The 121,896-nt window shown below is 40.2% G+C and overlaps 6 protein-coding genes across 21 annotated transcripts in view; 3 read left to right on the top strand and 3 right to left on the bottom strand.

The window, feature by feature from the left end:
- lrrcc1 (leucine rich repeat and coiled-coil centrosomal protein 1) overlaps positions 1–31 on the top strand; it is a 14,828-nt gene extending 14,797 nt beyond the window's left edge. For all 8 annotated transcript variants that reach the window (XR_008386259.1, XR_008386260.1, XM_053628132.1 and 5 more), the window contains one exon: positions 1–31. This exon is cut by the window's left edge and continues 362 nt beyond it. The gene's annotated coding sequence lies outside the window, so the exon portion shown is untranslated.
- Positions 32–1,961: 1,930 nt separating this feature from the next.
- On the top strand, positions 1,962–7,140 carry e2f5 (E2F transcription factor 5). Of its 2 annotated transcripts, none has more exons than XM_053628135.1 (9): positions 1,962–2,033; positions 2,128–2,296; positions 3,130–3,239; positions 3,389–3,550; positions 4,678–4,786; positions 5,205–5,481; positions 5,835–6,011; positions 6,118–6,156; positions 6,442–7,140. In XM_053628135.1, the coding sequence occupies exons 2-9, from the start codon at positions 2,156–2,158 to the stop codon at positions 6,549–6,551; spliced, it is 1,125 nt and encodes a 374-aa protein (XP_053484110.1). In that variant the 5' UTR covers positions 1,962–2,033; positions 2,128–2,155; the 3' UTR covers positions 6,552–7,140. The 2 variants fall into 2 exon arrangements, with proteins under 2 accessions (XP_053484110.1, XP_053484109.1); XM_053628134.1 differs by having other exon boundaries at positions 2,016–2,033; positions 2,147–2,296.
- A 24,411-nt stretch (positions 7,141–31,551) lies between these two features.
- Positions 31,552–35,932, bottom strand: ackr4a (atypical chemokine receptor 4a). Its single transcript, XM_053628136.1, has 2 exons — positions 35,761–35,932; positions 31,552–34,089 (listed from the first exon to the last, which is right to left on the bottom strand). The coding sequence occupies exon 2, from the start codon at positions 34,065–34,067 to the stop codon at positions 32,979–32,981; it is 1,089 nt and encodes a 362-aa protein (XP_053484111.1). The 5' UTR covers positions 34,068–34,089; positions 35,761–35,932; the 3' UTR covers positions 31,552–32,978.
- Positions 35,933–50,460: 14,528 nt separating this feature from the next.
- On the top strand, positions 50,461–75,794 carry myripa (myosin VIIA and Rab interacting protein a). The gene is made up of 16 exons (XM_053628144.1): positions 50,461–50,664; positions 53,366–53,500; positions 64,164–64,385; positions 65,950–66,086; positions 68,985–69,059; positions 69,189–69,286; positions 69,830–69,910; positions 70,092–70,169; positions 70,346–70,502; positions 70,733–71,295; positions 71,838–73,301; positions 73,728–73,913; positions 74,052–74,213; positions 74,790–74,867; positions 74,992–75,052; positions 75,247–75,794. The coding sequence occupies exons 2-16, from the start codon at positions 53,391–53,393 to the stop codon at positions 75,258–75,260; spliced, it is 3,486 nt and encodes a 1,161-aa protein (XP_053484119.1). The 5' UTR covers positions 50,461–50,664; positions 53,366–53,390; the 3' UTR covers positions 75,261–75,794.
- Positions 75,795–75,817: 23 nt separating this feature from the next.
- plxdc2a (plexin domain containing 2a) lies at positions 75,818–89,238 on the bottom strand. The gene is made up of 12 exons (XM_053628145.1): positions 89,041–89,238; positions 88,796–88,936; positions 87,036–87,105; positions 86,827–86,949; positions 86,580–86,698; positions 86,389–86,488; positions 86,175–86,276; positions 85,901–85,982; positions 85,103–85,163; positions 84,829–84,997; positions 76,771–76,925; positions 75,818–76,454 (listed from the first exon to the last, which is right to left on the bottom strand). Exons 2-12 carry the CDS (start codon positions 88,847–88,849, stop codon positions 76,227–76,229), a joined length of 1,263 nt encoding a protein of 420 aa, XP_053484120.1. The 5' UTR covers positions 88,850–88,936; positions 89,041–89,238; the 3' UTR covers positions 75,818–76,226.
- A 4,205-nt stretch (positions 89,239–93,443) lies between these two features.
- On the bottom strand, positions 93,444–120,571 carry si:ch211-106h4.4 (MAM and LDL-receptor class A domain-containing protein 1). 8 transcript variants are annotated; one of them, XM_053628138.1, is made up of 51 exons: positions 119,965–120,555; positions 118,827–118,913; positions 118,551–118,679; positions 118,364–118,463; positions 118,044–118,206; positions 117,232–117,472; positions 117,010–117,132; positions 116,615–116,742; positions 116,214–116,448; positions 115,315–115,577; positions 114,687–114,777; positions 114,256–114,396; positions 113,943–114,074; positions 113,130–113,257; positions 112,870–113,038; positions 111,987–112,106; positions 111,743–111,897; positions 111,519–111,614; positions 110,682–110,772; positions 110,347–110,469; positions 110,139–110,241; positions 108,862–109,012; positions 108,476–108,692; positions 107,823–107,949; positions 107,520–107,649; positions 106,611–106,689; positions 106,308–106,472; positions 105,943–106,068; positions 105,288–105,503; positions 105,050–105,169; positions 104,508–104,660; positions 102,780–102,859; positions 102,419–102,589; positions 102,120–102,299; positions 101,908–102,016; positions 101,675–101,797; positions 101,397–101,496; positions 100,775–100,937; positions 100,477–100,597; positions 98,745–98,888; positions 98,458–98,645; positions 98,213–98,378; positions 97,726–97,947; positions 97,256–97,434; positions 95,134–95,365; positions 94,885–95,044; positions 94,667–94,781; positions 94,460–94,577; positions 93,903–94,002; positions 93,735–93,804; positions 93,444–93,635 (listed from the first exon to the last, which is right to left on the bottom strand). In XM_053628138.1, exons 1-51 carry the CDS (start codon positions 119,990–119,992, stop codon positions 93,609–93,611), a joined length of 7,098 nt encoding a protein of 2,365 aa, XP_053484113.1. In that variant the 5' UTR covers positions 119,993–120,555; the 3' UTR covers positions 93,444–93,608. The 8 variants fall into 8 exon arrangements, 6 of the variants coding, with proteins under 6 accessions (XP_053484113.1, XP_053484114.1, XP_053484115.1 ...); XM_053628139.1 differs by having other exon boundaries at positions 93,444–93,623; positions 119,965–120,554; XM_053628140.1 differs by lacking the exon at positions 98,458–98,645 and having other exon boundaries at positions 98,213–98,404.
- Positions 120,572–121,896: the final 1,325 nt, after the last annotated feature.

The following is a 121,896-nucleotide window of genomic DNA, read 5'->3' on the forward strand; positions in this document are numbered from 1 at the left end:
AATAAATGTAAATAAAAACAGAATGCAATGATTTGCAAATCTCATAAACCCGTATGTTATTCACAATAGAACATAGAAAACATGTAAAATGTTAAAAAAGTAAGAGTAAATGTACCATTTTAAGAAAAAAATAAGCTAATTTTGAAGTTCATGTCCACAACACATCTCAAAAAATGTTGGGGGTGGGACAAAAGGATGGAAAAGCAAGTGTTGCTAAAAAGAAACAGCTGGAGGAACATTTTGCAACTAATTAGGTTAATTGGCAACAGGTCAGTAAGATGATTGGGTATAAAAAAGAGTATCTTAGAGAGGCGGAGTCTCTCAGAAGTAAAGATGGGACAGAATCTGGATGGGAGCAGATGTTGCTCTAAAACCTGTATATACCTTTCAGCATTGATGGTGCCTTTCCAGATGTGCAAGCTGCCCATTCCATAGGCACTAATGCACCCCATACAATCAGAGATGCAGGCTTTTGAACTGAGCACTGATAAAAAGCCAGATGGTCCCTCTCCTCTTTAGTCTAGAGGGCGTGGCGTTCGTAGTTTCCAAAAAGAATTTCAAATTTTGATTCGTCTGACCACAGTACAGTTTTCCACTTTGGCTCAGTCCATTTTAAATGAGCTTTGGCCCAGAGAAGACTGCGGCGTTTCTGAATCATGTTCACATACGGCTTCTTCTTTGCGTGATAGAGCTTTAACCAGCGTTTGTGGATGGCACGGCGAACTGTGTTCATAGACAATGAGTTCTGGAGGTGTTTCTGAGCCCATGCAGTGATTTCCATTACAGAATCATGCCTGTTTTTAACGCCGCGCCGCCTGAGAGCCCGAAGATCACAAGGCATGCAATATTGATTTTCACCCTTGCCCCTTGCGAACAGAGATTTCTCCAGATTCTCGGGATCTTTTGATGATATTACGTACTGTAGATGATGAGATATTCATAGTCGTCACAATTTTACATTGAACATTATTCTGAAATCGTTCCACAAGTTGTAGACGCAGTTTTTCACAGATTGGTGAACCTCTGCCCAACTTTACTTCAGAAAGACCCTGCCTCTCTAAGATACTCTTTTTATACCCAATCATCTTACTGACCTGTTCCCAATTAACCTCCAGCTGTTTCTTTTTTCTAACACTTACTTTTCCAGACTTTTGTTGCCCCCATCCCAACTGTTTTAGACATTCTGTGGCCATGAAATTCAAAATGACCTTATTTATTTCTTAAAACGGTACATTTCCTCAGTTGAAACATTTGATACGTTTTCTATGTTCTGGTGTGAATAACATATGGGTTTATAATATTTGCAAATCATTGCATTCTGTATCTATTTACATTTCACACAGTGTCCCAACTATTTTGGAACTGGGGTTGTACATCAAATCATTTTAAAGGTACACTATATTCATGTTTCCATATTAAATACTCCAAAGATTCACCCTTGATTGAGGGTACCACCCGAGCCACAAGGGAAATTTCAGTTCTATTTTTATTGTTCTGTCTGTGTTGTTTTCTTTGCACATATTGCTAGTTTTCAGTTCTGCAAATTGTTTTAAAAACTACAGCTTAACTTGCAGCAATAGTGTTTTGACTGAGCTTATATCCAAAACTTATAGAACTTATAGAATTTTAACAATATTTATGAACAATATCGTGTTATGCTGATGTTCAGCTCTCCAAGTGACTCCTTATCATGGACGCCTAAAAAGCTAGGTGTATTGTTTTGTTCTTTTTTCCCCCACCTCAGGTCCTCTTTTAGAGGGATATTTTTTAATGTATATATTTATACATGTTTCATGTGGTTTTAGTAATACAGGTATAATGTCTATATTATTTAAAGTACACTCTGGTAAACTTTAAAAATGTAATAAATGTGTTTAAAATGACGTTATGTTTCGTTCTTTTCGTGAAAGAGCAACCGATGAAACCTGCTGCTGGTTGCTGAGGTAACCTGACGTCATTTCCGTTCATTTAAAAAAATCCAGATCTCTGGTGTTTCTCTGAGGTAAAACGGGGGTAAAAAAAAAATCATGAATGTGAGTTTCCCCGTTTTCAAAGGTGTAGTCTAACGATATAAGTGTTTCCTCTGAGTGAAGATTGACTGGTGTGTGTGTGTTTGTTTGTTTTGAGAACGGACCGCGTTGTGTAGTATGGTACTATGGCTGAGTCGAGCAACTCGAGCCTTTCGCACACGGTTCCGAACGGGTCCAGTCGCCACGAGAAGAGTTTGGGACTCCTCGCTATCAAATTCGTCACATTGCTTCAAGAGACCAAAGACGGCATCCTCGATTTAAAAGTGGTAAATGTATTTATTTATTTATTTATTTATTTATTTTTTAAAAAGTTTTTCTTCTTGTGTTGCTCGGGAGTGAGGTAACCGGTGAGGCTGTGAGTGAATGAATGAATGAATGAATGAACAGCCTGAGGTGAGGTGAAGGAGTCTGTCAGTAGTAGCTTGAGACACACACACACACACACACACACACACACATAAAAACAGCGTCACATCATTAAAACCACTTATTATTTCTTTATGTTTTAGAGTGTCACTTACTTATAGATATCAAATATAATGCTAGTCCCCTCCTGTGTGTCTCATACTTGAGTGAAAGCTTTTAAAGCACTGTTGTGATTTGCTAAGTGCTTAACATAATGTTATTTTAATCTATATTTTAAATTATTTATTCATTTTCATATGATTCACTTACATTTGATTCATTTTCACATGATTCATTTTCATATGATTCATTTTCATGTGAAATGTTATTTTAATCTGAAGGTTTTTTGACCTTTAGGTCACTTTAGACTAGATTAGTGCAAACTATCTACACACTTGTTAATGCAATTGTGCATGGTGCAACACCAGTAAAACGCAGGTGTGTGTGTGTGTTTTTGCGTTAAAAATGTAGTTACACCAGCAAGAACCATCATTTTAAGGTATAAAAGTCCTCAGAGTCATAAGGAAGTATTTCCTGGTGTGTCCCCGTTCCTGTCCCTTCCTCCTGCTTTTGTCTTCGATTACCTCTAAACCTAATCACTAATCCCACAGTAATGTTCACACCAGGGGCTCTTGTCCTGCCAGCTGCGTCTGTTAGTGAAATGTGAACCGGTTTCTGTGCTCCTGCTCTTCAGGCTGCGGAGAGCCTGGCCGTCAGACAGAAGAGAAGGATTTACGACATCACGAACGTCCTCGAAGGGATCGGGCTCATTGAGAAAAAGACGAAAAACACCATCCGATGGACGTGAGTGGGGGGAAAAACGCCGACCGTTCTCTAACTTCATTGTTGTTATATGATCTGTTTGAAAAGAAAATGGAAGAAACACTGTTTTTTTTTAAAAAAACAAAACAAAAATAACAGCTTTGTGGTTTGTTTGTTTTTGTGTGTGTTAGGGGAGAGAGTTCAGGCTGCCAGCCTCAGGAGATCCTAGAGCACGTGGAACTTCTGAAAGCTCAGATATCTGAGCTGGAGAGGCAAGAAAGGGAGCTGGATATGCAGAAAGCATGTCTGCAACAAAGCGTCAAACACCTACAGGAAGACCCCAACAGCAGCAGATATCCTTTTGAGTTATTTATTTTTTTCCCCCCTTCTTCTTGCATTTAGAAACAGCAACGTTTACACAAACACGTTAGGGTTTTTCCGCATGTTCGGCAAAGTGTAGAAAAGTATGGAAGCCCAGATAACGTTTTGGATGAATATTCTGCTATCAAAGTAGTAACGACTCATGATACTTAAAACTGAATTTCAAATTCCTTTATTTTTGCACTACATACTGTATATGATACAGATGATATTTCCCCTGTTCTGGAAAAAAAGGTCCCCCCCCCTCCAAACATCAATCTAAAATGACTTACAAGTAGGGCAAATAAAAAATAATCTCAGCATATAGCTAGGTAAAACAGCCAACTTGTTGCAGTTGCTACCTAACATGGGTGTTCCTTTCAGAACTAATGCAAGATATGTAGTTGAGATAAATATGGACCCTCCAGTGCAGTACCTAGGGGTACAAATTACACAAGTATACAGTCCAGGAACGTTGACGCAAATGATGCGAGAAACCAAATATTGCACAATATGTAACTTGAGGTCATGTGACACAGTAAGAATTAATTGATAATAGAACATTAGGATGGGCGCACGTTGTTATCGCGTTCGCCTCACACCTCCAGGGTCGGGGGTTCGATTCCCACTGTGGCCCTGTGTGTGCGTAGTTTGCATGTTCTCGCCGTCCTCATTTGCAGATTAAAGGTCTCGCCTGCTTCCTCTCTCTCTCGCGCGCTCTCGTTAACTCAGGATCACAGCTGTTGATTTTGTCTAGGCTAAATCTTTTTTTTTTTTTTTTACACTAGTGCAAGTGTGGAATTTCACTGTAAGAGGCCTGAAAACCATAGAAGTCCATTGTAATCTCCGCACCACCGTTTTTTAAAAGTGCAGATAATTATAGGCGCTGAACAGTGGCTGTTATGAAGAGAGTCCAGTTTTTCCAGTCTCCTACCAGGTTTTTTTTTTTTTGGCACCTTGCCCCAGCAGCAGTTCTCTTTCCTTGGATCTAGATTTAGTTTTTAAGATATTAAGATGTGTTTGTTTTTTTTTTTTTTTTTTTTTTTTTTTAAACCAGAATCAAGGTTTGATTTTGACGAATAGAAAGGTTTCCCTTTCTATATTCCTTTACTTTGCATACATATAATTATGTGACTCATGAGGACATATGTGACGTGTTCAGCGGAGACACCCTCCTGGCAGTAATGGCACCTGCAGGGACGCAGCTGGAAGTCCCCGTGCCAGATGTGGTATGTATGTGTAACGTTGCGTTTCAATAGTTACTTACTGTAGGTCGGTAGTATTGAACTGAGCCTGTGTGATCGAATATGGTGTCCAAAACAAAAAACTACAACAAGAGACTGGCAGTGAATCTTGAGATGTAATTCGAGGCTTTTGGATGTACCAGACAACAGACCAAGAATAATTGCTTCAAGGTTTCTCTCACTAAAACAAAAACCACAATTGTATAGAAAATGGCACCCACTAGTACGTTTAGCTGTTCAGCCACAGTAGTTAATAAATATGTGAAATATACAGTCTGAACTCTTCTCTCTTAGTCAGGGAAGATAAGCGGACCCTGTGGATCAGGCGGTTAGTTAGTTAGAAAACACGTTTTAACTGGTTCATCTTTTACACTTTGTATTCAGTTTATATGTATCATTTCAGTCTCAGAAAGGCCAGAAGAGATACCAGGTGAACCTGCGGAGCCGCTCGACTCCCATCCATGTGCTGCTGATCAACAGAGAGGCTTGTGGCTCCACTCCCGTCGTCTTCTCTGTACCGCCCCTGGATGATATTTGTACCATGCCTACTCCACCCAGCACTCCTGCCAGCCTGCAGAAATACCCCATCTCTTCCCGTGATTTGGAGCACACCCAGCTCAAGAGCCCCGTGCCTGGGCACCAGCTCACTCCCTTGTCCACTCCACCTGATGTTCATATGGGTATAGTCAACTCATTGATACACAGATGTATAGGCTATTTACAGATCTCAAGGTTTTATAACCATTTCTACACCGAGTTCTCAAATCCGATTGGTCAGAAAGTGTGTTATTTTTGTATGACGGCACGACTCGGACCGTAGTCGCATCTGTAACGTGAACAAACGTTAGGTTTATAGTAACGCGCTCGTTTATTATAACGTTATCGTTTCGATCGTAACCGCTAATACTCTGGATAATCTGAGACTGATGATGAACATGTTGTAAAGACGTGTTCAAGCACGGCGAGGAAAAACAAACCGACTGTTTTCAGACTTTTTATTCATTCGTTGTGTTTACAACTTTCTGCTTTGCAGAGTGCCACTCTGAATCCCCTGGCAGTCAGTGCTTGTTGATGCGAGAGCCAGTTGTCGAAGCAGAGACTTCAGCACAGCCAGAAGGTGATCTGGGAGGACAGGATATGCAGTCCATGCTGGATGTGGGAAATCTGCTCCGACTCAACACTGTGGACCAAATGAAGGAGGAGAGAGAGGGTAAGGAGGAGCAATATGTTCATCCTGACTGGTGTGTAGTCTTACATAATCTCAATTTTTTGTTGTTGTTGTTCGACTTACAAATTGCATTTATGTCTTTTTAAAGGTGTTGCTGATCTCATAGATGAGCTCATGTCATCTGATGGTGAGTTCCGTTCCATACGTTTGAATCGGAGCGTTTGTGTGATCTGTTGTGTTTTTATTCAAAGCTCCATGGCGCTCAAATGAGCAATTCTGATCACGTGTCCATTTTATGAATTGAAATGGGAATGAAAGAGAGATTATTTGTTTACTTAAGGACTGAAGGAATTGCATAAAACCTTAGAGGAGGCTCACCTGAATCCCTGCCAGTAATTCCTCACAACGGTCATGGACGAGTCTCTTTGTTTGCACAGTTGCCCCTGCACTAATTTTGTTTTCATTTCTGCAGTCTTCCCCCTGTTGCGCCTCTCGCCCAACCACGGTGTGGATTACAATTTCAACCTGGATGACAACGAGGGAGTGTGTGACCTGTTTGATGTTCAGATTCTGAATTATTAAGAAAAGCCTCATTCTTCCGTGAACTTTGGCACAACTGTCTTTCCTTCCATGGTAACACTCCAGAGCATTGCCACTAATTAAACAGCAACAACCGCTCTCACAACACTCACTCTGTGCTCTCCACACGCTGCACCTTGACCTGAACTCGTATCAATATTCAAGTCTCTCCTTATCGCAATGCTTCCCCCTTCTGTTTTCCCAATCTGACATCATAAACACCCAGAGTATGAATCATACTGGAAACTTTTATACCATTATTAGCCAGGGGTATAATTCATCACCCCACATTGATGTCTGTTTAATGTAAATTGAGAGATTGAATCACTTTTGATTTTTGTCTTTTTCTGTTTTTACACCGTATAGTTACTGGAGCATGTGCGTTAAGATCCCGATTCGGTTGGTTTTTTTCGCCTTTACCAAGGAGATCTGGAACAATGGGGGGCTTTTGCACTCGTCTGCTTGTATTGTTTTTGATTAATGTTTGTAAGAATAATTACAGTGCTGCCTTCTTTCGATTTTGGAAGTTTACTACTACTACTTTTTTTTTTGAAAGCTATTTAAAAGGTTTTCTCTGTTTAAAAAAAAAAAAAAAAAAAAAAAAAAATTATAATAAAAATTTGCTTAGATAGTTCTTGTACATAATTGATAATTTCAAGTACTCTTAAGAGAATGTTATGCGGTTAAGCTGCCTTTAATAATCTGAAGGTCTAATGGACCAAACACATGTGCCTTTAATAGCACTAATCAATAGCACTGGTGATGATTTTTTTTTATTATTGGTTGGTTTGCACATTTTGTTATATAATACATTTTTTGTTTTAAATAAAACGATTGCATTAAAAAAAAAAAAAAACACCTCATTGTACATATTGTAATCTTTTATTTCTATTTTTTGGGCAGTTTGCCCCTCAGATGAGCATTAATCTCTCTGAGCATAAAGATCCCTCAGATCTTTATACAGGCAATCAAATCATAGGTTTCATTGTTAATGTAGTAACCATCTGACTTGAGTCAGTTTAAATGAGTAACGGTCACAACTATCTAGACATTTTCAGACCACATTCCAGAAAGTGAATTAATTTCTATCTCTGTGTGTGTGCGTGTGTGTGTGTGTGTGTGTGTGTGAGAGAGAGAGAGACAGACAGACAGACTGACTGACTGACCGACCTACACACCTACCTACCTACACACCTACCTACACACACACCTATGTACCTACACACACACGTACACACCTACCTACCTACACAACTACATACACACCTATACACCTACCTACCAACCTACACACCTACCTACACACAAACCTACCTACCTACACACACACCTACCTACACACCTACCTACCTACCTACACACACACCTACCTACACACCTACCTACCTACGCACCTACACACCTACCTACGCACCTACCTACACACCTACCTACACACCTACCTACCTACCCACCTACACACGTACCTACACACGTACCTACACACCTACCTACCTACACACCTGCACACCTACACACGTACCTACACACCTACCTACCTACACACCTACCTAACTACACACCTACCTACCTACCTACCTACACACCTACCTACACACCTACCTACCTACACACGTACCTAAACACCTACCTACCTACACACCTACCTAACTACACACCTACCTACCTACCTACCTACACACCTACCTAACTACACACCTACCTACCTACCTACCTACACACCTTCCTACACAACTAGACACCTACCTACACACCTACACACGTACCTACACACCTACCTAACTACACACCTACCTACACACCTACCTACACACCTTCCTACACAACTAGACACCTACCTACCTACCTACCGACACACCTTAACACCTACCTACCTACCGACACACCTTAACACCTACCTACCTACCTACCTACACACCTGCACACCTACACACGTACCTACACACCTACCTACCTACACACCTACCTAACTACACACCTACCTACACACCTACCTACACACCTACCTACCTACACACGTACCTAAACACCTACCTACCTACACACCTACCTAACTACACACCTACCTACCTACCTACCTACCTACACACCTTCCTACACAACTAGACACCTACCTACCTACCTACACACCTACCTACACACCTACACACGTACCTACACACCTACCTAACTACACACCTACCTACACACCTACCTACACACCTTCCTACACAACTAGACACCTACCTACCTACCTACCGACACACCTTAACACCTACCTACCTACACACCTACCTACCTACCTACACACCTAAACATCTACCTACCTACACACCTACCTACCAACACACCTAAACACCTACCTACCTACACACCTAAACACCTACCTACCTACCTACCTACCTACACACCTACCTATACACCTACACACCTACCTACACACCTACCTACCTACACACCTACCTACCTGCACACCTATACACCTACCTACACAACTACCTACCTACATACACAACTACACACCTACCTACACACCTACCTACCTACACACACACCTACACACCTACCTACCTACACACCTACACACCTACCTACCTACACACCTACCTACCTACATACCTACACAACTACACACCTACCTACCTACACACCTACCTACCAACATACCTACACACCTACCTACAAACCTATTCACCTACCTACACACACACCTACACACCTACCTACCTACACAACTTCCTACACACCTAGACACCTACCTACACAGCTACCTACCTACTGACACACCTACACACCTACCTACCTACACACCTACCTACACACCTACCTACACACCTACCTACCTGCACCTACAGACCTACCTACACACACACCTGCACACCTACCTACCTATACACCTACCTACCTACACACCTAAACATCTACTTACCTACACACCTACCTACCTATGCACCTACACACCTACCAACCTACCTACACATCTTCCTACCTACCTACACACATACACACCTACCTACACACCTACCTACCTACACACATACCTACACACATACACACCTACCTACCTACCTACCTACACACCTATACACCTACCTACACACCTACCTACCTAAATACACAACTACACACCTACCTACACACCTACCTTCCAACACACCTACCATACTACACACCTACCTACCAACATACCTACGCACCTACCTACAAACCTATTCTCCTACCTACCTACACACCTACCTACACACACACCTACACACCTACCTACCTACACACCTACACATCTACCTACAACTACACATCTACACACCTACCTACACACTTACCTACCTACAGACCTACCTACACATCTACACACCTACCTACACACACACCTACACACCTACCTACACAACTACACACACACCTACACACTTACTTACCTACACACCTACCAACACACCTATCTGCCTACCTACACACCTACCTACCTACACATCTACACACCTACCTACCTACACATCTACCTACCTACACACACACCTACACACCTACCTACTTACACACCTACCTACCTTCACACCTACCTACACACCTACCTACCTACCTACACACCTACACACCTACCTACCTACACACCTACACACCTTCCTACCTTTACACCTACACACCTACCTACACACCTACCTACCTACACACCTACCTATACACCTACCTACAAACCTACACACCTACCTACAACTACACATCTACACACCTACCTACACACTTACCTACCTACACACCTACAGACCTGCCTACACCTACACACCTACATACACACACACCTACAGACCTACCCACACACACACACCTACACACCTACCTACACACCTACACACCTACCTACACACCTATCTGCCTACCTACACACCTACGTACCTACATATCTACACACCTACCTACCTACCTACCTACACACACACCTACACACCTACCTACTTACACACCTACCTAACTACATACCTACCTACCTACCTACACACCTACCTACACACGATCCTACACAACTAGACACCTACCTACCTACCGACACACCTTAGCACCTACCTACCTACACACCTACCTACACCTACACACCTACCTACACACCTACACACCTTCCAACATACCTACCTTCCTACAGACCTACCTACCAACATACCTACACACCTACCTACAAACCTATTCTCCTACCTACCTACACACCTACCTACTTACACACCTATACACCTACCTACACAACTACCTACCTACATACACAACTACACACCTACCTACACACCTACACACCTACCTACCAACACGCGTACCTTCCAACACACCTACCTTCCTACAGACCTACCTACCAACATACCTACACACCTACCTACACACCTATTCTCCTACCTACCTACACACCTACCTACACACACACCTACCTACCTACACACCTACACACCTACCTACCTACCTACCTACCTACCTACCTACCTACCAACATACCTACACACCTACCTACAAACCTATTCACCTATCTACCTACACAACTACACACCTACCTACCTACACACCTACCTACACACACACCTACACACCTACCTACCTACACACCTTCCTACACACCTAGACACCTACCTACACATCTACCTACCTACTGACACACCTACACACCTACCTACCTACTGACACACCTACACACCTACCTACCTACACACCTACCTACCTACACCTACAGACCTACCTACACACACACCTGCACACCTACCTACCTACACATCTACCTACACACCTACCTACCTACACAACTAAACACCTACCTACCTACCTACACACCTACCAACACACCTACCTGGCTACCTACACACCTGCCTACCTACACACCTACACACCTACCTACCTACACACCTAAACATCTACTTACCTACGCACCTACCTACCTACGCACCGACACACCTACCTACCTACACACCTACCTACCTACCTACACACCTACCTACACACCTACCTACCTACCTACACACCTACCTACACACCTACCTACCTACTTACACACCTATACACCTACCTACACAACTACCTACCTACATACACAACTACACACCTCCCTACACACCTACACACTTAACTACCAACACACCTACCTTCCAATACACCTACCATCCTACACACCAACACACCTACCTTCCAACACACCTACCATCCTACACACCTACGTACCAACATACCTACAAACCTATTCTCCTACCTACCTACACACCTACCTACACACACATCTACACACCTACCTACCTACACACCTACACATCTACCTACAACTACACATCTACACACCTACCTACACACTTACCTACCTACACACCTACAGACCTACCTACACCTACACACCTACCTACACACGTACCAACACACCTATCTGCCTACCTACACACCTACCTACCTACACATCTACACACCTACCTACCTACACACCTATCTACCTACACACACACTTACACACCTACCTACTTACACACCTATTTACCTTCACACCTACCTACACACCTACCTACCTACCTACACACCTACCTACCTACCTACCTACACACCCACACACCTACCTACACACCTACCTACTTACACATCTACACACCTACCTACACCTACACACCTACCTACACACACACCTACACACCTACCTACCTACCTACACATACACCTACACACTTACTTACCTACACACCTACCAACACACCTATCTGCCTACCTACACAACTACCTACCTACACATCTACACACCTAACTACCTACACACCTACCTACCTTCACACCTACCCACACACCTACCTACACACCTACCTACCTACACACCTACCTACCTACACACCGATACACCTACCTACACAACTACCTACCTACCTACACACCTACCTACCTACACACCGATACACCTACCTACACAACTACCTACCTACATACACACCTACCTACCTACCTACACAGCTACCTACCAACACACCTACCTTCCAATACACCTACCATCCTACACACCTACCTACCAACATACCTACACACCTACCTACAAACCTATTCTCTTACCTACCTACACACACACCTACACACCTACCTACCTACACACCTTCCTACCTTTACACCTACACACCTTCCTACCTACACATCTACACACCTACCTACATACCTACCTACCTACACACCTACCTACACACCTACCTACGTACACACCTACACACCTAGACCCCTACCTACACACCTACCTACCTACCTACACACCTAGACCCCTACCTACACACCTACCTACATACCTACACACATACCTACCTACCTACCTACGCACCTACATACCTAAACATGTACACACCTACCTACACATCTACATACCTACCTACCTACACACCTACCTCCCAACACACCCACAAACCTATCTACACACCTACACACCAACTACCTCCACACCTACACACCTACCTACCTACCTACACACCTACCTACTTACACACCTATACACCTACCTACACAACTACCTACCTACATACACAACAACACACCTACCTACATACACAACTACACACCTACCTACACACCTACACACCTACCTACCAACACACCTACCTTCCAACACACCTACGTACCAACATACCTACACACCTACCTACAAACCTATTCTCCTACCTACCTACACACCTACCTACACACACCTACACACCTACCTACCTACACACCTACAGACCTACCTACACCTACACACCTACCTACACACGTACCAACACACCTATCTGCCTACCTACACACCTACCTACCTACACATCTACACACCTACCTACCTACACACCTATCTACCTACACACACACTTACACACCTACCTACTTACACACCTATTTACGTTCACACCTACCTACCTACCTACCTACACACCCACACACCTACCTACACACCTACACACCCTCCTACCTTTACTCCTACCTTTACAGCTACACACCTACCTACACACGTACCTACCTACACACCTATACACCTACCTACAAACCTACACACCTACCTACAACTACACATCTACACACCTACCTACAACTACACATCTACACACCTACCTACCTACCTACCTACCTACCCACCTACCTGCACACCTAGACACCTACATACACACCTACACACCTACCTACCTACCTACACACCGACCTACCTACGCACCTACCTACCTACACACCTACCTACACACCTACCTACCTACACACATACCTACCTACACACCTATCTACCTACACACACACTTAGACACCTACCTACTTACACACCTATTTACCTTCACACCTACCTAGACACCTACCTACACACCCACACACCTACCTACACACCTACACACCTTCCTACCTTTACTCCTACCTTTACAGCTACACACCTACCTACACACCTACCTACCTACACACGTACCTACCTACACACCTATACACCTACCTACAAACCTACACACCTACCTACAACTACACATCTACACACCTACCTACCTACCTACCCACCTACCTGCACACCTAGACACCTACATACACACCTACACACCTACCTACCTACCTACCTACACACCTACCTACCTACACCGACCTACCTACGCACCTACCTACCTACACACCTACCTACCTACAAACCTACACACCTACCTACAACTACATATCTACACACCTACCTACACACTTAGCTACCTACACACCTATAGACCTACCTATAAACCTACCTACACACCTACTCAACTTCCTACCTTTACACCTACACACTTACCTACCTACCTACATACCTACACACCTACCTACCTACCTACCTACACACCTACACACCTACCTACCTACACACCTTCCTACCTTTACACCTACACACCTACACACCTATCTGCCTACCTACACACCTACCTACCTACACATCTACACACCTACCTACCTACACACACACCTACACACCTACCTACTTACACACCTACCTACACATCTACCTACCTACACACATACCTACCTACCTACACACCCACACACCTACCTACCTACACACCTACTCACCTTCCTATCTTTACACATACACATCTTCCTACCTTTACACCTACACACCTACCTACATACCTACCTACCTAACGACACACCTACCCACCTACCTAACACCTAAGTACCTACACACGTACACACCTACCTACACATCTACATACCTACCTACCTACACACCTACGCTACCTACACACCTACCTACCTACCTACATACCTACACACCTACTCACCTACCTACCTACACACCTACATACATACATACAGACCTACCTACCTACCTACACACCTACGTACCTACACACCTTCCTACCTTTACACCTACACACCTACACACCTATCTGCCTACCTACACACCTACCTACCTACACATCTACACACCTACCTACCTACCTACCTACACATCTACCTACTTAGACACATACCAACCTACACACCCACACACCTACCTACCTACACACCTACTCACCTTCCTATCTTTACACCTACACACCTACCTACCTACCTACACATCTACACACCTACCTACCTACACACACACACACACCTACACACCTACCTACCTACCTACACACCTACATACCTACACACCTACACACCTACCTACCTACACACCTACCTACCTACCCACCTACCTGCACAATTAGACACCTACATACACACCTACCTACCTACCTACACACCTACCTACCTACACCGACCTACCTACGCACCTACCTACCTACACACCTACCTACCTACAAACCTACACACCTACCTACAACTACATATCTACACACCTACCTACACACTTATAGACCTACCTATAAACCTACCTACACACCTATCTGCCTACCTACACACCTAACTACCTACACATCTACACACCTACCTACTTACACACCTACCTACCTACACACATAGCTACCTACCTATACACCCACACACCTACCTAACTACACACCTACTCAACTTCCTACCTTTACATCTACACACCTACCTACCTAACTACACACCTACACACCCACACACCTACCTACCTACACACCTACACACCTTCCTACCTACCTACACACCTACCTTCCTACACACCTACTCACCTTCCTACCTTTACACCTACACACCTACCTACCTAACTACACACCTACACACCTACCTACCTACACACCTACACACCTACCTACCTACACACTTTCCTACCTTTACACCTACACACCTACCTACCTACACATCTACACACCTACCTACCTACACACACACCTACACACATACCTACTTACACACCTACCTACCTACACACCTACCTACCTACCTACCTACACATCTACCTACCTACACACATACCTACCTACCTACACACCCACACACCTACCTACCTACACACCTACTCACCTTCCTATCTTTACACCTACACACCTACCTACCTACCTACACACACACACCTACACACCTACGTACTTACACACTTACCTACCTACCTACATACCTACACACCTACCTACCTACACACCTACACACCTACCTACCTACACACCTTCCTACCTTTACACCTACACACCTACACACCTATCTGCCTACCTACACACCTACCTACCTACAAATCTACACACCTACCTACCTACACACACACCTACACACCTACCTACTTACACACCTACCTACACATCTACCTACCTACACACATACCTACCTACCTACACACCCACACACCTACCTACCTACACACCTACTCACCTTCCTATCTTTACACATACACATCTTCCTACCTTTACACCTACACACCTACCTACATACCTACCTACCTACACACGTACCTACCTACACACCTATACACCTACCTACAAACCTACACACCTACCTACAACTACACATCTACACACCTACCTACAACTACACATCTACACACCTACCTACCTACCTACCTACCCACCTACCTGCACACCTAGACACCTACATACAGACCTACACACATATCTACCTACCTACACACCTACCTACCTACACCGACCTACCTACGCACCTACCTACCTACACACCTACCTACCTACAAACCTACACACCTACCTACAACTGCACATCTACACACCTACCTACACACTTAGCTACCTACACACCTATAGACCTACTTATAAACCTACCTACACACCTACACACCTATCTGCCTACCTACACACCTAACTACCTACACATCTACACACCTACCTACCTACACACACAGCTACACACCTACCTACTTACACACCTACCTACCTACACACATAGCTACCTACCTATACACCCACACACCTACCTAACTACACACCTACTCAACTTCCTACCTTTACACCTACACATCTACCTACCTAACTACACACCTACACACCCACACACCTACCTACCTACACACCTACACATCTACCTACCTACACACCTTCCTACCTACCTACACACCTACCTTCCTACACACCTACTCACCTTCCTACCTTTACACCTACACACCTACCTACCTAACTACACACCTACACACCTACCTACCTACACAACTACACACCTACCTACCTACACACTTTCCTACCTTTAAACCTACACACCTACAAACCTACACACCTATCTGCCTACCTACACACCTACCTACCTACACATCTACACACCTACCTACCTACACACACACCTACACACATACCTACTTACACACCTACCTACCTACACACCTACCTACCTACCTACCTACACATCTACCTACCTACACACATACCTACCTACCTACCTACCTACACACCTACACAACTATCTACCTAACTATATACCTTCCTACCTACACACCTACATACACACCTACCTACCTACAGACCTACCTACCTACACACCTACACACCTACCCACCTACACACCTACCTACCTACCTACACACCTACCTAAACACCTACACACCTACCTACACACCTACCTACCTACCTACACACAAACCTACCTACACACCTACATGCCTACCTGCCTTCACACCTACACAACTACCTACCTACACACAGACCTACCTACCTACACACCTACACAGGTACTTACCTACACACCTACCTACACACCTACTTACCTACCCACCTACACACCTACCTACCTATCTACACACCTACCAACCTACCTACACACCGACACAACTACCTACCTACTAACTACTACCTACATGCACAAGCAACTACACATCTGCCTACCCACCTACCTACCTACACACCTACACACCTACCTACACACCTACCTACCTACACACCTACGTACCTACCTACACACCTACCTACACACCTACCTAATAACCTATACACCAACCTACCTACCTACACACCTACCTACACACCTACATACCAACACACATACCTACCAACACACCTACCTACCAACCTACACACCTACATACCTACACACCTACAAAACCTACCTACACACCTACTTACCTACCTACACACCTACCTAATTACACACCTACCTACACATCTGCACACCTACCCACCTACACACCTACCTACCTATGTATATACCTACCTACCTGCACACCTACCTACCTGCACACACACCTAACTACACACCTACCTACCTACCTACACACCTACCTATACACCTGCACACCTACCTACCTACACACCTACACGCCTACCTCCTCATCTACACACCAACCTACATACGTACACATCTACCTTCACACCTACCTACCTACGTACACACCTACCTACCTTCTTACCTACCTACACACCTACACACCTACCTACACATCTACCTACTTCCATACACACCTACACACCTACCTAGCTACCTACCTACCTATACACCTACCTACCTACCCACCTACCCACCTACCTAAACACCTTCCTACCTACACACCTACCTACACACCTACCCTACCTACCTACCTACACATCTACATACATACACACCTACCTACCTATACACTTAAACATCTACCTACTTACCTACACACCTACACACCTACCTACCTATATACCTACCTACCTATGCACCTATACATCTACCTACCTGTACACACACCTACACACCTAACTACACACCTCCACAACTGTCTACACTACTCCACACCTACCTACACACATACACACCTACCGACACACCTACGTACCTAAACACCTACCTTCTCACCTACCTACCTACCTTCACATCTGCCTACACACCTACCTACCTACACACCTACTCATGTACCTACCTACCTACACACCTACCTACACAAATACACACCTACCTACACACCTACCTACATACAGAACTACACACCTACCTAAACACCCACCTACACACCTACCTACACACCTAACTACCTACACAGCTACTTACACACCTACCTACCTACACAACTACACACCTACCTACCTACACACCTACCTACACACCTACACACCTATCTACCTACACACCTATCTACTCACCTACATTCACACCTACCTACCTACGTACACACCTACCTACCTACACACCTACTCACGTACCTACCTACCTACACACCTACCTACCAACCTAACTACACACCTACCTACCTACACAACTATCTACCTACACAACTACACACCCACCTACACACCTACACACCTTCATACCTACACACCTACCTACACACCTACCTACCTACCTACACACCTACCTACCTGCCTCCAGACCTACACACCTACCTTCCTACACAACTACCTACCTACACACCTACACACCTACCTCCTGCACACACACCTACACACCTACCTACCTACCTACTTACCTACACAACTACCTACCTACACACCTACACACCTACCTCCTGCACACACACCTACACACCTACCTACCTACCTACTTACCTACACAACTACCTACTTACCTATATACCTATCTACCTACACACCTACACACCTACCTACCTGCACACACACCTACACACCTATGTACACACCTCCACACCTATCTACACTACTCCACACCTTCCTACCTACACACCTACCTTCTCACCTACCTACCTACCTACACACCTACCTACCTACACACCTACTCACGTACCTACCTACCTACACACCTATCTACCTACACACCTACCTACCTACACATCTACACACATACCTACCCAACTACACACCTACCTACCTACACACCTACCTACCTACCTACACACCTACCTACCTTCCAAGCTACATACCTACCTACACACCTACACACCTACCTACACACCTACCTACGTACATACCTCCCTACACACCTACCTACCTACACACCTACCTACACACACACCTACACACCTACCTACACACCAGCACACCTACAAACCTACACGCCTACCTACACACCTACACGCCTATCTACACGCCTATCTACACGCCTATCTACACACCTACCTACTTACCTACAAACCTACACACCTAACTACACACCTACCTACACCTACCTACACACCTACACGTCTACCTACACATCTACGTACCTACACACACACACCTACACACCTACCTACACACCAACATACACACCTACTCGCCTACCTACACACCTACATACACACCTACACACCTACCTACACACCTACCTACACGCCTACCTACACACCTACACGTCTACCTACACACCTGCTTACCTACACACCTACCTACTTACACATCTACCTACAAACTTACCTACCTATTCACCTACACACCTACCTACACACCTACCTACACAGCTACACACCTACCTACACACGTACACACACAGCTACAGACCTACCTACACACCTACACAGATACCTACACACCTACACGCCTACCTACACACCTACCTACGTACACACCTACACACCTACCTACCTAAATACACACCTCCCTACCTAAATACACACCTCCCTACCTAAATACACACCTCGACACCTAGACACCTAACTATACACCTACACACCTACCTACACACCTACCTACTTACCTACACATCTAAATACCTACCTGCCTACACACCTACACACCTACCTACCTACACACCTACCTACCTACACACCTACATACCTGCACACCTACTTACACACCTACCTACACACCTACCTACACACCTACCTACCTACACAGCTAAACACCTACCTACCTACACACCTACCTATCTACACACCTACATACGTACATACCTCCCTACACACCTACCTACCTACACACCTACCTACACACACACCTACACACCTACACACCTACCTACACACCTACCTACGTACATACCTCCCTACACACCTACCTACCTACACACCTACACACACACCTACACACCTACCTACACACCAGCACATCTACAAACCTACACGCCTACCTACACACCTACCTACACACCTACACGCCTATCTACACGCCTATCTACACACCTACCTACCTACCTACAAACCTACACACCTAACTACACACCTACCTACACACCTACCTACACACCTACACGTCTACCTACACATCTACGTACCTACACACACACACCTACACACCTACCTACACACCAACATACACACCTAACTATACACCTACACACCTACCTACACACCTACCTACCTACCTACACACCTAAACACCTACCTACCTACACACATACCTACCTATGCACTTACGCACCTACCTACTTACCTACACACCTAAACACCTACCTGCCTACACACCTACACACCTACCTACACACCTACCTACCTACACACGTACACACACAGCTACAGACCTACCTACACACCTACACAGATACCTACACACCTACACACCTACACGCCTACCTACACACCTACCTACATACACACCTACACACCTACCTACCTACACACCTACCTACTTAAATACACACCTCGACACCTACACACCTAACTATACACCTACACACCTACCTACACACCTACCTACTTACCTACACATCTAAATACCTACCTGCCTACACACCTACACACCTACCTACCTGCACACCTACATACCTGCACACCTACTTACACACCTACCTACCTACACACCTACCTACACACCTACCTACCTACACAGCTAAACACCTACCTACCTACACTCCTACCTATCTACACACCTACCTACCTATACACTTACGCACCTACCTACCTACCTACACACATACCTACCAACACACCTACACACCTACATACCTGCACACCTATTTACACACCTACCTACCTACACACATACATACACACCTACCTACCTACACAGCTAAACGCCTACTTACCTACACACCTACCTACCTACACACCTACCTACCTACACACCTACACAACTATCTACCTACCTATATACCTTCCTACCTACACACCTACATACACACCTTCCTACCTACAGATCTACTTACCTACACACCTACCTATCTACCTACCTACCTACACACCTACCTACGCACCTACCTATCTACACACCTACATGCCTATCTACACACCTACCTACCTACCTACAAACCTACACACCTAACTACACACCTACCTACACACCTACACGTCTACCTACACATCTACGTACCTACACACACACCTACTCACCTACCTACACACCAACATACACACCTACACACCTATCTACACACCTACCTACAGACCTACACGCCTACCTACACACCTACACGTCTACCTACACACCTGCTTATCTACACACCTACCTACCTACACACCTACCTAACTATACATCTACCTACAAACCTACCTACCTATTCACCTACACACCTACCTACACAGCTACACAGCTACCTACACACGTACACACACACCTACAGACCTACCTACACACCTATCTATCTACACACCTACACGCCTACCTACACACCTACCTACCTACACACCTACACACCTACCTAAGTACACACCTACACACCTACCTACCTACCTACCTAAATACACACCTCGACACCTACACACATAACTATACATCTACACACCTACCTACCTACACACCTACCTACACACCTACACACCTACCTACCTGCACACCTACACACCTACCTACACACCTACCTACCTACCTACACAACTACCTATATATCTACCTACCTATATACCTTCCTATCTACACACCTACATACACACATACCTACATACAGATCTACCTACCTACCTACCTACACACCTACACACCTACCTACCTACACACCTACCTACCTACCTACACACCTACCTGCCTACACACCTACACACCTACCTGCCTACACACCTACCTACACACCTACCTACCTGCACACCTACACAGCTACCTACCTAAACACCTACCTACCTACCTACACACCTACCTACACACCCACCTACCTACCTACACACCTACACACCTACCTACCTACTCACCTACCTACACACCTACCTACCTACCTACACACCTACCTACCTGCACACACACCTACCTACCTACACACCTACACAGCTACCTACCTACACACCTACCTACACACATACCTACATAGCTACCTACACACCTACCTACCTACACACCTACCTACACACATACCTACACACCTACCTACCTACACACCTACACACCTACCTACCTACCTACCTAAACACCTACCTGCCTACACACCTACCTACCTAGACACATACACACCTACCTACCTACACACCTGCCTACCTAAACACCTATACACACCTACCAACACACCTACCTACCTACCTACACATCTACCTACCTACTTACCTACACACCTAAACACCTACCTGCCTACACACCTAACTACCTACACACCTACCTACCTACACACCTACAAATCTACCTACCTACACACCTACATTCCTGCACACCTATTTACACACCTACCTACCTACACAGCTAAACGCCTACCTACCTACACACCTACCTACCTATACACTTACGTACCTACCTACCTACCTACAGACCTACACAACTATCTACCTACCTATATACCTTCCTACCTACACACCTACATACACACCTACCTACCTACAGACCTACCTACCAACACACCTACCTACCTACCTACCTACACACCTACCTACACACCTACACACCTACCTACACACCTACCTACCTACACACCTACCTACACACATACCTACACACCTACCTACCTACACACCTACACACCTACCTACCTACCTACCTAAACACCTACCTGCCTACACACCTACCTACCTAGACACATACACACCTACCTACCTACACACCTGCCTACCTAAACACCTATACACACCTACCAACACACCTACCTACCTACCTACACATCTACCTACCTACTTACCTACACACCTAAACACCTACCTGCCTACACACCTAACTACCTACACACCTACCTACCTACACACCTACAAATCTACCTACCTACACACCTACATTCCTGCACACCTATTTACACACCTACCTACCTACACAGCTAAACGCCTACCTACCTACACACCTACCTACCTATACACTTACGTACCTACCTACCTACCTACAGACCTACACAACTATCTACCTACCTATATACCTTCCTACCTACACACCTACATACACACCTACCTACCTACAGACCTACCTACCAACACACCTACCTACCTACCTACCTACACACCTACCTACACACCTACACACCTACCTACACACCTACATACCTACCTACCTACCTACACACCTACACACCTACCTACCTACACACCTACCTACCTACACACCTACACACCTACACCCACGCCTACCTTCCAAGCTGCACACCTACCTACACAAAAAACGCAGACCGTTCTATAACTTCATTGTTGTTATATGATCTGTTTGAAAAGACAATGGAAGAAACACTGTTTTTTTTTTAAAAAAAAAAAAAAACAAACAACAACAGCTTTGTGGATTGTTTGTTTTTGTGTGTGTTAGGGGAGAGAGTTCAGGCTGCCAGCCTCAGGAGATCCTAGAGCACGTGGAACTTCTGAAAGCTCAGATATCTGAGCTGGAGAGGCAAGAAAGCGAGCTGGATATGCAGAAAGCATGTCTGCAACAAAGCCTCAAACACTTACATGAAGACCCCAACAGCAGCAGATATCATTTTGAGTTATTTATTTTTTTACCCCCTTTCTTCTTGCATTTAGAAACAGCAACGTTTACACAAACACGTTAGGGTTTTTCCGCATGTTCGGCAAAGTGTAGAAAAGTATGGAAGCCCAGATAATGTTTTGGATGAATATTCTGCTATCAAAGTAGTAACGACTCATGATACTTAAAACTGAACTTCAAATTCCTTTATTTTTGCACTACATACTGTATATGATACATATGATATTTCCCCTGTTCTGGAAAAAAAGCCCCCCCCCCCCCCGGCCCAAACATCAATCTAAAATGACTTACAAGTAGGGCAAATAAAAAATAATCTCAGCATATAGCTAGGTAAAACAGCCAACTTGTTGCAGTTGCTACCTAACATGCGTGTTCCTTTCAGAACTAATGCAAGATATGTAGTTATGTGTACGACTCGGACCGTAGTCGCATCTGTAACGTGAACAAACGTTAGGTTTATAGTAACGCGCTCGTTTATTATAACGTTATCGTTTCGATCGTAACCGCTAATACTCTGGATAATCTGAGACTGATGATGAACATGTTGTAAAGACGTGTTCAAGCACGGCGAGGAAAAACAAACCGACTGTTTTCAGACTTTTTATTCATTCGTTGTGTTTACAACTTTCTGCTTTGCAGAGTGCCACTCTGAATCCCCTGGCAGTCAGTGCTTGTTGATGCGAGAGCCAGTTGTCGAAGCAGAGACTTCAGCACAGCCAGAAGGTGATCTGGGAGGACAGGATATGCAGTCCATGCTGGATGTGGGAAATCTGCTCCGACTCAACACTGTGGACCAAATGAAGGAGGAGAGAGAGGGTAAGGAGGAGCAATATGTTCATCCTGACTGGTGTGTAGTCTTACATAATCTCAATTTTTTGTTGTTGTTGTTCGACTTACAAATTGCATTTATGTCTTTTTAAAGGTGTTGCTGATCTCATAGATAAGCTCATGTCATCTGATGGTGAGTTCCTTTCCATACGTTTGAATCGGAGCGTTTGTGTGATCTGTTGTGTTTTTATTCAAAGCTCCATTGCACTCAAATGAGCAATTCTGATCACGTGTCCATTTTATGAATTGAAATGGGAATGAAAGAGAGATTATTTGTTTACTTAAGGACTGAAGGAATTGCATAAAACCTTAGAGGAGGCTCACCTGAATCCCTGCCAGTAATTCCTCACAACGGTCATGGACGAGTCTCTTTGTTTGCACAGTTGCCCCTGCACTAATTTTGTTTTCGTTTCTGCAGTCTTCCCCCTGTTGCGCCTCTCGCCCAACCACGGTGTGGATTACAATTTCAACCTGGATGACAACGAGGGAGTGTGTGACCTGTTTGATGTTCAGATTCTGAATTATTAAGAAAAGCCTCATTCTTCCGTGAACTTTGGCACAACTGTCTTTCCTTCCATGGTAACACTCCAGAGCATTGCCACTAATTAAACAGCAACAACCGCTCTCACAACACTCACTCTGTGCTCTCCACACGCTGCACCTTGACCTGAACTCGTATCAATATTCAAGTCTCTCCTTATCGCAATGCTTCCCCCTTCTGTTTTCCCAATCTGACATCATAAACACCCAGAGTATGAATCATACTGGAAACTTTTATACCATTATTAGCCAGGGGTATAATTCATCACCCCACATTGATGTCTGTTTAATGTAAATTGAGAGATTGAATCACTTTTGATTTTTGTCTTTTTCTGTTTTTACACCGTATAGTTACTGGAGCATGTGCGTTAAGATCCCGATTCGGTTGGTTTTTTTCGCCTTTACCACGGAGATCTGGAACGATGGGGGGCTTTTGCACTCGTCTGCTTCTATTGTTTTTCATTAATGTTTGTAAGAATAATTACAGTGCTGCCTTCTTTCGATTTTGGAAGTTTACTACTACTACTTTTTTTTGAAAGCTATTTAAAAGGTTTTCTCTGTAAAAAAAAAAAAAAAAAATTATAATAATAATAATTTGCTTAGATAGTTCTTGTACATAATTGATCATTTCAAGTAGTCTTAAGAGAATGTCATGTGGTTAAGCTGCCTTTAATAATCTGAAGGTCCAATGGACCAAACACATGTGCCTTTAATAGCAGTAATCAATAGCACTGGTGATGATTTTTTTTATTATTATTGGTTGGTTTGCACATTTTTGTTATATAATACATTTTTTGTTATAAATAAAACGATTGCATTTAAAAAAAAAAAAAACAACAACAAAACACCTCATTGTACATATTGTAATCTTTTATTTCTATTTTTTGGGCAGTTTGCCCCTCAGATGAGCATTAATCTCTCTGAGCATAAAGATCCCTCAGATCATTATACAGGCAATCAAATCATAGGTTTCATTGTTAATGTAGTAACCATCTGACACGAGTCAGTTTAAATGAGTAACGGTCACAGCTATCTAGACATTTTCAGACCACATTCCAGAAAGTGAATTAATTTCTGTGTGTGTGTGTGTGTGTGTGTGTGTGTGTGTGAGAGAGAGAGAGAGAGAGTGAGAGAGAGAGAGACAAACAGACAGACAGACTGACCGACCTACCTACACACCTACCTACCTACACATACACCTACCTACCTACCTACACACCTACCTACCTACACACACACCTACACACCTACCTACCTACACACCTACACACCTACCTATCTACACACCTACACACCTACCTACACACCTACACACCTACCTACCTACACACCTACACACTTACCTACCTACACACCTACCTACACACACACCTACTTACCTACCTACCTACACACCTACCTACCTACCTACACACACACCTATACACCTACCTACCTACACACCTACCTACACACACACCTACCTACCTACCTACCTACACACCCACCTACCTACCTACACACCTACCTACACACACACCTACCTACCTACACACACACCTACACACCTACCTACCTACGCACCTACCTACCTACCTACACACCTACCTACACACACACCTACCTACACACCTACCTACCTACACACCTACCTACCTACCTACCTACCTACACACCTACACACCTACCTACCTACCTACACACCTACACACCTACCTACCTACCTACACACCTACCTACACACACACCTACCTACCCACCTACACACCTACCTACCTACACACCTACACACCTACCTACACACCTACACACCTACCTACCTACCTACAGACCAACACACCAACCTACCTACACACCTACCTACCTACCTACACACCTACCTACCTACACACACACACCTACAGACCTACACACCTACCTACCTACACTCCTACCTACCTACACACACACCTACACACCTACCTACCTACACACCTACCTACCTACCTACACACTTACCTACCTACACACCTACCTACCTACACACCTACACACCTACCTACCTACACACCTACACACACACACACCTACCTACACATCTACCTACTTACCTACCTACCTACACACCTACACACCTACCTACCTACACACCTACACACCTACCTACCTACACACCTACCTACACACCTACCTACCTACACACCTACCTACCTACCTACCTACCTACACACCTACACACCTACCTACCTATCTACCTACCTACCTACACACCTACCTACCTACACACCTACACACCTACCTACATGCGGACTGGTTAATGTTCACTTCAAACATCAGAATGGGTGAAAATGTCATCTGTGTGACTTTTATTGATCTGTGCTTGTTGGTACCAGATGGGCTGGTTTGAGTATTCCAGAAAATGCTGATCTCCTGGGATTTTCTAACACAAAACAATCTGTAGAGTTTCGTGTGAAAAACAAACAGTGAGTGAGGGTTCTGTGGGTGGAAATACCTTGTTAATGAAAGAGGTCAGAGGAAAATGGCCAGATTAGTTCCAGCTGCCAGGAAGGATATAGATATAGTAACTCATATAATCACTCTTTACAACCGTGGTGAGCAGAAAAGCATCTCAGCATGAACAAAATATCAACCTTGAGGTGGATGGGCTACAACAGCAGAGTTGAACAGTAGACAGGTTCAACTCCTGTCAGCCAAGAAAAACCATGTATGCTGTGAAAAAGTATTTGCTCCTGATTTCTCCTGTTTTTGTGTATATCTCATCCTAAATTGTTTCAGAAATTAAAACAAAATGAGTAAACCTGACTAAACACAAAATACAGCTTTTAAATGCTAGTTATTTATTTATACACCTTTGCTGTTAGATTGAACTGCTGAAGCTTATTTGTCTTTGAAAGTAAGAATTTAGATCTGTCACAAGAGGGCAGTAGACACAAATATACAAAATACTGTATGTGAAAAGTGATATTATTCCACTCTTTTTTTTTTTTAAATCAACAATCACTATGAAATTGTCAAATGTAAGGTTTAAAGTTAACCTAATAGGAAGTACGACGAAAGGAAGGTAGTAATAATTACATGCATGTTTAGATGACTCCTAGTTGAGTCAACACTGTGATAACACTGTGTTAGCATATGAATTAAATCTATGGTGCCGTAACAATTTTTTTTAAAAAAACCGAAGGCAGTGGTATGAGTAGGATATTCATTCATATTTCCATTTTATATACTAATTTCTGAACGCCTTGAAGTAAAACGTTGATTTGTCTCAGTTTTAAATAATCTCCTCTTCAATAATGAATAACTATCGAGTCGTACTGTTTCAGGATGCTGAAAAGAAAATAACGGATATTTAAAACTGTTATAACATAGCTTGATATTTTCGTTCTTTCTTTCTTTTCTTTTCTTTTTTTTTTTTTTTTTTTTTTTTTTGCTTTTGATTATGCTTTAATTCTTGGATAGAAACATTTCTCTCAGTTCCTGGGATGCATACCAGGAAATTGGTAAATGTTTATGCAGTCAGGAGGACAGAAACCATATGTTTAGATTGAAACAGGCTGTTTGTTTAAACCTTATAAGCATTATATCAAACTCAGAATGAGAGGAATTCAGTTCAGAAATTCATAACAGTTTTCTGTTTTTTAAAAAAATATTTTATTTATTTAAATTTTTTACATAACTATCTTTTTTTTGATCCTCACATTGTTTGGTCCTTTGGAAGCTTTTTAGTTAGTTAAGTAAACAAAATACTCTCATTAAAAGGCTTTTGTTTGACCATGTTAGTGAAGCGAGAGTAGTTATTACAAATATAGACAAGTGTGTTTGGTCTTTGTTCATAAACTTTTGTGAGAGCTAATTTCACAGACAAACACAAACTTAAAAAATGGGAGACGTTACAAAAACAGCCAAGACAAGGACACACAATACAGGTATTATAATAACACTTTTACTATAAAGAAGTGTGTATTACAGCATACCTATTAATATAATAAGTGGGTATTGTATATATTTATGTATTTATTTTACTTTTTAAAAAAAATTAAGAACAATACTACGCAGAGAAGAATTAAAACATATTAATAATAAAAACTGTTATTCCATCTCGACCACAAAGCACAATGCTGAAAGTGACTCATCATATTTGTGAATAAATTAAGTGTTCCTAAACCTGATTCCATCTGGAAGGAAGCTATTGTGGAGTCTGGTGGATTTTAAATGTACTGGAGGGAACAAGTTCAAGTATGTAGTGGTCATAGAGTTCAGATTTTTCCCTATGAGCATTTCAGCTAACTTGACAATGTGTTGCAGCCTGTTCAGATCATTTTTGGTTGCGTGCCACACCAGACTGTTAATAGGGTTGCGAGGTCAGACTCAGCTCCTGTGGTTGGTTAAACTTCCTCTGCGGACTCTGGAAGCACTTCCCTTGCTGAGCCTTTTAGGCAATACAGTCGTCGTTGGCTTCCTCTTTCAGGTTCTCAGAGATGGTGGTTCCCATTGGTTCACCTTCCAGTCTATGTAGACTTATGTATGTGTCACCATCTGCGATGATGCTGATGATGATTTCATGGGCAAGCGTTAGCAGAAGTTTCACAGACGTGTACTTGGAGAGGGAGTCGTTAGTGTACAAGGAGAAGAGCAGAAGAATGGGGAGAGCACACATCTCTGGAATGGACCATTGTCGATTAGGGTTCTATTTTCTAAAATAAGTTTGTGAATGCTAAACTTAATAGATAATCGTTTATTTCTGTCTACATGTGATTACTGGTTTATAGAACCCGAGATTTTCCGGACATGAAACGACTTGCTAAAAATTCATTCATTCACTCCAAGCAATTTAGCGTAGCAAATCTGCCTAAGGGCATTTTTTGGGAGGTGAGAGAAGACACAAGAACATATGAGAAACTGCCTTCCACACACAATTCCACACAGCTGTGAGGTAACAACCATTCAATAACATCCTGGTAGGAGGACTGGCAGACGTCCCAACTCTTCCGGGAGTTCCAGGGGTCTCCCAATTTAAGAACATACCAATTCTTTTAAGGTGATGCGCTGGCAGTTTAGCTGAAATCCTTGCTTCTGAAACGAAGAGCATTGATTATTATTAATTTAGCTCAAATAAAAAATAAAAAAAAAGACTTTTCCTAGAATAGTCCTGCACAGTTGACTGTAGAATTGGCTTGATTTAGTCCAAAATATTTTCAGACTAACAGAGTGCATTTCGTTTGCTTTCTTTACGGTCTGTCTGTTTCTCCTTTCCATCTGACTCATTGCTTTTTCCACTGCCTCAGCTAAAGCTGCCCACAGCAGTGACCAGTGAACGTAGTAGTAGACTATAGTCTACGCAAGCCCTAGTGCATGGTTCCCTGTGATGGCTTGTCCCATCCAGAGTGTTCCGGTAATAGGAAGTAACTGAAAACGTAAGCAGCAGAGCGTGTTCCATCGTGTATAACCCCATGACTCATTGTACACGAGAAGTGTACACCAGCATTCGTTTGAACTTCGCACTGTTGCACCATCAGATTAGATTCTTGAAGGGTGATTAAGTACGTGTGTTTTTTTTCCCCACACGTTGACATTTTTGCCGTGTTTTATATTTCTCACTTATCGATTACTTATATGAGGGCCTGTCCTACTTAGTTAAACACCAAGTACTGTCATAGATTACACCGGATCCATTATACATCCAAATTTATACTGGCATATCACAATACATTTCCAAGAAAGATAGCAACTTTGTAATAAACTTAACTCATGGCAGAGGGCATGTTTCAAATACAAGTTTTTATTATTTATTTATTTAAACAAAATTTTTTACAAAGGAATTCAAATAAAACAATGTCATAAAATGTATCTTTAAGGACTTCCTTTTCCCCTAACAGAGGCTCCAAACCAGTCTAGGCGTTCCCAATTCCCAGGGAATTGTGTCAAGTCATTAATATGTCCCTGCTTGTCCACAACCTAACTCAATGAAATTCAGATGTCAACCAAATATATCACTGGTTATTTGTGCATTGTTCTTCAGTAACAGAAGGAGGAAAGATAATGCTCTTGTATTACACCTATAACCAAATAGAAACCCAAGTATGAATTTTGATAATGATGTTTTTTTTTTTTGGTTTTTTTATGATACATGAACCTTTTTTAGGGGTAGGGGAGGTAAACTAGACAACAGTTAGAAACGATACAACATTTGCTTGTATAGTTTATTTATATAAGCATGAGAAGAAGGCACAGTAATCCAATGAAAGGCTGGCCACTGTGTAAATAACGGTGGTCACTGAGAAGCACTGTGGCATTTTTTTCTATAAAACATGACCCAAACCCGTCTATGTACACCATTTATTTAGAAGATGTATCTGTAAACATGTTAGGAATATTAAATAAGTCAAATAGTCAAGTCGAATACCTACCTGATGGATTGAGTGTCAGTATGAGCCAAGTTTTACCCACCAAGTATTTTTATTGATTTATTTTTTAAAGGGGAAAGGGAGAAAGAACATGCCAAGCAGGGACAAACAGTCTTTTTTTTTTTTTTGTTCCCTGAGACTGATGGTTCCCAGATTGGCATGGGTGCTCTGTCAGGGAGGCACTCTGCACTGCCCTCAGCAAGCACCCCCACCCAGTGTTTTACCTTACTTATAGTTCAGAGAGTGAACTCCATGTTGTCAGAAGAAGATATTAAATATCGAAGAAGGAGAAGAGTTGAAAATCTTCAAAATGTGTAGCATATGTCTGTAATGTGTTTTGTATGTTCAGTGTTGTGTCCCCTCACAACCCTGGCTGGGTGGTGAGCAATATGAGGTCTTGTTCAGTTCTGGTTCAGTTCATTTAAGATTTTTTACTTCAGAATTATTTACTTAGAGAGAGAGAGAATTGAAAAAAAGAAAATTGATTTTGCACATATTGTCAAAGCAAATCTCTGTCTGTTGGAGCTTGGGTGTCTCTTACATTCAGCTTTTGCTTGAGTACAAAGGGCATTACGGTTAAAGAGAAAACAACTTCAATATCTTTCTGGTTCGCTCAGCCTGTTTTTCTGGTCCTTTTCACACTGCAGGAATAAAACTCTGACTGGAGATTGATATGAAGATATATCTGGACATGGTTAGGCGGTTGAATACAGAATACAGATAGATACACAGAGATGAACTTCATATTGCATATATCCTCTACTACATAGCTTTAAATATACTCATATGGAGAAGGTGCTTGTGTTTGGAGATTGTGAGTGTGAATTAAAGGAGATCTCTACACCATGCTCCTCTCTCCTTTGTGCCAGTCTCCTCCTCTGGCCAAAGGCTTTGGCAAACCTTAGCACGCGAATTCTAAACGATGAGCCGATAAAGACGTAAAGCACAGGGTTCAGGCAACAATGGCTCAAAGCCAGACTCTCAGTTATCTGGGTTGCGTGGTCCAGTGCTTTGCTCGTCTCACAGTGCTTTATTAGTGCGTGAATCACATCCAGGACTCGGCAGAACTTCACAACATTGTAGGGCAACTGTGTAAGCACAAAAACTCCAACCACTGCCAGCAACACACGAATTGTTGTCCACTTTTTCCCTCTGTTCTCCGGTGGAAGCTCCAATAACTTCCGTACCACATGGAAATAGCAATACAGAATCATCAGTAACGGCACCAAGAAACTCAGCAGCACCTCGATCACCTCCATGCTCACCTTTGCCTGGATGGCCATGCTTGAAGGGTACACGGGCATGCAGACCTTCCTACCAGGAAGCTCTTTAACCTTCGAGAGCACCAAATCAGGGATTCCTAGAAAGCAACTAACTGTCCACACTACCAGGCAGAGCTTGGCGGAGCAGTTCCTCTTAAAGATGCGGCCCAGGAAAAGCTCTTTGAGTTGTGGGAATAGTGAAAGATAGCGGTCCAGACTGATGCAGGCCAGGAGTAACATGCTGCATGTGAAGTTGATGGTGTATAAGGCCGTGACAATCTTGCAGAGAACCTCTCCTAGCTCCCAGCCCTGAACGGCAGAAGCAGCCCAGAAAGGTAGGGTCAGAAGGAGTAGGAGGTCGGCCACGGCCAGGTGCACCACAAATGTGTCCATCAGCGTCCTCAAGCGGTTGGAATACGCATACACAGCCAGTACCAGAGCATTTCCTGTTAGTCCCACTACTAGAGATAACCCATACACAACTGGTAGGAAGACTCTAGCAAAGGATCGAACGTCCTCTTTTTCACAAATGGTTTCGTAGTCATTGTAGTTGTAGTAGCTGTTGTTATGCTCGTCATAGTCATACGTCGCGTTGTCTGAGTAATCCATATTGTTTCTAAAGTTAAGATTTCTGCAAAACAAATAATATTATTACTTTTACTATATATACTATATTTACAGTACTGCACAAAAGTCTTAGGCACCCTATTTTTTTTTTTTTACTACAAATTTTGTTATAGATATTTATTTGATGGCTTCTGCATTTATTATTCAGTAAAAAAAAAAAAAAAAAATTCCAGATATTACTTTTCCAATTAAATTTCAATGTTACAGAAAAATATTTGCATCAGTTAAATAATAGACCACGTTTCAGATAAAAAAAAAAAACATCATGAAGGCTGGTGGGTTTTATATGCAAAAAATAAATAAAATACTGAGTACCCAGAAGAACTGATTCTCCAAGATGCTGAGAAAAATTGACTAATTTCCTTATAAAACTGTACAAATTGTAGACTATATATTATAATATATATTAAAAATATATTATACAACTCTCTATCTATCTATCTATATCTATATCTATCTATATATATATATATATATATATATATATATATATATATATATATATATATATATATATATATATATATAAAACTATTTTAACAATTAATACTGTTAAATATGTTCATGTTGCCATTTGAATTGAATATTGGGCATAAATCTTTAAACATAATTATTTCTTTTTAAAATATTTTTTAATGAATTGTTTATTATATATTTATTAATTTTAAAAAAAAGTTATCATTAAATGTCAGTTTACTGTATGTTACTGAAAAATAAGTATTACCTGATAAACAGTGTGTACTGTTTAGAGTTTTTAGATTTTTAGATATATTTAGATATATAACGTAAAAAAAAATAAAAGGTTTCCGGAATTGAAATCCAGCTGTTGCTGGTTTGGTTACCAGCTGACATAATTCTTAATTCATTGACAATAATAATTCTCTCAAGTCTTTTAGTTATTGAGACAGTAAACATGATGTTATTTTTCAGAATGCCATACTGTAAATAACTGTATTGTGTCTCTTCAGGAAAAAAACAAACAAAACAACAAACAATAATTGTTTTCTCTGAAAAAGTCTTCGATATCATCATTATGCCTAAAGTTACTGAGGATATGCACGTACATATCTATTTCATGAAAAATACAGCTGATAAAGAAGGGCATCTGGAGACCTTTTTTTATTTATCTTCTCTTAAGCAGGGAGGAACAAACATTATGTAATTGCATGTTTAAAAAAAAAATTCTATTTAACACAAGAAAGTGTGCATATGGCAATCAGACCATGTGTGTGTTTTGCCTTGAAGTGTACAATTGCATAATTCCTGACATTCTCTCTGTGCTTTTTTTGGGTCAAACACTGTGGGCACGTCTTTCCAAAATTGCAGCGTTGATTCTGGAAAAGAATGTCAGGCACATTGAATAAATCTGTCCCATCGCTCCCTGTTGAACTTCTTGTGTAAATATTGCACTTAAAATATGGATTTTTTTATTTTTAATTTTTACAGTTAGGAATACTGAGGAGCCATTTTGCATATACAGTATGCCGTATAATCAGGTCTTATAAGTTTAATAATTGGATAAGGGGCATCTGCAAAAGGCCGTAAATGTAATTAATGCATGGATATTGTTTTGTTTTTTAAAAACTACCTCAACTTTCACACTGTGAACATGTAACAAAGATAACACGGACACATCTACGTTTCTAAAGCCGCAGTGAAAGATGATATGTCTTACCTTGTGTGAGGAGCCAGAAATGTACTTCCAGTTTCTAGTCCTGTTTGTCCTGCTGCTAAACCAGTGAACTCCAAACCAGTGAACACCTCACTTTGTGTGGGTGTGCATATGCATGTGTGCGTGTGCGTGTGTGTGTGTGTGTGTGTGTGTGTGTGTGTGTGTGTGTGAGAGAGAGAGAGAGAGAGAAGGAAATTTAAAAAAAAAAAAAAAAAAAAAAAAGAGAGGGAGGGATGGACTCACTATAAAACAAGTGATGAGTCACAATTCTAATTGCAAAGAGGATGTATTTCAGCTGTGTGTGGGGATTTTACTGTATTAAAGTTTATGTGCTGTTCCTTGTTTGTGAATGGAGTTGTTTGAGGTTTCTATGGCACGCTTTATTTGTATGAGAGCATAATGTGACCCAGTGTTTATACAACTGTAATCATGGGTCTGATTTTGATGTGATGGTGGGTAAGTAAGTATTTCTGGTGCTTTGAAGGAAGAATAAACAAATATAATCTGATAAAAACGTGAACATACAGCACAGACTTGTGCATCGCCAAGAGATCTGTTTACTAGGATGGACTTACCAGTTAATCTTTAAACAACTATTGCAATGCTGTGTGGGTATTTGACCTTATTTTTTGTCTTTTTTTTAACGTTCTTTCTATTCTTATTATATGTTGTTATTTAATGTTATAATTCATGGATGGTTGTTCCTGGTTTTCATGTCTTTTGCACATTCTTTAAATCAATTTGAGCTGAATTAACACATTTTATGAAAGGTTCTAAAAACAACAACAACTATTATTATTATTATTATTATTATTATTACTACTACTACGCTTTCTTTGAGTTCCATTTAAAGCTTATAACACTGAAACCAGTTATCATTTAATAACCCGTAATAACTTTTTTCATCTTTTGCCACCATTTGTATTCTTGTTCCAGATTAACTGCAAGTTTGCCAAGTGCCATAAATCTGAAGTGTGCAGATGCAGGGTGGAAACTCTTTATAAAACACAGAGCATAATTTCCAATGATGACTTCAACACAATGTTAAACAGTGTTGGGTAAGTTACTCAAAAAGAGTAACCCACTACAGATTACTAATTACTACTTACCATTGTAATTGGATTACATTACTGATTACTGCATGTAAAAAGTAATATAAATTACTTTCGAAACCTATCCAACCTACAAAAATACGCTACAAAGTGAAACTCATAGTGCTTTCAGTTATTTTAGCGTGCATCAATGTATGACATGAGCAGAAAAAGCTGGATTTATTATAAAACTTGCCTCAGGTGTTGTCTTGCCTCAGGTGTTGACTACCAGACAGATAAAATATAAAACTTTTATAACTAGGCTAGTTTGGTGTCGCTAGCCAAGCTGAAGCACAGCTAAGCTATCATTGTATGGGTTTAGCTGCTACAGTGCTACGCAGAGTACATTATCTTTCCTTCTGCTCTGCTCATATCATGTTCACGTAAACTGGAACTCATATAGACATTTACACGCCTTGTTGTCCTGCTCAGCATCAGAGGATGTTACTGTTTCAGTTTCAGCACCTTTACTGGTTTAAAAAAGAACTCCTTTTTTTATCCATTTTCCCTCACACTGACTGTGAGCTAGCGTTTGGCAGAATTGAGAGACTGTCAGACAGTAAGACATGAGTATTTCCACGTATTTTCCTGTAAATCCTGTCTGATTGGTCTCACCTCCGTTCACTGAAGATATAAAATGACACCACCGCCGTGTCTTCTTTTACTGATGTTCAGTTACGCGGTGACAAACCGCTCCAAGTGGAGAATTATTCTCCACTATAGTGCTAAAGAATTTATACTTTGTAACTCTGATGTTAAGACATGTATAGACAATGAATTGACGTACCATATGTGAACATTTTTAGAAATGCATATGCGTAGTTTTACTCTAGATGAAAACTGAATATATTTCAATACATGTAGATACTGTATATTCCTATATCTATGAAGATTTGATATTTATTATAGAATTATATCTTTTATATGGTATTTATATGCATAGCTACAGATGCCATTTTTCCTATTTTTTTTTTTTTTTTTTTTGTCTTATACAAGAGCATCACTTCTGTATTACGTGCAACTGTCATGCTTTGTGTTTACTTGAAAGTTTCAAATTGATTTCGCTTTCTCAGACATTATGGGAAATGAGTTGTGTAAAATTTTTTAAAGCTGAACTCTGCTTTCCTGGTATAAAGTTTTACCGCCACCACCCAGACACCAGATATAGAAGACACGGCTCACTGCCTACACACTCTCCATTTACACTTAAATGCAGATTAAGGAAACTTTAACCAGCTATGACTAGAGATTATCTGTGCTACTCACAAGATGATGCAATGTAATAATCTGAAAAAGCAGATTTCAGATGGGAGGCGGTGCTTTGCCTCACCTCCTGTCATGACATGGTCTTCACAGATCCAGGGTTCCTGTTTCGGGGTGAATGTGTGTGTGTGTGTGCCCTGCAAATGAACTGACATCCCACCCAGGGTGTATCCCTCCTCAAACCCAATGTTCCTAGAATAGACTCTGCACCCACTGTGAGCCTGACCAGGATAAAGTGGATAATGAAAAATAAAATTTCAGATGTTTTCAGAGGAAATTTATTCATAACAATTTTGAGAAATAGAGACTCTGTCAATGCTATTAAATGCAGTTAAAAACACATTCTTCAGAATTCAAGATATTGCATAATTACTGGCACTTGGTGGTCACTTTTGGTAATACACAGAAAAGCACCTATAATATATCAGGAAAAGGTTAATGGCCAATTAAGTAAATACTGTATGTGCTTTATTAACAGAGGAGTAGGTCATTCTGAACCTAATCTTGACTATACATTTTGTATATATTCATACTGTGTAAAATTTACGTCTTATGAGGTTTATATAAAATCTGAAGGTAAAACAAAAAAATCCGATTATACCGATCATTATAGATTGTAATGTCTTAGTCATCCAAATCTTCTATTTGTCCACCTGATCTAAAAATAAAAAGATAAACAAAAAGACAATGGGTCAAATTCTAAATCTCACTTTAAATGACATTATATGCCAAAAGGTTGTAAACACCTGACCATCACATCTATATGTGGGTCTTTCCCAAACTGTTGTCAGTGCCTGGCCTCACTAATGCTATTATGGTTGAATAATAATCACAAATCCCAACAGTTACACCCCAAACTCTAGTGGAAAACCTTCCCAGAAACTTATTATAACAGCAAACAGGGACTAAATCTGTAACGGTATTTTCAACAAGAACACGGAGTGAGGGAAATAAGTATTGAACGTGTCATTTTTTTCATTAAACATATTTCCTATGAGGCTATTCACGTGAAATTTTCACCAGACTTTGGTATTAACTCAAGAAATCCAGAAATATAAAGAATTCCCAACATTAAAGTCTGTAAATGAAGTTCTGTGTAATAAAGAGGAATGACACGGGAAAAAAGTACTGAACACGCTAACTGAAATGTATTTAATACTTAGTGGAGAAGCCTTTTTTTGTAACGACGGCTTCAAGACACTTCCTGTATGAAGAAATTAATGGGCCGCAGTATTCAGGTGTGATTTTGGCCCATTCTTCTAAACATATTGTCTTTAATTCTTGTTCAATTGGATCCGAGTCAGATGATTGACTGGTCCATTCTAACACCTCAATTTTTTTTTTCTCTGAAACCAGTTGAGAGTTTCCTTTGCTGTGTTGCTTTGGATCGTCGTCCTGCTGGAAGGTCCACCCACGTCTCATCTTCATCATACTGGTGGATAGCAGCAGATTCTTCTCAAGAATCCCCCGGTAAAGGGCTCCATTCACCGTTCCTTCAATTATATGAAGTCTGCCAGTACCATGTGATGAAAAACAGCCCCACACCATAATGCTTCCACCTCCAAACTTCACTGTTGGTGTAGTGTTTTTAGGGTGATGTGCAGTGCCATTTCTTCTCCAAACATGGTATGTAGTATGACAGCCAAAAAGTTCAATTTTGCTCTCGTCTGACCAGACTACACTCTCCCAGTATTTCATAGGCTTGTCCAAATGAGTTGTAGCAAACTTTAAATGAGCTTCGACATGCCTTTTCTTTAGTAATGGAGTCTTGCGTTGTGAGCGTGATCAGTGGAGTGCATTGCCTATTGTTTTCTCTGTGATGATGGCACCTGCTGCCTCCAAGTGTTTCTGGAGCTCTTTCCGAGTGGTCCTTGGCTCTTGGGCTACTCTTCTGACTATTCTTCTGACTCCCTGATCAGAAATCTTGCGAGGAGCTCCTGTGCGTGGCCGGTTGATGACGGAGTGATGATGTTTCCACTTGCAGGTAATGGCCCCAATGATGCTTACTGGAAGATTCAGAAGTTTTGAAATTCGTCTGTATCCGATTCGATCAATATGTTTCGCAACAATAAGATTGTGAAGGTCTTGGGTGAGCTCTTTGCTTTTACCCATCATGAGATGTTTCTTGTGTGACACCTTGGTAACGAAAAGCCTTTTTATAGACCATCAATTTACTAACCCAGCTGATATTAATTTCCACAGATAGGGGGTATAATTACTTACGGATTTCGGTTGGTACCTTGCCTTGGAGAACTGCTTTTTCTTAGTGTGTTCAATACTTATTTCCCGTGTCATTCCACTTTACTACACATAACTTTATTTATGGACTTTAATGTTGTGAATTCTTTATATTTCCAGATTTCTTGAGTTAATACTGATGTCTGGTGAAAATTTCATGTGAATAGCCTCATTAGAAATATATTTACTGAAAAAAAAAAATGTTGACACGTTCAATACTTATTTCCCCCACTGTACAGTATGAGTGTGATAGTCAGGTGTCCAAAAATGCCACAAAACGCATTTTTTGACATGTTATGCTCATATTTAAGGTCATTATAATTTCTTTTTAATTCAACCACATTTTAAAAAGCTTTTGTTACTGACATTATATACTCTTGATTGAACCTAATGAGAGAACATGGTTTTTTTCATAGATGTGAATCAAAAAGGCTGAAACAAACCTTTCCTTATCCGTTGTAACATAACTGAGAACAGAGAGTACTCCTGGTGGTTGCGGTTTCTTCACCTTCTTTCTCTAATGTACATCAGACAAGTAAAAAAGACTTAGCTGAACATTTTTTACGTCATCTGTGTCTTGTAATCTAATTCATGTTGCTTCTTAATTTGCTTTGCTGATAAATACAGAGGATTAAGAGAGGATTGTGAGTACCTTTGGGGCGTTTTCTGTAGGAGACATCTGTTTATTACGTGGCTGGCGGTGCTTTGGGAGTGGTTTTACAAGTTTGGTCTTCTTGTCCTTTGACCTTCTTTGCCTCTTGGTGCGAGAGTTCTGAGAATAAGGCATATGTGGTTTGGGGATGGTGGGAGACAGGTGCATTAATCTCTACTGGTGTGATGTTTTCTTTGGTTAATAGGCTTGGAGCAACATTTCACAATCCTTGCGGCACAATATTAATATAATTTAGGTGTTTGATATGAGGTTTAAAACAATACAACAGTCACAAAAAAACTTCTGAAACAAACAACAAAAAAAAACCCTGTAAGGACTGATGAACAGTTATATCAAGAAAAGAAAGTAAGGAGATATAAGAAATAATTATGAAACCTAATCTTGTATCTACATTTTCTGGGGTATGTTCAGGACTTGTATGTTACATCATACAATTGTCAGATTCAAAACTATCTCTCAGATGGATCAGTCTGATATATTGGTCCTGATCTATCGGCCAATCAAGGACAACCAGTCCAGTATATTTGCAAATTTATAACAATTAACTTACTTTGTAAATGTTACATAGGTTAAGGTTAAGATTAGGGGTGTGGTTAGCTCATAACTGTGAAATAAAATTTAAAACCAACCACATCACGCTTGATCATTCAAATCTACATGAATTTCACGTGCGATCAGGTTGGATTGCCACATCATACATAGATCGTACGTAGCATGGCGGTTACCTTGTTTCATAGCATTTAAAACGCAGAGGAATCTGACATGATTTAACACCACCATGACCCTGACCAGCATAAAGTGGTTACTGACGATGAATGAATGAAGAGAAACTTGAAATAGTTCCTGTCAATTTTAGCTCATTCGTAGCTTGACTGAGTTAATTTGTACCTATTTTGATGTTTTACCATCTAATTCCTAAGCAATTTCACTTGCCAGTCAAAATCATTCCAATTAATCACAAGGTTTCTATTGGATTCAGGTATGAGGATATTCCAGTGTTCTGTATTGCTTGTTGAACATGTGACACACAAATTGGGGCCAATGCACCCTACTGTTGTCATCCTAGAAAGGGTTGATATTGTGTTTTGTCTGGACATACTGTAATGCCTAAAGCAAGAGAATTCTGAAGAATTTGGTCACAAACCATGCTAAAGGAGTTCTGCCAGTATATTTGAAAACAAAAGGCATAGCTCTATTTCAGAACAATTAACTAGTGACATGGTCTAGCTTACATGTGTTTCCTTTCCGTCCAGTGCCGTCTGTGGTAAAGGCATGTAAAGAAAAGAGAAGATGGAAGAGAGTAATCAAAAACATTTCTTAAAACACTCAGTTTGGTTGAAAGTTGAAGAATCGGACTATTCCGGGACTTACACTTAGTGGGGAAAGGGCTCCTGCATTGTGTTTCTTTTTCTTCTTTTCTGCATGTCGACGCAGTCGCGGTCTGTAGTTCTAAGATGAAAGTCAGATGGTGATATAAATAATGAAGCCACAGCAAATAAAATAACAAAGCTTGTAGTTTACAGCCATATCAAAATATAGTGCTGAACTGGTATTTGCCCTGATTTCATCGCTCTCTCTGTAACTTAATTCAAAAAGTGGAACTTTCATATATTCTAGATTCATTACACATAAAGTGAAATATTTCAATCCTTTTTTTGTTTTAATCTTGATTATGGCATACAGCTCACGGAAATCAAAAATCCAGTATCTCAAAATATCTGAATAAAGAATTTATAATACAGAAATGTTGATCTGAGAAGAGCTCTAATCAGATAATTAACTCAAAACACCTGCAAAGGTTTCCTGAGGCTTTAATCTCTCAGTCTGGTTCAGTACACAACCGCAATCATTGGGAAGATGAAAGTAAATGTTGCATTTCATTTGGAAATCAAGGTCCCAGGGTCTGGAGGAAGAGTGGAGAGGAACAGAATCCAAGTTGCTTGAAGCCCAGTGTGAAGTTTCCACAGTCAGTGATGATTTGGGTTGCCATGTCACCTGCTGGTGTTGGTCCAGTGTGTTTTCTCAAGTCGAGAGTCAATGCAGCATCTACCAGGAGATTTTAGAGCACTCCATGCTGCCATCTGCTGATGAGCTTTATGGAGATGCTGATTTCCTTTCCCAGCAGGACTCGGCACCTGTCCACAGTGCCAAAACTACTAGTAACTGGTTTACTGACCGTGGTGTTACTGTGCTTGATTGGCCAGTCGACTTGCCTGACCTGAACCCCATAGAGAATCTATGAGAGACACCAGACCCAACAATACAGACGAGCTGAAGACCGCTATCAAAGCAACCTGGGCTTCCAGAACACCTCAGCAGTGCCACAGGCTGATTGCCTCCATGCTATGCCACATGCAGTAATTTGTGCAAAAGGAGCCCCGAGTGCATAAATTAACATACTTTTCAGAAGGTCAACATTTCTGTATTATAAATGCTTTATTCTAATATTTTGAGATACCGGATTTTTGATTTCCATATATATCTTGAGCTTCAGATCACAGACTGATGACGAGCCAGCAAAGCACCTCTACGTTATAACACCACCACCGCGATGTTTACTGTTGGTGATGTTATTACTGTGGAATGCTGTGTTAGCTTTACGATAGATGTAACAGAACCCATGTCTTCTAGGATGTTCCACTTTTGACTCATCAGTCTCCAGAACATTCAAAAGGCTTGGGCGTCATCAAGGTGTTTTTTTTTTTTTGGCAAATAGGAACCAGTCTTTATGTTCCTCTTGGTTAGCAGTGGTCTGTTTGTAATGGTAAAATCATGAATGCTGACTTTATCTGGTTGAGTGAATGAGGGCTACAGTTCCTTAGATGTTTGCTTGGGTTCTTTTGTGACTTCCTAGATAAGTATGAGCTCTTGGAGGAATATTGTTAGGCTGGCCACTTTTGGGAAGACTTACCACTGTTGCAAGTTTTTTCCATTTGAAGATAATGGCTCTCACTGTGGTTCACTGGAGACTTAGAAATGGCTTTGAAACCCTTTCCAGACTAATATTCAATTCCATTCTATTATATTTTATTTTTTATAGCACTATTAACACTGTATATCTTCACAAGTTAAGCATTAGAATAATTGCCCAAGCTGTCATACCATCAGCATGATGTCAGGGTTCTGATATTTTTGTTCCAGCCCAAGCACTGCTGCCTGCCAAGGATACACACAAGTAAAGTCTTCACAAATCCTTTATAATACTTTACATATTTGTATCACTCATACCAATAATAACTAAGTTTTTTTTTTTTTTTAACTGATCTAAATTATAAAATTATTTGTGTGATTGTGTCCTGTGATGGATTGGCACCCCATCCAGGGTGTCCCCCTCCTTGTGCCCCATGCTTCCTGGAATAGGCTCCAGGTTCCCCGTGACTCAGTAAGGATAAACAGTACAGAAAATGGAAGATTGACACCCCCCCGTATTTTTAAATAAAAGCTGTAGTTTTCATTAGGGAACAGCCAAATGTTCAAATAAGATAGATATAACTATTTTTGTGTGAACATTTGATACGTACCAAGATATAAATACATACCCCAAACAACCCACCCAAACACCCACTCACCCAACACACACACACACACACACAAACACAAAAATTCCTGACACCCCTCCTACTTTAAGAGCCTGCTGAATCCCTGGTACACAGCAACTAAGAGCAGATAAGGATCCAGTAGAAAAAGTTCAGCTCTTACCTCATCCTGTTGCATTGCGCCAGGTCCAGTCATTGAGACTGGAACTAGTTTGGCTCTCTGAAGCTCTGTATGGCTCTCATTTTCTTCCCCATAACCAAAGAAGAAGAGAGAGAACCCCAACACCATAGGCAGCACTCTCCCAGCCATATTGAAGCCTTAAGCTAAGAAAAACACTGCAGTCCTGTTTTATACTCGTCCACCTAATCACTTCCAGATGCAGAAAGCTGGAGAGGGGAAATAAACAGCCACACTCGTCCAGAGAAACTCTTATGAAAACATATTTTTGCTAGATGGGATTGGTTGCGGGCACTCGGTTTCTTTCCTTCACAAGAAACTTCCTCTCAGTTGACGTTGTGCAGTAACATAAACAACATTTCCACAAGTTTTCCATAAGGCTTATGTTCGGATGCTCTGTCATCAAGCTCAAGACAAAATGCCTGTTGGCCTGATTAATTTAACTTACACATTTATCTGCAGGAATTTATTTAATTCATTTTTTATTATTATTTTTACGTAGAAGTGCGGCGTGGTGGCACAGCACATAGTATTACTGTCTCACAGCTCCAGGGTGCCTGGATTGATCTTGAGCTGTGGTTACAATTAGTTTCCGTGTATGTGCTTCCCGTGCGCATGTGTGTTTCCTCCCATCTCCCAAAAACATGCTAATAGGTGTAATGCCTACACTAAATTGTCCCTTGATGTTAATGCGTGTCGTGTTCCTGGAATAGCCTCAAGATCCACAGTAATCCTGACCAGGATAAAGCACTTACTGAAGAATTTCCTTCAAATAAGAGCATGTCCTTTTAGACTTTTTACAAACATGGATATATTCAGTGTGCACTCATCCTTAATGGAGTGGGATTAAGAATCTTAAAAGGGTTATCGACATTCAGAATGTAATGCATTCATTTTATCTCATATGAATAATCCCCAGTGAAGATAAAGTGTTTCTGCTGTTAAAGTGTTTTCCCACTGAAGCACTGACACATTTGATTTGCAGTACCCAGATTAATTTCAAGAACTATGAACTTTTAGTTTTGGGTCAATTTCACACTGAGGGAGTGTAGCAAGGAGTGGACTTTGGCAGCCTGTGTCTGTTATCCGAATCAGCTGATTGCATATTCATGTGAATTGGCTTAGTGAGGCTGGACAGTCCATGCAGATTTATTTGTAATTATTATTTCATATCATGTGTTCCATACCTGGCTATGAATAACCTTAGCACATTTCCCTAAACATAATAAATCTCGTATTCTAAAGAACTTCAAAGTGCCGCAATACCATTTTACCATATTGCCACAATTACCACTGGCAGTATGATTTTATGATTATTTTAGCATTATTGGGAATCCTACTCTGGTGTTGAACAGCATGTAAGAATAGAGTTAACATTAAACAGAACTGTTTATCACAAACCACTGCTAAGCCAGAAGAACATTAAGGCTCGTCTGAATTTTGTCAAAACACACCTTGAGGATCCTTTTGGGAGAATATTCTGTGGACTCATTAGTCGAAAGTGGAACTGTTTGGAAGACAGGGGTCCCATTACATCTGGCGTAAACCAAATATTGAATTCCATAAAAAGGATATCATACCTATGGTCAAGCATGGTGGAGGAAGTGTGATGATGTGGGGATGCTTTGCTGCTTCAGGGCAACTTTCAATAATTGAGGGAAACATAAATTCTGCTCTCTACCAGAAAATCCTAATGGAGATTGTCCAGTCTTCAGTCCATACGTTGAAACTCAAGCGCAACTGGATTATGCAGCAAGACAACGATCCAAAGCACTGGATAAAATCCTAGTCCTAGAAGTAAATGAAAGACACTTCACATTTCCTAAACAGCCATGTCAGAAGACGTATCCCATGGTTGTGGAAAAGATGTTACTGTATTTCAGTAGGGGAAAATTATTGGTCTGCATCAAACAGCTAAGGAGATTGCGGAAATCACAGGAACTGGGTTAAGAACTGTCTAACACATTATTAAAACCTGGAAGGATAGTGGCAAACTGTTAACTTTGAGAAATGTGGTTGGAAAAAAATCTTGAATGATTGTGATCAGAGATCTTTAAAATGTTTGGTGAAGTCAAATTGTGCAAAAAAAAAAAAAAAAAAAAAAAAAAAATCAACACTAGAACTCACGGCTATGGTCAATAGTGAAAATAAGTTAGGCGTTCCACCGAAGGGGTGACATTTCTGTCCCCAGGACGTTATATGTTAAAAAAAAAATGCATGAAAATGAACTCTAAAATACATTTTATTACTAAGCAAAGTGTCCTGCACATTAAGTTAACTGCAAATTTAAAATTGCAGTTAACTTAATGTGCAGAAATTTTATAATGATTAAAATCCTTCAGAAATCTTTTTTTTTTTTTTTTGCACTGTTGTGTGACTTTAAATTCATTTTGTTGTGTGACTTTAAATTTGCATGAGAAATCCATAATATTTTAGATAAAATGCACATTTTAGTCGTGTCCCCAGGTTTTCACTCAGTCCTGTTACCCTAACACATTCCCCCCTCTGAAAAAACTTGGAACATTCCACAAGACACATTTTCAACAGGAAGTTGCATCATCTGGATCTTCTGAAGGCAATAAAGCCCAAAAGTAAGCCCTCTCATTTTCTTTTCTGTATATTTGATAATATTGCAACTATGTCTGAGAAGGTCAATCTCATCATACTGTCCTGTTACCTAAGTTAGATGTTATTTGTTTATTTTAAAAATATGTTTTTTGGTAAATCACTACAATTTGCTCAGTATCCTCAAGCTATATTGAGTGCAATTCTAGCTAAAACACTGTTAGATGTCATTTCTGCAACTGACCATTTTTTGTTTTGTCGATGAAGATGGAGAGAACCTAGGAGCCAGAAGCACCCATATGGCATGCTGATGGGGAAGGAGACACACCTGCCACACTCTCTATCTCTGTTCTCTCTGTCTTCTCCTTCTTTCTCTCCTTCTTTCTCTATCCATCTTCTTTGCTGTGACAAACTACAAGCAGATAGCACATTCCTTCAGAAACCTCTCTCTCACACACACACACACACACAAGCTATGCACATTCACGGACATATACACACATACACAGTCCGCACACACATTCCTGTTATGCAGTGTTCATTCCTGTTATTAAATTGTTTTTCTCTAAAAAATAAAGTTAAACCACTGCTTTTCTCAATTGTGTTATGTCCATCATTTATCCAGCAGTTTAATTAATTACATGATAAAAAATACATATATAAACTCGAGGTTTGGGTCTGCTTTAAAATGAAAAAAAAAAATGGCTTTGCATTTTTTTTAAATACACCTTGTGTGCATATATATAGCACAATTACATAAGTATTCACAGCCTTTGCTGAATACTTTGTTGAAGCACCTTTGGCACCAATTACAGTCTCAAGTCTTTTTGAGTATGATGCTACAAGCTTGGCACACCTATTTTTGGGCAGTTTCTCCCATTCTTCTTTGCAGGATCTCTCAAGCTCCATCAGGTTGGATGGGGAGCGTCGGTGCACAGCCATTTTCAGATCTCTCCAGAGATATTCAATCGGGTTCAAGTCTGGGCTCTGGCTGGGCCACTCAAGGACATTCACAGAGTTGTCCTGTAGCCACTCCTTTGTTATCTTGGCTGTGTGCTTAGGGTCGTTGTTCTGTTGGAAGATGAACCTTCGCTCCAGTCTGAGGTCCAGAGCACTCTGGAGCAGGTTTTCATCAAGGATGTCTCTGTACATTGCTGCATTCATCTTTCCCTCGATCCTGACTAGTCTTCCAGTTCCTGCCACTGAAAAACATCCCCACAGCATGATTCTGCCACCACCATGCTTTACTGTAGGGATGGTATTGGCCAGGTGATGAGTGGTGCCTGGTTTCCTCCAGACATGACGCTTGCCATTCAGGCCAAAGAGTTCAATCTTTGTTCAATCTTGGTCTGAGAGTCCTTCAGGTGCCTTTTGGCAAACTCCAGGCGGGCTGTCATGTGCCTTTTACTGAGGAGTGGCTTCCATCTGGCCACTCTACCATTCAGGCCTGATTGGTGGAGTGCTGCAGAGATGGTTGTTCTTCTGGAAGGTTCTCCTCTCTCCACAGAGACACGCTGGAGCTCTGTCAGAGTGACCATCGGGTTTTTGGTCACCTCCCCGACTAAGGCCCTTCTCCCCGATCGCTCAGTTTGGCCAGGCGGCCAGCTCTAGGAAGAGTCCTGCTGGTTCCAGACTTCTTCCATTTACAGATGATGGAGGCCACTGTGGTCATTGGGACCTTCAATGCTGCAGAAATGTTTCTGTACCCTTCCCCAGATCTGTGCCTCGATACAATCCTGTCTCGGAGGTCTCCAGACAATTCCTTGGACTTCATGGCTTGGCTTGTGCTCTGACATACATTGTTAACTGTGGGACCTTATATAGACAGGTGTGTGCCTTTCCAAATCATGTCCAGTCAACTGAATTTACCACAGGTGGACTCCAATCAAGTTGTAGAAACATCAAACAAAGGATGGTCAGTGGAAACAGGATGCACCTGAGCTCAATTTTGAGTGTCATGGCAAAGGCTGTGAATACTTATGTAAATGTGCTTTATTTGTTTTTTATTTTTAATAAATTTGTAAAGATTTCAAACAAACTTCTTTTAAGTTGTCATTATGGGGTATTGTTGAAAATAATTAATTTAATCCATTTTGGAATAAGGCTATAACATAACAAAATGTGGGAAAAGTGAAGCGCTGTGAATACTTTCCGGATGCACTGTGTGTGTGTGTGTGTGTGTGTGTGTGTGTGTGTATATATATATATATATATATATATATATATATATATATATATATATATATATAGAGAGAGAGAGAGAGAGAGAGAGAGAGAGAGAGAGAGAGAGATAGTGATTTTTTTTTTAGTGACAAATATCAGTTATTTAAACATGCAACTAACCATTTCTTTAAAATAAACACTTTTGTGAGAGGAAAACAAAGTAATTAATCGACATTGCTTTTAAACATGCTTTTTAAAAGACGTGATTTTTGGTGTTCGATTCAGTGTTGAAAAAAAGATTTTTAAAAAATTAAGTTTATCTTCACCTCGAAATGTGAAGGATCTGGAGAGATTCTGTATGGTGTAATGATCTCAGATCTCTCACCATGTATTCTCCAACCTCACCAGGCATTATAGGAGAAGACTCAGAGCTGTTATCTTGGCAAAGGGAGCTAGCACAAAGTACTGACAAAGGGTGCCAATAATTGTTGCACACCTATATGAACAATTTTTTTTCTTCTGATAAACCTGTGTTTTATTTGAATTTTTTTGATATCCATGAGATATCCACATTGGTCTATAGTTGGACAATGTACAGGGGTCGAAGTCAGGTTTTTAAATCAGGTTTAAGTTTGATAACTGCTAGTTTAAATGATTCAGGTCCATTAGCCAGTGCTAAGGGAAGAACTGATTAGTTTTAGAAGGGGTGTGATTACTTCTGGAACAATCTGTTCGAAGAAACATGTCGGTAAAGGATCTAGTAAACAAGCTGATGATGATTTTGGTAAAGAAATGATACGTGCTAAACACTACAGGTGTACAAGTAGTCGGTTAGTGTATATCAGTTGGCTTTTTTAATTGGCTAATTCACCTGAAGACTAAAAACAAGCCGTGAAAAAAAAAAAACTACAGTAAATCCGTTACTGATTTGTGCGCGTGGCAAATGTAGAGCCACGTGATTGGCTGGCGCGCGGCTCTCGCGCTCAGGTGCACCAGTCTCGCGCCGGCTTTTTACACACTACGTGAAGTACGCTGCACTCCGCTGCAGTCATCCGGCAAAAACAAACGGTTTCCGTGTTATTTTTTAAATTCTCAACATAAAGCGGCTATTTATAACAGGCGTCTAAAGCGGTCGTAAATTCTCTCCTTATATATTTCCAGTTCTGACATCTTGGCGCAAGGACGCGGCGAGAGAACCCGGTAAGTAGCCCACTCTCCTCGGTCTGAACTCTTGTTTCACTCGTGTTTTCCTCCGACTCGCTTTACAAACCTCTGCTAGTTTGGTTATGATGCTGAGGGTTGTTGAGTCTGTCGTTTCTTCCAGAAGGAATGCTGTAAAGAGTCACCAGATTCAGTTTATCTTACTCACGTCCTACTAGCACCGAGGACCATTTACAGTCCCAGTGTAGTTCCACTGTAACATAGAAAAGACAACTAGGTAACACGAGCTGTGTTTTTCCTTTTTCATTATTTTCTGTAGTCATACACAATGCATATAAATACCTTCATATATAAGAAATCATGTGGTTTCTGATAAATACTTTAAATCTATAATCTGTAAATCATCAGGAGATTCAAAGTTGAGTTGTGTAAAGATATGAATGAGTTATAAAGATTTTGTTGTTGATGATGATAATGATATTATATACAGACTGCATGTATTGACATACTGTGTATATATGTGTGTGTGTGTGTATATATATATATATATATATATATATATATATATATATATATATATATATATATATAATCAAAACAATAATATATTAACATAACGTATATAATGAGATGCATAATAATATTAACTAGACCGGTCAATTTCCTAAAGAAAATGTGAGTGGTGCTTGCTGTGTCAAAATTCGGATCAGGTGCCAATACTTTCGAGAGCCAGACAGGTAGGGCGCCAGTACTGTTACAGCCGGCCATGTAGTGCAGCAATAAATTTTTTATTTTTATTTTTTTATTTTTATAAAAGAGCTGGCCGTATAGGGCGGCAATACTATCGAGAGCTGGACAGATAGGGCGCCAGTACTGTCAGAGCTGGACAGATAGGGCGCCAGTACTGTCAGAGCTGGCCGTGTAGTGCAGCAATACTTTTAATAACTATAAATAATCCTAATGTTGTTGTTGTTATTATAATTATTATATTGTATTATAATTATTATACACACGGTCTGCGTACTATTTCAGCATGTTTGAGTAACAAGTCAACAAATCAAATACACCAATACACACAATACGGTAACACGCTACTGCACACCATCCTACAAAATAATACTTGAACTCATATGACTTGCAAAGTGTCCTACAATCTCACCGTTAATAAGACAGTTTGCATGACTTGCCATGTGACCTGTGAAGGAAAACACATACCAGTATGAAAAAGTAAGACATTTGTGTAAAATACTGCAGGTACGGATGGGCCACAAATTAAAGGGAAACAAAAAAAAAACAAAAAAAAATAAAACTGTGTCTTTGTTATGTTGTGGAAGGCATTTTGCTGGTGTGGTTTTGGTCCACTTGTTTGCTTAGAGGGAACAGTCATGGCGAATGAATGCATAGTCACTCTGAAACAGCGTTATATCATGATGAATATTTCTATAATGGTCTGAATACTTTATTTCAGCGTTTTTGGTCAGCGTTTCCAGGAATTGCTGAGTAAAAAAAACGACATAAATCAAGAGAGCGAAGTATTCGACAGCTCTCTCGACAACCGTTACACCTTCTAGTACCTTCCAGACTTATAGAATCTGCGCCTGCTGTGCTGTTGGCTTATGGTGACCCAATGTTTTACTGATACATAAATGTTGTTTTTTTCCTTTACTTCATCAACCTTCTGAAAACTCACTCACTAAGCACTTTATTAGGAACACTGTACTAGTACTGGCTTGAGGGCCTCACTTTGCTGTCAAAACAGCCTCAATTATTCACGGCATGGATTCCACAAGATCTCAAAGGAACATTCCTTTCAGATGCTCGTCCACGTTGACATGATTTCATCACGCAATTCCTGCAGGTTTTTCAGGTGCGCTTTCATTCTGCGAATCTCCCGTACCATCACATCCCAAAGGTGTTCTATTGGATTCAGATCCGCTGATTTTGAAGGTCACTGAAGAACACTGGACTCGTCATGTTCATGAAACCAGTTCGAGACGACTTTTGCTTTGTGACATGGTGCGTTATCATACAGGGAGTAGCCATTAGAAGATGGGTAAATTGTGGCCTTGAAGGGATGCACATGGGCAGCAACAATACAAATCAAATAGACTGTGGCATTCAAGCAATGACTGATTGCCCAAAGTACGAAGAAAGCCATGATTAAAATGTCTAAGATGTCATTTATTCCCTGTTCTGATGGTTGATGTGAACATCACCTGAAGCTGTGGGCCCATAACTGTGTGGTTTTTATACGTTGCACTGCTGCCATATGATTGGCTGATTAGATAATTAATTCAATGAGTAGGTGTACAGGTGTTCCTAATAAATTGCTCAGTGAGTGTATATAGCAGTTTATCAGTATTCTGTGCAAAATGGCTATAAATAATACTAAACAGTATTATGTAAATTGTTATTATTTTGTATTCTGGGAGACATGTAAATACCTTATTTAGCTTCTGAAGGGCAGTACTAAATGAAAAAAAAATAAGATACAAAATAAAAAAAAAACCCAAAATAATAAGAATTTACACCGATCATCCTGTTCAAAAGTTTACATCCCCCTGGCTCTTCATGTATCGTGTTGCCTTCTTGAGCATCAGTGAACATTTGCACCTTATGTAATAGCTGTGAAGTTATTTTGTAAATGCAAAATGCCTACTTGGATTAAGGCTCCTAAATGGATATGAAGTGATAGTAAGTAATTGTGTGTATGTGCATTTTTTTTAAATTTTTTATCCAGTCATCACAAAGACAAAAGTCGAACAATGGGCCGCAAGCTGGACATGTCAAATCTGACAGAGGAGGAGGCGGAGCATGTGCTACAGGTGGTGCAGAGAGACATGCAGCTACGTAAGAAAGAAGAGGAGCGTCTTAGGTGAGCTCGCTGTTCATCCTTATCAGTCCTGTTGGTACAGCGGATATAAAAAATCTACACACCCCGGTTAAAACGGCAGGTTTTTTGCGAAGCCGAGATTAATCATGTAGGAAATTTTGTTTTTGAGAAATTTTGAGTAAAAAACAATCCGAAACTTAAAAAAAACTTAGGTCAATGTGCACACCCCTAAACTAATACTTTGTTGAAGAACCTTTTTATTTTATTACACCACTAAGAGTCTATCAGCATGGCACATCTTGAATGCGCAATATTTTTTCACTCTTTCTTGTAAAAACATTATAGATCCGTCAAATTGTAAGAGCATTTCCTGTGCACAGCTCACTTCAGGACAACCCACAGATTTCTAGTTGGATTCAGACCTGGGCTCTGATTAGGCCATTCAAAAAATATCCATCATCTTTTGGTTAAGCCATTCCTTTGTTGATTTGGATGTATGCTTTGAGTCAGTGTTTTGCTGAAAGGTGAAATTCCTTTTCATCTTCATCTTACTAGCAGACACCTGAAGGTTTTGCACTAAACTCAACTGGTATTTTTAGCTGTTCATGATTCCCCCACCTTGATAAAAAGCCCCAGTTCTGCCACCACCATGCTTCAACGTGAGTATGGTGTTCTTTTGGTGTTGTGCTTTTTTTTGTTGTTGTTGCACCAAACAAACCTTTTGTAATTATGGAATTATTATACCTTTTGGGATTGGTCTTATCAGACCATAATACATTTTGTCCACATGGTTTGAGATGATTTAGTTGAGCTTGGATGTTTTTTGGATGTGAGAAAGTGCTTCTGTCTAGCCACCCTACCCCATAACCCAGACATGTGAGGAATACGAGAGATTGTTGTCACATGCAGAGAGTAATCAGTACTTGTCAGATATTCCTGCAGCCCATTTAATGTTACCGTAAGTCTCTTGGCAGCCTCCCCAGTAAGATTTTGTCTTGTCCTTTTACAGATTTTTGAGGGACATCCTGTCCCTCTCATGATCAGTATTTTTTGACAGGTGAGATACCATACATGCTTCGTAAGCTCTTGGTACATGCCTTCAACAGTCAGATGAAACCGAGAAGATGTGATGAAAATCCTACAGAAACAGCAGATCTTTATTTGGGGTTAAGCAGAAAAATTTCATTGACAACTGTATATTTACTTTTGAACATGAGACTGAATGTGTACACACGTATCAGTCCGTACAGAATTTTACTAAGCTTTGTTTTGATTGTTGCAGCCAAAAATGCTCGATTCTGATGCGGCTTTTAAAACATATTTGCGACGAAAACTACTCGAATCAGCGAAATCGCAATTGCACTGAATTGTTTTGCACAATGTTTCGCAGTGATGTTAGTTGGTAGATGAGACTTTTAGCTGTACTCCTGTTCGATGCACGTGAATCAAAGAACGCACATTCGAACGACATCACATGACATGTCTTAGCCCACATCATTTTGAAAAATTGCAAGCTCCTCTGAATATCACAGAGTTTGCATGATTATATGTTAATTCCTGCGATCACAAAATCATGAAATTCTGGAGGGACTTACTTATGCAGCCAGGATATTGTACCTTATTATCTATAATTTATTAACCTTTCTCTTTAAAATATAGTACAGTATGTCCAAAAAGTATTTGTTTGTGTTTCTCTGTGTACGCATTTTGCTGTAACACTGTTTTAATACTCTGTCTGGAGTGGCATGAATTGTTTTATAGGCTCTTTTGTTAATCCATGCATAGCTAGATTGCATTAGAGATTACTCATTCCTTTTGAACAAATCACAGAATGCAGGAAGGTCCCTCCCTTCCTTGTCTTGCAGTAGCTTACTTCCTGAGAAAGGATATGGTCTCAGCTTTGTGGGCAGCTATTTTGGATCCCGCTCAACTGCCCTTGTTGTCAAATCCTGATTTCCTGAAATAATAACATTATGATGAGTACACTATTATAATACAATATTGTGAACTCTTTATGCTTTAGTTCTTCGTTGTTACATAAAGAGCGTATTCACAACGCGACGTACCATCCTACCTAGCACCTTACTTTTAAGTTCAAGTTGACTTGTGCTTCATTTTGTGCAGAAGCAAGCTGTAATATTAGCTTTATGTTGTGTATATGTCTGATTAAACTCATATGTATACAGGATATGTTTGGGTTAGTTAAGTAAACTGATTGTAATGCGCTTCAGTTTACATCCGTTCATTCACTGTTCAGCTTCAGCAGCTCAAAATGTCACTGCCATGTATGTCAGTGTGATTGCTCTGACAAATGCTGACTACCCAAATAATACCTGTTCACTGGTGGGCTCATTTTGTTCCCTTTAAATTAACGGACAGCTTATGGGTTACAATTGGTAGTCACCAATGTGGCCAATGGCCAATTAGTGCAGTTACAGGTTAGGGGTACAGAATACATTGGACACTGTGCGTGTATAAACAAAAGCTTAAACGGAACCTATTAAACCACTGAATGCAATAGTTTACTTCCAGAAACTAGTACCTTACTGTATGGGATTAGGGCCTGAGTTTGTGCCAGGGTCAGGAGACGGAGCTCAGGGTGCTACAGGATAAAGAACATAGGCTGAGACATGAGCGGGTTTGAGATTGAGCCTGGAAGGGATCAGCAGCGGAGACTGAGACCAGATCAGTGGCGTAGACTGACACAGTGAAAGGATCACTGATGAAGATCGACACCGGACAGGGCGATTCTTCATCTGAGACTGGACGACTAACATGAAGGGATAAATTGGTGGGCCAGTCAACTAACCATCTATAGACTGTCAAGAACCTGTCAGGAACTGTCAAAAATGACATGAACTATCAACAAATTATTGTCAAAAGTTTATGGTTGTTCATGTTTAGTAGGTAATCTGTAGAACCTCCTCTTTTTATTACTTCATTTGATGGTTTATGGCTGTTGATGTGTAGCAGATGTAGCAGCTTTAGACCATGAACTTGTTCCTAGTCCTATCAGAATTTCAGTTAATATGGACTTCAGTGATACAACTTCTGAAATGTTATTAAGAATCTGTTCATAGTCTATAGATGGTTTCTAGACTGTCTAAAGCAGACTATCGAAATAAAGTGTTAGCAGATTTTCTTGTTCTGGCTGTTGCATTTCGGGCTACGCTGAACTTGTTGATGGATGTGACAGGATATAAATGCAGCATTGTGGTTGCATAATGAATAAACAGCTAAACTATAAGCAACTGTTCCCTCACCAGCCTCTATTCGTCTTCTTATTTTTTTCTTTATATCACAACGAGATAACGAGTAAAGGTCGACTGATAATTTTGTTTTCCCGGTTGCGTCCCTTGCGGGAACGGCTGAGAAGGGTCCGCTGTCTTTATACACTACGAGAGCAGAACCTAGACAAATTTTGTTGGGTTAATTTTTTTTTTATTCATATCGGATGTTTCTATTTTTGTTATTTGGAATGTAACTTTTTGGTTCAGTTAGGATGTATATCTTTAATTTACTCTCATATTTAATAATCGTTAATATATATTTATTTATTTTTAAAACGTACAGTACATTTTCATGGTGCAGTCAGTACTGTGTATTTTTGTAATAAGGTTCAGCAATATTTTACTTTGAGTGTTTATGTTTTCATTCACTATCAATTTTAAAAACTATTGGTTGATTAATCAGTTATCAGCAATTATCGGTCGACCTCTAATAATGAGAGACAAATTGAAATACGTGTACATACAATTTTCCATCTCTTTTTTCCTTTTCCGTTTCTCTGAAATGATTGAAGTTTAACTGACTGTAGCTCTGTGAAACATCAGTGCTTTCGTCTACAAGAAGAGATTGAGAGTATGGCCTGCTACCTACATATCTGAAAAGATATTCATGCACTACAGGCCTTATCACTGAATTGATCAGCACTGTACAATTTGTTCTGTGTACTCTATTACCTTTCTATAAAATGTCTTTTTTTTTTCTATTAGAATACCCAAATGACCAGCCTGTTGCAACCCTGCCTCTTTCACTGGAACACAGTCTAGGAAATTAACTACCTGTGTCAAGTAATGACACAAGAGGTCACTGTGGTGAGCTCTTATTGCAAAATGCTTTCCCCTCATCCTTCGGGACATTGTTTATCCATTCCATCCGCCCCTTTTCTCATGCCCAAACTAACAGACTAACTCTGTTTGGCAGGAAAATTGTATACCTGGCAAGTGGCTATATTTTCTAAGCCTGTTTTCTTTGCTAATGCCAGGTTAGACTAACAATGATTTTAGTAGCTAAAATAATTGGCTAGGCAGCAAGTCAAATTTTACGTAATGGTAAATTAATGGTTATTTACGGGATATTTTACTTCTTATTAATTCATTAGTACACTACTGTATGTCATGCATATGACCAGCAAATGTACAGAGATTGAATTGTGTTTTCAGGCAAAACGGTGTAATTGCTTATATCGTTTTAGATAAGTGATAAAAGTTAGTTTTCACATGAAAACATGACATTTCTTAACAAAACATTTAACTTTAAAAAAAAAAAAAAAAAAAAAAAAAAAAGAAAAAAAAAGATGTTTGTCTACGTACTTAAATTCATCAATTAAACATTTACTTTTTACTATGTTATATGTGAGGTCATTTAAAAGTGGCAATGTTTAAATGGTGGCACGGTGGGTTCCTTTCTGTTTTTATAGTGTATATTCACTTTTAATTGTGTAAGATTTAGACTTTCACTATAAATTTCACTTAAGTAACATTTTCAGTACTTTTTCAACTCTGACATTATTACTATATATTAATATTGCTATACTCAGATTAAAATGTTAAAATTAACTCCCTTTTACTTTTATGAGTCAAGTATTTTTTGGTCTAACTTAAAAAATTTTTTTGTTTGTTTATTAGCAGTCCATATATAGCGAACATTCTGAAGCATAAAACATGCCACAAATCAGCTTTTTACCCCATCTGATTAATGGAATTCCCCCACTGTGATTAGTGAGTCTGGCACCAATGTTTTATTTCGCACGATAATCAGACGTCTTGTCAACACTAATCTGTTTTTGTTCCCAGGATAAGATTAGTTCACCAAGTATTTAGTTAAAACAAACAGTTCTCTTTCACAATGTCAGTGTTTCTGTAAACTTTTAGTTGATGTACGGTTAATGAGGCTGACATGATTTATAAACCTATTGGACCGGTTAGTACGTTCGCCTAATATCTTCAGGGTTGGGGGTTCGATTCCTGCTCCTGCCTGCGCGTGTGGAGTTTGCATGTTCTTCCCGTGCTGCAGGAGTTCCTCCGGGTACTCCAGTTTCCCAGTCCAAAGACATGCATGGTAGGCTGATTGGCATGTCTAAAGTGTCCATAGTGTATGAATGGGTGTGTGAATGTGATTGTACCCCGCTTTGTGCTCGATGCTCCCTGGGTTAGGCTCCAGGTTCCCTGTAACCCAGTAGGATAAGCAGTATAGCAAATAGATGGACGGACGGATGGATGAATGGAGTGGCTACATAGTAATTTAAAATGGAAGTCTGTATTGATTTCTCTCAGTGAAGGATGTAGAAGGCCACATTTTAATCACAGTCGAGCAGGGCCACTTGAAAATGTTTTGATTAATGTATTCCACTGGGAACTGTTGATGTATACATTTATTCATGATCTGACTGGCTTCCTAATGAGGCCGGTATTGATTGATTAATTGTTTGTTGCTTCCTTAGTAATAGACGTCGAAGCAGACTGCTGCAGTACATCATGCCCACAATAGCTTGGAATTTCTGTAAACTGCTTTTAATAATTTCAGAGTAATCATTTTCCAAAACACCTTAGCAGTGCTCCTTTATATACGTTTGCTCATTTATATACACATTGTGTAGGGGTTTGCTGACTTTTGAGCTGTTAAATCACTGTAGAAATTCTGCGTTCTTCCTGTTGTGATTGTAAATTAGGGCCCAGCCCTTTGTTTGGCAACTTGTGACACAATCATTATTTCTCTGGAAGATGAGTGTTTTTCAACGCTTGACCTATTAACTTACTAATTGCCAAATATTAGTCATCTTTGTACATAATCACTTTACATAAAAACTTTGTGCTTTCAGTGAGCGATGGACCATGGTGTAACCGGTCAGTTATAATTATTTAACAACAAAAATGGAAAAAAAAAATATATAAAAATACCCTCAATATTTACCCTCTCTATTATTCTATAATAATAAAGGCATGTAGAGGCCACTTCTAATTTTATTGTTTAATTTCATGCTTTCATTTTTTTTTTTTTCAAGCTCTTCTCTGTTGTGTGGCATGACAGAATTACTGAGGTGAGTGCGATGCAAGGTGTAATAGAAGATTATGAGTAGCCAGTCTGACAATACAAGACTAAATGAAGGTGAATTTTCTGGTGAAATATTGTCTGTCCCAAGTAGGTAGGAAATATCAATCAAGAGTCTGGTAATGCTGTTATGGTTTAGAAACCTTATTTTCATATATTTGTACAAGAAAATGTTGTCCTGTGTTTGTTTACTCTTTGGCTTGTGTGTGCGTGTGTGTGTGTGTCTTGTTCTGCTGCACAGATGGAGAAGCTTGGTGCATCAGGCATGCTTCCAGTAGTCTATTATGCATGCTTTTCAAAACTACAGCCTAATTTCATGTCTGACACTGAAACTGTAACATATGTTGAAAATCTAAAACCAAGACGTAAACCAGCCTTAGCGGTTCTACAAAGCGCTTTACACCGTGTCGCATTCACCCATTCTCACACACACGCACATACACCAATGGTAGCAGAGCAAGGCAAGGCGCCAACTTGCCATCGGGAGCAACTTGGGGTTCAGTGTCTTGCCCAAGGACACTTTGGTATGTGGAGTCATGTGGGCCGGGAATCCAACCGCCGACCCTACGATTAGTGGACAACCCGGACTACCACCTGAACCACAGCCGCCCAAAATAATAAAACATTTAAAAAGAAAGATAAGACAGAACAAGAACCCAGTCATGTAAATAGTATATGGTAATGTAAATTAGAAGAGAGTACTTAATAGACTTTGGGCTTTAACTGAGAAATTGTGTTACAGAATCCCAAATTGTATAATTTTGGAAATGTGACCTGTAAACTCACCATTTTCCTGCCTTTAGCACCTCATCTCCAGTTGTTTTGCACGACCTTATTAATTTAAGCAACGTTACAGAGATAGTGGAAAGCATTACAACCTACTGTAACCCCATCCTCTCTTTTTTGTCACGTTAACCTTGTGAAGAACTTTTGACCTCGAAATTACTTAGATAGTTAAGTTCCGTTATCCACCAACTGTCTGCACCTGTTAACCAGCATTAACATTCACCGAATATATGAAGAAACACAGCTATAACCCAACCTCCTAATGCTAATTACTACAGCTTGCCTTGTCCAAAACACTTGCTAAATGTAGTTGACGTTAACTCACTCAGTAATTTATTTTACTGAGTAATAAATTAGTACTCAGTAATAAATTAATTCAGTAATTTATTTACATTAACACACCCACGCACTATTTTGGGACAATGAACAGTTTTGCCTACTCTATACAGTAAAATGAGAAATTCAAAGTGTCTGACTGTCTCGACGTGTCGATTGCGCTCAGGCTCTTTTGAACGCCGAATAAACCGGTAAATGATCTATCACGAAATGACGCCGATTGACAGAACAAGGCCCAGTTTATTTTTAGAATACATTACATATCACTCCAAAAGTGATGATGACAATTCACATTCTTTGTGTGCCTGTTTAGCCTTTCACTCAGCAGCCCCCGAAGGATGTGTTCGTTTCTGCGCCATCGTAAGTCACTGACTAAAAGTCAGTCAGCTGTAGAAAAGTTGTATTTTGATATTTAAACCATGTGGTTTCTTAGGTTCCTTGTGAAGTCTTGCCTTATAGCGCTGTGTTCCATAGTTTTGTGTGTAGATCTTTGTGTAGTGATTATTGGATACTTTGCATGGCTCTGTTTGGAATTTAAACTTCTACCTATGCCATGCACCTACAAGGCATGTCCTCTGCCATTTAGGAGATTTCCCAAGATTTCTGTGGCTCCAACCCTCAGCTTAATCCCACACCTAATGTCATGTGCCATTACTTACCTCACACCAGTTGCCGAGAGCAGAAAACTGCTTGAAAGCTACTTATAGTTTGGGTTCTCCAAACTGAGAAGAGAAGAAGCCTTTATTTATCACATAAACATTACAGCACAGTGAAATTCTCTCTTTTTTTTTTTTTTTTTTTTTTTTTTTTTTTTTGCTTGTTAGGAAGGTGACACACTTTACTAGTGCCTGAAACACTGTGGCCCCAAACTATCATTTGTAGTGGAGGAAAATGCCTCTGAGAGGAGTGTCTAGCCCTTTTCGACTGACTTGACCCCGTTCCAGTGCATTTTGTGTTTTCAGACCCCACTCTTCCCTTAATCAGGAGAGTCATCTGAATTGTCTGTGATGGATATGTTGTGGTGGCTGTAGTGTTCTAAAAATCAATTACAGCAAGTGTCTAGTGTGTCTTGTTTGAATATCCAGTATCTTTAGATTTTGTTGGTGTTGATTTTGTTCTGTAGTTGTTATGGAATTTCTGTAGCCATTTTATGTTGCTTCTTTATTTGTCATGCACATTTAGGAAGATTATATTATTCTTGTAAACTGTCTGGATGCTCATGGTAATATAAGCTTTAGTGATCTTTCATTTCACCTCACCTGGGGTGCGTTCTTTGGCAAGAGTCTGTGAGCAGGGTTTCCCGTGGCCCTGCACCTGCTGGTACAGGGCACATTTTCTTGTGTCTGCCAACCACACAGTGCATAAATAACACGTGGAGTGTGAAATTAGAAGATAAATTAGTATACTAACAGCATTACTGTTCTGTTTGCTAGATGACTGGCTACACTAATGCTGTTTATATATATATATATATATATATATATATATATATATATATATATATATATATATATATAATGTGTGTGTGTGTGTATGTGTGTATACACACACATATACAGTACCCTCCAGGCACCCTTGGTGAATATGAGCAATGAAGGTTGTGAAAAATTGTCTTTATTGTTTAAGCTTTTGATATTTTGTTCAAACAATTCACAAAAACACTCTGCTCTCATAGATATCAAACAATTGCAAACTAAAGACAGGTTTATCAAAAAAAATCTTTGTTAAATATATTTGTACAACAGTTATGGCACTCCTATGAATTCATATGAGAAAAATATATTTGAAGTATATTCCCATTGATATTTAAAAAATTTTAGTACACCTGGGTGACTAGGAACAGGAAATTGTTCAACCATGACTTCCTGTTTCACAGGGGTATAAATATGAGGTAACACATAGGCAAATTCCCTTAGTCATTCATCACAATGAGTAAGACCAAGGAATATAGCTGTGAAGTGCAGCAAAAGGTTGTTGAGCTTCACAAAATGGGAAGTGGATATAAGAAAATAGTACAAGCATTGAAAATGCGCATTTCCACCATCAGTGGAATAATTAAGAAGTTCCAGTCAACTGGAAATGTTATGAATCAACCTGAAAGAGGATGTGTATTTGTATTGTCTCAACACCCTGTGAAGAGGACGGTTCGAGTGGCCAAAAAATCTCCAAGGATCACAGCTGGAGAACTGCAGAAGTTAGTTGCGTCTTGGGGTCAGAAAATCTCCAGAACTACTTGGAAGAGTTTCAAGAAAAAAACCTCTACTCTCATCCAAAAAAAAACTCAAGCGTGTTCAGTTTGCCAGACACTACTGGAACTTCAAATGGGATCGGGTTCTATGGTCAGATGAAACCAAAATAGAGCTTTTTGGTAATAAACACCAGAGGTGGTTTTGGTGCACACAGAGAGGTAGCCATATGGAAAAGTACCTCATGCCCACGGTTAAATATGGTGGTGGATCTTTAATGTTTTGTGGCTGTTTTTCTGCCAGAGGACCTGGACATTTTGTTAGGATACATGGCATCATGGACTCCATCAAATATCAACAGATATTAAATGAAAACCTGACTGTCTCTGCCAGAAAGCTTACAATGGGCCGTGGTTGGATCTTCCAGCAGGACAATGATCCAAAACATACATCAAAATCAACACAAAAATGGTTTACTGACCACAAAATCAAGGTCCTGCCATGGCCATCCCAGTCCCCTGACCTGAACCCCATAGAAAACCTGTGGGGTGAACTGAAGAGGAGAGTCCACCAGCATGGACCTCGAAATGTGAAGGATCTGGAGAGATTCTGTATGGAGGAATGATCTCAGATCCCTCGCCATGTATTCTCCAACCTCATCAGGCATTATAGGAGAAGACTCAGAGCTGTTATCTTGGCAAAGGAATGTAGCACAAAGTATTGACTAAAAGGGTGCCAATAATTGTTGCACACCTATATTAAACAAATATTTTTTTGGATAAACCTGTATTTTGTTTGCAATTGTTTGATTTCCAAGAAAGCAGAGTATTTTTGTGAATTATTTTAACAAAGGATCACAGCCTTCTTTGCTCATATTTACCAAGGGTGCCAATATTAGTGGAGGGCGCTGTCTATCTTTCTGTGCCACACTGTATTTATTATCTCTCTCTCTCTCTCTCTTACCCACCCACCCACCCACCCACACACACACACACACACACACACACACACACACACACACACACACACACACACGTATGCTCTTCCGCCTTTCTCCCTTACAGTGAGTTGAAACAGGCGCTGGATCAGGAGGAGAGTCGCTGTGTTCTGCTATCACGTCAGCGCGGCTTTAATGAGCGATGCTGCATCCGTTGTTGCTCATCCTTCACCTACTTTCTGAAGCCACGCCGCCGCTGCTCGGACTGTCACTACAACGTCTGCAAGCGCTGCTGCTCATATTCTGAAACTGACAAAAGCTGGCTGTGCTCCGCCTGTGAGAAGAGCAGGTAAGTGCTTTTACTGCACTTACCGACTGATCAAGGGCTCAAGAGTGCTACTGATGCTTGATCCATGACTGAGGACTCCTCAAGCCAAAAGATATTGCTCTTGGTAGAGGTTCTGTGATTCTGTTCCATAGACTTGTACGAATGTTTTAAAATGTGCAGTGAATCGAATGCATATTTTTGCTTGTCCTCTCTGTAGAAGCATTCTTCCTCTATCCATTTTGCTGTTAGAGTTCATTAGATGACACTTTCCCTCTAACATTAACACAAATGCACTGCATGGCTCTGTAGAATGGTTCGTACCATTCGATACCCTGACTGAATACATTTTTTTTATTACTTTTCAACTTTTACATAGACATATTACAGCAGAACTCAAGCCATATACATTAATATAAATGAATACACATTAGATTAATATTTTTGTCATAGAGAATGGTGTTCTGTGCCAGTTATAGTGGCACCTTGTCATATTGTCACACTGCAGCTTCCAGGACATGTTAGCAAGCAAAATTCAGATTCAGCTCATACAAATATTTGGAACACATGTCCTGCAAAAAAAAAAATTGGTGCAAATTTTAACAGACTTTTTATATTTTCTTAAATTATGGATTCATGGTTGTTTGTTTTCTAAGTGACTGAAATTCGTCACTGAGAAATGTAACGGGGGTTGGAAGCTTCTTGTATCTATACATAAATAAAAATAACAGTGCTTACTTAATAACAGAATTACCATAATTTTCTTATGGTAAACATTAGCAATGTGGGATTAGTACTTAATCTTTTTCCAGGACCATAAAATAAGATCATGCTTTTTAGTATTTTATTATCGCTTTTAATTGTATAGTTTAATTCCTGGAAAAGAAACTTGTTAGCAGATACCACGATCTCCAGAAAACTGTATTCTTGGGTTGTACTTTTAGCACGCTAGTCACCTTTCACGTCTCGATTCTCCTCAAATAAATGTGTTCATGAGGCAATTTAATCGCTCCCCATTTTCTTAACACTACAATCAGGGTCCGAAACAGCCCTGTCTATATTAAAACAATAATGTCTTGGCTATATGTTAATGGTTAATGTATGCTCATGGGTGGTTTTTAAAATGATTATTTTTTAAAATATTTCCTGGCATGAAATATAACACATGAGGCAATGAAATACAGAGCTGTAGCTGTGGAATATGTTTACTGTATTGTTGGCACTGAATGGAAAAACCCAACAGAATACTGTTACTCTTTTTTGATATAACTGGCATAACAGACCTCTGTGTATCCTGTTGACCCATAGAAACATAGATTTGAACAACTTCACCTCATTGAATTTGTTTGTGTACAGTAGTGTTTGCAGAAATATGTGTGTGCTGTGTGATTACATGAATATAAATGTCTGTTGGAGATAATGGCACCTACTGGTTCAAGCAGTCACATAAAATTTGCATAATATTAATCACAGATGGTCTCTATCACACAGATATCAACAAAAAAGCATTATACATCGCGTCCTACAGTTAAGTAATTTGACATCGTGTTCCTTTGAATCATGTCTGCTGATGTGTGTGTATTTGCAGACTGCTGCAGACACAATCTCTAGAGTGGTTCTACAGTAATGTGAGAAGACGGTTTAAGAGATTCGGCAGTGCCAAAGTGCTGAAGATGCTCTACAGGAGGCACGTTGGAGACCAGGGGAGTCAGGTTGAATTTACAGGTGTTGAACTTTAGTTATTTACTGCTTATGCTCTTCTTTATATTGTATATTGAGGTCTTGTCTCTGTTATTTATCTATTTATTTATTTATTTATTATAGAAAAGACAGATATCCGTATAATCCATTTCACAATTATTTAGATGTATTATTAATATTCCACTGAATTTGGTTGGGTACATTTTGCTGCAGCTTTTTTTTCTTCTTCAAAATTTACAGTGCACTTTATAATGCTGAGTGTTTTGTCCTTTTTTTGGGAAGAAAACTACTTGAATTGGCGAGATTGCATGAAATAGTCTTGCACAGTCTTTCGCAGTGATGTTTGTTGGTAAATGAGACCTTTTAGCGGTACTCATGTTCGACAGACGTGAATCCAAGAAAGCTTAGGCTGAATTCACCTTTTGGTGACGTCACATGATGCGTCTTGGCCCAAATCTATGGAAAATCTGCTGTGATTTTGAAAAATCTCAAGCTCCTCAGAATATCGCGTAGTTTGCGAAATTTTGCGTTCATTTCCGCAATCGCAAATTCGTGAAATCCTGGAGAGACTGACTATACAAGTTAGGGATTTGTTTGAATTGCTAGATATCAGTGCTATTAGGAGAACATAGAGCTGGGAAAGTGTATAAAACCATTTCTAAAGCTTTGAATGTTCCCAGGAGCACAGTGAAATATAAGAAGGGAAGACGCTCCCTTCCTAGATTTTTGATTTCCATGACCTGTAAGCCATAATCATCAAGATTCAATTTTTTTTTACTTTTCCATGATATTAACATTTTTTGAGATGCACTTGTATATCTGCATGATTTTTTTGCATTGTGCTGCTGCCACATGCACCGATTGCGCTGATCAGAGCATTGCCATAAATGTGCAGGTCTGCCGGTGTTCTTAGTAAAGTGGACAGTGAGTAATTATTCTACAATTAGGATAATTAATTATCCTAAAGATGCCCATTTCAGTTCCTGGTTATAACGCTGCAAAATGTGGGGTGAATACTGATGCAAGGCACTGTATACAATGTGTGCGCTTTCATCTGTGTGTTTGTGTACACCATCTTATCTGGATTTATTTTAAGACATTCCAGAGAATTACCCTTTTGGCTAGGGGAAAGGTCACGATGTAGTGTTTTCTGTAGGTTTGCCAGTCCTTTTCCTTGCTGGATCCACACTATAGAGCATTAGGCACAACCAAATACTCCATGACTATGAATATAATGGAATTACCAAGGTGAATTTATTCACATTTAAATTTTATTTAGAAATTGGACTTGAAATGATACCAAGTACACGTTGATACATTATTACTCGTTACACAACCTAATCTACTTATGGAAAACCAATACTGATTGTGTTTATTCTGTGTGATCGTAGCAGCCAGATAACAATGGCAGGTGTAGAATGTAGCTTAAATAAAAGCATTTCCATGTCCATGTTTGATTAAGTATATTTAAGTAGGGATGTTAAAGTATGTTATTGGCAGAAAAACTCAATTTTGGTCATGCATCTGCATTCAGCATCCAGTCAATGCACATCTGAGCGTCTTGAAACCCTCCTTTAAAGCGCTCTATATACTCCATGCTCGGTGGCATAGTGAATGCCGTTATGATTAACGCTGTGCAAAAATCTGGTAGCTGCAGCTTGCATGTCACTATGCAATCCCACCTTGAGGGCGACTGTCACAGCTAGATTACTGGAGCATGCAAATTGCAAATTGTTGGAAGCTCTCTCTCTATGCATGTGCACACACTCAAGAAGGTGATTCTCACTGCCCCTCACTGTTTTCTGTTGTTTGAGTATGTTCGTGTATTTCTATAGGAATATGTAGCCTTGAAATGGGTAAAGGAGCATTTGCAGAGACCGTAAATGTTTCTGTAGAAATGTACAGGTGTGGAAATATAAATTGATATGCTCCCCGAGTACAATAAAGGCAAGAAGTGTAGTTTCACAGAGAAGGTTTACTTTTGCATAATGCGTGTGTGGGCTTATTTCTGTAGGAATGTGTGGGATTGTAAAGGGCAGGCCTTTCAAATCAGTGGGTAGCAGCATTAGAAGCTGTTTGAACTCCAATAGCTTGGGGTGTAGCCATGTATGGTGCTGTCGATATCTGGTATCCATAAAAAATGAGAAAATACATTTTATTGGCCCAGTTAAATAAACATAGTGTGCTTATGACTGCAGTGGTGCTGCTGACCACTCACGGCTGGTATAAAGCTATCAAAATGACCAAAAGACAAATCTCTTTCTTCTTCCTCTAGAAGGCAGAGCATTTTTGTATGGTTGCCCTGCCTGTGGTCATCTAATATAAAATCCAGCTTGACAACTGGGATAATTGAAGATGCCATGGCGCCATTATCAGTGTGGTAGTAATGCTACTTCTTGGCTTATCTTTCCTCTGTAATATTATGCCTGCTTCATAGTAAAAAACAAAACAAAAACACACACACACACAAAAACACACAAGGACAAAACAGATACAGGGATATTGCAGATTTTAGACTAGACTTGTTTGTTCATTCTGAATATCTTTCAGATACATCCTCCAGATGCATTCTTTTATGTGCGTTGTTTCTTCTCTTCTGAATTTATTATGTTTATCTTGAATGTAAAATGCTGTTTTAGGACTGCAAGCTTTATAGTTTTGCATTGTTTGCTATTGATAAGAAAGCAATACCTGGAAAAATGACAAAAAAGACTTCATGAGGTTGTGAAACATTTAGTCAATCCGAGTAGCACTAATAAATTTGTTCATGTAAATCTTGTAACGATTGTATAGTATATCACAGTAAACGAATTGTATTGTATTGTATTGTATTGTAAATGAACTGTAAAACACCTCATAAAGATGTGTTGTGTTGTGATGTGCTGCATCACCCCAATAGTGTGATGGTTTTGTTTTTAACAGAAGGAAGTACATATGCTGAAAGCACTGATGACAGTGTTTATGAGAGTGACTCGACATTCTACAAGCATAGTGAAGGTAAGTGACTATATATATGTACATATATAATTTTAAAATAATTTTGCATACACATCAGCATGCAGTTTTGAGACTACAACATGATCTAGTTTACAAAATGTTATAGCACTGTGTACTCTTTCATTGCAGAGCAGAGCATGGCAGAGAGCATCAGCGTGGCACTCCGTGTGGCAAAAGAGGCCATAGATGAGGCTATTACCAAGGCCGAGAAGCAAACGGGCAATCAGGTACTTATTTGGTACCACTGATGCTGCATATACTGTAGACTGCAAATACATTAAGGTATTCTTATTCCTTTTAACGTTAAATCTAGGAAGTTATAATTTTTTCCTAGTGCATTTTTTGACATGCATACAGGCCAGAAAGCTTTTTAACCCACACGTTGTTTTTTTTGTTTTTTTTAAATCTTCTTTCATTTAAAGAGGACAAAAAGATTTTTTCTTACAAAGCTGGACCCAGTTTTTCAGAAGCATCATTGTGTAAGAACGTCTTGACTCTTTAGAGAGAAAGTTCAGTGATCCATGATTTATTGTCTTGTGATGTTCTTTCTGCTTTAGGCTCCTTAGTATTTTTAGTAGTGGTCTGGTAGTAGTGTAAAGGGACTACATTAATACACTTATTATACTTTCTGTCTTGAGAATGTATTGAGATTTGCCATAAATTTTGGATGTTCGGATTTGCAGCCAGAATAGAACGATGTTACAGTAAAATATTACATTAATAGAAAGTATGACAGTACTGAAGTTTATTGGGTTTTTTTTTTTCTGAAGGAGAAGCTGAAGGAGGCTTGTTACCTACGAGACAACAGAGGAGAGCTGATAGAAGAACTCACCACCATGATTGTGCAGACAGTGAGTAACAAGCATGAACAACTACAAGGAGAACTTTAGTTCTGTATCTACTGTCCAGCATTACCAGTATGTGTTATCCAAGACCTGTTCCATGCAGCTTAGCATGTTTTACATGTCTTTACCTATATTCTGACAAACCATTATTTGGAAGTAAAGCTGAAAACCTTGTCATTTACCTCAGATTATCTGCAGGAGGAGAGGTCTATCTGAGATGGATACAGAGTGTAATTTGGAGCCACCACCTGATCAGAACAGTAATGTGAGTTCTCCGGTTTTCTGTCACTGTTAGACACCAGGGTAGCCTGGTCTCCCAGGTCTGTGCTTTCACATGTACCGACAGAGCCAAATAAATTAATGAGGAGAGTAAAATGTCACTGTGACTTGCTGTTTTGCTTGCCTGTGTCCTTTTTCCTAAATGGCCTCCTTTCATCCCAGAAGTCCCAGTCAGCCTTCTCACTTCTCACCGATGAAATACTGGCCCAGCATGACAAAGCAGAGCAGAGCTCCATGCTCTGCACACAGGGGCTGAAGAAGGATGAGGTCCCTGCCATTGCTAGCTGGAATCAGAATACTGATTGGATGGACAACTCATGTAAGTTTTTCTGAAACTGAGGTGCGGATATCGGTAAATCTATAGTGCAAGTTTTTAAAAATGATTATTTATTTATTCTTCCTAAATGCCCTGTAATGTTTTTAAATAAAAATCAGATGATGTTTCTTGCCTATACCTAAAGGGCGGCTTTGTCTCTGTGTCAGTATGTTTTGCCAATATGTGAAATGTACATGCGTTTGTTTTTGTGTCTTTGTCCATGTGTGACAAAGGTGCATCCTCAGTGCTACAGAGTCCAGATGGGAACTGGTTTGCCCTGCAGAGTACCCAACAGTCTCGGCTGAGCTTGCCGACCAAGCGTGAGAACCTGATGTTCAGTGCGCTGGAAAAAGAATCCGGTGTGATCTCAGCCTATGACGGAATAGCCTCTGACACCGAGTCAGACTCTGATGGAGCCTGGGCTGCTGCCCGGGTGGAGAATCTGCCCTCCAGCAACCTGTTAAATGATCATGACACCAGCTCACAGCCAGCTATAAAATTACCAACTGACCAACCCCATAGTGACAGTGACCAGAACAACCCCATGCCCCAAATCCATAAACTATCACTTCCTCTCCTGAAGAGGAAGGTGTGTCTAGAGGACAGTCACCTGTCTTGCCAATGCCATAGTGCCATGGGTATTACTGCAAACCCTGATGGTGGAGACAGTAGTGAGGATGGCTTAGAGGACAACAGGGTCAAGAGGACACGACGGAGGAGAAGAAATAAGCGTGAGGCTACAGAGGGGAAAGGCTTGAGAGTGTGCAGTGGGGGAAGGCTATCTTTATCTGAACCTGTGAGGAAAACATTTGAGATATTTAGAGCTGGTCGTTAAATGAACGTATATAACCTGATCAGCCATAACATTAAAACCACCTGCTTAATATTGTGTAGGTCTCCCATTGTGCTCTTGTGCCAAAGGTGTGCTTTGGTATCTGGCACCAAGATGTTAGCAGCAGACATCAAAAGTGGTTAGTACCACTTTTGATTATGCTAACCACTCCACACCGGGGAAACCCCACAAGACCTGCTGTATTGGAGATGCTCTGACCTAGTCATGTAGCCATCACATGCTTGGTGCTTGTCAGAGTCACTCAGATCCTTACACTTGCCCATTTTTCCAGCTTCCAACACATCAACTTCAAGAACTGACTGTTCACTTGCTGCTTAATATGTCCCACCCATTGTCAGGTAACACTGTAATGAAATAACTTCATGAGATTGTAATGTCAGCGGTTTTAATGTTATGGCTGATTGATATACGCATAGAAAAATACACATATAATGCCTTATAATAAATTATAATAATTTAGAAGTAATATTTTGTACTTTCTGCAGCAGGACTATGGCAGGATGCTACTGAGTTATCTATTGAAATGCCAGACCAAGAGGCAAGAGAGTGTTTCAGAGTTGAGTGACGAGACTATAAATGCGAACACACCAGACTCTCTGACCCCAGACATTTTGCAATCAGGGGCCATGACTCCTAATGCTTTTACGCCTGATGCAGAAGACCCCAACACTGAGGATAATGTTCTGAGTGGTGCTTCAGATCAGCAGCTGACATCCAAAATGAGACAACTGTCCGATCAAGTCAATGGAACACAGCTCCCCTTAACCAGGAATGGGCTTGACGTGGTACAAGAACCCGTAGATGAGAGAAATGAAAAGCGAGAGAAAGGAAAGAATGATGAGAGGGACAAAGAGAGAAGAGAAGTCTTATGTGATATGGAGGTGGATGTAGACCAGGAAGACTCGGAGATGAACGAGGATAAATATCAAAAAGCAGGCAAAGAATTACCAGATGTAGAAGACAATGAGATAGAGAACATAAAATTGAGGAATTCAGAAACCCTGACCACAAATATGATTGATAAATTGCACAATGAAAGTGCCGTTGAAACACAGAGAATTGCCAGAATGCCACAGAAAGAGTGCTTTGATTGTAAGGTTCAGCTAATAAGAGAATTAAATAGCACTAATAACTTTGGCTCAGAGGGACAGATTAAAACGACTGAAGACAAAGCAAATTATATGAGTGAGGGAATGCATGTATATCAGAATGTTGAGCAGGGAAAGAAAGACAGATCAGATAGTAGAGGAGGAGAAGATCCTGAGCCTGAGCCTGTAAAAAATCAACACAGTGTAAATAATGAGGCACATATAGAACCAGAAGCCCAAGGTCTTTTGGAGATAGACAAACAAAGAGAGACACCTGTGGAGAGCTGGGAAAAAAGTGAAAAAGTTGAGACTCAAGAGTGCAGGAAGCCGAAAAAAGACCCTGAATATGCAGCTGAAAGTAAAAATGACAGTGTGGACAATACAGGAAGTGAAAAAAGAATGAACAAGGAGGAAGAGAGACTGACATACAGACGTCAGGATGATCTTGATTGTGGTGAGGAAGGGAACTCAGACTATACAAACATGATTGAGAATGTGGTTAAGGGTTTAAATATCCTGGAAGAAGAAACCGAGGCACATATCAGCAAGACAAGATACAGCATATCAGATTTCGCTGATGAATTGAGTAAGGGGAAGGAGGAAATAACGGGAAAACAAAAAGAACCAAACCAGACGACACAGGATAATGAAATCGGATTCCATAATGAGAGAATGAACAGGGATGAACAAACACAAGAGAGCGATATGGAAAATGAGAGCAGGGGTAACTTGGTTGACAAAACAGACGTGTGTAGTTGTGTAGCAGAAGCAGAGCAGTGTAATGACCACACACTCAAGGATGTTCTGGACTGCACTCCTCCTGGTCAGGAAGAGTTTCTCCCCCCAGAGGAAATCTACAAAGTAAGATTTGTGTTCGATTTGTGTTCGTTAGATGTTTTACTGTACTGTACTGTCGCTTCTCACTTTCCTTCTTTCCATGCTTCTGGCTGGAACTGTTAGGATGTGCACCTAGAAAAAGACCTGCAGTTTACCTTCACTCTGCTACAGCAGGTGATTCCTTCAAGTTGTAATGGAATGCATTTTATTACACATTTCCATTCAATGAAAACTGTTATATACATAATGATAGAAGCAGCAAATGGCTTCATCTGGATTGCAATCCTCCTATCTCAGCTTTTTTTTTTTTTTTTTTTTACTTTGTCTTCTTTCCTTTGTTTGCTTAATTATGCTAAATAAGCTTGCTGTCCCAGTTATTTATTTATTTATTTTAAACTTTCACTAGACAACTCTGAAAGTCCCATCAATATTGTGTGTGTGTGTGTGTAGAAGTATTCAGCTGCATCTCTGCGCAGCATCACCACTGAGGTCCTGAAGGTTCTCAATGCCACTGAAGATCTCATCCAGGGTGCCATGGGTCTCAGCCAGTCAGAGTCCTGGGATCGACCTGCCCCTACCCTTCCTCCTGCTCAGAGCAAGAGACTAGACGAGCAGCTCAGCAGACTAGAGGAAAACGTAGGAACCAAGCTGACATACTGTGACCTATCAGCCTCTAGCTAATGTGCAGAGTTTGTCTCCATAAGTGGTCTGCAATGTTCCATACATTATTACGTTATGCAGAGCATGCACAGAATATATATTTATGACTATCAGGTATACGTGGCTGCTAGTGCCGTATTTGGGCTGGAGGCTGAACTGGGAGATCTTGAGGAGTGTGCACGCAGCATCAGCGGAGAAACCAAAGAGGAAGAACTTTCTCACCTGGAGGAACAGGTGGCGTCAGCCGCCGCTCATGTACAGCAGTCCGAGCTCCAGGTACATTATTCCTCAGTACTGTACTCCTCCACACTGCTTCTGCTGGAACACTTAATGCGACTTGTAAATAGTTCTAGGGAATCTACAAGCTGTTCCTGTAATAGCATAGTTAGTGAAACAGTCAGCACTGACTACAATTATGACGATGATTATTATCATGTTGTTGCTGTTGTTATGACAACCCGTATTTCTGCCCTAATGAAAAGAAAATATTATCACACTCTTTTCTACTTGCATCAGGAGAAATAGGCAAATGCTTTACTATACATGTAGGACACTTGGTAGTAGATAAAACATGCTGGTAGGTGGTTTGACTATGCGAAATTGCCCCGGTGTATGCGAATGCGAATGTGTGTGCATGTTGCCCTGTGGTGGACCACCGTCCCATCCAGGATGTGTTCCTGCCTTGCGCCCAGTCCCGGGTTTTGGCACCAGTGTCACAATTTCAACAGTATGTCTCTTTGAGGCCACTACATGCACGTGTAAATCTTTTTGTTTGGGCTTGTGTCCTGGTTAGGGTAGATTTGCAGTATTAACATGACGCTATAATAAGTGGACTTTTTTTTTTTCCTTCAGGTGTCAGACATTGCAGCAAGAATTGCAGCTCTGAAAAATGCCGGCCTTAATGTAGCACCGCAGACACGTTTTGCCAAGGTCAGGACAAAACAAAGTACCATGTCAGCGTCTCAGACATTTGACACATTTGTGCAGCAGAACACTGCTCATGTTCACACACCCACACACATACCCAGTGAAATATATATCACTTTTATTGCAGCCACAAACCATAGATTCATCTCGCCAGCACCGTCGCCGCCTGCCAGCACCTCCAATGCAAGGTAATAGCCAAAGGATCAAACTGTCTCAGGAGCACTACATCATGTCTGATTACTTTCAGAATACTTTTTATTGCACACTATGCAGAAACTAACCAGCAACAAGTAATACCCCCATAAGGAACGTATAGCATATATCAGTGACTGTTCTAGATTGTCTTTTTAATAATTGTTTTTTTTCATCTGTCTATTTTTAGGTAAAAAGACGTAGTGAGAGCCAGAGCTCAGAAAACATCAATTTACAGCCAAACAAGCAGAACCTCTGTGCCTTTAATTAGCAGACTACAGCCCCAAACAGCCTTTTCTGTTCAGAACTGATTCTGATCACTAGGCACTGGAAGACAGTATTATGGTGGGCCACCTTACTGATGAATGGCCAAAGATGGTCAAAAAAACAAAATAAAAAAGGAGAGGACAAAAATTATTATTATGTGTAGAATTCCATATATTACAATGGGTTATTTATGAACTATGCACATACGTAAGAGAATATTTTGTTGATCCTGTGTCATATACATTTGGAAGATTATAAACTGAAGTTATGGATCAGTTTGCTTTCAAATTGACATCAGAATTTATTACCTTTGTTGCGAACATCTAAATTTTAAAGTCTATTCCGTTTATTTAAACTCGTTCTACGAGAAACATGAAGCCAGTCTAACTATTATTTTTTTCATATCAGAATTTCTCGGAACATTGTTAACAAATCATGGCCATTTCTGTCCCCTTTGCTCTTGTTTATTACTTATTATTAAGTAGAGATTTATTTCCAGAGAAATAAGTGTACTAGAATCACACATTAATTATTTATATATAAAAATTAAAATGTGTAATTACTTAGTATGTATTAAATTTCTTTATGTAATATCATATCAGTGTTGCATGTTTTTTCATGTTGATTATAGCTCCATGTATCTGGAGAATAGTGTGTATATGTATATATACACACACAGTGGAAGGGAATCTCCTTTTTACATTATTAAAAAAAAATAGCTATGTAGTGCAAATAAATTTTTGACAACAAAACATTGATTTCATTTTCAAAATATCCAATCGATATTTTCAGAATTCAGTGTCAGCATTTGTTAGAACAATAAAAGACAGTTAACAGGAAACGTAACGACTGTTCCGAGGTATGTTTCTTTTCCAGTCTCTTTCAGAGTGAGTTCAATGCGTGTCAGCGATGTCCCACTGCAAGGAACCTTTCTTTTTGATCAGGCACAATGAAGCCGTCTCTTTGGTCTGTTGTAATCGAGCTCTCTCTGCGATCTGCAGTGATGAAGCCATCCTTAGACTCTGTTAAAATGAAGCCTTCTTTGTCTCGTCCCATAGCCTCCACTTCAGCGTAGGCTGGGTGGCCAGAACCTCGGCGAAACTTCATCACAGGCCAGCGTGTTGGCCGTCTCTGAACACGCGGGAGAATAGAGTTAAACAGATTGGTTTTACACAGGAAAAGTGAAATGTGCATAGTAGTTAAGGTACTGTATTACTAAGGTAATGTAATGTTTACTAACTGCTAAATCCCTGACCTTAACCCTTACCTGCTCCGCTAAATGCTTGAATTAGATTCTGTCCACTTTGTATGTCGCTTTGGGCTAAAGTATCTACCAAATGAACACATTTAAAAAGTACATCTTGTCCTTGCCAATGGCATCATTTGTCATTTCAGATTTGCATGAAATGAAACTTGCTAAAAATAAAAAAAGGGCTTATGCGCTGACCTCAATGAAGAAGAGGCTGGCACTGGAGGTGGGATGTCGGTACATGTAAAATGTAGCCAGTACTGCAGCCATCATCAGCAGTATGATGAGTAGGATGCTAACAAGCAGACCAGTCTGCCTTTCACGTTGTCCACCTGCCCTCCCTGCCTCAGAGGCTGTCAGAGCAAACACCATCAAACAATTCTCAAGCACCTACTATATGCTTAATTGTGTTAACAATAACAACAACAGCATTAATAATAATAATAATAATAATAATAATAATATTTTGTTTAGATAGTAGTGTTCATATATGAATTCAAACTCAAAATTCAAACAAGACAGCATGCCAAAATATAACAATTATGTTTATTATTTTAAATAAAGAAAATATACAAATGAACAAGAATACATGTAAATAAATAACAAATGAGTAGAAACAAAAATAAACAGAGGAAATTAAAGGGTTGCTGATGAATTGAGTCTTTTAAATGTCCTGTACAGGATGAGTTGGTATGTACTGTATTTAGTCTGTAAACAGTTCCAGACCATTAATTCCTCTATTACAAAAACAAACAAAAATAAGGTCTAAATGTACACCGATTTTGTTTGTGCTGATAATTTGTAACGTTTTCTCGAATTTTATTTACTTGTATTATCTGCTGAGACCTTACCACAAAGTCACATGGTGATCGTGTGACGTGGTATTTTACAGTAAACTACCACTTGTTCCCTATCTGTCCCTTTATTCACCTCATCTCATACATGTCGGACTTTTTCTGAATACTTTGGCACTATCTGCATAACAGTATGGTCGGAGCTGCATGTAACTGGTCCTCCAAAGCTGGTGAACGTCTTCATTTTTCAGTTATTTATGATTTCTGTTTGCACAGCACTCATCTCTCAGTCTATGTCTTGAACGGTGTTGTCCTTGACCTGAGCTCCTTTACTCATGTCGCTTGCAATCTAATGAATTGCTGGCTTGTGATATCCACCTCTAGATTTTCGAGTGGGTTTCCCACATCATAAGGCCCACACACTGCTGAACTTGCAAAGTTAGTGGGTTCCGGGGATATTGTCCCCTCTGAAAGTATTGGAATGGCAAGGCAAGGCAGGAGGGACATTTGGGCTAAGTTGGATAGACTGGATGAGGAGAGTAGGAGACGCTTTGTCTTTGTCGCTCTGCTTCCCTGTTCTGCTGAGGACATTGTGCTGCTTCCTTGCCCCAAATAGGATGTTTTGGATCTTGAGCAGATCCTTTATTTCTTTCTACATCACTTTGGTAGCGGTAAGCGTTGTTAAGTACAATACTATGCTATGTACACAATTTCTGTGCGTACGACATGCGACATATCTTTCGGAAGCTAAGATTCTTGTGATTTGATTGATGCAAATCATCTCAAGATACAATCACAACAGCAGCTACAATCAATGTCTATCAGGCCACCAACATACAAACAAACAATTACAAAATTGAGGCAACTCACCTATGAAGCCTTATAATAGTCCACTGATTGAAAACATCCTAACAAAAACAGTCTTGTTACATTGGTAAAGGTCCAAAGTATCCAAGTAAGTAAAAATATTTAGTCCAAAACACACCGTCAATCAATACCCATGGACTGTTGCTGTGTCATTTCAAGTTACCAGCAGATGTGCCAAATCCTTCACGTGTTCTCCATCATACATGTAAACATTCCTGATATCTTGACGTCAAAATGGCCGCCGCACTGTGACCTTTCGATAGACACTTCATTTGAACTAATACAGGGTTTCCACGGGTCCTTAAAAACTCTTAAATTCCTTAATATAAAAATAAGGCCTTAATTAGCATTACAATGTTTTAAATCCACGTTTCAAAGGTCTTAAAAGTGCAACGGACATCGAAAATTAGATTTAGATTTTATTTTCGCTTGTTGCTTTTTGAAATGGTAAACCCGATTGACTCTGCATTCAGAGTGTGTGCAGCAGTTCTGTTTCATTCCTCCTGACTGCCAGAGAAGGTCCAACAAGTAGTGGATGATCGCAGTGCCATCCAGATAGGTCGAGAAAATAAATACCAGTGAAGTCATGTAGTCAGGAAGTTCCTACACTTCAGCTTCAGAAACCAGATTTACCAGTTTAGGATCCTACACGCTGGTCTTTCTCTAGCCCCTCGAGTGTTTACGAGGTGTATGAAGGCTCGATCGATTCATCCACAATCCGAGCCTCTCTGTCTCGGATGACAGACATCCTAAATATTCTTGCCCAGTTTCGTCTGGGGGCGTCTCTCCAGCATGGGATGTTATTGAGGTTGATTGTAATGCTGATGTCTGCCACTTCTGTAATTCCTCTGGGACTGCTTCACCTGCGGCCCCTGCAGGTGTGGAGCAACAGCCTTCTGCTGGACCCAGTCCGTCAACGTCATCGGTGGATCGTAGTGACTCGCGGTTGTGCGTGCCCTCTGACGGTAGACTTCACCAGCCTTTTTGACAGCAGGTGTACCGTTGGGGAATATGCCCTCTTGCCGGGAGGTGGTAGCAACCAATGCATCCCTCAAGGGTTTGTGTGTGTGTGTGCGTGTGTGTGTGTGTGTATATATATATATAGTTTATAAAATCTTATGTAAATTTATAACACTACTTGTTACATTACCCTGGCATTAAATTACAAAAAACAAACAAACTAGTAAACACTGCTGCAAGGGGGTTTCTAATACAGCTGCTGAGGGAGTGACGGTAAATCTTTTTATCTTCTGATTGAAAAGATTGAGCCAATTGCAACCAATTGTGTGGATGACTGGCACATCGGATAGCCAATGAAATGCTGAAAAATATGATATGCTACTTTAGTGGGAGGTTTCAACTCGACAACTAAGAAGTCGATGCGTAAAGCTGGTGAAACAGTGCCAAGTGTTTTGTGTAGTTTTGTGACTGTTATTGACTTTTGGAAGGTGAATTATGGAGAAACGACGAGGAAAAGAAAATACTCGCTAAAAGATGCGCTAGAAGAATGTATTCAGCGCGAAAGCACCAAGTCTGGGGATGGAGATTCAGAAATAAATAGTGATGATTCATATATTGACTCAGAGGCAGAGGCAATGTTTCTGGAGGGAGACAAGTAAGAATTTTATTATAATAATAAAATATATTATTAAAATTGTACATTTTTTATATATATATATATAATGTGTGTGTATAATAAATTTAATACAAACCTTTATATTCAGACATAAATAAGCTTTAGTTTGAATTATGAATATGCATTTTATGCATTGCTGGATTTGGCATATGATAGTTCAGATGTGTCACATTTCATGAGTGCCCAAAATTATGCGAAAATCAAGAGTAGTAGCCTGTTTATCCTCGGCATGTGTCCATGGTTACCAAGGGTCCTTTGGAGTCTCTAAAAGTTGATTTTGGAAAACACATGGACATACCCTTAGAAAAATATGTGTAAAATATTAATTTTCTGTGGTTTTAAACCTGGACTACATAAGGCTTCATGTTGTGATCCCATTGTGTTTTCCAGCTAACATCTCCAAGCATCTATATGCAAATGAATTGAGGTGGGGATAAAAAACAACAACTTCTATTTCAGTGTCCACACTTCTATTACTCAATACCAGTAGCACTTACTTCGGAAAAAACTTCAGAGTGTCATCTTTCAAAAGAGACCAAAACCACACTCCAAATGGTTCAAGAACAGCTTTAATTTGATTTTGGGTATGCCCTGGATAGGTGTTTTAGACTAATTTTACAGGATTGTAAATAGGTTCTCTTGGTTCCAGAATTTATGTGGCTCATCTCTGTAAAACTATGTGAATTTCAATATGGCCTTCCTATTCTTACTGCTGATGAGTGGTTTGCATCTTGTGGTATGGCCTCTATATTTCAGTGCTTGTGCAATCTCTCTTTTCTCAGCTTCAGAATGGCTTTCTTTTCTCACATAGACAGCTCTCTTGTCTTCATGTTGGTTTATCCTTTTTATATGGAATAGTTGGAAATGAAAGCTGAAATTCGGATCTATCATCTCGTTCATCTTTTGATCTCAAATGGCTTCAGAGTATAGCAGAAACAAAAGAACTGGCCTTGCTGTTCCACTACCTTCAGAGGGGATTGTATATGGATAGGAGTGAATTTCTCAAATTAGCCCTAGGGGTTGCTACTTCTGGGTTAGTGGAACATGTCTAAACCACTTGGATTGTAGTCCCACTATGCGATGGACATTACTTTTCTGGGTTAGGATGCTTGGATTGTGAACTGCAGCTGCAACAGAATTTCCCTTAGGGCTGCTGGAATTAAGAAGCTTTCAGAAATGGGTCATCAGCCTACAGCTAAACCCCAAATATGACAGATAGCATGTCCTCATCTCAATGAGAGGGGCACGATCCATAACCCTGTAAGAGCAAAGCTTATCTCCAGGGAGCGGTTTGCATGGAAGCAGTACCCCATCAGGGAGAATTAAGCACCACAAATGCTTCATTGGCTGCAGAGCAGTGTAGCAACAATGGTGTGGGAGATGCGTGGAGCCCCAGTGTGAGAATGGAAACCTCAGTCAACTGGAACTGAGGGCAGTCTATCTAGCCCTCAAAATCTCCCTGTCATTTCTGAGCCACCACCACGTTCTAGTCCACTCAGACAATGTTTTGATGGTCAGGTATATCAACTGCCAGGGCATCATAAGATCAGATGGTGCTCTTCATTTGGCACAGAAGCTACTCAAATGGGCCCACACATAATTGGCCTCACTGAGAGTGACTGACCATGGCAAACAGGTAGGCTAGATACCCGGCCTCTGCTGTAGCGTGCCACTCTGTGGGTAGTACTCGGCAGTCTGTGCCACTGGGCATCAGAAAAACCAACATCACTCCTTCCACCGACTGAGTACAACAGTCATATCTGAGCACCTTTCCAGTCAGTCCTAGGGTGAGTTGGTTCCTCATGACATTTTGGTATAGGTCCATCAGGTTATGAGCAGTGAACTAGAATGCAACTTATGTTTGTGACTGTGAGTCTAATGACTACTGTAAAACCGCTACGGATCCCTGTCACTTAGAACCAGTGCCAAACTGGCAAGAAATTGGTGAGAAGGTTCCAGAGACAGATAGCCACTGATAATGATGTTTTATAGTAAAATGCTATATCACTGCATGACTTTGTAGTAAGGTTTCAACATGTATGTCTAAAAGAAGATATCCAGGTGTTTAAACTGTCCCTGGCAGTTATCCTGTGTAGAACGACAGCCACGTAAATAACTAGCATTTTCTATAGACCAAATTTGTCAAGTTTTATAAAACAAAACAATATAACATAAGGTTTTTAGATGGACAGAGACAATTCAGTGAAATACGGTGCATCCGGAAAGTATTCACAGCGCTTCACTTATTCCACATTTTGTTATGTTACAGCCTTATTCGAAAATGGATTAAATCCATTATTTTCCTCAAAATTCTACAAACAATACCCCATAATGACAACGTGAAAGAAGTTTGTTGGAAATCTTTGCAAATTTATTAAAAATAAAAAACCAAAAAAGCACATGTACATAAGTATTCACACCCTTTGCTCAATACTTTGTTGAAGCACCTTTGGCACCAATTACAGCCTCAAGTCTTTTTGAGCATGATGCTACAAGCTTGGCACACCTATTTTTGGGCAGTTTCTCCCATTCTTCTTTGCAGGATCTCTCAAGCTCCATCAGGTTGGATGGGGAGTGTCGGTGCACAGCCATTTTCAGATCTCTCCAGAGATGTTCAATCGGGTTCAAGTCTGGGCTCTGGCTGGGCCACTCAAGTACATTCACAGAGTTTTCCTGTAGCCACTCCTTTGTTATCTTGGCTGTGTGCTTAGGGTCGTTGTTCTATTGGAAGACAAACCTTCGCCCCAGTCTGAGGTCCAGAGCGCTCTGGAGCAGGTTTTCATCAAGGATGTCTCTGTTCATTGCTGCATTCATCTTTCCCTCGATACTGACTAGTCTCCCAGTTCCTGCCACTGAAAAACATCCCCACAGCATGATTCTGCCACCACCATGCTTCACTGTAAGGATGGTATTGGCCAGGTGATGAGTGGTGCCTGGTTTCCTCCAGACATGACGCTTGCCATTCAGGCCAAAGAGTTCAATCTTTGGTCTGAGAGTCCTTCAGGTGCCTTTTGGCAAACTCCAGGCGGGCTGTCATGTGCCTTTTACTGAGGAGTGGCTTCTGTCTGCAGGAGTGCTGCAGAGATGGTTGTTCTTCTGGAAGGTTCTCCTCTCTCCACAGAGACACGCTGGAGCTCTGTCAGAGTGACCATCGGATTTTTGGTCACCTCCCTGACTAAGGCCCTTCTCCCTGATCGCTCAGTTTGGCCAGGCGGCCAGCTCTAGGAAGAGTCCTGCTGGTTCCAGACTTCTTCCATTTACAGATGATGGAGGCCACTGTGCACATTGGGACCTTCAATGCTGCAGAAATGTTTCTGTACCCTTCCCCAGATCTGTGCCTTGATACAATCCTGTCTCAGAGGTCTCCAGACAATTCCTTGGACTTCATGGCTTGGTTTGTGCTCTGACATGCATTGTTAACTGTGGGACCTTATATAGACAGGTGTGTGCCTTTCAAATCATGTCCAATCAACTGAATTTACCACAGGTGGAAACAGGATGCACCTCAGCTCAATTTTGAGTGTCATGGCAAAGGCTGTGAATACTTATGTACATGTGTTTTTTGTTTTGTTTTTTATTTTTAATAAATTTGCAAAGATTTCAAACAAACTTCTTTCACGTTGTCATTATGGGGTATTGTTTCTTAGAATTTTGGAATAAGGCTGTAACATAACAAAATGTGGAAAAAGTGAAGCGCTGTGAATACTTTCCGGATGCACTGTACATCTATCTTCAGTCAAAGGAAGTGCAATATTTGTGCCTTCTGCAGGGAAGAAGCAAAACAGAATATATATATAACTGACTCATGTTTACCTTGAATATCTAGTATTTTTCTGTCTCTAAATCTCATTCAACAACATCATGCAACAATAATTCAGCCTGAGGGCAAATATTATATATGATAAATTGCATACTTGAACCACTACAATCTAATTTACAGAGTTTTATTAAAGGAAAGACTTGGCACTGGGCGTCATGGAATGTGAAGTTGAGTTGATGTAAGCCACACTGTCACTTCCTGGTAGATTTATAGCATTGTTATGTTGGATGAGGCAGGCTGAATGTATGAGTAAGACTGTAAACATGATTTATATATATATATATATAGCCTGTGCTTTCCTGTAGGCTGTTGGCCTGGTAAACAGTAGGGTTGGTTCCACTGACTCATTCTCTTTCTATATATTTTCTTATATGCATATTTCATTGCATATGCATATTTCATATTGGTACACTTCATGAAAATGAACAAAAATCAATATACATATAAACAGAGTAACACATGCAAGTGATTTTTTTTTAAGCTCAAACATAGAGTTTTAATGTAGTGCCATATTCATTCTATATAATTTCCATTTCTAAATATTCAGCCCTCTTACAATGAACAGGTGGAGGTTGGAGGGTACTTGGTCCACTCCTCCATGCAGAACATTTTTAGCTCTGTCATATCATTAAGTGTGTACATCGGGAGTTCTCTCTTCAAGGGTACATGGAGAGATGGTCATTGCAAAACACTGATTTTATGTTTCTTTAACTATTTCTGCGTTGATTTAGAAGTATGTTTGCTTTAGCATGTTGTTAAAAGCTGTATCTATGGCCTTAAGGCAACCAGGATTTGGACTGAAATATCCTGGTACTCAAGAGTTCATGATGTCATCAGTCTCTGTGATGTCCTGAACCACAAGCCAGAAAACATCAATAAACTGCCACCATTTTTTACAGTAGATATCAGATTTTTCTTGTATACAGTCCCATTTTGTTCCCAAACATTCCCAAAAAAGGTTTGATTTTGTGTGAGTGTAAATAATAGACATAGGTCCTGTCCAGTCATTCATATATTATTTTTTGGTATTTATGTTTTGATATTCAACTAATCGTAAGGTTGGAACTGACCTGAAAATCATTTCTGTAATAGAAACAATAGTATTATTACAGTCTTAGTGAACACTTAACTGTACTCACGCTTAGCGGAGATGGTGGTGGGATGAGCATTTGTGGATGATACAGTGCTGATGACACTGCTGTATCTGCTGGGCTGGGCTGTGGCTGTAGATGCTGCTGTGTTATTGATTGCAGGCCCAGTGCTTACAGCATGTGGTTTGATTGTTTCACTGCAGCTCTGGTTCTTTATCTGAAAATGCATTGAAATGCAGTTAATAATAATTGTAATAAAGGAAATATAGGATGATGGCAATATAGGATGATTAACACTGTGACAGTGTTAACATGCCATTACCTCATCCAAACAACCACTGTCAACCCAATCCTGACGATTTCGGTCAAAGCCACTGGAACATCTGTGCACCAGACAAATACAATTTCTTGAAATTTTTACAAACGTACAGGATAGGACTTTGAAGTCATTGTACTGCTTCTGTTATTTCTACATGGTCACGTCAGAGTTGTTCCCATTCCCCCTCTAGTGTGTGTTAACAGAAACTACATTTGTCAAATTTGTGGTTTAACTTTATTCAGAAACATTTTTGCATAGACTCTGCAATTTGATACCCATTTCAGGTCGGTCTGTGTCTGTCTGTCTTTCACTACCCACTTTAAAAGGAATACCTGTACCCTTCCTTGCTCATGCAGATACAGGTCAAGAGCTTCAAAGTCAATGTTCACATCACATTCAGAAAATTTTGACCTGTATCTGCTGAGAGGCTGCTGATTGGATAATTCCATGAATACGTATGGGTACCGGTGTTCCTATTAAAGTAAGCAATGAGTGTTTTTATTTATACATTCATTCATTATTAATAACTGGTCAGTGGACATGGTGGATGTGCAGCTTATCCTGGGACCACTTGGTGTGACTCAGGAATACACCCTGAATGTGATACAGCTCCATCATAGACACCCAATCACACACTTGTTCACATCGACAACGCCTCCCCCCCCCCTTTCCTCCAAATGTTTTTTTTCTCCATCTATCTATGGACATTTTATTTTATAAGGCACAGCGGATCTAAATGATCTATAAACACTAAATGATAAAATGCTAAAAAAAAAAAAAAAGTGGATAAATGAATGGCACCTTCGTAGGCGTCTGCACCAGCTACAGTTGAAGCCGATGTGAGCTGTAACACAGCTGTCACAGCTGGAGAACTGCAGGCAGGCTAGTGCAATTGGGATGAACAGGAAACAGTGGCATAATTTAACATAGAGGCGACAAAAGGGGAAGAACATTCTGGTTGACTCACACTAAACAAATAAATACACACCACTACACTGAGAAAAATGACACTTTTATCACGATGGTCTCGAAGACAGAAAAAAACACTGATCTCATTTAGCTAAGAGAGACTCACTTGGAAGAGGCAGCAACTCAATGATAGTGTAGTTGGTAATTTTGGATTTCAACAGCTCAACTCGATGGTACTCGTATATTGTTCTCCTTCGGATGTCTGTGTCTGTAGAAGTACACCGGTTCTTAGAGTTGCGTGTCTGAGTCCATACGCTAATATTGTTTAAATAGATTACACAGAATGAAAAGATTCTGAAAGACTAGCATGCAACTTGTACCTGGAATCCGCTGAATCTTATGAAGCACCATAAATGCATCAGAAAGACCAATTTTCACTGGGTGATTCTCTGACCTAATCTCATTGATAGCAACAGGAATCTGAGAAGTAAATTTAAACAGCATTAGTTGGCAAAACAGTGCTTTTTTTTTTTTTGACTATTTTTGCCATGAAAATCATACAAAGTCAAACCTCTTTGTAAGCAAAGGTGATCCTGCCATCACTGTGCAATGAAGCCTGGAAAGTGAAACTGCCCAAATCTGGGTCATCCTGCAGATAAACATGGTCCCACTGCACAATAAGAGCTGTGCCTGTGAACCACAGAGATTAGCTAAATCACATAATCGCCTCTTTTATTCTGATGTTGAGTACTACAAATTTATAAACCGGGAGAAATGTGGGGGGGAATGAATGGAATACGTGCAGCGCTCCACTGTACCATTATCAGAGTAAATGATGGTGGACATTGGGGAAATACTCGGGTCAAAGTTAGCCATGAGTGGAGCAATGTACTGAGTGGCTGTCAGCATCCTATGGATCACGTCTCCTGTGTAGAGAAAACCTGTGGATATTGGAAGATTCTTCACGATATTTTACTAAAAATACATCTTTATAGTACACTTATTTAGAATTTTGTTAAGAACTCACCACCAGTAGTCACTGTTATCTCTCTCAGTAAATGTCCATAATAAGGAAACGCAAAGGACAAATTCACTGTCTGTAAAACAATAACCAAATTATTGAATTGAATTCCAAAATAGAGAATGTCCAGCAAAACCTAATACGCATTAAAATATATATATATATATATGTGTGTGTGTGTGTGTGTATTAGTACATACATGGAATAACAGTGTATTTGTCATATTTGGATATAAATTAATCTCAAGCAGAAGTCAAGCATCTCAAACTTTTCATCATTTTTGTTGAAAATCCCATATTGCCATAACATTTTCCCCTGATTTCTATATAGAAATTTGTATTTTCTATATGCAGTGCATTGGCAAGAATCACAGCCCCCAACCCTGGAGGTGCAAGGCAAATGTGCTAACCACTAAGCCATCGTGCCCCCTTGGAAAAAGGAGTCAAAACCGATAATGTTGTGTTAGAAACACAGGAGTTTCTTTTTCATAACGTTTCAAAATGTTAGTGAGCCATAGCTTTCTCCGCTTCAAAATGCTCACCTTTTAACATTTACGGCACACTTACATACATAACTTACATATATCCCATTTATACACCTGAGCGGTAGATGATTAAGGGCCTTGCTCAAGGGCAAATTCATTTTAACTCGTGACCTTCCGATCAGAAGTCCAACTACTGAGGTTCCACTGCACTGTAGCGGTCTCTACAGTCCTCTGGGCTTCATATTAGTTTATCCTTCTTAACAACAAATGCAATATCATTTGCATTTCACAGGTGAAACCCAGGGCTCATACTAAAAGTAGACATTCAGAGCTAATAATTGTTTAAACAATCAATCTAACAGGGCAACAAGAAACACCTGTCAGTAGCATGTTCCAATATTTTTGATCATTTGAAAAAAAAACAACAGGTGCCGTGTTCTAAGTTGTTCAACACATCTAGATGTAAATATCAGGACAATGAAAGATGAATTTCTGTTCTATCATCTCATGTTCATCTTTTGAGCTTAAACCCAATTGTCAATTGAAACACAATAGAATTGACCTCGTCGTTCCAATACTTTTGGAGGGGACTATATTATAAATTATATAGAATGTCCGATATAGTCTTAAACCCTTACATTATACTCTTAATTACTTTGACTGTGGACATCACTGCCATGTTTTCCAAATGTAGTGCCACACACAACACCTTACTGGGTTATAGGGAACCTGGAACCAGGGGGCATGGGGCACAAGGTGGGGGACAACCTGGATGGGTGCCAATCCATCACAGGGCACAATCACACACACATTCTCACACTCATTCATACACTATGGATACTTTTTGACATACCAATCAGCCTACCATGCATGTCTTTGGTCTGGGGGAGGAAACCGGAGTACCCGGAGAAAACCCCCTCAGCACGGGGAGAACATACAAACACACACAAGGCCGCAAATTCGAAACCTTAACCCTGGAGGTGTGAGGCAAACATGCTAACCACTAAGCCACTAAGCCACCATGCCCCTGATAGCCAATCAAATCACATCATTTCATTTTATCATAATGAGAAACCATTCTCAACTGTGATATTCTGCTAGTATAATATTTTAGTATTATTCCTATAAACAGGGAGATTTTAGTTACTTAGGTGATATCAATAACATGTCAGCAATGATATCCTAAATTAAACACCTAAAAAGCTGTTGTTTTGAAGATGCACTTATTGCATCAGAAATATTACCAATCAACTTCAGTTAATAATGGGATGTGTAGACATACCAAAGCTTGTCTGTGGGTGTCAGAAAGGACTCCATGAACCTTTCCCTTGTCCATCTGTTTCAAATTTACCCACAAGTCCTTGGCTGCAGCATCTGTGGGCTGGTAGATTTTGGAAATGTAGTAGATATGATCTATGTCTTGCTGTCAGACAAGAAGAGACATATACTATATGTAAGTTACATTTATATTTACATTTATATACATTTATATTTCTTGAGCTTTCAGTTACAAAAGTAAGTGAATACCTTGATGTGAGAGCTGTTGGCATCTTTCTTATTAGTTAAAACTTCAGGGTGGCGTTCAGTTCCAGACCTGCCATGCTCCTTGTAATGCCCATGCTCCTGAATATGGCTGGCCCAAGCATGACTGGGTGGTGTAGAGGAGGGCAAACCACTCTTCTCTTTCTCTTTTTGGATTTTCAGACCTGTTGCTGCATGCTGCAATTCACGAAAGCCTTCAAGTTCTGCACAGGTCACTGCTGATTAAAAAAAAATTAAAATTAATTCACCATCATATATATATATATATATATATATATATATATATATATATATATATATATATATATAATCACTAGCCAATTTCTTAGGTCACCTTCATAAAACTCCTGGACTTCAACAATATTTCACATGACTACAGTGTGTAGTGTAAATCAGGCAGTGACTTTGAGCTTGCTACTGGGCATGTTGGTTATAGCATTTTCCAAATGTTTGGTATTCTTACACAAAATCTTTAAGGATTTACAGAGAATGGTGTGCAAAGGAACAGCAACCAATGCCTGGTGATCTTGTAGACAAAAACATGTTGTGGATCACAGAGGTCAAAGGAAAATTCAGAAAATAGTGGAAGCAAACAGACAGGCCACAACCGGGCAAATCATAACTAAATTCAACATCAGTGTGCAGAATGTACTCTCAGAATGCACCACTTACTGGAGGATGGGTTAGAACAGTCCATGTCAGGTGATAATGTTGTATGAGAAGAACAACAACAACAACAAAAAACATGTCTCCAGTGGCCATTAAAACTGAACAACAAGAGAGTGGAAAAAAGTCTGATAGATGTTGTCTGATCATCTTATTTGCTGTCAACAAAAAGCCCTGGCAGTGTGATGATACAGGGATTGGTTTCCTGGCCCAAATTAGGACATGCACTGAAATTTATGGCGACATATTCTTTGGGATAAGACTGAAAGAGCTGTTTGCAGCTGTCAAATTTGCAGTAACTGCACAATAGAATAGTTTCTGGATGGTTTATATGGTATTACATAATGCAACATTAATGGAAAATTGCTGTGTGGTACAACGTGGTATAGCATGGCACAAGATTCTGTATGGTAAAACATGGTCCAGTGCATCCAGTATGAAGCCCAGGCAAATTCGTGCTAGGACACAACACACAACTAGATAAGTAATAAACTGGCAACTCAGTGTGGAATTATTTAGTCACATAATCCTACTCACTAGTCATTAATAATTTGCATCATGGTATATCTGAGCAAGATGTACACTGGAAAAAGTCTTCAACTGCCCAGTTTGGGAAAAACCATACTCGACAGGGAATTGACAGGGAATCGCTGAATTACCCAGATCTGTCGCCTGTCTCTGGGTGAAAATGTATTTTTCTGGGCATATCTGCTGCCTTAACAGAGCAGCAGCTGTACAACTTTACTGACCTGGTCGGTAATTTGCTGTCAGTGAGGCTAACCATAAGTGAGCCCACTTTTGGAGCTTCTGTGCAAGGTGTAGAGCGTTCTTTTAACATCGTGCCACCCTAGTGATTCATGTACCTGACCATCAATATGTTGTTGGAACAGATCAGGATAAATCTCAACACAGGTAGGAAGAACTTTAGGCCCACCCAGGCCACCCAAATTCTAATAGGTTAATGTACTTTTTTTTTTGAGAGAAAACCTTGTGCCTTCCAATTGATCGTAGTCCATTCTACTCTCACCGGCGCAAGGATCTCTGTCTGTGGTACATGGGATTTTGTCAAATATGGTTGTAGTTAACAATATAAGCATGCTAGCAAGGGCTGGAGCCTCCCATAGTGGCCAACCGAAACTGGCGAGCACAGTAATATCTGCCACACATTGGTAAGACAGAGTGGCCAGTATTCCCTCTGAATCTCTTTACTGCAGTGAATCAGTGGTTTGCTTTGGTTGCAGGGATCATGTTTCAATGCGAGACCAAGAGGTTAAAGGAGACCTATTATGCAAAATTCACTTTTAAATGGTGTTTGAAGAAAAATGTGTGTCGGCAGTGTGTGTACACAACTACCATACAATGGTAAAATCCACCCACTCCTTTTTTCCCTCAATAAATCATAAAGTGTCTCAAAATGAGCCGTTTTCATTTTCACCCTATCGTGATGTCACGTTGGAACAAGCCCCACCCAGGGACTCTGCCCTATTAGCATAGCAGCAACTCATTTGCATTTAAAGAGGCACACATCAAAACAGCGTATTTTTGCTTCACCCAAAAAGGGCATTTTGAGAATGGTATAATAAATGATCCGTGAGGTATTTTGAGCTGAAACTTCACAGACACATTCTGGGGTCACCTGAGACTTATATTACATCTTGTAAAAAGGCTTAAAATGGGTCTCCTTTGAATCTGCCAAATGAGCAGGCTGTGCTGGCATGTGGTATGATGAGGGAAACCCACTCAACCATATCAATGGCAATCTCACCAGCATGTGGTGCTCTGGATGATGGGGTGGTGAGAGAGAGAGCGAGAGAGAGCAAGAGAGAGAGCTCAGTATGCCAAGGGATGCTGCCCTCTTCAATAACTGAGAGGTAAATGCTGTGTAAATGAATCTATAATTACTAGTAGCGAACTGCAAAAAAGAAAACATTTGAAGTTAATATGTTATCGCTGACTTTGGAGGACAGGTTACCTGTTACTGCGACTGTAAAAACAAGCTTACAAAAAGCATGTGGAGGGAAAAAAAAGGATAAAAGAGACATATGCGCATTGACAGTGGCATTTGTATTGTAGTAAAGTTCTCAACATGTGCATGCAGGCTCACACCAATGTATCCAGATGTTAAAACACTGCCCCCTGGCAGTTAGGAGCGGTGAAATAAAAACTGGACATATCAAAGTGCTCTGGACAAAACCAGGCATAGCAAAAAGTCATGGGGACAATCCAGGGGAATGGATTAAAAAAAAAAAAAAAAAAAAAAAAAAAAAGTGGTGGGGACAGAAAGGGACATATCAAAAACTGGTGGGGATATGTCCCCAGCTTGCAGTCTAAATTATGCCTATGATAATCACACAAAATCTGTAAATGTTGCTTAGAAACCAATTTTTATTTTAGTTTTTTTTAAAACAATAACTCTCTTGCAATACAGTATTCTGTCTTGTGGTTTGTAAAAGTCTCATTAACTGTCGCTGTGCAAGTCAATATCAGGTGCATAGGCAGAACTTCATGCTCAATACAAAAATAAAAAATGATCTCTTTTTTTTAATCTAAGATTTTTATCTATTAAACTCATTCTAAACTTATTTTCTACACAGTACAGACTGAATAATCTGATTCATCTATCTCCAAGCATTTACTCACCACTTTTTGACAGCTCCTCAATGGTAAACCTCAACTGAATGGCTGTGAACAGTCCAAGAAACATGTTGAATCTTGTTGCCATTTCCAACACCGAGTAATCAATAATCCTGAAACTGTGCTTTGAAACAGCACCTTTGAGGAGCTCTAACTCTGGTAGCTCTGCAGCTCCGAGTGGCAGTGTTTCCATCTGACACTTGCTTACATACACTGTGCCTACATACAGCTCAGACAACCAACAACTGATTACAACGGGGACCTACAATGGGGGTGGTCAGACTACTGCCTGCCAGTTGTGACTGGACTGCAAGCTGGTTCAACCAATTTGTTCAGCAACAACAACAAAATCGCTTTTTATTTGATCACTTTGGACGTTTAGTTTGGCTGGTTTTTTTTGTGGCATCCATCTTAAACCTTAATGACCGTTTGATGTCTTGAAAAATACCGTAGATCTGTGTATATGCACCCAGTGAGTTACTTAAAAGCTTCTTTCCCAGCATGGAAATCGGCGCACTTTTGGTCAGGTCAAGTAGGGTGACCACAAAAGTAACAAATGAGAAATTTTGAAACGTTCCTTCCATGAGTAATGTTTTATTCTTTCTGTAGACACATTTAATTATTAGGCATCGGAATAAGTGTTTCCTGAAGATTGATAGTGGACACTGTGTCAGCACTATGAAAAAATACATAAAAATACCACTGCTTTAGGATAAGGTTTTAGTCAGTGTAACCATTCATCATTAAATCCAGACATAAGTCTACAGATTTATTCTGATGCTAAATATTTTCTGTGTGTGTGTGTGTGTGTGTGTGTGTGTGTGTGTGTATATTTTGGCTCACTAGTGAGGAAACTGGTTTCTGTGAAGAATGAGAGGATTAGGAATGTGTGACATGTCTCATATGGCTGATAGACCCAGTAGTCAGGGAAAGATCTGTTCCGGAAGATTACCGTCTAGGACAGGGTTGGGGTCATTCCCACTGCAGTTTGGTTAGTTCTAGACGTTTCACATATTTCCATGTGGAATCGAGAAATGTGTTTCTTCCTCCTGAATTCCAGCTCATGAACCAGACTGAACCTGAATGAATTGACATCTGCTGGTCCTTTACTGGCCCTTTTATTTACAGAGTATTATAAAAACAAGGGAATCAGATAAGAATAAGGATAGCTGCTTTGACATTGAGTTATCATTGATGTTTCTTCTGGCTCAGGCTGCCTCTTCTTATAAACTAGAAAACGGATCATCCACTCTTCAAGTCTCCAAATCCTGGAAAATAAACTTTATCCATATTAGAAACACATAGTATACGCTATCATATTCAGCAATGTATAGAAACAAACAAACAAAAAAGTTTGGAATAAGAAACTGTAAGCATACCTCTCGTTCACAGTCATGGAGCTCAAAGACTGCATTTGCTCCCAGAACATCATGTTCAGTAGAATAGCCTCTGTTAATAGTACAACGTATTCAGGCACATTTCTCTTCCATCTCCTTTATATATATATATATAAAATCTTTACCATCCTTAACCATACTGGCACACACCTGTTTGAGTGTCTCCACTGTAGCATGTACAGGGTGCTGCAGGCTATGGCGACCACCAGTAAGATTACTGCAACTGCCACTCCTATTCCTGAAACTTGACCTACAAGATAATCAAGTGGTTTTATATATATATATATATATATATATATATATATATATATATATATATATATATATATATATATATAAATATAAATAAGTGGGTCCAGCAGTCTACTAGCAAGAACTATCTTTATTTCAGATTTCAGACAAAAAAAAGGAGTAACTATTTTCTGTTTAAGAAATCCTCATATTTGAAATATACATTTTCCAAGCATGTACTAAATAAACTACAACACAATGCTAATATAATCTCTTAACAATGAATGTGATATCGACCTAAATAATGTCATCTACACATTATGCATAACCTATAATCGTTACACTTTTCAGCAAATATTGCCATTTTAATGTAAGTTTCTTGACAGAAGACTTTTGAAGAATTTTGGACACTCCAGTTGTTGGTCAACATATATCAAGCTGTCGCTGATTGCGTGTTTATGGACAATATGTCTTACCATTAGAAAGGGCTCCTGTAGTAGGCGGCTCTGGGTTACATGATGTGTAGGTAATCTGTATATCGTCAATTGCCACATCTCCCCCAGAGGCCTTGCCCTTGCGATACTCAAACACAAACTGCAGCATGAAAGGTACATGTTATGCATGAGGTCATTATGAATTCAAATCAAGGTGAAATCAACTTTAATATGCATAAGGTTTAATACCCAGAAGGGCTCTATTTGATCAATAGTCACGCCGGCACTCCACCACACATCCCCCTGATTTCCTGATTCTGTCCATATCAGATATCCAAGCTTGTCCCCATTATCATGCAATGTCCTGTGTGTGAGAGAGTTAGAATGTGTATTAGAAGTGTTCAATATGTATTTTACTTTAATTTACTCTTGGTATAATTTCATTTTTTATTATTTTTTTTTTTTACCTGTTATTGATGTATAAATTGAGTGTCCCTACATTTTGACCATATATGTGGTACCAAAATGTAAAACACTGCCCCCTGTTGTTTGAGGGATATATTTCACTGAGCAGCAATGCTCTGTTACCCCAGTGTCCAACTGTGGTGTCTACATACAAATAATAACCTACAGAAACATCAGAAGTACACCATTATTACCACATCATTATAGAAGTGGCAGTGTGTGAATAGTAAGTGTTATAGTAAAAAGCTGACCAATGGAGGAGTTGGTGGTGTGGTCTACACTTGGCCCTGTGCTGGGAGCTCTAGAGTTTCCCTGATTTCGGAGCCAGTCCATATCGTCCTCAGCCATAAGATTGCGCCAGCTGCACATGTTCACCTCAAAGTCACAGTGGCCTGGACCGGTGCATGGGTAGTGTGACACTAGCACATCATCCACAGCCACAGTGCCTTGCTCACTCTGTCCCATTATCCCCTCCACTACGATCTGAAACAAAAGCCATCCTGCTTAAGGACTTTGACAATAGTCTCACTTTTTTTTTTTAAATTATTTTGAATGCTGTTTAGATACCATAACATTTATAGATTAATAGATTAAATCAAAGCTATTTGACGTGAATTAATGACTATATTCGTTTAAACTTGTGCATTCACAAAACCACACCTTATTCACTATATAGTGCATTATGGTCTAAAACATGTAGTCTAGAATTTTAGGGGATGCTGCGATATATATAGACTTTGCGTTTGTTCATTTTGGACACAGGTCGTCTTTGTGAGAAGTATACACATCCACAGCAACAATTCTGGTCTTTTAATGCTTTTCATGGCACTAAATAGAACGTACATTATATAGCTATCATTTCTGACAGTCTAGTGGGAAAATACTTTTTCAGCTTGTGGCGAGCAGGCTCATCCTGCTAAACCACTGGTTTGCCTCCATAAATCCCTAAATGTGAAGGTTGATCATTACATTGTAGAGATGTGAGGATATGAAAGGAAATGCAGTGCAATGCAAGCAGAAAGCAGGACTTTTAAAAAAACAAAAAAAAAAAAAAAAAAGGAATAAATGTAGCAAATGCAAAATGTTATGCCGGATGTCATAAGCCTTGTTAACTCTGACAGTTGTACCCTTTATCCCCTTCCGATCTGAAATCGCTTAATATGTTTGTATTCTAAAATTTGGAAGGGATTGTGTTGCGAAATAATGAGAAGTTATGATGGGAGAATGTAATAGTCAATTAATGGACCTTGAGTTTTGTGGAGTAAATTAAGTCTGTATCTTCTCTTGAACAAAACTGTCCGTTTATATGAAATGTACAACAGTACTGATGACCTAATATACAGAGGACACTCATTTCCCACTGGATTTACACTGCAAAAGGTGACATCTCAGTGTCACAGTCTGTCAGGAACGTGGAGTAGGCAGCGGTGGATGCAAGTGCAGATTTATTAGTGAACGGTGCAAACAAACAACAAAAACTAGAGATACGAGGCAAAACATACAGACTAAGATCGAGACTAAGGTCCAAACAGCAACACACGAACACGAAAACAACAAAAGCTTGACAGTGAGGTGCTTAAAACTAGACTAATCAAGGGCTTCATTAGTTGCACCAGGTGTGCTTGAGCTGGTTCACATGAAATACCTGAACTGGCTAGGGGCGGAAAATGTATGAAATACCTGGACGGGGCAGAAAAAGAAAGCTATCGACGGCTGCAAGCAGATTTCTGAGAAGGCAGGTTGTGAAAAACCCTCGAGTGACTACAAAAGACCTGCAGCAATGTGATCAGCTGACCATAACACCCATATAAGGGACTTCACCAAATTACCACACAGTTGGAAACACACAACTGTCTACAATGTCTTTGCATGAGTGTAGCATTATCATCTTTCTTCAGTGGAACTAACTGACCAAGCAGAAATGTGTTCCAGCATGACAATGCCCATGTGCATAAAGTGAGGACCATGAAGACATGGTGTACCAGGGTTGGTGTTGAAGAGCTCAATTGGTCTACACTGAACCCTGATCTTAAACCCACGGAACAACATTGAGATGAACTGAAACTTAGTGCCAGGACTTCTTGCTTGACATCATTGTCCAATTTCGTGTGTGCTTGTGGCTGAGCAGGGCACAAATTCCTACAGTCACATTCCAAAATTTAGTGGAAAGCCTTCCCAGAAGAGTGGAGGCTGTTATAGCAGTAAAGACAAAACAACTTCAGATTAATACCCATGGTTTTGGTATGGGATGTTCACTATACAGCTTGTATAACTACACGGACTGCCTCATCCTTATTAATGATATATGATTATAATTCCTGTAATACTGGGATGTGCACGGTGACCTGCAACTAAAGTGATTAAGGGACTCACTCTGTATTCTGGACCAGTGTGAGGCAGTGGAGCCTGTGCAAATCTCCAGAGCTCGCCTTGCTCTCCAGACTGATTCAGCATCAGTAAATGAACTCCATTTGAGTATTCCTGGTACACCTTCAGTGTCCCTGTGTCCTTCCCACTCATATAATACCACAAATGAAGACACTGGCCAGTTCCTGAAAATCAAGCACAAGTCTGAAAGAGATTCTTACAATTCAGCGTAGTAGTTGCCTCGAATACTTTGCAGTACGTAGAACATATTAAGGAATATTCTTGATCCTAGTGAACTCCAAGTGTAATTACCTCAAGGGCTGGAACCTGATCTAGGATAGATTGTGATTTATATGCACATCATCTGTGTATTAACTTGCGTACTATTAGTGTACACCAATTCCCAAAGGTGGAATGATAGACTGGCTGAGTTCAAAGCTAAGGGAAAGGAGCAAGCTTGTTATTTCCTAGTGTACCTGCAGTAAAGAGAGGAGAGAACATCCTAGCAGTGTGTCCAGTGTGTACATGGGAAGAAAAGTTCATGTAGAAGTAATGTCCACTGTCTGTGTTGGTTGTGTGGTCAAAGTTTGGTTGGATTTTTATGACTGGAGTATTTCCTGATCCTCTAACCCAGTCTAGATCATCATCAACTTCCTGTTCCCAGTTACATCTCCCCTCTTCAAAGTCACAAAGTCCATCTAAAATGGAAATACTATCATTTAAGTAACAATGCAACAAATAACACTGTCAGTATACTATATTAAATTTGTGCATGAGTCTAAGAAACATATTAGGCAAACATACAGTCAAGTCACAGATCTGGACACAGATTATACTAAAGCACAGTAATCAACAATCATAGCTGAAGATAGCATTACTACTACACCGGTTTCAAAGTGTGTTTAGCAAAAGCCTGTTAAATATAACAACAAAAGCAAGGATGTGAGACATGCTCTTCAGTACCTGTGGGAGCACAAGCTCCTTCAATAAATGATAAGTCATCTATAGCAATATCTCCAGCCTCTCCACCTACTGAGGCCTCGATCAATATCTGATGAGCTTCATGTAGGGTCACATGCCTCTGGGCCACGTGCCACTCATTTCCCTGAGAGCCCGCCCTCTGCCACACCTGGCGTTGTTGAAAGCATGCAGTTACTAGAGGTGAAAGAATATACAAATGTGGCTGGTAAAAATGGCTGCCATCTTACCACTGTGGACACTCTGGATTCAACAGAGTGCAGAATTATTTTTAGTGAGCCCACTGTTGCTCCAAACATGTGATACAGGATTTTTAGACAGTATCCGTTCTCTCCAGTACGAGGGAGCACAGGAGACTTCAGCTGAGCAACGCTGCCTCTTTTATTATGAGTTGAGCTTTCAATATATAGATAGAATCCTGTGAAATATTACACAGGTATGAAACAACAGTTTATAAATAATACATAATGAAACTTATATGAATATTTCTCATGGACAGCGCATATGGCTGACAGACCTGTTCCACTGGTGTGATCTCCTGCAGGGCCAGTATTGACAGTTTCAGTTGGTCCACTTTTTCTCAGCCAGAGGAAGTCCTCAGTACTTCCCTGGATCCACCTACACAGGTGTTCCTCAAAGGAGCAGCCGGCAGTAGACAGAGCTGGAGCACAACCATGACACTATGATCTCACACGATTCACTTATCTATGAAGGATTTGAACCATGAAGGTTGGTGTACTAAATAATAATAGTAATAAGCCAAACACTATTGTCTTGCTCACCTTCATCCCTCAGATGACTGGCAAAACATCAACTTCATTACACAACTACACTTACTTTGACTTACTGTCTGAATTCTAAGTCACAGTACTGTAAACACATGCCCCCCAAAATCTCTGAAGCCATAGCGTGTCCTATTTCTTATTTTGGGCTTTGAAAGTTCACAAATGCCCTCTGTGTGCCCTTACTGCACTCTCTGTCGAACCCCAAGTAGAGTCAGCAGTGGTGTGTTGCAATTACAAGTGAAGATATTAGCGGAAAACAAGGCATAGTAAACAAGAGAAAAATATCTTCAAATAAAGTCTCAAAGTGTTCTTCCCTATTTAATTTAACTTGTCTTTAAGCAGTATTTGAGTTACAATGTCTGTAACGAACTCCATAAAATATTTCACGACTATGATCGCTTACATTTAAACAAATAGCAATGACGTTGACATTTTTTATTTGTCGAATGGAAAGTTCCATTGAAGATTTCATGGTCCAGAACCAGTTATATATATCGAAACATTTCTCAGTTGTAGCTCATAGAAATCGAGCTCTTCATCACTCATGCACCATGGGTCTATACATAAGCACAGAGTTAGGAGGAAGACTGCATGGTTTAGGGTGCCATTTGGGATAAGGCCTATCGATTTTCTCTTATGCAAACACAGAGACAGTGACTATGTTTACACGGACAGCAGGAATATAATTATAGACCTTATTCTGAATAAGACAATATTGTGATTAAGGTGTTTACATGAGTCGCTTTTAGAATACTCCTTTCATGTTCCCGTTTTACGTGTTATAGAACATAGTTCTATTACCGGCACACGTCATTATGTCACCGCGCCACGCCGTCCGACGTTCCCCCCAGAATTTCACGTATCGACATACAGTTGGTCTTCGTTATGGTACCATATATATATTTTTGGGTGTTTTTATTAAAAATTTTTTACGAACGCTTCAAGTGCGGTTAATTATTTTCATGCTGTACGTGCAAATAGACGACTGCTTGAAACCGTGGGCTATGTCCCAAACCGTGTACTTACCTACTATATAGTAGCTGAGATACATGTATTTCACCTACTACAGGCCTATAGTAGGCAAGTATGCGGTTTGGGACGCAGCCTGCTCTCTTGTTTGCCGTCAAACGGTTGAGCACTGCCGTGTGTGTACGTGTCCTGTCGCAAAATGCGGTGAAAACTCCCACATGACGTTAATAATGTGATATTACGTCGATAATGCGACTAAAACAGGAAGACTCCACATTTCTTAATTCCATTTGTGTTTACTTCGAGTATGACTTTAATCGGATTAAGGTAATTAAAAATTGCTGTTTACATCCTAGTTTCTTAATCAGAGTATCGTCTTAATCGGGTTAATATTGGATATTAATAATAATATGAATATTATTAATATATGAATATTAATAATATTAATATTGTTGTCCGTGTAAACGTGCTGAGTGTTCAGACTTTGACTCCCACCTGGTGGTTGATATGATGTTTCACAGTTCAGGAAGGAGATGTCATCTAGAGAGGCTACATTGTCCTCTTGAGAAACTCTATTATTACTGTGTAGTGATGTGGCTGGATTACTGAAGATGATCTGAGACAAGACAAAAAAAAGTCCCCATTGTGTGTGTGTGTGTGTGTGTGTGTGTGTGTGTGTGTGTGTGTATATATATATATATATATATACACACACACACACACACACACACACACACACACACACACATACACACACATACACACACACACACACACACACATATACACACACCTTATAGTGTTGCTGTTGTTTTCCTATTGCCAGGTGCTCCAGAGTCCAGTGCTTTTCACTGCTGTTGGTGCGAGTCCAGAGTTGTGTCCTGTTGTTCTCTTCATTCTGTATGAACACACTTAGACCTCTAACACCATCTTCTCCACCCAGGTGGAAATGAAACCTAACACAGTGACCGAGACTTGTAAAGCCCCGTCATGTAAACTGTAGTATCTGTATATTACATATTCAGTCTACCTTCCGTTAAAAAAAATAATAAAAATTGCAAAAGTCAAAATGATCATCAAAGTATACAGTGCAAAAAAAAAAATAGCATGTGCACAAGACCCTGGTGTGAAACATAAGACAATACATAAAGCATTTATAGAAAAGTGTAAACAGTATAATACTGTATATAATAAGTATAATCCATCCTGATGGACATGAAGTGGTCAAACTGTTGGGTTTATGAAAAACTATAGGCATTCTTGGTTGGTTGAGTGAGGAAAAAAAAAAAAACAGCATTGCTGATCCGAATAGAAGTTAAATCACAGAATAGCACCTGTAATGAATGGATTTACACCAGATCCCCTCTAAAATGAATATTCTGATCAGGGCTTAAGTGTGGTATGATGTTACTCACAGTAATTGGCAGTATGGGGAGGTAGGCGGCAGTAACGGGCTCTCAAACTGCACCTCATTTTTCGATGGCACTGAACTCAAAATTACATACATGTAGTGACCTGAGAATAAGAAATAATGATAAGATACTCTGTAGGCTCCAAAATACGGTAGATATCTTTTCTGGTGTGTGTGTGTGTGTGTGTATACATAGTTTGTAATTAAATTATCTTTGTGCTTCTGTGAAGAACAGCTAAAACTGTTCTGTGAAATTTTTTTTGTGCTGTATTATGGTATCACCTGTTCCTGTGGTGTGGTCAGTTGGGGGTTGTGTATTCTCACTAGCTTTCACCCTCTGCCACTTGTTATTATCCTGACTAATGTCACTCCAGCTGCAAAGTCCGTACTCAAATGTACAGGGTCCTAGAGTTACACAACCCAACGAGAGGACAAGAGAGTGTCTTTAAGTAATGGACATGTATATAACATTGTGTAAAGAAAAAATACAATTTCTCAGAAGAGGACTGTCTCACCACATGTCTCCTCATCTTCGCCCAGGGGGCAATCAATGCTGTAATCACAACGAGCTGTAGTGGCGATGCATTTCCTCCCATCTGACCTCCAGCAGTGAAACTCGTCCGCCTAAGCAAGAAAATTTGGCTTGGCAAAAATAGATAAATAACAGCAATGTATAGTCTACAAGGTCTGTTGAAGGTATTCAACAACATGACCAATTTATTCTCACCCTGCAGGGATGCTCAGTGGGTGTAGGAGTGGTTGGGGTGACAGTAGGGGGAGCTGTAGGGGGTGAGACTGGCAGCTGGCTATTGTCAGGGTCATGAACGCAGTTTGGTGAAAAAGACACATCGTCCACAGCTATGTATTCTTCATGGTTCTTGCCACTCCCATCAAACTGAAACACAATCTTTAAACAAAACATGTCATTTAGCACCACGAGCTCTGTTTAATGTTTCCGAGTGTCATTCCTGATCAAATCATTTGAGGTGGAAGCAAATACATCATTAGAGCTTTCATCTTTCTGACCTTGCCATTTACTAAGGAGGAGAAGATGATCTCTGTCCTTCGCCAGTGAAATCCATAAGCCACACTCTGCTGCCAGAGAACGATGTCCTGTTCTCCACTACGTAGTGTCCGCATGCGCATGGTGAGTCTGGCTGAAGAGCTGTTACCGTAGGAAAAGTAGTAGAAGTTCACCTGTAAAAACAAATGTACCATTCATTATGGATTCAGTGTGGGAGCTAGGAGAGGGCAAAACTGTGGATCATAGGAAATCCCAAGAAACATTTTTGAGAAATCAATATAGGAAACTTGTGGCTCACTGAAATGTGTTACATTGAGTATACTGTATGACTGACTCAGTATTTGTGACTAGCATTTGACTCACAGTGCAGTTGGAGCTAGGGAGTAATGTGCTGGAGATGATCTCAGCTGTCTGGCTTTCACTGGAAGGGATAATGTAATGGCCTAAAAAATAAATATTTTTTATTAGAAGGGTAATGGCATATTTGCTCTAGATACAGTTGCAATCACAATGATTCAATCCCCCATTGCAAATCAGGTTTATTGTCAAAATGTACAGATTTTCAGCTGTTTGCGATGAACAAATCAAACAAAAGCAACTGAAGTAGTTCAACACAATGAATGCTTCAAGTGTTTTCCCCAAATTCAACTGAAAATGAAATTTATAATGATTTCTCCAGACTCAAAATTATTCAACCCCCTGAATAGAAGCCCTCACAACAACACAAATATGCAAACCTGGTGTTGTCTCAAGCACACCTGATGCAGTTAATCAAGGGCTTTGTTAGTTGCAACAGGTGTGATTGAGCTGGAACACATGAAATACCTGAACTGGCTAGGGGTAGAAAATGTATGAAATACCTGGACGGGGCAGAAAAAGGAAGCTATCAATGGCTGCAAGCAGATTTCTGAGAAGGCAGGTTGTGAAAAACCCTCGAGTGACTGCAAAAGACCTGCAGCAAGACTTGGTGGTAACAGCACTGATGTTTCAGTGAGCACAGAATGGTATGTACTAAAAGCAGAAGGTTTCCATGCCAGAACTCCAAGACGTTCACCACTACTGACCCAAAAGAACAAGAAAAGTCGCTCAAAATCATATAAATAAGCCACAGAAATTTTGGGATTTTGTTCTGTGGAGCGATGAAACAAACTGGAACTTTTCTGCACGATGGATCAGCAGTATGTCTGGAGGAAGAAGAATGAAGAAAGAACACTCTGTCCACAGTCAAGCATGGTGGTGGCTCGGTGACGCTCTGGGGCTGCTTTGCATCCTCTGGCACTGGAAACCTGCAGCGTGTGGAAGGCAAGATGGATTCATTGAAGTATCAGGAAATCCTAGGAGAAAACGTCATGCCGTCTGTGAGGAAGCTGAAGCTTGGGCGTCATTGGACCTTCCAGCAGAACAATGATCCCAAGCATACCTCAAATTCCACCAAGGCTTGTTTGCAGAAGTCGTCCTGGAAGATTCTACAGGGCCACCACAGTCACCTGACTTGAACCGCATAGAAAATCTGGTGGGATTTGAAGAAGGCGGTTGCAGCATGCAAACCCAAGAATATTACTGAACTGGAGGCCATTGCTCATGAGGAATGGGATAAGATTCCTCAGAAATGCCGCCAGAAGCTACGATCTCGTTTGCTGCAGGTCATAACAGCAAATGGAGCTCTACTAAGTACTAAAGATGCTTGCCATGAAGGGGATGAATAATTTTGAGACTGGAGAAATCATTATAAATTGCATTTTCAGATGAATTTGGGGAAAAAACACTTGAAGCATTCGTTGTGTTGATCTATTTCAACTGCTTTTGTTTGATTTGTTCATCGCAAACAGCTGAAAGTCTGTACATTTTGACAATAAACCTGATTTGCAACGAGGGTTGAATCATTTTGATTTGTATCATATGATAGCAGGTACTTCCTATGCTTCTGAACACTGAGATATATTATAATTCCAAAGTTTTGTCAATTCTACAAAGCCGTTCATATTCATATATTGTTTGTTTTTTATATTCTGTTTTAGACCACACTGTTAAATTCTCAAATCCGATTAGTCAGAAGGTAATCAGTGTGTATGGATGGATGTTGCTACATACCTGCTGCTATGTTGCGTGTGTGATCTCTGGGTGGTCCATGTAGTGGCCATGCTCCCTCTCCTCTATCCAACATCCACCTGGCCCATTCCTCACTGATGTCCCATAAGCACATGCCCTGCTCAAAACTGCAGCGCTGCTTATACGCCAGTCCATCTGCCCATGCACACACACACACACACACACACCAAATTACATCAAAATTTGTCTATAAACGTTCTCAAAGACATATTTTTTCATGTTTTAACACTTTCATCCAGTTCACTTTGAAACATCTTGTAGACTAAAGTAAGGTGACTGGGTTAATACCTTAAAGAGGTTTCATTACTCATCCATCCAATGGGCTTTGTTATTTCATAATTAAACTGCTAAATATTCTTGTATAAGCAATGAAATATACTGTATAAGAAAGATGCTGAAGATTATATCACAAGTCCAGTCAACTTGCCGTATTACTATATTACATTATGAAGAAACTTCCTCTAGTGAATGTACAGTACTGAATTGCTCAAAATCCTTTATATATAACAAGGTTGGCCTCATACCACATTGTGCTTCATCACTTCCATCTCCGCAGTCATCACTGAAGTCACATATTCTGCTCACATTCACACACACACGGTTGGAGCATGTGAATGTGTTTGGTGGACATGACTCCTGAGACTCTGAAGGACAGAAAGTTAAGGGGGGGGGGGGGAATAAACAGATGGATAGATTTCTGCCATCACCTAGGCCTGGTAGCTGTTAGCTATAAGCCATTTCAAATACTAATCTATTTTATACCTGGGAGAGAGCAGCTCAGGAAAGCAATGTCATCTATAGCGATGTCACCAAGCTCACTAAAGGTTCTAGTGGCCTCAAAAATAACAGTAAAGACTTGGTGAGTTCGACCAACTGCCACCTCTGCCCGATGCCACTTGTCTCCATGGTCACCGGATTTCCACCATATAGGTGTTTTTCTCAGGCCCTCCTGGAGGAACACTTTTAACTCCCCAATTCCTGCAGACAGGACAAACAAAACAAACACTCTTTTACAACCTAGACAACTACACTACTAATGTGTCTCCCTTATGTCACACCAACTCATCTATCATCTACTATCTCATAAAACTATCTTCATCAATCAAAAATTAGATCGTGAGGAAAAGGACGTAGATCATAAACTTGGGTTACTGTTTATGAGAGCTTTCCTATGTTCTTCCCATACCATTCTCAGGTTCTCAGGTTTCTTCTCACCTCCCAAAAACCTTCCAGTAGATGACTTGCTCCTAGTAATAAGTGTACGAATAAGTGTGTTTCCCTGATAGACTGGTTTCCTATCCAGGCTTTATTCCTAGCTCTCGCCTAGTATTCCTGATATGCAGTTACAGATGTTGAGCAAATGAATAACCACAGGCATGGATTTTTCTTTTCATGTGTTCTATAGCATTTATCTTACCTTGCCCATACATGTGATAGTAAAACTCAAGCACACACTCAGTGCTGGCTTGTCTCATAGCAGGGCTCTGTAGAGCAGCATAGCTGTTCTGGTCTCCATTACTGGCTTCTACTGCCATATACCAGCCTAACAACACAGAAAATCAGAGTAAGCCCACTATGATCACTTATAGCACTATAGATTATTTCACTAGGCTCAGTCAGAGCTGACAGTCTTATTAAATATAAACATATAAAGTTTGAGTCCTGTCATAAAAGTTGTTGAGATACTGAACCTTTCAATTCAGCAGTTCCAAAAAAAAGTGTGTGTGTATATATGTATATATGTATATGATCTAGTAGTGAGAGATTTACCCAGTGACTTACCCAGTTCTGTGCCAGTAGTATGGTCAACTGAGGGCCCAGTGTTATCTGAAGTTGTTCCGTTGCGGCCCCGCTGCCAGGAAAACTGTCCAACACTCACGTCTTTCCACTCACAGCTATCCATCTCAAACTGGCACCCAACAAATAAACCACTCACCACAGTCCCCTCTGCATTGGACAGTTTTATTGAAAGATGCAATAAGAAATTCTCAAATATGAACGTTTCTCTTATTTTGTATAAGCAATATGCAGCCACTACAGTCTCTTCATTAGTATACAATTAGTATACAAAGAAATGTGCCGTACCTTTACACTGCCCTTTTGTAACTGTTATGTCATCCACAGCAATAAATCCTCCATTTCCAGATTCGGCATCTAGAACGATCTAAAAAAAAAAATATGACTTCTAAAATGTAATCTTTTAAAATGTCATACACTCATTGGGCACTTTAATATGAAAAGCTGCACCATTGCTTATATTCTACATGCAATTATCAAAAAAGCCAATCGTGGGCCAATATGGGTCATCTCAGTGAATTCGACTGCCACCTGGTTGTTGGTGCCAGAAGGGCTGGTTTGAATATTTCGGAAACTGCTGATCTTTATACACAACAGTCTATAGAGTATACACAGAATGGTGTGAAAAACAAACAAATAAAAAAAAAACACTCAGTGAATCGCAAATTTGACGGCAGAAAAGCATTGCTGATGAGAGAGGTTAGAGTAAAATGGCCAAAGTGGTTTGAACTGACAAGAAGTCTATAATAACTCAAATAACCACTCTTTACATACATGGTGAGCAGAAAAGCATCTCCGACTGCACAACACCTTTAACGTTGTGGTGGATGTGCTACAAGAGCAGAAGACCACATTGAGTCACTAAAGCTAAATAGTTGAATATTGGAAAAACATTGCTTGCATGAAAATCCCAGGAGATCATCAGTTTGCAAAATACTCAAAACAGACTGTCTGGCAACACCAACCATCCACAATCAAAATCAGGGAGATCACACCCCCCCCCCCCCCCCCATTCTGATGAACATTAACTGAAGCTCTTGATCTCTATCTGCATGACTTTATGCACTGCACTGCTGTCACATAATTGGCTGACTGGATAACTACACGAATGAGCAGGTATACAGGTGTTCCTATTAAAATGGCCATATAGTGTATATAAATATATCTGTTATATGGTGGGACTAAATCCCATCTCACCTTATAAGGCTTGGTCTCAGACACTGTTGTAGAATAATTACTCCAGCTCTGCACAGCGGCACTCGTTTTGAAAATCAGCCTCCTATGTGTGTTCTCTATTTCCAAAAACACTCGCAAGCTCCCCGAATTACTGCAGGGACAAGAAACACAGCGTGAAATGAGTCAAGCGCCAAGTCTGTAATTCTACAATTCACGTTGAATACAATTCTACACAAAACATTATGAACGCATTCAACACTAAACATGAAATCTATTAAAACCTTAAGGGACAGGAGCACAAGTCTGGGGGTGATTTGCTCTGACCTGTAATTCATGTTATACCAAAACGAGAGGCAGGAGTCAGAGCTGTGTCGGATCTGCTCAGAGATGAGCATAGCCGTGCTGTTATTGTCTGGACTGGTCATCTGATATAGACTCAACATAAACCGGCCTGTGTGAAGAGCAAGACATATACTCATGCTATAACTGCTTTTATTTATATTATTATTTCATTTTATTTCATTTATAATTCTTCACTAATATAAGTACAAAAAAACATTTGTTAGTCTTCAAATGAAAGCGGTAGCAACAATAAAGTATAACTCATAGAGTACCAAACGAATAAGATCAATATTTACCTGATTTAACAATATGAACTGGTTGTTAGGATATGAGATATATTTCAGTTTCAAGGTTTACAAGGTCTTCTGAAACAGCTTTGAAACTTAGTTTGTTTTAGTTATGAAGGAGTATTAAATGAGTTTAATTTTATATTTTGTTGTGTTACGTTATACTGTGTTATATGTTAATTGTTTTTTTTTTATTTCTTTAACAAACGAATAATGATTTTTGGCTGGTAACATGCATCTTCCATTTTGACTTTACTTAAGATCAGCATCACTTTCCATTCATGACATTAATTTTTTTTTTTTTCCACTTATGATAACTTGTTTTATAGTCCTATATATTGTCCTTACCATCTGCAGTGTGTGTTGTGTGATCAGTCAGAGGACCACCGGCATGTCCATCGGCATGGACCCAATCATGGTCGTCCAAGTCTGAATTCACCCATGTACACAGCCCTGACTCGAAATCACAACTTCCTGTGGGAAGGCACGCTCCATTTCTCACGGACACATCATCCAGAAGTATGAAAGACTCCTGGTCAGGACTTAACGTTGCCTTGAATGTGACCTGTGTTAAGATCAGATAACATTATAGACCTTCTTCAGAGAATTAAAATTAATGGCTATTTTATGTTCTAAGTAATGCAATGATGTCCTAAACATAAAAAAAATTGGTTTGGAATTATAGCCCATTTAAAGTAAGCACCTAGAATGAGAAATCAGGTTTGAGAATTTACCCTGAATTTGGCCGGAGAAGATACAGTGACCTCGGCCACCTCCCAGCCTGTAGAAGGCGCTCCAGAAAGAGACCACAGGGCAGGACCCAGCTCTCCGTTTAGGTAAACATGCACTGAGAGAGAATCGCCAGATCCAGCAGACAGCCAATACCTACAAGGTGTATATGTTTAATTTGGTTTGGATAATGGTGGCTTAGAGGTGGTTTTAAAATGCTTTAAATGTTTTTCCATGCTTTGAAATCTAGATATTTTATGGTAAATATCCCCAAAAAAGTCTTCAAACTGCCATCGTCACCAGATCACGATTCCTGATACAGGATGATGCGGCCATCAATGACTGGACGCCAAGGGAGACAAATTGGCCATGCTATCTGGGTGGGTGGGATGACATTACTCTCTCTCCCCTGTCAATCACAGTAGCACTAGCCAATCGTGGGCTTGTGTGCGGTTTTAATAGATGCAGTTTGCTGGCTTTACATGTCTCGGAGGAAGCACGTGTTAGCCCTTACCTTCCTCAGTTGGTAACTGTAATATGATGGAGAAAACTAGCTGGTGGGTGGGAATTGGCAGATGTTCAAATTAGGGAGAAAATGGATGGAAGGCCAAAACACAAAAAAATATGCATTTTCAAAGCATCCGTATTAGGCATGGCTTAAGCTTAAGCATAAGAGCAGAGATAGGACGGATGCAAGTGCAGTATGAACAGTTGTTTATTTAAAAGAGAGACAGGCAGACAAATCCAAAACGTGATCCAAAACGTAATCCACAAACATGCAAGAGGTCAGGCGATTGGCAAACAGGCATACACGGGGCAAGGCTGGAATCTAGGTCGTGGTCACGGAAAACAGGGTCGATAAACAAAACGAGAAACGAACTATGACGAGGAACTGGAAGCGGATAATCCAGCGCAAACTAACTCTAAACATGGAACGTGACTATGACTACTATACGAACTGAACTAAACTAATTCTAAACATGGACCGCGACTATGACTACTAAACGAACTAATCTAACTCTATGATAATCTTCCGCGTTGTGTGCTGGGAGGCGCGCGGTATATATGCGGACATGATCAGCGTCTAAACCGCTAGCAGCTGAGAGCAATACAGACACACGTGAAATCCCAGCCAATGACAGAACAGGGAGGAGACATGACAGAAACATAAACAAAACACACGTGTCCAGATGTCACTACGGTCAACAATGGAAAAGCAGGCGCTCGCGCATTCGCGCTTAGAGCACGCTGCTTCAAGGGGGAATCATGACAATAAGCTTACCAGAACTGTAGACACGACTCGGTCGTTTTACTGTATGCTGGAGTCAGGAGGTGTGCTGTCTCTGGTTTCAGAAGCTCTTTTCCAAAAAGAGCCATTGAATGACCTTTCAAGCCAGAAAAAAACACCCCAGTGTGACATAATTTTAAAAGCATTTCTGTGTAATAAATAAGACATTACTAATTACACATATAATTAGCAAGGGACTCACCCATTTGAGTTCGGTATGTGTGATCAACATGGCCAGTGCTGCCATTCACACGGAGCCAGTGAGTGTTATCACTTATGTCCTGATCAAATCCACACAGAGAAGAGCTTTCAAAGCCACATGGGCCTGTACACAAAGGCACGTCATATTAAAACACTTTTACCATTTTACCATTGGAATGATGGGTAATAATGGTTATGGTACTAGGTCTGGATGTTTTACTGTTGTCTGGAAATCAGGGTTATACTCTGTGACAAATTCACAAAGTGGAAATACAGAGTGTTGCATACAAACAGAAAAAGGTTGGTGGGTTAGAGAGAGAGACAAAGATTACTAACTGTGATCTTCACAGGCACCTGGGGTCACTCTCACATCATCAAGCGCTATGAATCCATCGCTTTTGGCATTTCTACTACCTGTGAATTTTAACTGCAAAAGATAATGATAGCGTTGTCATACAATTCCGAAAAAGTTGGGACAGTACGGAAAATGCAAAAAACAAAACAAAAAGAGTCGTTTGAAAATTCACTTCACCCTGTACTATATTGAAAACACATTATTAACACATTATTTGTGTGTTATTAAACTTCATTTATGGACTGTAATGTTTGGATTTCTTTATATGTGTGGATTTCTTGAGTTAATATCCAAAGTCTGGTGAAAATTTCATGTGTATAGCTTCGTTGGAAATATCCATCCATGCATCCATCCATCTTTACCACTTATCCTTTTCAGGGTCTCGGGGAACCTGGAGCCTAGGGAGCCCAGGAAGCATGGGGCACAAGGCGGGGTACACCCTGGATCCATCACAGGGCACAATCGCATACACACTCACACACCCATTCATACACTATGCACACTTTAGACATGCCAATCAGCCTACCATGCATGTCTTTGGACTGGGGGAGGAAACCGGAGTACCCGGAGGAAACCCCCGCAGCACGGGGAGAACATGCAAACTCCGCACACTTTTTAAGGGCCCCGGCGGGAATCGAACCCCCGACCCTGGAGGTGTGAGGCGAACATGCTAACCACTAAGCCACTGTGTGCCCCCATTGGAAATATATTTACTGAAAAAAATGTCGACGCGTCCAATACTTATTTCCCCCACTGTATATAAAGTGTATAAATCATACTGTACTGAATAATAGCCATTAAAAAGAGATTTATCTTACTCTCTGTGTGTCCACCAAGCTGACTGTGACTTGTGCTTTCAGCCACTCAGCAGCTTCTGTACCACTTCTAGTCCACACAACCGATTCTGTTGTTTTCTGCGATGAAAAAGAAAAAAAAATTTTTCACTGGAGGAACCCAATAAAACAATGCAGTTGTGAAATGAGATTTAAAGAGAATAAGATTAAACAAGATATAAGAGCTAAAAATCCTTATTTTTATTTACCATCTTAACCACAAGGTCCAGCTTTGCCACTGATGGTCCGAGCATGAAATACCAGAATCCAACACACATAGTCGAGGCTTGGATATTTACACTGACAGAAAGGACAGCTGTCTCAAAATCTTTGTCTCCAGACATATTCAGAGCCAAATAGAAACCTAGAAGTGACACACACATTTAAGAACAGCAACAGTACACAAAAAAATGGAGCAGATGTTATAACAAGGGTGACATGTTTTCCGCATACCATGCTTATTTCCAATGGTGTGGTCATAAAGGAGTCCTTTGTTGCTTGTGTCTACCTGCAGACCCTGTTGACGAGTCCAGCTAAATCCATGCTCACTTTCCTGAACCCAGTCACATAGTCCTAAAAGCAGAAATGTTATTATGGCTCAATGTGTAATAATGTACATTCCACATCACACTGCTAAAATAAAAGCCAATTAGGTCCAAAACATCCCACAAGGGTCCACTACCAATGCTTATCAAAAAATATCATAATAACATTTTAATTAAAGTGCTTATTGACAGCACTTCTAGGTTGATAGACAGGAATGTGCATCCATTTCTGAGGAAGGCCCTGTCTAGTACAAAGGCATGTAGGATGTAGTTACGCTCCATCATTCAGTGGATGTATTTGTTTGGGCAGCACACAGGGCGTATATGGTGGACCTCATTACTTCAATCAATCAATCATTACTTAATAGATGTCTGGAAATCTAACTCCATACAATTAGTACTTTTCATAGGTCGGAAAAGTGGTGGATGTAGTGTAGAGAAGGTGTTAAATTATTACTAATAATATAAATGTTAGAATCTTTTATTATGCATAATATTAAGTCTAACAAGTGGGGCACCAGTCAAATGGACGAAATAATCATAGGTGTAAATACAACTAAATTGTGCCTATACAATAGCATATTAGTGTAGAGTGATGTAATACATTTGGACTGTATTACATATTGTACACTAAGGAAAAGTTGATGGAGTCAGGCATTGAACCCTACTTTATAAACATAACCAATGCCAGGAACTCACTGTGACGCTTACCTGTATTAATCCTAGTTTTACATATGTTTACATATTGGACACATGTCTAATAATTAGCAGAGTGCACATTTGTTCCTCACCCTCCTCAAAGCTGCAGTCCATGGAGGATGCAGGTGGTGTTATGGGATTTGTAGTCGGGGCTAGTGTAGTGGTGATCATGTCTGCACAGCTCACACTCTCTCTGAAGTAGATATCATCCAAGGCAATAACCCCTTCATCACGCGGTGGCCGCTTGGCCTCAAACACGAGCTGTGGATAATTAACCACAACAGATGATGACAATTCAATCTAAAGCAGGCCAGCTTTGGAGATGGTGAGTGAGAGGTAAACTGTGGTATACCTGGTACTCCTCTGACGCTCCATAATCCAGTGTGATTTTGTGCCAGACCCTGCCCTGAGCACCAGTCTGATTCCACAAGAAGTGTAACGTGCCTGACTCGTTCACATACACAGTTAGTGTAAGTTTGTCTGCAAAAAAAACAAAAAAACAAACAACATTGCTGAGGGTTAATCAATGGTTTTGGCTACTGTAGTGAAAATGCAGCACGTCTGAGAATAGGTTTCTTCCTCGTATCATCTCGGGGAGGTTTTCCTCGCCGCCGTCGCCTCTGCCTTGCTCATTAGGGAAAAAAATTGATCAATTTAAAATTTAGATGGGAAATGTATATATTTCTGTAAAGCTGCTTTGTGACAATGTCAATTGTAAAATGCGCTATACAAATAAAACTGAAATGAAAATTGAATTGCTTGGAGCTGTGTAGGATTACTAGCAGGGGACATTCAGGAAGCAGTCTGTGTAAGGAAATAGGTATAGCCTATGTACAACACATTACCACCTCCCCTCTTAATTTAGTCATGGCCAATCCACACCTATCAAGCAGTTCTAACTTATCACATGAGAGCTGCCAACCATGGAGGGCAAAGGCTAACACATGCCTTTTCAGAGGCATGTGAAGCCAGCTTTTTGAACTGCTGCACATACAACGTCATGTAAAACTTGACGCTTTTTTCAATACATTCCAACATGTTTAGGTATAAGGTATAAGGAGAAAGTGTTATTAGTGGCCATGGTATAAACTATACGGTGTCATACTGTATATTACCAGAAAGTTTTATTTTTTTTAATTTTTTTTTTTAAATACACAAAGCTTACCTATAGAATTCCACATATCCATATGATACCAGAACTCTAGGCATGCCTGGTCCACTGGCTGCATCAGCTCACTCTGAAGATAAGCAGTTTGCTCATCAGCATTGTGCTTTGTATCAAAGGCCATGTAGTGTCCTGAAGAACAGATAAACTGTCAGAGATAGCCAAAGGCAGAGCTCCGGTTTTGTTAGAAAGCCTGATAACACTGCATAAGGGTGCCATAGACCTTTAGAACGTGCTTTAGTGTGTTATCTCTGGTGTATGTGCAGGATATGGTTGCTGGTTATCCTACAAGAATCTATGCAAAGCCTTTTACCCAGTTTGGAATTGGTGGTGTGGTCCACTTGGGGTGCAAACTTAGAGGCACTGACTCCAGATGTCCAGCTCCAGTCTACACTGTGGATGCTGAGAGCACTGCTTACCCAGTAACACAGGTCCATCTCAAAATCACACAGCCCTGAGGGGGAAAAACACACACACACACACACACACACTTGCGCATTTGATGACATCACCATAAATATTATAACAAATCTATTTTTAAAAATGATCATTTTGCTTACTGTTCTATAATAAGTTTTAAATTAAAATGTGAAAAAATATGCTAAATGTAATAAATGACTATCAGTACATTAATTGGAGTGAAAAATAATATTTTATCAGCTGTTGTTAAAGTACTGGTGGAGTTGTTCATATTTTTTGTTTTTTGAATCATTTTTGAAGTAGGGATATAATATGAGTTCATACCATGAGGTGGACAGCGCCCATTCAAAACACTCAGATCATCAATTGCAATGTCCATAACCTGACCCTCCCCAGCCACTGCTTCAAATACGATCTGATAGACATTCACAAAATATGCCTGTTATTTCTATCAGACTCATATTCTTTCTTACATTTTTAACACAAGGTAAGTATTCAACGATTCAAGTATTCCTTGGGAACTTCATGCAACTACCACTTTTTAAATTACTATTATAGTACCATATTTCAAGCTGCTGAGTAGGCCATATTCAGCTATAAATGTTCCCAGTGAAAGGCTACTTAATCTTTATGACTGATCGTATAATTCTTTCAATCGCGGAAAGGAGATGACAGCCAACTGGTCCTTATCACATAGAATGTTGTTTTGAAATGATTTAATTACTGATTACAAGGTCAATTTCCTAAAGTCGATTGGAACGCCACACGAGTGTATAGTCCTGCATAGCAGCAATAGTCATAAAAGCAGCAAGTAATAATGGAGTAGCAGTCTAGTCTAGTTAGTGTTGCCTCATTTGAACAAATCATTATCCCATATGCAGAGAACAAGAAAATATTATTTTAAATGTACTCTGTATTGTGTGTGTGTATATATATATATATATATATACACCTGGTAAGGGCTGAGAGGGCTGATTACAGTTGCTCGGCCAGGTCTCCACCGCTCTCCATGATCTCCACTGCGGCTCCAAAGAGTAACTTGAGGGTTGTGCGACGCATGCAGATACACATTGAGCATACCCACATCTCTCCCTCTCATGTGATACCAGAACATCCAACATTCCTCACTCTCAAGATTTGGCTCATAAAAACGTGTCGCCATGCGGCTTTGACTAGCGCTTGGCCGATCCCACAGCTGCGCACTCATGTAGTAACCTTAGTGCATGGAACAGAGATAAGAACCCTATTGTCATAACAAAATTCTTTCATTTAAGTATCTTATGTTGTCAAAAATAAAACATTTTTTTTAAATTGTGCAAAAAGTGAGCTCCATTAAGACATGGTTTTCTAAGGTTGGGCATTTATATGATTGTTGCACACTTTATATTTAACAAATATATATATTTTTATAAACCTGTGTTGTGTTTGCAATTGTTTGATATCCACGAGAGCAAAGTATTTTTGTGATTTTTTTTAAAGAAAAGATCAAAAGGTTAAACAATAATGACAATTTTTCATAGCCTTCTTTGCTCATATTTGCCAAGGGTGCCAATATTAGTGGAGGGCACTGTCTTCATTATTCCAGAAGCATAATGAGAATAACACTGTGGCTGTGCCTGTCGCAATTACTGAGCGCCAAATGAAAGAGCAAAACCTCTTGGTTGCATATGTCACATTGTTTAGGTGATGGGAGCTAGCCCTAGCTGGTTAAAGTACTGTACACTGTAGAGAATCTCGGTCTCATAATGTCTCCTGCCTGTCACAGTGTAGTCTGACTACTTTCGTGCATGAAGTTTGACATTCCACCAATAAGCCTTGATGTTGAACTATGACTGGAGCTGAATTCCTTACCTTGGTCAGTGCCGAGAGTGTGATCCTTGCTTGGGCTAGAAGAACCAGCAGCCTGCATGCCTGTGATTCTGACCCAGGGGAAGTCAGCTGCAGGGTCAGGTTCTAAACCGCACAGTGAGCTCTGGAATGTACATTCTCTCTCAGGTGGACATGATCCGTTTACACTGCTCCAGACCTGCACTTCATCTAGAGCAATACTGCCATCAGTGCCTCCCAAGATAGCTTCAAAGATGAACTTCACACACATATACACACACAATGGCAAACTATAATTTACTGTATATCTTGTCTGAGATATATATATATATATATATATATATATATATATATATATATATATATATACATACATATATACATATACATACATAGAGAGAGAGAGAGAGACTCAAATACATTACCTGTACTGGACTGTCATTGGTGGCAAAGCTAAGGTCTGCAAAGCGCCATTTGTTGCCCTGTGTACCAGCCCTAGTCCACACGACAGTCTCTGTCCCATTAGTGTTCTTAGAAATAAATCGAAGAGAGCCTGCAAACCCGACAGGAAACCTTTTCATCTTGAAAGCCTAATTATGAGTGAAAACCTTATGGCCGTATTTTAGTAAGACAACAAATTGTTTTCAATATAACCATTCAAACGTTATGTTTCCATGCTATATGTTAGCAAACTTTGAGCTAATTTTGCTGTTTCAATAATTCGACTAGCATTTTAAGAATTGTTACGAACATTCATCCACCAGCTCTTATAAAACCAAAGGAAGAGCCAATTCATCACTCATATCATATAATCACTCACCAATGCTGGCACCATAGATATGATACCAGAAGCTGACACATTTGGATCGCTGGGGATAACTGATTAGTCTTGCAGTCTGTGATAGTTTAGAGTCCCGTTTTGTTGCAACAAACATATAATAACCTTTTTTTTTAAAAAAAAAAAAGGAAAGAAATTATGCATTTTATGGCCTGTACATTAAAAAAATTATGAATTGGAACAAAATGTAAGAGGCTGTTATACCAGAACCAGTTGTCTGGTCATGTCCTGGTCCCTGATTGTCAAATGGATTTTGACCTTTGGTCCGCTCCCAGGTGAGATTGGCAGATTGGTCTAAGTACCAACCACATGTGTCTCTCTCAAAGTCACAGCTGAGCTTCTCTGAGCCTGCAGGAATATCCCCTTCTGCACAGTCCATCAGTGTGATGTCATCCATCATTATATCTTGAGTTCCAATATACGTTGGTTTAACAGAAAACAACAGCTGTACGCATATACATGTAAATGAGAGTAAGAGAAAAAGACACTGAGAATACCGATGTCTAGATGTATGTAGCAAATATATATATAATATATATTATATATATATATATATATATATATATATATATATATATATATATATAATATATATATATATATATTTTTTTTTTTTTTACTAAACTGTAATAAATTGGAGAAAATCTATAACCCAAAAAGTTGATTGCAATGATTTGCAAATTTCATAAACCTATATGTTATTCACAGTAGAAACACAGAAAATATATCAAATGTTTAAATTAAGTAAATGTACCATTTTAAGAAAGAAAAAAAAAGGTAATTTTCAACTTCATGGCCGTGACACGTCTCAAAAAAGTTGGTACAGGGGCAACAATTGGCTATTGTACTACTGTGAATAACGTATGGGTTTATGAGATTCGCAAATCATTGCATTCTGTTTTTATTTACATTTTACACAACGTCCAAACTTTTTTGGATTTGGAGTTGTAAGCTATAAACCAGAAATTATCAATAAACACAAATCAAGAGATCAAGAAATGATTGATGCTGGATACCTTGGTTCCTTCAGGACGATTTCCAATTCCCACAGCTGTATTTACCCAACCACTAGTCTGCCCCTGCTTAATCTCCCACAAGACCACAGATGATCCATAAGTGTCCAGGCTTAGTGCAAAATGAGAGGATATACCAATAGGATCATGAAGATGATACCAAAAGCTACAAAATGAAAGAAATTATTAGCATTTTAGCATGGCTTGGCATGGCAAAAATTAACCTTCATTTATTGTGAGAAACTAGTTGGTTATTAGTACTGTGGTATTACCAGGCCTATCACCTGCACTAACTGTTTTAACTGTGGTGTTATTTCAATTACTTTATATGGCACGCAAGTGCTGTGTGCTGAGGAAAGGAAAACTCCAAAACTGCCTTTGAGAAAATCCCAGGGTTCTTACCCTCTACATGCATGACCTGACCTGTAAAAGACAGTAACACATATGCAGCTTCAGTACCTACTTAGATTCCATATAAGCATTAAGTGATGGTTAATAATAGGTCTGTACCCCATGGTGTTCCAGTGGTATGGTCCACACCCGGGATGCTGTTGATGTTTGCCTTCTCAAGCCTCCATCGAAATCCATCCTTACTGATATCTTTCCATCCACAAGCATCTTTCTCAAAATCACAAGACCCTGCAGATACAGTGGTATTTACACCTTTTAGAAATGCTATAAAAAGTTTATTCTATCAGCATTGAATAAATGCAGAATATGAAGAATATAATAAAAACGATTACAGGAAGAGATAATAATGATAATACAAAGGACTACAGCACATACCATAGAACTTTTGGTCTGGCCCATCGGTATACCTGGCACTGATATCACGCACTTTTATGAACTGTCCAGTAGAGCAGGTCGCAAAAGCTAGGGCAAGAACATAGCAAATACACACATTTCTATGACAAAGAGCACTTAATATTTTAGAGTTTCCAACTTAAGATGGCAGCTTCCACAGGTAAAAATAATCCTACTCAGAGAGTTGCTATAGTCATAATCAACTTATGTTGATTTTCTAGGCTGCTTATTCAGATTCTAAATATTATCTGCGTGCAGTTCACGCTTCTGATGTTTTAAAACTGAGATTATGTAGCTGAGATTTAAAACTGAGATTATGTGGCTGAGATTTAAAACTGAGATTATGTGGCTGCCATTTAAAACTGAGATTATGTAGCTGAGATTTAAAACTGCGATTATGTAGCTGATATTTAAAATTGAGATTATGTGGCTGACATTTAAAACTGAGATTATGTAGCTGAGATTTAAAACTACGATTATGTAGCTGATATTTAAAACTGAGATTATGTAGCTGAGATTTAAAACTGAGATTATGTAGCTGATATTTAAAACTGCGATTATGTAGCTGAGATTTAAAACTGAGTTTATGTAGCTGAGATTTAAAACTGCGATTATGTAGCTGACATTTAAAACTGAGATTATGTGGCTGACATTTAAAACTGAGATTATGTGGCTGACATTTAAAACTGAGATTATGTGGCTGAGATTTAAAACTGAGATTATGTAGCTGAGATTTAAAACTGCAATTATGTAGCTGAGATTTAAAACTGCGATTAGGTAGCTGAACACTAAACAAGTTTCATGCTATTTAAAGTAAAGTATTTAAAGATTTGCCAAGTCTATATTTATAAACTCAACTGGATAACACTGTATACAGTAAAACAACCACAGAAAATACATAAATAATTAACAAATAAACAAGTTATATATATATATATATATATATATATATATATATATATATATATATATATATATATATAACATAAATATGTTTTGTTTGTTTTATTTTAAGCATTGTGAGTTGTTTAAGAATCCCCCTCCAAATCTCACCCTGTTCTGTGAACCTAACCCCAACCAGCTAAAAGATACATGAAAGCACACAGACATTTTGTCTTACCAAGTAGTAGAAAAGACAAGCCTGACATTCTGCAGTGAACACAGAGTGGTGAGAAGGATACAGAGCATAAGTATACTGTATGTCAATATAACCACTGCAACTCTTTAGCTCAGTCTTTAATCGTAATAACGCGTGGTACATTGTGGACTCGTTCACCTTACTGCCAGGGGCGGATTTACCATTAGACAAAGGTCGGCACTTGACTTGGACCCGGAGCTACCAAGGGCTTCCTAAACGCCGCTTAAATTTATGGTAAAGAAAGTTTTATTTTTTACTTTTCGCTAGATAATTCTGTTTATCTAAAAACCCAGACGCTAAAATGCCACCAGAATGTTTAATTTATGATTGTATCATCCCCCACCCCCCTTCAGTACCAACTACATTGGACTATCCCACAATTTTACTGCGCATCTGCGGAAATTATTCGGGAAGAAAGTAGCAAACTCGCGCAAACGCCGGTGACGTCACGGGTAGTGTACAGACAGAACAAACGAAGGGAAGCAGGGTCCTCTCTCTCTCTCTCTCTCTCACTCTCTCTCTCACCACGGTCCACTCTCTCTCTCTCACTCTCTCTCTCTCTCTCTCTCTCACCACGGTCCACTCTCTCTCTCTCTCTCTCTCTCTCTCACCACGGTCCACTCTCTCTCTCTCTCTCTCTCTCTCTCTCTCACCACGGTCCACTCTCTCTCTCTCTCTCTCTCTCTCTCTCTCTCTCTCTCTCTCTCTCCCACCACGGTCCACTCTCTCTCTCTCTCTCTCTCCCTCTCTCTCCCTCTCTCTCACCACGGTCCACTCTCTCTCTCTCTCTCTCTCTCTCTCACCACGGTCCACTCTCTCTCTCTCTCTCTCTCTCTCTCTCTCTCTCACCACGGTCCACTCTCTCTCTCTCTCTCTCTCTCTCTCTCACTACGGTCCACTCTCTCTCTCTCTCTCTCTCTCTCTCTCACCACGGTCCACTCTCTCTCTCTCTCTCTCTCTCTCTGAGGATTGTGGGTAGCGGGCGAGAGTACAGGTGGCTAGAGCACGTCTGAGTGTTTGTAGTGCTTTTTCAAATACTTTCTTTTCTGTTTTCTTATTTAGCTTTTTTTCTTCTAAAGTAAGAGTTTTAGTGAAGTTAACAGTGTGTGAGCCGACTATTGTCGGCAGAACTCGCTCCAAAATGGAGTTAAATGGAGATTTCTCTCGTGTGACCCTGAGACATGGGTGTAAATGTACGCCGGATGATTCTATACCAATTGAAGAAGTTCTCACCGCTTTCAGTAATCAGGTTGGTGGTTTAAACATCAGATCAGCTTCTCGGATGAACAAAGCAGTGGTGGGTTTTCTTGCCGAAGTTGAAATGGTTGATGCGCTAATTGAACAGGGGCTAATGATAAACAACGAGTATGTTCGTGTGTTTCCACTCTCCGGTGTCTCTAAGAAAATCGTGCTGTCTAACGTGCCTCCTTTTATTAAAAATGAAACTTTAAAAAGTGTGCTCGAGCGCTACGGAAAGTTAACAGCACTGATCAAAATGATTCCGTTGGGTTTAAAAAACCCGGACGTTAAACACGTCATGTCTTTCCTCCGTTTTGCCTACATGATCCTAAACACACAACACGAGCCGCTCTCTCTCTCTGTTAAACTAACGCTGGAGAATAAAGATTACACCATCTTCATCAGCTCCGAACAGATGAGATGTTTCGTGTGTGGCGAACACGGCCATGTCAGACAGACATGTCCGAGCAAACAGGAGAGCACACAGGTAGAGACACCGGCAGACCCAGCGCGTGCCGAGCAGCCGAGCGTGTCTACAGCTCACGCAGTGCCGGTGACGAGTCCTACCGAACAACTCGAGGCAGAAACTCCCACTAACCAACCCGAGACAGATGTCACACCTAACACTGACAACACTGCTGAAACCCCAACGGGCCACAGCGCTGATCCAGCTCC

The sequence above is a fragment of the Ictalurus furcatus genome, chromosome 7, assembly GCF_023375685.1.
Source record: "Ictalurus furcatus strain D&B chromosome 7, Billie_1.0, whole genome shotgun sequence".
In the NCBI taxonomy this organism is placed as follows: Eukaryota; Metazoa; Chordata; class Actinopteri; order Siluriformes; family Ictaluridae; genus Ictalurus; species Ictalurus furcatus.

Coding starts and splice junctions, on each gene's coding strand:
- si:ch211-106h4.4 (XM_053628138.1), bottom strand. CDS start 119,992: ATGTCAGGCTTGTCTTTTCTACTACTTG. Junction 117,473..118,043: donor ATCGTCCTGAAGGAACCAAG/GTATCCAGCATC, acceptor ATATGCGTACAG/CTGTTGTTTTCTGTTAAACC. Junction 98,889..100,476: donor AACATCATATCAACCACCAG/GTGGGAGTCAAA, acceptor GTTGTGCTCCAG/CTCTGTCTACTGCCGGCTGC.
- myripa (XM_053628144.1), top strand. CDS start 53,391: ATGGGCCGCAAGCTGGACATGTCAAATCTGACAGAGGAGGAGGCGGAG. Junction 69,287..69,829: donor AGAAGCAAACGGGCAATCAG/GTACTTATTTGG, acceptor TTTTTTCTGAAG/GAGAAGCTGAAGGAGGCTTG. Junction 73,302..73,727: donor CCCCAGAGGAAATCTACAAA/GTAAGATTTGTG, acceptor GTGTGTGTGTAG/AAGTATTCAGCTGCATCTCT.
- ackr4a (XM_053628136.1), bottom strand. CDS start 34,067: ATGGATTACTCAGACAACGCGACGTATGACTATGACGAGCATAACAAC.
- e2f5 (XM_053628134.1), top strand. Junction 2,297..3,129: donor GCATCCTCGATTTAAAAGTG/GTAAATGTATTT, acceptor CCTGCTCTTCAG/GCTGCGGAGAGCCTGGCCGT. Junction 6,012..6,117: donor AATGAAGGAGGAGAGAGAGG/GTAAGGAGGAGC, acceptor GTCTTTTTAAAG/GTGTTGCTGATCTCATAGAT.
- plxdc2a (XM_053628145.1), bottom strand. CDS start 88,849: ATGGACAAGGGAAAGGTTCATGGAGTCCTTTCTGACACCCACAGACAA. Junction 86,950..87,035: donor GATAACAGTGACTACTGGTG/GTGAGTTCTTAA, acceptor CAATATCCACAG/GTTTTCTCTACACAGGAGAC. Junction 85,164..85,900: donor TGGTGCAGACGCCTACGAAG/GTGCCATTCATT, acceptor TCTGGTGCACAG/ATGTTCCAGTGGCTTTGACC.